Below are 127,646 nucleotides of genomic sequence, written 5' to 3' on the forward strand. Positions count from 1 at the left end.
TAATAGTTTTAGAAAATGAAAGATATTTTTCTTCAGTAGATGGTATACAATTAAGATCACCATCTATTTTAGCAAGTTGTTTGATAAATAGATGTGCATCATAACCCTGAAGATTATGAAATATAACTGGTAATATTCTTGGTTTTTTACACAAAAGATTACATTTGTTATGTGCTGCTCCACGGTACTTACCTGTAAAATGGCAATGATCTCTAACTCTATCTTTACCTAATTCACCACCACAAATATGACAATTAACAGCATTATTAAAATCTTTATTTGATTTTTCACTCATTACTAAAGGTTTTGGTTTACGATAAAAATCTTCATATATCCCTTTAGTCATTTCTGTAAGTTTTTCTACAAATATTTTAGCAATATCTTCATCATCTGATTTTTTTGTATAAATGATTGGTTTAATTCTTTTATTAACAATACCCTTTGCATAAAAACAAAATCCTGATGGTTCATGTTTTTGATAGTTATAGTTATAAGAATCTTTAGGATCAGGACTACAACTATTCATTGGTTTAGTAAAACATTCAAAATCTGCATATACAACAAAAGGAACAGGAAGTTGTCTATCATAATTAGTAAAATGTAAAGTTTTGTTTTTTTCTGGCATTTTTACAAATGCTGTTTTATTACTAGAACAATATTTAATATGTTTGTCTAATAATTCTGGTTTTGTAAAATGACAAAAACATCTCTTACAAATATGAATTGGTTCATTTGTTCTTGAAGTAATTTGACTACGTACAAGACGAGAAAAGTTTTTAATTAGTGAATAATGAAATTTACCATCTTCTTCATACAAAAATAAATCAATAGTATTTTTACAATCTTTCTTTACCTCTCTCAAAGGATAAATAGTCTCTCCATCATTTGAAAAAACATTTATTCCTGGAAGATCTGGATTAAGTTTTTCAAATTTGTTAATGTCTTTTACTTTCATTGGAAATGTAATTCCTTTAGTATTAAGATCATTCTCATACTTTTTCAAATCTGCAAATCTACAATCATTCTTTTCTCTTGGATGAAGATAACGAAGTACTGACCAAATAAAACATTTATTATCTTTATTTCGAATACTAACAATTGCTTTTTTTCTCATAATCCAATCTGGAAGAGGAATATAAGAAGAACCCTTCATTGGTTTTAATTGAGTTGTATGAATATCTAGTTGTACAATTTTTTTAAAATACCACCCACTTCCATTTAGTAGATAATTAGATATTTTATCTAAAATTTCTTGAATACTTTTTGTTAATATCTCTTCTTCATCAGTTGATTTAAAATTATTATAAGTACTAGAACTAAAATATGCTTTATCTTTAACTTTAAAAATTACATCACTATCTTTCGATATTTTTTCTTCTTTTTGCATCATACAAATTAAAACAAACCTTATTTTAGTATTACGATGATTTCTAATAAATTTTTTAATAGTACGATAATAATATTCGAAAAACTGATAAGGAAATAACCCTGATTTACCTTTTATAATATATTTTTTAGCAAATTCGTTTAGAGCTGATTTCTCAACTTCAATTCCTTGTTCATATTCTTTTATAGCTCTCTCAAGAGCTTTTCTTAAATAAGAAGGAGTATCTTTAGGAATTTTTCTATTTTTTATACATTCCTCAAAATAATCCTCAAATGATTTTATCTTTTTAGAATGAGGTTTTTTAACAACTTTTGGTTTTTTAACAACTTTTGGTTTTTTAACAACTTTGGGATTAACAACTTTGGGATTAACTTTTCCTTGATTAATTTTTGTTCTAATGTTTCTCATTTTTTGATATTTTTCAATCAATATTCTCTTTTTTTGCAATATCTTATAATCTTTTCTAAGATCTTTTTTTTCTTGTGATACAATCTTTTTTAATTCGTCCAAAGACAAAGACTGAAGTTGTTTATCGGTAAAAATTGGTTGAGACATAACTTATATAATAATTATTTTATTTTTAAGTAATAAATCAAATTTATTTTTTCTGATTCACTTCAACTTTCACTTCAACTTTCACTACTTTATTATACAGTAGTTAGTAAATGATGACAACCCACTCTTCACTTTTATTTCTAACTCTTCGAGCAATAAGAGCGACACTTGAGAACGAATGGAACAGAACGAATGAGTTGAACGAACTGAATGAACTGAATGAAATGAGTGAAATGAGTGAAATGAGTGAGATGAGTGAAATGAGTGAGATGAGTGAAATGAGTGAGCGAAAGCGAACGAATTGAACGAATCGAACGAATTGAACGAATCGAACGAATTGAACGAATCGAACGAATTGAACGAATTGAACGAATTGAATGAAGTGAATGAAGTGAGTTTGACGAATGAGTTATGTGAAATGAGTGAACAAGCGAGCGATTTTGCGAGATGAGTTAGAAATAAAAGTGAGTGAGTGGGATGGCATCATTTACTAACTACTCAACTCAAAGGTCAATAAATTTACTGTTTGCGTGAATTCAGTTTTCATTTTTTGATGAACAGATGAATAGATGTATCTTACGATATAAATCGATGAGATCGGTAAAAATCAAGATATTAATCGATGAACGAAACGAGTGTGTCATCGATTTCTACTGATTGATCGATACAGTCGATATCAATCAAATCAAATTTATCGATTGATACATCGATACCGATTTTTATCTATTGAATACTCTGGATGCACAGCTCGCCACCATGATTAAAAAAAGCCACGGTGTGTGTATAGTGTGGTATATCACATCCAGTTCCGTTCCTTTTTCCGTGACCATATGCTTTAGAGTTTATGTCAAAATAAATCGAGTTTATTAGCACCGTAGCGTGGCGTCCAAACAGTGACCACGGGGTTTCTCACTTATTTGTTGTCGCTGCAGAAGAGGTTGGAGAGCAGTTTGCAAAGATTCACGGGAGCAATTTCGACCAATCACGATTGAGAAAAGCCGTCTTGCTGTAGATCGTGAGATGAATATTCCAAGCATAGTTCGCCTCAATAATTTCGTTTTTTTTCCTCGTTTTCCGTCATCGATTCGTGAAGAAATTCTTGTGCTGGTTTAGCTTAGCCCTCTTGATTGTATAGATGCGAAAATCTTTACTAAGGTGAGTAGATTTTTAGTGTTTGTTTTCATCGAGCTATGCTCAACATTCCAAAATGGCTGCTCATCTTGGGCGGTTTGAAGTGCGAGTCTTTCGCTTCTCCGTGCCTCAATTGGTCTACTTTTCACAAAACTTTTAAGAAAAAATAGTGATCTTCCAGTTTGTACGGTCGAACCCCCCCCCCCCCCCCCCCCCCCCTCTTACCGTTTTCGAGTTATTTTCCATTTAAAGCATGTTATGTGCAGAGGAAATGATGCTCAAAGGGGGGTCATATGAGCTCTCTTCAGTTTTGGGAGCATATTTGGCCACGTTTGATCTTGCTTATACGTCTGTAGTGTGTAAGGCTACAGTAATAACATTGAGCGAGTGTGCAAGTACACGCTCTTTGGTTTCTTGATATGGGAGCTTTTAATTTTGTTTGGGACGCTGGAGGAAATTCCTAATCAAGTTTTTCTTGTGATTTCTTTTCTTTTTAGATTTACAAGCACAAGGCCAAAGAGATACATCCTGAACAATAGATAACTCATTATTGCTTGATACAATAATTGTTTCTGAGATTTGGTAAACATACCGTGCATATTATTACCTTTTATGAAGTTAAACTGTTAAGAAGGAGAATAAAAAATGCCAGGTTATAAATGTAGTAAACGAATCAAAGCCGTTGTTGTCCTACATGTATTATAAAGTACATAATTATGAAACTAATCTTTGACTGCATGCCTGACTGATATTTTTTGTAGCAGAGAGCAGAGCAATTAGTTGACTTTTAGTTTTTCTATTCTTCCAGATTTCTTATTCAAAGACTGTGAAAATTAATCAGATCTGTTACTCTCCAGGGTATTTATATATTTTAACAGGTTTTTTTTGCAGCGAGTAGGCATAGCACAGATTTTCAAGTCCTGCCAAATCTGAGTATCCATTATTACTTGTAAAATATTAATTAGCACAAATTTAGGCCCCTGAGTCTCCGAGGATGGGTTCTTATTTTCTGAAGAAAAAATAGATTCAAGCTAAGACTATTCAGTGGTATTCAGCTTATTCCTAACAAAAAATATGCATACCATTACATATTGCAGTATGATAGGCACAGTCCGCAGTGAAAAGGCACCTGTGCCGAATGTTGACATATCTCATTTGCCCAAGTGTACAGACTTTTTTAAAACAGATTTTAGAAAATAAGAACCTGTTTTTAAATATTAGGCTTAACAGGTTCTTGTATATAGGGGGCGTAACAGGCAAATTTTAGCCTAACACTGCTAGGTTCTTAACAATCAGGTTATTTAGTTGCAGATTTTTACTGTATTCGCTTTTTTGTGCTTTTGGTCAGAGACATTTTCTATCTTGAACAGTGGGTAGGGGATGAGAACAATAAAAGTCTCGCATGAGTATTCACAATGTTTCCAGACATGGGTAAAAAAACAGTATTTTCTTTTCTTCTCCAGATATTGAAGACAATTAGCGATGGTGATCTTCTTGGCAGTCGGAGATGCCTAATGCTGGATGGTTCTCTCATTTTTTTACCACTATTTCTCCAACTACTGGATATCATTCTGTAAGGGATATTTATACCACTACTACACTAAATGAAACCACTACACTGCGTCTTATAAACAAAAAAGCTGCCCTTGAAATACTGTTCATTCAGTCACCTGTTAATGTAATATTTGTGATGGAGGAAATGGGGTCATGCATTGCTGGGGCCTCGATATAAAAGAAAAAATGACACTATTTCAGCAAATTTTAAAAAATATGCTGAAATGGAAGTGTGGTCATTGCTCAAATACATAGTGATACTGAGAAAGCGAGAGAATCTCATATCTGTATCATTGGATCGGAAATGCATGTGATTTACTTTTCTATTTGGGAAGCCCGTGTCGACAATTCTAAAAGTGATACATTTTTATGAGGAATTTACTCAGAGTTTTCTTGCATCCAATTATGAAGTAGTCCAGTCCAAGAGAAAACTTACGTTCTCCAAAGCTGTGTTGTATGTACCTAGCATTCATTCAAATACAGCTTTACTTATGACTTCAGTCCTTGACGAAGTCTTCAAGAATCGAAATATAAGCTTACTTTGCTTGTAAATTACAAATGAGCAATCCAAAGAATGAACTCAAGAGGACCATCGATCAATTAAAACTAAGTTATCGATAGATACTAAATCGTAATCTCAAATCTGTGAGACATTTGCCTTGCCCATTACACTGCTAACCATCATTCCAATTCTTAATCGGTCAGTTGAATGTGTATTCGCAATAACCTTCGCTGTCTAGAAAGGTGAACGCATTTAGTTGATACAGCTCACTTTATTTGCAAGCCACAAGCCGACTAACTTTCGACGACGCCAAATAACTTGTTTTAAAGGCATCTCAACCGCTTAGCCGCGAGGAATTTATAACATCTTTGATACGATAAACTTTTTGTACGAAAATATTCAGAATTCTAGCACAATTATGGCTAAAATCGGCAAAAAGGCGTGCATCACGGTGGTCCGTCTAGCTCGACGGTTTCGTTGTAACTGAGCTACTTAATAATTCGTCCCATGAGCCTTTGCGAACTGCTGTCCAACCTCCCCTGTTGTCGCTGTTAATTAAACGCGGGGAGGACGTAATTACTGGAAAACCAGAAGCATCAAAAACTTTCTTGATAAAGTGAAAAACGATCTTTGATAGGTTTTAAAACCAGTGATCTAAATGGTATGGGGAAAGTCGAATTTTATACTCATGTAGCAGCGATTACGCCACCGACCGATTTGCTTAAAATCCCTATTAGCCCTGTGTCTCGTAGTTAATATCTAAAACCACATGATTGGCTTTTCAGTCAACCATGGTCATTAGCATACCGTGAGCAAGGACCATTGCCTCTATAGCGTCATTTTCATCAGCATCTGCACCTGACCTTACATCTATTTTAGAAGCCGACGCACGTCTAGCGCTATGAATCCCGATTGTGGCACCTGTTGTTAAACAGACAGAAGCTCTTTTAAATCTGAAGTACCACGGTAAACTATGTCTAAGACAACCAAAAAGGGGTTTAGCACTGAAAGTCCTCAACAGCAAGATGTCAGTGTGCCCAATAATTGGTTACATTGACCAAGACAAATAGCTTGAAACCAAGTAGCCCAAGCTTACAAGATATGAGAGCCCTGAACAACATTATATCCTGTTCAATTATATCTTATCCATAGGGCAACAATTATAATTTATAAGTCGTTGTACGAGCATTATTCCTTTTGTCCTATAATTGATCAAAATTTTTTTGCGACATGCGAGGCAAGTTCCAAGAGAAGTTACTCAGTGAATGAAGCAAGCCTTAAGTGAAATTTCTCCCTAATAAAAATGCTGCGCTCCAGAATAATGCTGTTACAACGGGACATTTGGCGTCTTTTGGGCAGCAGAAATTGCAAGACAAGTTAAAATGTATTCCATTGTTTAACCTCGTAATTTGGAACTTTAAATTTGCTAATTAACGTATCAGATATGTGCTTACCGCTTAAACCCCCGATTGCTCCCAAAAGAAACTGCTGCTCTTCCAGATTTCTAAAATTCACTAATCCCGCAGGGTTTACTTCCCTTGTAATTCTATAATGGAACAACTGCAACATCACTACAACTGCAACATCACTAGGCTACATTTTGGGGAATGTTTGTAGGATTGACTTACGTATCTGTGCGAGTAAAATTTAAAATAGTTTGATTAGATGAGTAGATAGTCAAAGAATTCCCTCTTAGATGACCTCGTAGCCCACCTTTGGCTTGAGTAGGCTTAAGCAAAACAGTGAACGAGGCGTATGTTTTTCTGTTTGAGATGTCGTAAATGGTCGTATTACCAGTAATATCGTAACTCCATTGCGATAAAAAATCACCACTGATCTAGATCGTCACGGATAATCCCCTGTTATCCAAACAAAAACTTATCGAAACCCAACTGCAAAGCAGAGTCGAAACGTGAGATTTTGTGTACCTACGGGAAGAAAGTTAGAGAGCCCGAGACGCTCCAAACTAGGGGGCTGGCGGCAAGTACTCCCCCCGAAAATATTTAAAGCAATGGTTTCAAAAATGCCATTTCCAGCGTTTTGCAGGATATTTTCAGTAAATAAATACGAAGAAAAATGATGAGGCGGACACTGTGAGGGGGCAGGGAGAGGCTACAATTTTTCGTTGTTTTTCACCCCAATGCAAGGCCTAGGCCAAACGTCGAACTTTTTATGAGAGGAACCAAACTTACAGAGTTAAGTTCATGACTGAAAATTCGACGTTTGGCTCGGTTAAGTTCGTCTAAATGGGTTTGGATCGTTCAACATTCTTCTGCTTGAATCAGACCGATAGAACGTGTAAAGATCGTCGCCGGGACAAAAGAAAATTTATTAGATTGCTTTTTGGTCTGTTTCAGTTTATTTGTTCGACGCGTCCTAAGTTCGACGTCTGACCCAACAGACGATCTTAACTTAATTTAGGTCGACCCAAATTAGAGTTTGGTTCGTCTCATCAAAAGTTCGACGTTTGGCCTAGGGCCGGTTAGGGTTTCTTGCCGTCCGTTTATGGAATAGTAAAAGAATAAGGAAATACGTTAATCGCAGCAAAATGACAGGAGTTTTAAAAACAAGTACTAAATAAATTACATGTTCAAATTCTGTTAAAATGTCAAGTGAATTTTGCATATAATTAATAATCCCTTAATCTAACAGTCCTCTATTCTCGGCTTGCACTGTCACGCAATGAAAAATAAAAATGCAAACCATTCAATACAGAAGGACTAGAATCTGGGAAATGAAAAAAGATAAATATACAAAAAACCTTGCCAAGAATCAGGTCTGTGAAATATTTCAATTGCGAGATATTGGGGAAAACGGTTTACCTAAATTTATAAAGCTTTGTATGGAAACGCCATGTTGGTGTCCCTTTCAGGAACACCAATATGGCCGCCGGATACCAACAGAAACATCTGTTTTCGAGTTTTCCTACTAATGCGTGAACTCTTCGCTTGAGGAACTCATAAAGATTACAGTAATATTTATTCTGAGACAAGGAATGTTTAGATTGCAAAATCTCCCAAAATCGGTAAAGTTTTTAACCCACATAAGAGCTTTCCCGGCCGCCAGCTAAATGGCGCGTGACGCAAAAGCCTGGAAATTCAAGTGTCCTCTCTCGCAAAACGAAGAACCCTTTCGAACCAAAAACTTGTTTATGTAAAGATGTTTAGGTGCTGTAATACCTCGTGAAAGTAGAAACTCAGAAGAATCGATAGTTTCTTAGTTTGATTTTTGGTGGCGTCACGTGCAACCCAAGAATAGCCTTCACTGATTTGCATAATTGCATCATATGGTACAATAGTTTTGAGAATACGATAATCATGACAACAATTTATAATGATGATTTCATTGATGATGAGGTCTAGGATAATAATGACGATAGTGATGATGTTACCTGCAAGACACCACGCCACCATTAAATGATTGTTCAGCGATTTCTACAGCGAGTGGAGTCTATAAAAAATTAAAAAATAATAAAAAGTTTGGCAAGTGTGAGATGATCTGATGATTCAACGCGGTACCTCGTTAAATTGCTTGATTGACTTCATTTTTTCTTTATATCACAACCTCCAACCTCGTGGGCGGGAAAAGGCCCTGGCATCGGCTGGTCACGTGCAGAGCCTAATTATTCCTGAGAAACTAATTTATATGAAACCCGCTGATTTTGCGCTGACAGAAGTCGAACGGAGCAACAGTGGAAAATAATAATATCGCCAACTGTATGTTAATATTTTCGCGTCTGTGCGATTCAAAAGCTTAAGATCTTTTTAACTGCTTATTATTCAAATGCTACAAGTTTATGAAAGGGCGTACCGGCTCTACGTTGTTACGTACAAAATATGTCAAATGCTTCAGAGTTGAGACAAGCTGTTATCGAGTACGTAGTACTTCTACTGAAATTCATCGTGACTGTGGAATTACTGTACGATCAAGCAGAAAGTGATTTTGTCCAATGTCAAACAAAAATGCGGGCGTTGGCCTCTAGGATCTGCAGTGAATTTAAGCAAATTGAACTTAATTGAAATAGAATTGTTCATCAAAATGCTTTATGGAGTCTGGTCTTCTCTACAACCCAACCATGAAACAAACAAATCTCCGCGTCGGATGCAAGTCAGCCCTCCAGCCAGGAACGATGATAGGTCGCTGATCTGAAACATTTTAAGATCTCTTATATCTTTTCTCTTCCGAGGATAAGTACAAAGGATTTTCCTTTTATCAAAGGGAAGATTGACCGATCGATTGGAATCAACAACAGCTCTGTCAATTTTAAATGGACCCAAGTCTTTCTTTTTTACCAGTCATTTGATACCCTGGGTGCCAGAAACTTTTCATTCGTGGTTTCCGGTTTCGGTCAAGTCTCGCAGAGGTCAATGAATTTTTTAAAATACAGGTCCTACTAGATAACTCTAAACCAACGCGTGTCGCTATGATATGGCTGAGAGTCAAGGTAAACTACTAGGTTATGTACGGCGGTCCACTTCGCAAGAAATAAATAAAATATCAAAAGAGTCGCGAAAACGGACTTTTCCATGCCAGTACAAACTTTATGCATGTACGATAGCTTGTTTGTCATTTATATCGCTCTATAAAGGAAGTTTTACAAATGTTACCGCTCGCTGTCTCCTTCATAGAAATCGGAGGAGAGCAAAAAATTACCATAGCCAGTATCTGTGACAAAAAAGAAATCTTGTAAAACTTTTCGTTACTCGTCAAGAGATATAAAAGACCGCCCAAGATCGCGCTCTGTGAGGTTACGCATAAATTCAGCTTTTCACATAGCGCTAATTTATTACATCAAGGACTTTAGGGTGTACGAGGGGACACGTGACCAGCCGATGCCAGGGCCTTTTCCCGCCCCACCCATTTTTTAAGGGAAAAGCCCTGGGTACGAGATTGTTTATATCATGTATCTCAATCACCTTTTTTTAACATTTTAAAACGAAACGTCCTGTCAAACGAGGCATTGATTGCTTTAGTTTACTTGAGTGATAAAACTGTATAAAAATATGCAGTTGTTACTACTGAGTGCGTTAAATCTCTAAAACATGAAAATCAAAATTTCGCACGTGCTTGTGGTTAGATAAAAACGATAATGGTGATGAGCTTTGGAATCAAAGAGAAGCAAAGAAGGCGGCCGCACTACCTTGGGGAAACCAAATGCTAAAAAAATATGATAAAAACTAATTAAAGGCAAGGGATAATGTTTAGCAACGTTCAGGAGACCATATAGTCTGACGTCAATGAAAAACAGCGATTGACTTACCGGATCTGTCCTGGCTGGTGTTGATCTACCTGTTGCGTAATAATGGCCACTTAGTGAGGTATCGCTGGCGCAAATAAGTATGTCGGTATCAGGCTGTGGACAATGAGATAAAATTCAGGTAAGGAAAACACAGGCCAAAAGTTTAGTGGTTGGAAAATCTTAACCGTTACAGGGAGCCCAGGTGGACTCTAGCCGTCAGTGTTGAAAAAATTTTTACCGTAAAAAGAATTCCTAAGCACTAAATGCCATTGGAATTGTGTATCACTTTGCAACAATGGAAATTCATTTTGATCTTTTCAAACAGCTAACGAATTTTTCTAGATTTTTGCTCATCGTAGCGGAGAGGATGGTCAATAAGCCTAGCCTTTAACTGCAAAGAAGCTAAATAACTAAAAGTTGGCCGGGAGCCTCCACTCCATTAAGACCCTCTCTTGAAGAGCATTTTAATAACAGCTAAATTTGCGTGTGAATGCAATTACTTTTCTACCACACCATTGTACAGTCTGGTTACTTACCATCTGATTATCTTCACTAAATCCCACTCCTACCCAGTTTCCTCTGCCTCTTAGTTCGAAAACCACACTGTTAGCACCAGAAGCTTGGTAAGTCACAAGAAAATCACAATCTGCATCCGGGCAATTATCTGGAAACCTAAAGCTTCCTTGCTGCCTAGTAGGGGCCTCCTGAAAAGGGACAGATTCCAAATAACAGATGTTTCAAAATTTATGTCTTAATATGAAAGTACTGTTTTTGTCTTATGGCAGAGTAGGTAGTCCGCATGGCATACATAATTTGCGACGTCAAGAGGAATCGCTTGGCTAACATTTAACATATTCAAAATCTTACATGCTTCTTTCTATTCGCATTTGCTCTATACTTGCTATAAAATGAAACAGCCACCAAACTATACTGGAGCTATTTCTTTCTCTTTTTATTTTGTGAAACTGAGTTAAAGGAATGCCTGGACGAACAGGTTTCTATTGATACAATTGTATCCGCGGCGGGGGGGGGGGGGGGGGAAGAAAGAGGAACTATCATTACTGCCACAATTTTCATCGTAGTTGCTTACCCATTTAGTATGGCAGAAAAATAAAGTACAACCGTACCGTCGAGGAAGAACTTGTCGGCATAACTGTTACTCCACTTACCACTTCACTTCTTACGACGTTGATTCTAGAACCTGAAGCACGTCTATCTGAATGAATCATGATTGTACCACCTGTTGTTAAATCAGGCAGAAGGTCTTGTAAATCTCAAGTACCACTGTAAACTATGTCTAAGATCTAGACAGTCGCCAATGGTTTAGCACTGAAAGTCCTCAACAGCGAGATGTCAGTTTGCCCAGTTAGCAATAGTTGGATACACTGACCAAGACAACTAGCTTGAAACTTGCCTTAAAAAGAGTTGCTCGCAAATATGGACGAAACTACCAGTAGCCCAAGCTCACAAGATATGAGAGCACTGAACAACATTATATCCCACTAGTTCTTGTCCATACGGCAACAATTATAATTTATAAGACGTTGTACGAAAATTATTCCCTTTTCCTATAATTGATTAAAATGTTTATCGACATGCGAGCCAAGTTTCAAGAGAAGTTACTTAGTGAATCAAGCAAGCCTAAAGTAAAATTTCTCTGATGAAAATGCTGTAGAATAATACTCTTACTAACGGACATTTGGTGTTTTTGAGGCAGTAGAAAATTGCAAGGCAAGTTAAAGTGTTTTCCATTGTGTAACCTCGTAATTCGTAATTAACGTATCAGATATTTGCCTACCGCTTAAACCACCGATTGCTCCCAAAAGAAACTGCTGCTCTTCAAGATTTCTAAAGTTCGCTAATCCCGGGTTTACATCCCTTGTAATCCTATAAAACAGTAGCACAACTGACATCACTAGGGGCGCTTTCCATCCAACAAAAATACCGGTTTGAAATTTCTTGAATTTTACATGTCCAATGCAACGGTACATTCCGGTTGCACAGACCCGACCCAAGCCACCGCGCGTTTGGTTATTGTTCTTGTAAGTAGGATACAAAAGAGCGGTACTGGGGACAACAATTCTGTCAAATAGAAAGGGACATTTCGGTCCGACCGACCAAAATGACCAGACCGGTCAAGGTGGAACACCTTAAAAGCTGGTCCGGAATATTCCGGTCGGACCAAACCGAAATGGTCCGCTCCATTTGATGTACCAACCGAAATTTTCGGAATTTTGGGTTGCCAGGCTACATTTAGAGAATATGGTAGTAGTATTAACTTAATTACATATTAATTATCTATAAGTAAAATATGAAATAATATGATAGTCAAAGAGTTCTCTCTTGGACGACCTCGTAGCCCATCTTTAGCTTGAGTAAGCTTAACCAAGACAGTGAACGAGGCGTATATTGATCTGTTTGAGATGTTGTAAACGGTCGTTTACAACATCGGTCCAAACTAGGGGGTCTGGGGGCAATTAGTCCCCCTGAATATATTTAAATCAATGCTTTCAAAAATACCATTTCTTTCGTTTTGCAGGACATTTTCCGTAAATAAATACAAAGAAAAATGGTGAGGCTGACACTGTGAGGGGGCAGGAAGAGGGTACTATTTTTGTTTTTTTTTTCACTCCATTTTAAGGCCTATAGGCCAAACGTCAAACTTTTCATGAGACGAACCAGACTTATAGCAAGCTCTCGCGCGCGAAGAGCGCGCAGCGGAGCACCACGGGTAAGAAAATGTGGTAAACTTCCCATCCAAGAAAATTTGGTAATCACGTGACCGACCGACCGACCGACCGACCGACCGCCCGCCCGAGAGTCCGTCAGCACCACAAGCATACCAATGTAACATAATAATTCAATCAACAGGTATGGCCACCGAAATGAAACTCAATGTTCTATTTGGAAAGAAATCGCATGGCCGCCGCCCGGAGAAAAAACAACAACAAAGTCGTGTCTTCTTGGACATTATTTTTGATGTTTACACTCACGTGGATAATAGAGAAAGAGCAAGAGTGAGTGATTGAAAACAAAAGAGACGAATTTTGTAGGAAGAATAACATGAAAATTCAAAGCAGCGGTGATACAATGAGAATGCTAGCGGCCAGCAAGGAGCGGCGAGCAAGGTGAAAATGAGGGGCAGTGAAAAACAAAAGCGAACATGAACACAGGAGACAAAATATTGGGTAAGCACATACGACAATTCCTCCATAAAAATAATGCGTAACTAGGAAGTTTGACGATTTAGTCCTACAAAACAGCGCTGTAGTGGTGCAAAACAACGGCAAAGAAAGACAAAAAGCGTGCTGCACGTGCAAATTTGTTTTTTTGCCTGAATTAGAAAAAAAAGTGTGCTGCACGTGCAATTTGTTTTCTTTAATTCTTTTCTGCTATTAGATCTATTAATCTTGATGCCAATTTTATTGCCTTCCCCGTTTAGCATTACACGATTTAATTTTTTTTTTGTTTATAAGTATTATTAACCTAAATCTTTATATATATTAGAGTTAAGTTCATGAAAAGTTCAACGTCTGGCTCAGTTAAGTTCGTCGCTGAATGAGTTTCGGTCGTCCAACACGTTCTATTCTTTTGCTTGAATCAGACCGATAGAACGTCTAAAGATCGTCGCCGGGACAAAAGAAACAAATTATTTAGATTGCTTTTTTTGGTCTGATTATTCAGTTTATTGGTTCGACGCGTCCAAAGTTCGACGTCTGACCCAACAGTCGACCCAAATTAGAGTTTGGTTCGTTTCATGAAAAGTTCGACGTTTGGCCTAGGGCTATTAACGTTTCTTGCCGTCAGTTTATACCCTGCGAGCAGTGGTTTCTCCAGGCCGGACGTTACGCTTCGATGGGAAAGAAACCACTGCGAGCAACCTTTTGCTTTTCCATCGAGCATGCGCGTCCACATGATGACTACGAATATCCAACGAAAAGACGGCAACGAGAACTTCAACAAAACAATAGGTTTAATAGGCAAAACAACAACTTTGCACGTGCACCACGCTTTTATTTTTGCATTTCTTTGCCATTTTTGCACAACTACGACGTGAAAATGCCTAATTTTGCGTTTTATGGGTAACGTAAACAAGCAACGACGAAATTTATTCTTCTTTTCGCTCTTGAACTTGGACATGGTCCCTTGGAATTCAACTCCATTTGGGTTCGCCTACATTTGACAAAGTTAAGTAGATAGGAATAAATAATACGAAGAAATACTGACTATCCACAGCAGCCTCGCGTTAAGGCAGCAACTGTAAGCGTAACCAAATGCGCGAGAGCCTAAACTTGCTTTCAAACAGGATTTACATGTTTAAAGTTAATTTATTCGTCCATAGCGATGGACGGCGGCTCGATCAAAGAAGCAGACGGATGCTCGCAGTGGTTTATCTCCCTTCCTAGCGTAGTGTCCGGCCTGGAGAAACCACTGCTTGCAGGGTAGTCAGTTTATGGAATAGTAAAAGACTACGGAAATACGTACTTACGCAAAGACACCAATAAAATGCGAAAAACTTATTAGTAATCCCGATTTAATGATCATAGAGATACTTTCAGGAATTTTTTTTTTTTTTCGGATTTTAGCTGTACGCACAGCCGTATGTGCGTATATGGACGCTACGCTCCTGCAAAGGAGACATAAAGACAAAAAAAAATTTGCATTCTTCAGCATGTACCTGAGGCTAGCCCCAGAAAAATCACAGGAATTTTAAAAACAGGTACTAAATATGTTTCATGTTCAAATTCTGTTAAAATGTCATATGCATATAATTAATAATTCCTTAATCTAACAGTTTTCTATACCCTTCACTGGTTTGCATAATTGCAATACATAGCCGTACAGTAGTTTTGAGAATACGATAATCATGCCAACAATTTATAATGATGATTTCATTGATAATGAGGTCTATGATAATGATGACGATGGTAATGATAAGTTACCTGCAAGACACCACGCCACCATTAAATGATTGGTCGGCGATTTCTACAGCAGGTGGAGTCTATTAAAAAAATTACAAAAAATGATAAGAAGTTTTGGCAAGTGTGAGTTGATCTGATGATTCAACGCGTCCCTTTTTAAATTGCTTGATTGGCTGCATTTTATCTTTATATCACGTATCTCAGTCACCTTTTTTTTAAAATTTGAAAACAAAACGTTCTGTTAAACGAGACATTGATTGCTTTATTTTACTTAAGTGATTACACTGTATAAATTACTACTGAGTGCGTTAAAATCTCTAAAACATGAAAATCGAAATTTTGCACGTGCTTGTAGTTAGAGAAAAACGATAATGGTGATGAGCTTTGGAATCAAAGAGAAGCAAAGAAGGCGGCCGCACTACCTTGGGGAAACCAAATGCTAAAAAAAATATGATGAAAACTAATTAAAGGCAAGAGATAATGTTTAGCAACGTTCAAAAGACCATATAGTCTGACGTCAATGAAAAACAGCGATTGACTTACCGGATCTGTCCTGGCTGGTGTTGATCTACCTGTTGCATAATAATGGCCACTTAGTGAGGTATCGCTGGCGCAAATAAGTATATCGGTATCAGGCTGTGGACAATGAGATAAAATTCAGGTAAGGAAAACACAGGCCAAAAGTTTAGTGGTTGGAAAATCTTAACCGTTCCAGGGAGCCCAGGTGGACTCTAACCGTCAGTTTTGAAGAAATTTTTACCGTAAAAAGAATTCCTAAGCACTAAATGCCATTGGAATTGTGTATCACTTTGCAACAATGGAAATTCATTTTGATCTTTTCAAACAGCTAACGAATTTTTCTAGATTTTTGCTCATCGTAACGGAGAGGATGGTTAATAAGCCTAGCCTTTAACTGCAAAGAAGCTAAATAACTAAAAGTTGGCCGGGAGCCTCCACTCCATTAAGACCCTCTCTTGAAGAGCATTTTAATAACAGCTAAATTTGCGTGTGAATGCAATTACTTTTCTACCACACCATTGTACAGTCTAGTTACTTACCATCTGATTATCTTCACTAAATCCCACTCCTGCCCAGTTTCCTCTGCCTCTTAGTTCGAAAGCCACACTGTTAGCACCAGAAGCTTGGTAAGTCACAAGAAAATCACAATCTGCATCCGGGCAATTATCTGGAAACCTAAAGCTTCCTTGCTGCCTAGTAGGGGCCTCCTGAAAAGGGACAGATTCCAAATAACACGTGTTTCAAAGTTTATGTCTTAGTTTGAAAATACTGTTTTTGTCTTACTGGTAGGGTAGGAAGCCTCATGGCATGTAAAATCCGCGACGTCAAGAGGCATCTTGTCCACCTTTAGCATATTCAAAATCTTACATTCTTCTTTCTATTCTCATTTGCCCTATACTTGCTATTCTTGGTTTTCACATGACGTCACCAAAATTCAAACTAAGAAACTATCGCTTCTTCTGAGTTTCTACTTTCATGTGATACTAGAGCACCTTAAAACCTTTATACAAAAAAATTTTCGGTTCAAAAGGGTTCCTTGTTTTGCGATACAGGACGCTTGAATTTCCAGGCTTTTGCGTGTCGCGGCATTTAGTTGGCGGCCGGGAAAGCTCTTATGTGGGGTAAAAACATTACGGATTTTTGGAGATTTTGCTATCTAAACATTCCTTTCCTTAGAATGAATATTACTTTAATCTTTATGAGCTCCTCAAGCGAAGAATTCACGGATAAGTACGAAAACTCTAAAACAGATCCTTCTGTTGGTTTCCGGTGGCCATATTTGTGCCCTGAAAGGGACACAAACATGGCGTCTCCATACAAAGCTTTATAAATTTGGGTAAAGCGTTTTCCCGAATATCTTGCATATCAACAACTGCATATACCTGATTCTTGGCAAGCCTTTTTGTAAATATTTATCTTCTTTCATTTCCCAGATTCTAGACTTCCTGTATTAAAAGGTTTCCATTTTTATTTCTGCCCTCTCACGTGAGTGAAAACGGAGAATAGCATGAAATAGCAACCAAACTATACTGAACCTATTTCTTTCTCTCTTTATCCTATGAAACTGGGTTAAAGGAGTGCTGGGATGAGCAGGTTTCTAGTGATACAATTGTACCCGCGGAGGGTTGGGGGAGGGGAACTATTTTCACTGCCATAATTTTCATCGTTGTTGCTTACTCATTTGGAATGACAGAAAAATAAAGTATAATCGTACCGTCGACGAGGAACTTGTCGGCATAACTGTTGCTCCACTCCCCACTTCACCTGTCAGGACGTTGATTCTAGAACTTGAAGCACGTCTCGCTGAATGAATCCCGATCGTAGCACCTGATGGTTTAAAGTAAAAGCTCATGTAAATCCATCTATCGTAATGTATCGTCACTTCGGCATAATTTACCATACCTTGTCCATCTCAATTATCAGTGCCATTATTATTTCTATTGTCATTCTGATCACCTTTAATATTATAATTATGATAATAATAATTACTAATGTCATAAATGATACTGCTATTATTATTTAATCTTTAACTCTGTACTAAACCCAACTGAAAGTATAAGGACTCTGCAGTAACGCAAATATGATATTGGTTGCAGGATACTGTTTCTTATTTTCAGGAAGTCTGAAATAGCGCTTCCTAGTAGTGACCAAATGTGAGTTTCAGGATCTTCTAAGCTGCCAGTCAGAATATGGAGGCTTTCCTCGAGCAAGGCCGGGACACACTAATGGTCACGTTTCAATGGTATTCTATCATGTAACTGAGAATCTAGGTCATTTTGTCCTATTTCCTTGACACAAAAATTTCACGAGTTGCATTCCACGCGATATTGAGAAGAAACATTATCACACTCGAAGGGACTTACTCCTCCAAAGTACCCTCCCTTATCACGTCCGGTAACATAATTCATGTTTTATCGCAGTTGTGCTGCGTTGAAGCTGGGAGACAACATTTAAGAGCCACTAATTAGTGTACCACTCATAAAATGAGTTTGCTGGCAAGTATCAGTATCTGAAATATTTCAGGCTGCAATCGTTTTTTAAAAAGTAAAGTCCGGACGCAACATTGTTGGTCAACACCTTCCAACATCGTTGGATATCCACATGTTGCATTTGTTTGCACATCCTGTTGCATATGGTTGAGTGTTGCTGGGAGTTGTTGCGCAAAGTTTGAAACTGGTCAAAGTTTTGAGCCAACAATTTCCAACATTTCTTTTGCTCCTTGATCACCGCAAAGTAGCACAATAATGTTGGGACCGTTTTTAAAGCTCTTCCAACATTGTTGTGGACAGGCACGTGCATTACCGATGGTCTCCTTGGAGACAACAATGCAATAACTTCGCGTGATAGACCAACACGCTTCATAGGCCAACGTTGTTGGGAGTTGTTACATCCGCATTTGCACACCACTGCCAACACTGACCCAACAGCTCCCAAATTTGCCGGCCCAACCATGTTGGGAGTTGTTGCGTCCGTTTGCACGCAGCTTAATACTTGATAGTGCTTTTTGCAACAAAAAAGTGGCTATAAAATTCAAAAGTTGTTGCACTAAGTAAGTGCACCAACAAGTGTAAAATTCGATGCTAGTTGCAAAAATATCCCTAGTGCGCGCTTCAGAGGTCTTTCGGCTGAATTCAGAATTAAGTGATTGATAAGTATAAGATGCTCACCAGTCAAATCTCCGATTGCTCCTAAAAGGAACCAATCCTGGCGTAGATTTCTAAAATTAGCAATACCCGGATCTAGCTCTCTCGTTATTCTATAAAACAATTACACTCAAAATTAAAACCGTTACTTATTATATATCAAGTTCTTGCTTCGTCCAAAATTATTGAATTAGACTACGTTAAGTCAATGAGCCCTTGTCTGTAACCAACCGTTGGTTTGTACACGTTCGAAGCAAAACAATGGAGGAATAGTATATACGATTGTTTTTTTGCTTGTTGCTGTTTGTTTTAGACGTCGTAAAGAGTCGTATACCGGTATACAGCACCGTTACTGGTCTTAACATAATTCACCACTTACACTATCGACCGTACTAGGTCGTCACACCTGCTGAACTGTTCACACAATTCCTAACCTAATAAAAACATGACTCAAACCTGAACTATACAAAGGAGACATAAGACAAAAAATATTTGCATTCTTTACACAATACACCAAATACCAACGCTTCTTCCTGAATTTTCGGGTTCTTTTGGCAACCCTTTACTTCCTGTAGCCGTCTACCAATATAATAAAGGCTAGTCATATGCAAAATCACAGCAGTCTTAAGAAATACCAATTTCCCTTAACCTTTGCGGTGAATTTTGCATATATTATTTGGTTAGGCTCTGGTGTTAAAGAGGTGTTGAGTAATGTTTCTCTAAAATATCATGTCCCAACAGCTAAATCGCCATGATTCTTTCAAGTGCTAAGAGTTTTCCCGGACAGCCTCCTAATCTTCTGCTTCATTTAAATATTGTGTTAAACACTTTTAATTAATAGTTTTAAAGATTATGATGTTAATCTCGATGTAATGGTGATGAGTTATAATGAGTTACCTGCAAGACACCACACTACCGTTAAATGTTTGGTTAGTGATTTCTACCGCAGATGGAGTCTATAAAGAGTAACAAAAAAGAATAAGAATTAGTTCCGGTCAGTCTAATTGTATTTCTCTTAGCTGATGATTGCATTCTTTGGTTATGTTTCAATTTGGAGTATCAGACCCACCTTTATAAGCAACTCCTTGTGAATTACACACCAATTGATGTCGAACAGTTTATTCGAGGCTGTTTCTACGGTCTTTTACAGAGTTTACATATCTAACATCTAAGCTTCTAAATGTAGTTGTAGTATTGCATCGCGCGCTTTTATTGTCCAGACTCTGTTCACACTGATAATTTCTTCAGCATTTCTTGTTGGTGCTAATATGTTGCAGCTTATACATGCATCTATCTTTTCTTAGAGCCCTATAACTTTGCGTATATCCCTTATTTTATTTAGTGCTTTAAAAAGTAACTTAATTTGTATAATAAACTCGATTGCTAGTTGCACCCTCCATGTATTATTGTGTTGATTTGTTTATATTCTATTCTGCTGAGCTTTGCGATAGAGCGTTAGAAGTTAGAGAGAGGCCCATTCTTGAATGCCTTATTCTTCTTTGTAATATATGTTTTGAACAGTCATCTCTTTTCTCTCAATTTTTAAAAATATTACGAAAAAAGGTCACAACGACGTTTTGACCGTGCTTCGGTCATTATTGAGTTCACGTATGAACTTATTAAGTATATAATAAGTAGAGTAAAGGAAAAAGAAAAACAAAGGATAACAAAATATGTACCGTAAGTATGATTTTTTTAAAAGGGGAGCGTTTACAAAATTTTCGGGCTGACAGGGGCTCCACTGTTTGATCTTTAGGCCTTCAGTAACCCTGCCCTTTTGAAAAGACTGGGCCGTGCACAGTATTAGCCAACTTAGAGAATTTGATCAGGTTATTCTAGCGCAGGTGAGCAGGTTCTGAGTTAGAGTCATTTGAGGAATTTGAATGTTCATTGATTGACACTTTCCCATTTATTACGGTTTCGCCGATGTTATTTGTGAATTTTTTTTTCTCACCCACCGTTTCAACAGACATTTGGAATCAGTTTCAGTGCCTAAATGTAGTATTAAATAACAAAACTGGACCATTATCAGTTTTGAAATTCGTTGATGCGAAACTTTGAACGGTGTCAAGAAAAAACTGCTTTTAATTTACTTTAAAAATACTGTACTTACCATTGTAACTATGAAAAGAGTGCAGCATACTCTGAGGCATTTTAATGTCTTAATTAGTCTGAGTAAATATTTCGCGCATTCTTATAATCCGTTGGGAACGGAAAAAGGAAACGATTACAGTGCTTGTAATCACGGAGATACTGAGAGCAAAGAACAAGGGCGCCCGCCCTAATTTGGGGAAACACCTGTAAAAGGAGAACTGAAGACAAGGGAGTAAGAAACAGAGAGTCAACTATGATGTTTGGTAACATTCAGGAAGTCAACTCGCCAATAAAAACAACAATTAACTAACTTACCGGATCTGTTCTATCTGGCGTTGTTCTGCTTGTTGCATAATAATGGCCACTTAGTGAGGTATTGCTGGCGCAAATAAGTATGTCGGTATCGGCCTGTGGATAAAGGTGATAAAAATTCAGGTAAGGTTAAAAACTGCCAAATTTTAGCTAGTGGTTGGAAAATCTTAGCCGTTAGCGGGAGCCCAGGTGGACTGCAGCAGTCAGTGTTGAAAAAATGTTTACCGTAAGAAATTTCCTAGACACAAAATGCCATTCGCAGAGTGTCGAAATCGCTTGTAAAGACAATTTGTATCTCGATACTGGGGCTGATGGTCAACTCTTTCAGCATTTTTCCATCCGGGAACAGGAAAGGTCGTAGAGTCCCAGGGGCTAGAGACCTCCCGGACTTTGGAATTGTGTATCACAACAACTGAAATTCATTTTGATCATTTTAAACAACTAACTTTATTTAGATCGTAACGCGAAGGATGGCTAATTAGCCCTTAACTGTAAAAAGCTAACAGTCGATTAAGACCGGCACTTAGAGAACATTTTAATAAAAGCCAAATTCGCGTATGATTGCAATTATTTTTCTGCCTCACGATTCCACAGTTTGGTAACTTACCATTTGGTTATCATCGCTAAATCCCACTCCTGCCCAGTTTCCTCTGCCTCTTAGTTCGAAAACCACACTGTTATTACCAGAAGCTTGGTAAGTTACAAGGAACTGGCAATCTGCATCCGGGCAATTATCTGGAAACCTAAAGCTTCCCTGCTGCATAGCAGGAGCCGACTGAAAAGGGAGAGATTATACAGATGAGTACATTGTACCGTTTAAGGCCACAAGTGCGTTTAAGATGTCACTGCGGCGACGGCGTAGAGAGCGTGTAAAAGCATTAGGTTAAGATAAGCAAAACAACAATTCTACCTGCTGTCACTGCACTAGCCTCCCACACAGGTGCTTTTAGGGGAGCTCGTCTTTCATCCCTTGAAAAACGAGCTCCCCTAAAAACGCCTGCGTGGGAGGCTATCACTGCACGAGAACGACATGAGATGTCTTATCCTGCGTTTTATCGACAAGGTGAACATACAACGACAAATTTCTTTTTCTCTTTTTGGATCTTGCAATCATTATCAATGAAACGTACTTTGATAGAGGATCTGATTACACGAGAAGAGGGTTTGCTCGTTTTTCCAAGTTTCGGTACCTTAACACGGTGCTTCATGGGTAATGCGAAAGTTGATAACAGCGGGATAAAAGTCTTCTCGCCTATGCGAGCCAGCATCAGTGGGCCAGCTCAAGTAGTCATGCATTTTTGTTTGACTGGCCCATTGTAGGATGGTGCGGCTTGGTTGAAGGAGCTACGTCACGTTTTTTTGCTCTTACTATTAATGAAACCCAAGTATGGAAAAAGTGGCTGATAACTTATAACTAACTTATAATTTCAGCTAAACTATACCTTAACAACAACAGCAACCCCGTTTAAATCCCAAAAGATCCTTTTTAAAGCCGGAGCACTGGGTTCAGATTTACTTTTAGCAAAAGGACATTAGGTACATCTTACCAATCCAGTAATAGAGCCCGGCCCACCCCAGTCACACAGCTTACTCCAGTTCTCTCACGCCCTCCCTGACATTTAAAGGGCTTTCCCACAAGCCTCGCGAGGTTCTGCGATACACGTATTTCTAATACTAACTTATAATTTCAGGTAAAACTTTGACCAGGTCTGCAAATATACTCCAAATAGCACATGTTATCCGTCGAGTTGTCTTCTTGCTATGTTTTCAGACGATGGTTCTTCATGAAACGAGTAAAATGTTGCGCCGACTGTTCATCCATTTTTTTTTTCACAACCAAAACAACTCAACCTCGTCCCCAGGTCTTTTCGGTAAACGGTGCATTAACCTGCAACTGTGCTGCACTTTTGACGTCACCGGTTGATTAATCCCAAAATTCTTCCAAATTTGGCCAACAGTATCTGGTTATGGTGAAGTATGCATTCTTTTAGCCAGTCAGAAACGGGGAAATATTTTGAATGAATAATAATGTATAAAGATAATATGCAACTCACTGTGTTTGTATCAACTTGGGGAATGATTGTGGAGTTAGCTTGTGTTACCGCGACTTTTTGAGGAGAAGCTGCCCTATTGCTGTGCTGTTGTATACCAGAACCTGTTTTCAAGGAAACGGATAATTATGCAGATTCAGTTAGAGGAAGTGAAAAACTAAAATTTGAGATAAACAGTCTTAAGTAGAATATGTCAGTTGAAATGAATTATTATGACAACAATCAACCTTCTACCGAGCTTTCCATCATAAGTTCAATATTATAAATAAATTAACGGAACCTCTCTTTGAGAGGAGCAACGAACAGCCTATTTCATTCATGATTGACAGATAAACTGGAGCGAAGAAACGTGTCAACGGCAACAACAGGAAATAATTCTAACTTCTTATTTTTGAAGGCAGACAATGTGACATCATAAATACTGTATTGAGGGGTAATTATGTTAGGAAAACGTCCCACTATGAGGCAGCAACAACAGCAATAACCTGAACGATAAAGATATAAAAAATGCAACAACAAACCTGTCACGTTTCCATAAGCAGCTAAAAGGAATACCTCTTGGTTAAGATCTTTAAAATTTTGTATTGGTGGATTTGGATTAATATCCCTTGAAACCCTAAAAGAGACGGATTAACTTACGTTATAAGTGATTTCGTTAGATTTAGAATCATTTATTTTTCTTTGCAATCGCTCCGGTAAATGAAGAAATACACCCAGGGAACAACCATATTACATGCCTGCATTTTATAGTGTTATTCTCGTCTGCTTGCTCGATAAATTGTACTGCTGCAGGTGTCTGGAAGAAAGACACATCGGAGTATAATAAAATCATAAGTTATAGGCAAACATATACTGCACAATTATGATGGAAGGTTCTGTCGCACTTGTTTGTAATAATCGCCCCACTTTAGATCCTGTGGCACTTCAGTGTAATAAACTTGGAATAGATGGCTGGAGGGCAAGTAGTCTTAATAAGAACTATCGTCAGGAGCCGATTATCTTGCTATCACTATTATCATAATTATAATAATATAATTAAATTATAGTAATATAATTATTATTATTGTTATGATACTTATAATAATGACGACGATGACGACGTTAATAATGATGATGAACAGTATAACAATCGAATCCAACTGCTTTCTTGTTACTGAAAAACGTTGTTACGCTTTATTGATTATACTGCAGCAGAACAAGCATGGGATGTCAACACAACCCGTACAACCCATACAACTTCCAAACTCATCACTATGAAACCCTAACATAAAGCGAACAGTGCATCCTGAATCGATATTTCCAATCCAGGGACACCTCCACGTTTTAAATCAAGGATGCAAAATATGAGGCGGTTTTCCCAGTCATCTAACTCTTAAATTCTCTCTTGCTGAAATATATATATCACTATTTTAATTTTCCATTTCTTTTCAAAACAAATTAACCATTTCTGGTTAATAGGATCCCATGTATAAACTAAGTAGATGTGATTATGTGCTGTGAGAGCAAACGAGGTTGAGGAGAGAATGGAATAAGAAGGGATGACCACGCCCCATTTTATAGATAAATGAGTTGAATGTATTACTGGAGCAAACCTAAGACCCTGTTTTTATGGAGAAAAAGGTCCTGGGTAGAAGGGTTGCTCATTCACCCAACTACCCTGGGTGAGTCTATTACCTTACAAAACGTGACGAACCGTTTACATCAGAAAAAAAGGTTTTCTCGGCTATAAGGGTGACCCACCTAGCGGAGAGAGTGACCCTCTTCCCAGGATCACTTTCTTTGCATAAATAGGGCCTAGTTGGAAGTCACGCCAAAAAAATTGATATTTTTGTCTTCTGTATACTATGGATGAAGTTGACTTCCTTTCTCACTCGATCTTTGCAAAATTAAGAAAAACTGCATACCACGAAATTAAGTTACATGATACTTACTGGATTTGTCCTTGGCGGTCTTGACCGGTTTGTTGCGTAATAATGACCACTAAGTGATTGATTATTGACACACATCAGAATGTCGGTATTTACCTATGTGATATATTTGTAAAACAGTTAATTCTTTGACTTGATGCCAGTTAAAGAGTGAGTGAGAGATTTTTGGGAATTTACTTATATAATAATATCTTAAATAAAATCACTGCATTCAACAGTATTGCTACTACGAAATGTATATTTTTAAAACAGATTTTTGGCTTCCTTATCTTGAAAAACTGATAAAAAGTTTATGAAGAAAACATGGCAGAAATAGCTAATTAATGTGGAATTAAAGACCGAAATGACCAGACTGGTCAGAGTGGACCACCCACAAAGCTGGTTCCGAATATTGCGGTCAGACCAAACCGAAAGTGCCGGAGTTTTGGCTTGAATGGAAAGCGCCCCAAGGGAGACGAAATGAATACAATTACGATGCGATTCCTTCGTTTCGTTATCCTTCTGTCCCAAAGGTACAAAGAAACTGCATAAGTGGCCACTAATTCTACTGCAAATGTTGATAAGGAAAATAGTCTTCGATGAAGAACTTTTCGAGAAAATTACACGAACCTTTTGTCCCATTTAAAATGGCTTCCTTTAAATAAATCGTAATAAGCTTTGTGCTTTGTTTCTCGCCAAAGAGACTTGTTTCCAGTTTGGTTCAAGTCACATTCTCAATTAGAGAAAATTGCCTTTGTCTTTTCGTGAATTAACCGCACTTTGGTACGTAAACATGGCGAAATTTCAAAGACATAGCTCTCTTAGTACTCATCAATTGACGTAAGTTGGAAAAGCACAGAGATGTACAATAAGGAGGTCTGCATGTATTCGCCATTAAAGAATCGAGAAGGAATCAAGGAAACTAGGCCGAGTAAACTGTGGCAAAGACTTCTGAGACTGTTACTAGAGACAGGGAAAAAAATTGGCCAATAAGGACGCTTCCCCAGTAACAATCCCAGAATCAATTGCGAAACACATTTCGGCTCCAGTCCGCTTATGGTCTCCAAAGTGGCGAGTTCTCAGAGACAACCTACCATTAATTGGTCATCACTGAAACCGACTGCTATCCAGTCTCCTTTCCCACTCAGCTCGAACTCAACATGAGTTGAATTTGTGGCATTGTAGGTTATCAGAAAATTACAATTTTCGCTCGTTGTGCACGAGGCTGGCGATGCGTAACAACCTTTGGTTTCTCCACAGCCTTCCGTTGTAAACTAGGAATATAGCAGATTAATATAGATTTACAAAAAACGTTCGCTGCTAGAGATACAGTCATTTAATTAGTGACACATGCACCATCGAAAGAAAAATTAACATATGCAAAAAGCACACAAAATGAAGCAAGAACTACGAAATGAAACTCCTTCGGGAAGCGTATGATCACCATTGATTTCTAAAGAGACTAGGTGTGCTTGGTCACTTAAACTATAACAGTGCAACGCGTTGGCACAGGATTTGTATTCTGGAGGTCAGGCTGGATTTTGTAAAGGGCTCTAAAAGACATAGTGAACCGTAAAAAGATTATCGATCTAGACTTTGTATTTTCATCTAGATAAAATTACACAAAATTAAATTCAAGCGATAAATGATTATCATATGTGAGGTTCTTACTGTCAGCTAAGCTGTGGTATTTAGAGTAGATTATTTCGAAACAATTTCATTTGTCCATCACAGAGCATACAGCAGGTAGCTGTCATTAGCACTAGGGAGCCTATTAATACATTAGAGTTGATGAGCAGAAAAATACGAAACACCCTCCGACCTTATGTCATTAACATAACGAAATCGTGTTTACCAACCGTTAATGCACAAAGCTTGCTTGATAACAAAAGTAGCAGGATAGATGATAATAATTTCTGAAAAGACAAAATCAAGATGTTACAAATTAGTAAGTAAAACTATCTTGTCCCTCAGCCTTTTTTTCGTGTCATTATAAATTTCCTAAACTATACACTAAAGCACTTCTATTTAACATGTAGCAAATGAAATCTTGTACTTCGGCGATAACTGTTTTGTTGGGTAGACCCCTTTGTACGTATCCGTTGGAAAGAATTGTTTCAAAACCCTTTCATGTGCCTGATAATTGATTAAAGGGGCTGTGTCAAAGCTGTTCAGTTCATTTTGTTAATAAACCCTATTACGCTTCCTTTAACTGGCTGTCAATGAAACTTGAGAAATTACTTGTGAATGATAAAATCACACTTTCGTGTCAAATAAATGTCTTCTAAGCATTATATCAAACATTGCAAACAACAAAAATGAACTTTGAAAAACTATTACGTGAACAAGTTTTCAAAAACCACAATTGCGATCCGTTTCAATCTCCTTCAAGTTTGTCCATGCGTGTCTCCTTTTGTATTTCTATGTTATCTATACCTTGTTTTCGTGTTTTGAGCGGTTATTTCTATGTTTCACTCAATCTGGTGGCGGTTCCCACAGCTTGGATTTTGATAAATTTTGTGACACAGCTCCTTTAAAGTTTGATTCTCTGCACGTTTGCAGAATTACGCTATGATGAATTGCCAGCAGAAGTTATTTATCATATTTTTTACCGCGGAAGAGTGACGAGCAACAAAAAGGAAAAGAGAAAAGGGAAGAGGCCTAGGACCGTTGATCGCAGGTCAGGCTCTAGCAGAAATCAAGATAATCGGTTTTTTATTGAGTCTGATACATGACAGATCACAAATTAGTTCAATTGCGCTAACATAGATGCAGTCAACTAATTGATCAAATATCAAGAAAGTCGTTTTCTCCCTCAAAAATCAGCACTGGATATCCACTTCAAGTTCACCGAATGTTTGGTCCAAATTCAATGACTGTTAAAAAGCATAGACCCAATGTTGGATCGGAGGTGATCTTTGAGTTGAATGTACTTCGATTCGAATACTTATTTTATTTCAAAAAAAGTTTTGTTGCCATAGGCAAGAACTCATTAACAGAGGGCGATTTTATCATTCTTCTGTTTTAAAATTCATATAATAGTTTCAGTCTAACCTGTAAATAGTGTTTTAGCTTTATAACCTCTATTATTAGACTTTTTGTCGCATGGCAATGTTTTGTATTGTATTGTCTTGCACTGCATTGAATTGCATTGTATGTGTTAATGTATTATTTAAAAACAGTTTCAACATATAAAGTAAACAAATCCTAAAATAGCTGTTGAATAGGCTATTTTCGAGTTCCAAATTATCTCGCTTTCCTAAAGGCTAAGCGTAAAACCTTTCTTGTGAAAATGAGATCTAGTTGCATGAGAATAAATAAATTAGTTTCAAATAAATGGCTTCCCACTTAGCCTCGCTTTGAAACAGAGGCTTGGGGCAACTCGGGAATGGCTTGTTAAATACATTTGCGTTATTACGATCTATTTGTTAGTCTCTATACTATATAACTATGATGGAAGGTCTGTTTGCCTGTATTTATATCTATTTGTTAAATTATAAGAATTATCAGGGGTAAACTGATGAATAAAAATTATTAGCGCGTGTTCAGTCAAAGTATGACTCAAGAAATTTTGAGTAACAATAGCTCACATTTCGATATATTAAAATTCTAACATGACTCCGAAGTTTTCTGGTCATACTTCTATATTTAGTTTGGTTTTCTTTGTGCTCAAATCTCTTCTGGGAATTGTGAGACAATGGAGTCGTGAAAAATTTGCAATTCTAACCCTAACACCTCGGAGTCTGTAAGAATTTGAATATCGATACGTGAGCTACTAAGTCAAAATAAATTTTTCACCGAGTGTGTATCATCTGCCAAGTTATATCACTCGAGAGCATTTTATTATTTGAGTTTTTGCTAGTGAGCTGTAGCCAGCTAACATCGGTTTTATTGCCACATCATGACCACATGAACGGAAATAAATTCTGTTGTTAATTTATTTTTCCGGGTCCAAACAACGGCATCGCTACCAAATAGAGAAACGAAACTGGAGAAAGCTTGAGAAAAAAAAACAATACTTAGAGAAGTCTTTGCGTGACTTGAATGCAACTGGCTTTAAAGTATTAACGAGTAGATAAAACATTGACGCAAAAATTAGAATAACATTTTCCAACATAATTATAAAGATAACATCTACACACGAAAACCGTTTCAACAAGCGGTCGATAATATCTCACTATTTCAATTCACTATATGTCCATTATAATTCGTTGTAATTCGCAAAAATATTAAGCACTAAAAAATAACTATTACAAGACACCGTTTCCCCCTAAACATCTTAATCATTTGGTTTTAATGAGGAGTTAGTTTTCTGTATATAGGTCTATATATAAATTATGATGCTCATAGTCGACAGAAGTAAAACACAAATGCAATGTCATGCAGGCTACAAAGGGATCGTCAAAAGCTGAAGTGTCGAGCTCTGGTCTAGAATGAACAAAGAGCTAGCAGTTGAAATATATCTAATGGTATTCGAATCCCCTAACCAATACGTAACCGTTGATATATAAAAAAGATCATGTTTGGCGGCAAGTGTTGCTATACGAATAATACTGCAGTTTTGGCAAAAGGAATACTGATTGAAGGCTATGAGACCGACGGTATATAGGCTGTGTTACATACTTCTTTCCCTTTTCTTACCTTTGCCGATGCAAGCACCATTGATAATAATGTCAAGTTTCGGTCGGTTTGGTTATGAATTGGGTCAAAGAAGGAACAACCTTTCACGCCTCCTGTGAAGTAAGTTACCAGTAATCTTGAAATTAAGAAGGGGTATTTTATACACCGCAATAAATAAGTCTCATGTTGCCATGCGAGTGGCCAATAAACAATTATAAACTTATCTACATATTGCACGATCATGGTCCAGCACCAACTACAGACTTCCAGGCAGTGATCTGCGTCATTAACCGACTTCTTGATGGCCATTGTTTCTTAGAGCACAGATTTCACGATATAATCAGGAGGACGAGCTCAACATTTTTATCGGTAGATAGGTCCCCGAGACAGCTATCAAAGGCAAAGAAGTCAGGATCAAGCCTTTTCCTTTTTTTTTTTTTTTTTTTAAAGCGTCCTTACGTGTCTTTGGGAGGGTTCGGTAGATTCGCAAAACCATATCAACAATTTTCCCTTTGAGAAACGAGGTGGTTCTTCCGCCGGAAGTAGCATGCAACACGCAACACGCGATAGTGAGACTCAGCACCCTGGCTAGAATGGTCTGGCATACGTCCCAAGAAACCTCAGAGGTGTTCCGAAAAGCTCCCGAAAACGTTTATAAGTTAGTGTTTCTCCATACGCATACAAGTTTTATTGGACAGTAAAGACAAGCGAATTGAGAACCGATTTACTCGTGGTTCTCATCATCGCAATCTGAGCGTGATTTATATCGTGCAGAATCTATTTCATCAGGGGAAAGGTAGCCGCAGCATAAGCCTTTAGTAAACAGTCATTATTTGGTGTTATTCAAGAATCCACGAGACAAATTGCAAATCTTGACTCTGGCCAAGCAAATGTATCCCGGGCAGACGGATTTCTTTTTAAATCAGTACGAAGAGGCTGTAAAAAGACCTTTTGGTTATCTTCTGATTGATCTGAAAACTACTACCCAAGATAATTGTCGGTTGCGAACAAACGTCCTGCCCAGTGAAGAAGGCATTAACCAAGCAGGGTTTCAAGAAAATATTCCTCAAGAGCTTCTAAAATATCTGAAGCAGCAAACTCTTTCGCCTGTCCCGCTTCTTCCAGCTATGTAAGAAATACAAGGCAACAGCATAGATGACGTGTTTTCTCGAAACGATCTTCGGGACGATGAAAAAGCTAAACGATCCTTTCAGTTGCAAAACAGATACCTGGCTTTTAAAGAGCAATTAAATAAAAGAACAGGACCGGAAGAAATAATCAGCACTGTTCCAGATTTAACATCAAGGACACAAGATTCTTCGACAGCAACGACAAGGCCCAAAGCGCAAAAGGCGTCGGATTCAATTTGTGAATTATTTGGATGATCATAAAGCTCATGCCAAACAGCTTTGGAAACGTCGGCAAAAGAAATTCAAACCTTACAAGAACTCAATGGGCGAAGAAGATGAGGATTAATTGATTCCATTCCTTACGAATCGATGTGTATTTGACTCTTTTTGTCATTGTTTTTGAAAAAGTTTTTAAAACGGTATCTCTCTTGTGGTTTTATTGCTAGCAATTATTAGTCGCGTGTTTTAATTTATCGGCGCGCCTTGTCAAGTTATTTAAAATTGTTTATATAATAATACGTCAAGGTCCTCCCTTGGGTCTTTCCTGTAGAGTTAATTTGTATTCAACTTTGGACTTGCGAACTCGCATAATTAACTCACTAACGGTGCGTGAAACGCTGAGACTGTAATAGTTTTTCATTTTTTCGAGATAGATAGGAGAAAACGTCAGACAAAATTGAAATAGAGAGTTTTCAGTTCTACTTTGTGTATTTGTTTTGTTTATATATATCCGAGTTGTAGCGCTAAATAAGATATAGGAAGCCGTTCCTCGTGTTGCTAGGTGATCGCTCCTATTTCTCTTTTAATAGACGTTCAAACCAGGCTAAAGTTACTTACCGGACAAGTCTAGGCAAGCCTATTGTTCCTATTGTGTTCTTCCAAAAGAAAAGAAACGACTTTCCACTTCATTATATATGAAGGAAGGCACTAAATTAGTATGCGGGAAGACCCTAAATTAGTATGGAGGAAGACACTTATACATATTAATAAAGGGAAGGCATACGGAAGGCAGGGGAAGGCACCAACGGGGCTTATCTTTGCTGAAGCATGACTACTAACCGCGTACGTGTCAAATCCTCGAGGTTGGCCCCTGGGTTGGCAAATGTCCGGCCCCCGGAAAGCGCAAAATTTGCCATCCCCGGGACTAACAAGGCGGACAAATACGCCACAGGGGGGGGGGGATGGGCGCAGCTGGAATTGACTGATGCATTACTCACTGCGAAGCCCTCCTTTTGATAGCCAACACTGAAAATTAACACAAACACGGAAATGCATCTATCTTCGAAACCAACTCCATTGAACAAGTGCAACATTTTTTCTATTTACTTTAAAAGCATTTTTAAGTATGCCATATATTTAAATAGAGTTTTAGCAGTTTCAAGCTAAAATGTCTTATTAGCAGTGAGTTTCAATTGGCATATGAATTGTTTTATGTAGTCATACAGAACAAAAGAAGGTGCGCGCGATTTCTTTCCATATTTGAGAGCTCGTTTTCCAGTCAAAACATAATTACACTCCCAGCATCTTTCGTCCGTTCAATCTACACCTTAATATGTTTTAAACAAATAATCAAGCATATACTTACATTTCTCCACACAAGAATAACAAATGTGTTAAACAAAAGGTGTCTGCCTTCAGCACAACTTCGTCCAAGAAAACTTAAAACAATACAAAGCTTATCAAATGTTTTACATGTAAGTTTGGGGCCTAATCAGTCATTCAAAACTCGATTTCTCTAGATTTCGACAGCTGTTACTAATATTAAGATCAAAGTAACGAGAAAACCGACTGAAAATGGAGAGGAAAAACTTGACCAATCAGCGCCGGAGAAAACTATAACTATAAGGGCCAGTTATTTAAACGCCCGGGGGGGGGGGGGTATCCGTGGGAATTCTTGGTAGGGGTGTGCCGCCCGGTTCTCTAAATCCTGACCCGATTTCAGACCAAAAAATGTAATTTTCCGTACCGGTTTTAGGCCTGGCCTTTAGGCAGGAATTATCATTACTCAGATTAGAGCGCAGACAAACAAATTCGTGAAATCTATTTCGAAGTCACATATTTCTCTTTCTTTCTTACTCATTTGGAATTGAAACGAGAAATACGTTCATACACTCTCGTAGTTCCCCCCAAACAATACCCGATTCCAGACCAAAATGGGCAAAAAGTATACCTGTTTTCAGACCAAAACGGCGCAAAAACCCTACCCGATGGGGCGGCACATACCTAGATAGCTTATATAAGGGAGTACCTCCCCCCCCCTCCACTCCCGGGTTTAAACGTAGTTTAGCCAGTGTTTAACAAAACCGCGTTGTAAGCAATTTTCCATTTGCCCAACGGTTCTATCTAAACACTATTTATTGTGAACAGTATTATAAAAGAATACAGAGTAGACAAGAAAAGTATTTTAAAACTTCTTAGAATATCCCACTAAGGAAAAGATCTTGAGGTCCAAAGATTTGTTAACCCTCGGGCGTACACGCAAATTCATACCCCCACCGAGGTACAAGGGGGGGGGGGTGGATGGAACCCCTCCCCGGAGTCTTTGATATGTTGCAGTATTCTGAAACGATTTTACCTTTAGGGACCAGTCATAATTTAAGTTGGAGGGGGGAGTGGAGGAGAAATTGTTTTTTATTCCAAATTTTTTCCAGACCCCCACTAATAGCACCCATGTTTTTTAGGTACCCCCCCGCCTTTCAATCATGTTAAAAGATTTAAGGGCCCCCCTTTCTTATACATAATACCCCAATGGTAATAACAAATAACATTTTCTTTACTTTACCGTTCACTGTCACTTCCGAATGTGCCAACTAACAACAGAGAAGCACTTCACACTAAACTGAGAAAGAGATTTCACCTAGAGCCTCTCAAAAAGCTTATAGAGCAAGGATATATCAGTGATTGTGTTATAGTTGAGATAAGACAAGCCATCGAAAGGTGAGACGCCGACAGGACCGCTTCAAGGAAGAAAGAAGATAATCAGCCAAAGCTTACTGCTTTTTATATGAGCAGTACATGCTCTAATAGCAAAAAAACTTGACGGTGACACAGACAGTGAGTCCACATCAACCTCATCTAGCCTACAAATATTGATTCGGATAGTGAGATTGCATCACATGACTTTATGCATGTAATCATTTGTTAAAATGCCGATGAAATTGTTTCAGTGTTACACAATAATGGATGTTGTGTTGATGCACCTACTATTTGAGCATTAAATCTTTTTCAAAAATGCTGATTAAATTGTTGTAGTATTACACAATATAGGACTTTGTGTTAAACTGAATCAAAATCAGGTCCTTTAATACTCAAACATCATGCTGCTCAGTAGGGATGCTACTTAAAAGAAACTTGAAGACCCCCCCCCCCCCCAAGGTCATCTTTTGGCATTTTAAGGCCCCCCATATTCCATCCAAAAAAAATTGAAGGCCCCCCAATTTCTCCTCCAAACCCCCCCCCCCCCCCCCCCCTCAAACTTAAATTATGACTGGTCCCTTAGTGGAAAGCCTTTGATTTTCTTAACAAGATGAGGTATATTTTATGGGTAATGGCGCTACTGGAGGCCTGTGACGTCACCAACAATGGTCCCTATCTTGGCCGCCATCTTGGATTTTACCAAGAATTAGAAATCAGGTTAAAGCCTCGAGAAATGGTATTTTTGTGCTTAACATGAAAAATAACACATAAATAAACACTTTGCAGGGTTTTAGCCACAAGATTTACCTTTATTGTTGAAAAAAAGGTGAAAAAATATGTAATTTCACCTAAAATTGGCTTGTTCTCCTGCTACTTATGACATCATATCTCGTAGCCATAGCAACTGACCATCACTAAACGTGTGTCAAAACCTACCTAAGGGATGAACGAACAGCTACTGAAAACGTCAGGTGCTGATGTTTTATCCTCTAGGAAAAAACTCAGAAAAAACTCATGTGGGGGGGGAGGGGGTGGCATCCACCCCGCGCAAGAACAGTGGGTTGTGACATGAGTTTTCCTGTTAAACTCAGACTAAGACTTTTCCTTACATGATCAAAATCTTCTCATGTCTCTCATCTTTGAAATTATGCAGTAAAATTCAAGAGTAATGGAGTGATACTTCTCGTGGTACGAAAAAAAAATATTTTGTGCGGCCGGCACTACGAAACCACGCGAAATACGAAAACTGAAAGTCAAATGCCCAGTTTTCGTATAGTAATCGGGTTACCTAGCAAAGAAATACTAGTTAATAAAAAAATGACGATATTGACCGCTATTGGTAGCCCTCCGTCCGTCAGCCGAATGGAAGAGTTGTATTTAGTTAAAGAGCAACGCGATTATGGTAACATGGTGAATATGCACCACCAAACAAGAAAATGTTTGAATCAAAACGTTTGTTGATAGCGTGGTGGTTTGATGCTGGGTGGCCACCTATGTTTTCGTGGAGTCGAGAGCGTAAATTCTCGAGTGGAAGAATGTTAATCTTTTAAAACCAGAAAATTGTTTACTATTTCGTCTTCAACTACAGATAATATAACAGAATAAAGACTTTGGAATTGCTGGTTTTCACTGTCACGCCATCAAAAATAAAAATTGAAACCGTTTAATTGGTTAAGTCCAGAATTTGGGAAATGAAGGAAGGATATCTCCAAATATCCTCGCCAAGATTCAATTCAGTGCAAATTTCAAGATATACAAGATATTCTGAGAAATGATTAACCTAAATTAATAGAACTTTGTATGGAGACGCCATGTTGCGGGGTGTCTATCCGGATGGACACCAACAAGGCAGCCGGAAAACGAACAGAAACATCAGCCTAGCCCCTAGGCGTTCTCTCTTGACCCGTTGTCAACGCGAAGTCTGGGAAACAGGGGGCGAGAGAACGCGTTCTCGGCGAGTATATCTCGGTGACGTCACAGCTTAGAGTCCAGGATTGACCGAGCCGAGAACGCCTAAGGACTAGGCTGCAGAAAAATCTGTCACTGAGTTTTGCCACTAAAGCGTAAATTTCGTGAGACTGTATAAATCCCCCCCAGCACCCCCCCCCCCCCCTTGAAAAAGTCACTTTTTAGGGCGATCCCGCACCTATTTGAAAGACTGTTTTTAATTAGTTGGGAAAACAAAAGGGATTGTCACATAACAATGCTTCTATCCCTGAAAACAATGGAAGTGCACATCAAAAGGGACCAGTGAAATAAGAGGTTTAGAACGGTGCAGATCTGCTGACTTTTTAAATTTACAGGACATCTCTCTCCGCCGACATGTAAATGCCCCGTCACGCAAAGCTTAGAAATATAAGTGTACTGTAAACTTTAATTTGTATGAATGGTTTTAAAGTACTTCTGATTTAAAGGATAAATTTTGCAACTTATAATCTAGCCTTAAACCTCAACGATAATGGTCACGTGACTTTCGAAATTCGAATTAGGTAAAGAAACAAGTCTAGAAACAGTGATACATAATATTTTGAAAAATAAGATCTTCTTTCTATAAAGGTCTCTGGTAACACACAAGATTTCATAAACTAACTTGGAAGGACCCTCTCCAGTAACTAACCCTAACTAATTTCACCTTTTTTAAGGTCTGTTACGGTTAAATTCGAACTCATTAGTATGTTCTTTCTTCTTCAAAAATGCTTAAATAAAAGCGCATCGTAGCTATTAAAAGGAACAAATCTCGCCCAATATTACACCGACTGATTTGCCGAACCCGCCGAAGATACAGTTGAATTAAAATTAAATATCAAGTTCATCCACTTACAATATTTATTTTACAACTACGACTTTTTACGTGCCTTTTACATGCACATTCATACAACAGTGCTAAGTGTCAGCAAATTAATGGGAAAAAAATAAATCCTATGTTTTCATTTTGTTATCTTGTCTTTTTTTAATTTTCTTTAAGCAACTGAAAACAGTGTTTGTAATGATGTGATTTCTATTCTGATAGCCTTCGTTTGACCCTAAAGCAGTAATAGGTGGTTTTCACGTTACGTCATCGCCGCCATGCTGGTGGACGGTAAACAAAAGATCGCTCCTTAGCTCGCTTTGTTTGTCCACCAGCATTTGTTCATTTCATCATTGTTATTTGTGTCTCCCGAAATTGCATGAAAACCACCAATAAAATAACAAATTTTTTTGACGGAAGTTAGATAAATTATTCATTCAGAATATTTCTCCCTTTCTAGCTAGCGTCGACCTAATTTAGTAGATGTTTGCTATTGTATGGAATTCACGATCGACGTTAATGCCCAACTGGTAAAATAGTACAGTGTAGTTTGAAGCGGTTACCCACGGACGTCGCGCACGGACAGCGGCTTAGCTGTTTACTAGCAAAAAAAAAGAAGAAAGATCAGGCACTCAAGACGAACTATCCAAATTACTGTGCCCAAAATATCACTTCGGCCAGAAAAAAAATAATTCCATACCCTAAAAGAGCCAAGGAATGGGAAAAATATTCGAAGAAGAGAATTCTACATAAATGTAAGGATGTTATGATCTTGGAAATAAATTGAATGAATAATTAACCCATTTCCAAATTCGGCTATTGGTATAGGTAATCACATGATTTCGAGTGCAATTTGGAATAAATAAGCAAGAGTAAATTTTTCAAGGACCAACAAAAGTGCACGAGCCCGTAGGGCGAGTGCACTTTGTGGACTTTGAAAAATTTACAAGTGCTTATTTATTCCAAATTGCACGAGAAAAATCATGTGATTACTTATTAATAATATACACGAAAAACATAAGTACAACAACAAATTTTGACACCGCGCGCGTTTTTAGTTCATTCAACTGATTGGCTGAAACAGACTACTACCTTTGTCAAATTCAAACTTTTTCAAGGCCAAAGCTTTCAAAATCATTCAGCTTAGAACTTGGAAATGTGCAGGGATTGATTTTGTTTGGTCACGATCACCAGTCTTTTAAAGATAATTCGGTTTACAATAATCAGCAAAGTAAGTATTTTAAATTCATCCTCGATTATGAGAGCTCGGCGTTTACAAGAAGCATTTACAAGAAGTATGTACTGCCGTTTTGAAATCAGGAGAACGCTTCGAACAGCCAAAGATGAAAGACACTTGCAAAGGTTTTTTCAACGACTGTTCATCATTGTCTGTTCCTGATACCACATCATAGCTGGATTCATGGAGAAATTTTTTAGATTTAAAACCGGAAAATGAAGGAGGCAATTTGTTTTCTTCCGACGCTGCCATCAATGGGTGAGTGGAGCCACAGTTGTTGTGATGTCGGAAACTGCCAGTACTAATATAATATTTGCTTTTTCTCAGCACTGGGGTTTTCATTATTTCATTTATAGCTACTGCAAGAGCTCGTAGCTCTTCTTCGTCGGCTTCATCGTAGTCGTTAAGGAAATTTATACCTCTGTAGCCTGTGACATTGGGGATATGTTCCGAACTTACAATCTAGTTTGCTTTCTTCAGCTTCCTGACTAAAGTTTTCCTCGCACAATGATTCGTAAACTTTTTTCTCACTTTCTTTAAGGCTAGTACCAGCTACGGATACTTTCATTACGTTAGTTATGGTATTTTCGCCCATTGGTTTAGTTTGAACCAGATGTTTAAATTTCGGTTTCGTTTGCTACTGAGGTAGAAAAAACAGACCATCGCAGAGGTCTTCGCTCCCGGCAAAAGACTCAAAGAAAGCAACCGGACACCTTTCTTCTCCAACAAATAACGTACGTGACTTGACTTATCATGGAAAACTTGTATCCTTGTTCATTTAAATGCCTGAAAAGTGTAGCTGTCATGGTTTGCGTGTGGTTGCCACCGTTTTTGTTCTTTATTTTTTTACTTTAGCGAAGTCTGTTATAAGTAGCTTGTCTTTTAGTTTCTCTGGCTCATTTTCCTCGATTTCGTTGACAGTATTTTTCTCTTAGCACCGCATTTTCAATACATTTAGCCTGAAAGACGTACTTTTTACTCTGTTCGGGTTTTTGGAATATTTTTTAACTTTTTTATCGTTGTTTTGGGTACAAAATTAAATCCCGTCGCCGTTTGCTGAAAACCATGGCCATTTTCTTAAATTTTGTTGTTAAAACAACTCTAATCTGATTGGTTCTTGGTGGTTTCTTTTGTGTTTTCCGCCAATCAGAAACCATTTGTAATTGCACTCGTGTTACAAGTTTTGCACTAGTGCTACAGAAGATCTGCACTCCTTTCTCAGCCAATCAGAATTGAGTAATTTTTCGTGTATATTATTATATGATATAAAGCACAGCTAAGCACGCAGATCTTGCACTGTGTTGTCCACCGAACCTCCTTTATTTAAATAATTCTGAATAACAAACTCATCCTCATTCAATAAGTTTATTATTCAAATGGCATTATAAGGCATTCCTTTCCTCCAGATCCTCTAAAATTTGGTATTGCCTGCAAGAAACAGGGGAAAAAAAATAAACAAATAATTTGGATAAAAGGTCTTGAGGTGTTTGTTGGCATAGATAGTAATTAATAGTTATAAAATACTATATTCATTAATTGTGCTTTGAAGTAGAGAAATAAGATGTCCATTTTCTACCAGCCCAAGTGGCTTTGACGCCGACGGTCAAAGTAAAGAAACTTGTGAATACTAAGGAGAATACTTTTAAAGCTGACATTCTCACCTTATTTTAACACCAAAAGTAGAATTATAGTCAAAGCTACACTTGCTCCATGAAGGGTGACAAAAACAAACATGAAACTTCTAATCATTGCTTCCTGAATGTAAGAAATACATTAAAAGTTAAAAGTTTGTTAATCTTGATAAAAATGTTCATCATAACAGTTAATCCATCTAGGGCTTTGACTGAGTCATTACTCAGGGAATTTATCGTTTCTTTTCAGGTTATTATCAGTTTAAGGTTATGACGTCTATTTCAATTCCAGATCTTTGTGATGTTCATGGTTAATTTTAAAGCCTCCTTTATCACAAAATTGCATTCCTCAATCTTGTAACATTGACTACCAGATGAATTTGGAATAATGTGTAACATGTTCAACCTACCTTCATTGACATTTCAGTCTGCGGCTGAGTCTGATGTCCCGGCACCTCCATTGGAATGTCTGCAAATAACATTATGTTCATTCATGTAACAAAATCAGGGAGTGGCAAGTTTGTGGAAATTGCAGATTTTGTAATTGTAGAAAACAAAAATGTTTTAAGGGTAAACACGAATGAGCGTGTTATGAGTGGTACTAATCTAGGATTATTTTGATCCTACAGCTGTCCTGCCCGGTCATACTGCGCACTAATAATTGTATCCTCACGATATAATTTTATTTCGATTTCCTTCATAACAGACACTGCAACTACTCAGCCAGGTACTGAATTTTCTCCGTTTTTGCCCAGGAATCTTATTGTTTTCAGTCCCTCCTCCCAGGCTCTGAAAATTGTGTTCATCAGGGCTAGATGGCGGAGATAATTTACCTTCTCCGTCATCAATATCTACTTTTTATTCGCTTGTTGACACCAATAATGTGGCAAGAAACAAAACGTGTCCATATATAACTTACATGTAAAGGTGAAGAGATTCCCATTGACGTACAAGTTGGCGCGCGTTTTATTTATGATCTTATTCCCCATTCGATGTTGATTTTATTCTCTTCCAACCCACCACCGCCCTCCTCCCCGCCCCCTCCCCCCAAAAGGTTTCAATTTCGTCCTTACTTATACCAGTATTCCATGGGTATAAATTTCCGAATACTAAATTTTACCGCTGACGTACTGTGTATGATCAAACAGAAGCGATGAAAACCAAAGCTGTTTTAGAGTAAACTTATAACAATATATATGGCTAGGTCTTTCTATATATTATGTTTGTTTTATTATCATTTTGCCATACACACAAAATATACATGTAAAATTTTAAAAAAGATGAGGCAAGGGAGCCCAAGGAAGCCAATAAGGCTTGTGGACTACCTTTAAAATTATGTTATCTTAAATAATTACAATACTGACATCGGCAATTTAACTCTAAGAACACACAATTTGTTTGGAACATAGAAAATGATCATTAAATAGGATAAAAATAGAAAAGGCTGAACGTGTAAGTGCGAAAACGAGACAGAAAAGGTGAGAAAAAATAATGCAAGAATAAACGAGAAAAAAAAGCGAAAGAAGCGAAAACCTACACACAAGCATTAGGAGAGCTAAAGTGAGCTTATACCAAAAAAAAATGACTTAAGTTTAGAATTGAACAAAGCAGTACTAGAGGCATTCTGAATTTCAGAGCTAAGGGAATTAATTATTTTGGGCCCTTTAAAACGAAGTGAAAATTTCCTTACATTTGTCCTGTAGTAGGGCAAATGGATGGAATTCTTACTTCTAGTGTTAATACATAAATGTACGTCACAGTTAAGCAAAAACATGTCATTGAAACTGTTAGGAAGAAGGCCGTTTTTATAAAGTTACATAACTTTACCTATTTGGAGTTTGATAATATCTTCAAATTTTAGAACTCGTAAGTTTACAAAAATAGGATTGGCATATGCATCAAAAGAACTCCTGGAAACTATTTTAAAATCCCGTTTCCGAAGATTAATCAAACGCTCAAGATTTGACAGATAACTTCTGCCCCAAACACCCGCACAGTAATGTAAATAAGGATAAACTAAACTATAAAAGAGAGTACATAAGGAGGTCTCATTAAGGCAGAAACTTGATTTGTAAATAATGCCTACTGATTTTGAGACTTTTCTTACTACGTTCTCTATTTTAGATTTCCAAGATAAGTGTTCATCGAGTATAACTCCCAAGGGCAGAATTGAACTTCATTTAAACGATCAATTTCAAAAAATGTCAGCCAAGTTTTTGCCGGTTTTGTTTTGCTTTAAATAGAATAAAATTTTATGTTTTTTGTATGTTAATAGAAAGCTTATAAGCCTGAAACCAGCTTGATAGTTTCTTCAGTCCGTTATTCACAATTTCCATCAGTTGATTTGGGTCATTATGAGAAAAAATTATGTTGGTATGATCGGCCAAAAGTATGAAATCAAGGGCCTTTGACACGTTACACAAGTCATTAATGTATAACAAAAACAATAATGGACCTAAAATCGATCCTTGAGGCACTCCAGATTTGATGTATTTAGAGGAAGAATTATAGCCATTGTACTGTACAAATTGAGTTCTACAAGAAAGATAACTTTTGAACCACTGTAATGCAACACCACGAACCCCATAAAACTCTAGTTTAGCAAGTAGGATATCATGGTTCCCGGTGTCGAAGGCCTTGGATAGGCAGGTCAATAAACAGACCCAAAGTAACTTTTCCTAGATCAATCGCATCTGAAAGTGTATCATATAATTGAATTAACGTATAGGCAGTAGAGTGATTTTTCCTAAAACCATATTGATTATTAGAAAGCATGTTAAATTTATTCAAGAAATTGATCAAACGATTATAACGAGTCATATTTGACACTACGTTATAAAACGTTTCTTCATCGAGTCTTTTTTTACACCACACAAAACTAACGCCACAATTATTATCAATAGCAATTAATCTTAAAAGAATTGCTTTTACCTGCGGTATTGCCCATTGAGACACTATTCTTTTCTTTGTTTCGCTTTGAAAGGATCAGATACAACTCAAACATGAGTATTAGGACCTCTCCAATGTAGAAAGCTATCACTGCATATAGCCCTTGTTTTCCCAAGTCGACCTCTTGAGTGCAAAGTCCATAGTAGATTGATACAACTGTGAATCAAGTAATAATGAGAAATTAAAGCTTACTTTGCCATATTGTTAGCTCGGGTAAGAGGGCTGATATACTTTAAAAACATCAGCAGCGTGTTTTACAAAACGTCAAACGATAGTAATTGCTTGACTTTCGGACAGTTTATTATACTACGAAAATTAGTCAAATTCCGTGATTTTTTCGGAAGTTTTTCTGCCAGATGAACATTTTTCATTTTTCCCCCTCTATCATGATAATTCCAAAGGCATAGCTTGTCAAAATTCGGACTTTGACCCAAGATATCAGCCTGCTTTATTAGCCACTTCGGGTCCCCCGCTTTCCACCCAGCTGACATTTGATTCAATCAAAAAAAAATCTTAAATCGCTGGCAAAGTCATCACTGCATTATGAAAGAAAGAAATTGGTCACGTGACGTTATGATATCTTTCACGCAGTATATCGGGAAATTGTATAAAAATAAGTCAAAATTAAACAGACCTAATACAAAATGCAATTAGTAAAATTAACTAAACGATTGAATTGAACAAGAAATTTATTTTTATACCCAATAAGGTAAACATGTGTTTGGAAAATTTGGTCAACTGCAAGTGTAACAAATCATAAAGAAAACGATGTTCCATAAATTACAGTCGAAGACGATTTCAGTGGAAAATATCTGCACGACGTTTTGTGGTTTATTGCTAAAGGGATTTTATAGTCAAAGAAGATACGATCCAAGCTCGGTCTCATAAGTAAAATTTATGAGATAAATATAAATAATTCCAACAACAACAAAAAAACAAGGGGAAATTATCGACTCTTTGTAAAAGACGTACCTGCCATAATTAGTGCTATAAAGCCAACACTTCGGTGAGACCAGTTAAAAATGTTACGCCTGAAAATACATTATACAACAGCTAATTTTCATAACATAATCCAACCGATGGAGTTGTTGAGGAAACGATAATTGGATGCGCAAGGTGCGTTCAAAGAGAAAGACGTCTGTGAACTTCTGACAAACAGTTTAAAAGAAATTTGGGAATAGTCAGCGCTCACCCAGGGCATACTGTTGGAATATATATATATATATATATTTGTTATATTCCTAGACTTTCACTCAACTAAACAGTTTTCTCGGTGACATGGCCTTGACTAAAATCAAAGTATCCCGATCGTGATACATTAAGCAATGTACCCCGCTCGGGTTACATTAGAGCACGTGATCAAAGCATAGAGGAAAGTGGGATGACAGAAGGCGAGAAGAACACTGCCAGTTTTTTTTCCGTGAATGAACACAATAACATAAACATGAAGCCTCAAGCTAAGAAACAACGATTTTCAAAGTTATCCTAGAAGAGAAACAGTAGCCAGTAGAGGAAAAAGATGTAGAAAATATAAGGAAAGTACTTTGTAAATCATTCATTCAGTGTTTCTGAGAACTAAATTTGTGTTCTTGTAAGTACCGAGTCGACTGTTTTGATTCGCTCCGCTTAAGCGTATTTTTTGTTGCTGCCTAAGTACTTGAAGTGAAAGTCTAGAAATATAACAAACACTTAAGGTCAGGTCCCTCTGTAAACCAGTTAGTTTTGTTTTCCTCGGGATCTGACATTAAGTGTATAATATTGCGCGTTGCACAATTCAACAAGTGAAAAGAAAAGGTGAAGTTACAAAAAAAAAAAAGCTTAAATGCATCTACAATTTCTTATATAGCAAAAGAACTGGGAGACAAATCAGTTTTTGAGAGGAAGCACTGACACTTCTCCTTGGTCCTAAGACACTAGGAAATACTGCGAAAATAAAGGCCCAATATAAACCTCTTCCACAATGGCGGCTGATCATGATTTATTCTTTTAAGTGTCATAATCAGCCTTTCTGACTTCGTTTAAAAGTATTTCTTTTGTATTTTGCACATGCTAATGAGGTCAGAAAGGCTTATTATCATACTAATAAAAGAATACATTAATAGGCCGACATTATGAAAGAGGTCTGTTTACCTGGGTGCTCCAGGATGAGGTCTGAATGCTGCCATAATTGGCTGAACAATGGCAAACGCGATGGCAACGATTCCAAGATATGGATGCGGTCCAGCACCCTGTATAATATAATATATAGATTTAAGCAAAGCAACAAGCGAAGCTCCCGTTAATGCATTTTTAATTTACTGCAAACACTGGACTCTAAACTATTCTCGATTTTCACTCACGTGATAAAGCAGAAACAAAAATGGAAACCTTTTAATACAGAAAGTCTAGAATTTGGGAAAAGAAAGAAGATAAATATACAAAAAGCCTTACCAAGAATCAGGTCTATGCAATAGTTCATATGCGAGGTATTCGGAAAAACGTTTTACCCAAATTTATAAAGCTTTGTATGGAGATGCCATGTTTGTGTCCCTTTCAGGGGCACAAATATGGCCGCCGGAAACCATCAGAAACATCTGTTTTTGAGTTTTCCTACTCATGCGTGAATTCTTCGCTTGAGGAACTCATAAAGATTAAAGTAATATTTATTTCTAACACAAGGCATGTTTAGATAGCAAAATCTCCAAAACTCCGTAATGTTTTTAACCCACATAAGAGCTTTCCCGGCCGTCAGCTAAATGCCGCGTCACGCAAAAGCCTGGAAATTCAAGCGTCCTGTATCGCAAAACAAAGAACCCCTTTGAACCGAAAATTTGTTGGTATAAAGGTTTTAAGGTGCTCTAGTATCACATGAAAGTAGATAGGCGATAGTTTCTTAGTTTGAATTTTGGTGACGTCATGTGAAAACCAAGAATTGAAAAGACCACAAATCTATACTAAACTTTACGGGAAACCCATATGACTGAAAAACATAAACTTGAGCCCGAGATCAATTAAAAGCTAACAACTGGTCAGCAGAAACTTCAAAAACATGTGACCTCGATGAGCCGGTACCTGAGCCCGCGATACAGTCATGTGACACTGGTCAGCGGATACCTTTTTCACACCTGTCAATTGACCATATTATGGATGTCTATTATCAGATTAAACACAGGTTACAGGCGCTCACACTCGCTAGAAAATTTGACATTTCACATTGGTTTCCATGTGGTGCGGATGAACGGGCCGACGGTCACTAGATTACCAACTGGGGCTCTGCTCGCGCGTGCTTCGCGCTCGCGTGGAGCTTCGCTAAAACAAGCAAAAGGAAGGGAAAAAGGTCAAAATAGGTTATCGCTCGCTAAGATGATGCGTTTATTGAAGAAACCTAATCAATCACCTCAGTTTAGTTATAATTTCGTATACTAATATCATGGGTGACGAATTACTCCTTAATTTTGTAGGGAATTTCAGCATTAACTTGTAATTTCGCATGTAAATTACAAAATTGCCATGGCAACCTTCCATACGTCTCAATGCCAGGATGGCAACGAGGTTTTAAAATTTTATGAATGAAGATTTCAGGGCATAAAAAGACGTTGGAAAACTTAAAAAACACACGAAAAAGCACATCGAGAAGGATTGTAACAGGTATTTTGTCGAGAAATTCCGAAAATCCTGAACTTAAGCCAAATTTACTGCTCTTAAAACTATTGAGAGCGTGGAGTTCTCCGATAGATGCGATAAAACCAGAATAAACATGTCAAAAATCCACAATTGCAATCGTAATTCGTCACCTACGATATTAATAGCTAAATCAAATGATATGCTCGTGAAATCAGGGAATAATTTCACGCGCGTTTTGTCCAAATTCTAATAATTACTAGTACGATTTGGACAAAACGCACGTGAAATTATTCCCGAATTTCACTCGTCACCATTTGGTTAGTATAGGTAATAGCATGATTTGTAGTGATATTTGGCATAAATACCACGAGTGATATTTCAAAACTGTTACACGAAATTTCACGAGCCGTTAGGCGAGTGAAATTTGAGACAATTTTGAAATATCACGAGTGGTATTTATGCCAAATATCACATGCAACTCATGCTATTAATTGTTTATACTACTAGCCGCAAAAAGTTTGTAATTTTCACATGTGGGTATTTCAAATTAAGCTGAAATACAACTGCTCTAAGCCAATCAAATTGCAGAAATTTCTCATGTAGTAGTATAACACATATTACCCTTTACGAGTTTAATCAAGGTAACCAAGAAATGACTTTTATGTTCAGCAAGTGACCATACACTACATTTTGAGTAATACAGTAGAACCCCCCCTCCCCCGCCCCTCCAGTAACTGGAACTCTGAAGGGAAACGAAAAACAGTTCGAGTTAACGCGGTCGATTGCAGAATTCAATTTGATATATGAAATATTTAGCAATTAATGAATGAGGCTGAGTAGGATATGAAGAATCAAGCAGATCGAGGAGGCTTAATTCTTCATATCCTACGAAAGTCGAATTCATTAATTGCTTTATTATTCATTCAAAATAATTCCTAGTTTAAAAACGTAGCTAAAACATGCTACCCGTAATCGATGTTAAGTTCATCTTCGATATAGCCTAGTTCCAGCGGTATTTCTTACTCTTAAAACGAGTGAAATGTCCGCCATTTTTTTTTTTTTTTTTTTTTCACGACCAAAACAACTCGACCTCGTCCCGAGGTCTTCTCGGTAACAGTGCCTTAACTTGTAGCGGGCTGCATTTTTGACGTCATTTGCTCGTTAAACACAAAATTCTTCCAAATTTGGTCATCAGTCACTGGTTATGGTGAATTATGCGTGTACTTTTAGCCAATAAGAACTGGGGAAATATTTTGAGTGGATAATAATGATCGTTAATGATTGTTCAGCACTTCAGTGTATAGTGCAGTGCATATTTAACTTATTTCATCAAAAACGGTAATATAATTTGGCATTTTTTATGATAAAACGTGATCTGCTCGTTGCACCAATTAAAATCAAATTGATGTAGTGTTGTTATACAAAACGAAGAGCTAAATGAATGGATGGCATCCGAGTGTAATTTCGAGTTATTGGAGTAAATTTCAGTGAATTTTTAATCAAGGGAAATGAAATTTCGTTCGAGTTAGTGGGGAATTCGAGTCGTCCGAGTTCGAGTTAAGTGAGTAAGAAGGAATTGAAAATGACTGAAAATTGGGGTGAAATCCAAGGGGAATGGGGCTTTGTTTCGAGTTATCCGAGTTCGAGTTATCGGGGCTCTACTGTATGGATTTGACTGCGAGATAGCTCTCCATTTAGGATGTATTCAGTTCTTCCGACTCTCGAATAGGAACACAACGAATATCCAGGAATATCTCTTCCACCTGTTCGTTGCATGTCTTGAATAAGGGGAAAAGAATGATTGGATTGAACAAAATTGACTATTGACTATCCACAGAGGATAGTTCTTGGAATTTTCCTTTACAGAAGAAGAACAAAAAAACTAGTACTGAAAAAAAAACTATTCAGCAAAAAATTAAAAGAAGATATCGTAACTTATGACGTTTTCATGAATTTGAAGACGGAAAAACAAACTTACCGAAGACCACCCTCCAACCTTAACGAAGATCAATATTGTTGCAGAGATCGTTAGTAGCAGTGTTATGGTCATTAGCGAACGATGCACCTGTAAAATGAAGAAAGAAAACCAGTTGCTCGCGGCTGTTGTTTTGAATAGTAACAGAATCAGATTGAACTACAAATTTTCAGTCCAAGAAGTTTAAGCCGGAGACACTGTATATTACGATCGTATACGTCCGGACTAACAGGAATTGAAACTGACGCTCTCGTGACTCTGACTCCAACTGAACAGGGTAGGATAAATCGCCTTCTCAGAAAAGATCGATCATTAAGGAGCGCATTTCACCACTTTGCAATTTACACGGCTTTTACCTTAATCTCTTCTTTATCTTACCCTTCTTCAACCTATATATTAGTATAATATAACAAAAATAGATTTCCTCCGAAAAGAACTAAGGCTCGTGAATTTGAGGTCCATACATAATAAACTTCAATTATGAGAAAAGAATTTAGTAACAAATTCCTATAATAATACTTTTAACTTAGTTTAAATTTTGTTCCTTTTCACCCTACTAACCGTAAACCAAGCTTTTTCTCCCAGCAATTTTCTTGGTTCCCAGACTTCGCGCATGTATCGTGCCGTGAATAAGCCAACAAATGCAAACAAAACCCACGCAAGCGTCATCATAATACCTGGATATATGAGATAATTTGACCATACTTGACAACAAAAGGCAAAATGACAAGAAAAAAGAAAACTCAAGAGGTGAATTATTCCTTAAAATTTCAAAATTTCATTTCGTATGCCAACGTCAGAGGGACTTAATTAAATATCTTGAAGTGATTTTACGAAGATGGTAAGGACATGATTAGCTTGAATAAATTTTGGAAAAGACCTTTTCCCCGACACCAACACGATGCTTGGGCTGACAATACAGCGATTTGTGTTATATTTGTCCACCTTTAAGGTGCGTAAAAACGGGCAACGAAAAGCGTGCAACTTGTCTTGCAAAACTGCTGCAGAACAAGTTGAACAGCGATTTTGCGCGTTTTACCACCCCCATCAAACCTGTTACACGTTTTTTGTTGCCCGTTTTTACGCACCTTGAGCTTCAAATAATTATGTAGATCTTAGCGGACGATCTCTATAGCTATGTGCATGATAATTCTTTATATCGTACTTAGCCTCATGATATACAACCATCTCTGAATCTTTTTCAGTTTTGTCTTTTGAAATGGATTGCAATATATATGCAAATAGCTAATTGGTACTTAATTTCGCGTTTTTCGCGATTGCAGAAAAATCGCAAAAATAAAGACCCCGCGAAATTAAATAATACTAGTATAGAAAATTCAAATCACAGAAAAAAAATTAAAGTAGTAAAAATATATACAGAACATTGATAAACAATATAACTTGCTACAACTGGTTTTACTGGTAAGCTCCGTTTTGAATCTTCCGTAAGTGAAATAACATTAATTTGCAAAGCTTTCACACATTGCTTTTCCAGTTTAACTAGAAATTTGAAACCTTTCAGACTTTTTTTAAATCAATGAAATTAAGCTGACAATGCCTTAAGAAATCGCGAAATTTAATGCCCTTATGTCATATTTGTACGGTAAAAATTAAACCCCCCGAAATACTCCCTTGCCAAAATCGAGAAATTATTTACACGCTAAATCAAGTACCAATAACTTAGGTATTTATTTGGCAACATAAATAGCTCGATTTTCCGCCGCCCCCTCGGGTCTGGTCTTGTTTCCAATTAGATTTGGAACGTTTAAGTACTATGAACTAGCACATCGTGCATGAAAACTACCACAAAGTATACCAAGGGCACTTGGAACCACAAAGCGTATTGTTATCTTCTTTAATTACGTTGAGTGACTTACAAAAAAATAGGTTCAAAAAAATGCATTATTGAGTCTGTCGATAAGATTACTTTATGAGCCACGTTCAGCTTAGAAGCTCGTAATTATAAATACTTGGCAATTCGCGATTTGTTAGGAGAAGAAATCATCACCTTAGAGAACAGTGAACTTCTCGAGGGGGAGCGCGCTTATTTTCCGAACAGCGGTTTGCGTAATCGAGCATGCAGAATTAATGGCTATCATACCGTGAGCAAGGATCTTTGGGTCTATGCCACTTCCAGCACCATCTTCACCTGACCTTACATCTACCCTAGAACTTGTAGATCTTCTGTCTGTATGAGTAGCGATTGTGGAACCTGCAAACATAATTGAACAGGCAATTTTTCTGCATGCAAATTACAGTCTCTTTCACTCACTTGTATTACACGGCATAACGTTAACAATAACTTTTGATATGTTCCTAGACTTTCACTCTGAACTAAACAGGAACTTCCACTGGTTTATTCTTGGTCACATGGCCTTGACTAAAATCAATGTATCCGGATCGTGATTAGTCTGCTACACAATCGTTTTTAGTGTCGTCACGCAATGCTCCACCCGACAAGGGAGGAGGAACTCTGCGTGACGGCACTAAAAACGGCTGTGTAGTAGACTAGATCGTGATACATTTAAGTTACCCCGCTCGGGATACATTACAGCACCTGATCAAAGAATGGTGGGAAGTGGCGTGACAAAAGGCGGGAAAAACACTGCCAGTTATTTTTTTTCGTGAACTAGAACACAACACATAAAAGTGAAGCCTTAAGCTAAAACGCAATGATTTTCAAAGTTATCCCAGAAGAGAAACAGTAGCTACTGGAGGAAAAAGATGCAGAAAATATTCATTCAGTGATAGCGGAATTAAAATAACTGAAAAAACCGTGGACGAAGATCCTGCTGTTGTTTAAACTGTTGTTTAAAGACGTCTTTGCAACGGTTAAAGGAGTGTAAGAGGTTAAAGTGTTTGCTTAAGATATTAGAAATGCGTGGAAGTGCTGGGTTATATGTACCCTGCAAGCTGTGGTTTCTCCAGGCCGGACGCTACGCTACGAAGGGAGAGAAACCACTACGAGCATCCGTCTGCTTCAGGGCATAAGAAGGAGGGGAGTTGAAACGCTCATATGCGCTCTCTGGTTCAGCGGTGATGCGGAGTAGGACTGGAACTAGTTCGCCTTTCCGCTTTCGATCCGCTGTCAGGGCAAGAAAACTGGCGTCGTCTAGCTGGAGGTAGGTTCGGGTTTATTGCTTTATATCTTTAGATCGCTGCAATCTATAATTAGATTATATATTTGGCGTATTTCTATGCGATATACAGAAAAATATTTAGGTGATATTCTGTAGTTAGTCTTATACGTTAAGGTGTTTTTTCGCCTTTTATGTTTATGTAGTGTGAAAACGGCCTATCGAATTTTACAGCTTGAGGGTCGCGTTTTATCTTGCCAGTCAAAACCAAATGATAATAAACGGCAAAAAAAAATATGTAAGGGTTTTATAAATTTTGTTTGTGCATGCAAATTTTTAGAGTGAACTTTTATGAACCTTTAAGGTTTTTTTTACTTCTTTAGCGTTTAGCTTGTTAGTAAAATAAAAAATTTCACTTGCCCAATATAGCGATTTTTCTTTCTTTTAATATACACTAAGATGGTAAATATTTTTTTTAGTTACAGAACTGCGATCTAAGAAGGTTCTGACTATTTTTAAAGTTATACTGGAAAATTGCATTCGAATGATCTCGTGTGACAGTCTTTACATAAACAACAACAAATTCTGCTTCACTGCGGTATAAATCTAAAGGTTGTATTGCACAAAAGCCTATGGAGAAATTTGCTTTTAAATCCCCACAAAGATTCCACTGTAAAATTAAATCATAGAATGTGTTTATTTGTTATTATAATGATTTTTTTGCTGGACAACAGTGAGTGCCCGGCCTGAAAAGACTACTAGAACACACACTGAAAGATAAACGAGTTTATAATACCGTGAATATGAAGAAGAACATGAAGAAGTCTTAATTTGATTGCAAGTAGAATAAATTAAGACTGCTGACTGCAGTGTAAAATTGTATTTTAGTCGCCAGAGGCTTAAGTGTGGTGTTGCACAAACTACAGTCAGCTCTCAGATGGAAACTATTGGGACTGGCACAAAATGTCTGTATTCATGGACAGGTGTGATTCCTATAGAGAGTAAAAAAAAATGACTCGATTTCCTGGAGGTGCCTTATCTTTTGATTGTGCTACTGTATAATATTTCTAGTATTATATCCTCTCTCTTAATATTATATATTGTAGTTACAAGGAAACAGGAAAGTGTTTTTTGAATCAAGTTTGATTAAGCCTGGCTACAGTTAATAAATTTAACCAAGAATGAAACTGAATCATACGGGATATGAAGTGTACAAGTGTGCTAGCGGGTTGCTAGGTTACACTAAAAAGTTTGTTTTTCAATGGTTTAATCATAATATCTGTTACAGGCCATTTGTATTTCATTTGTGTATAATTCTGTATAATTTTCTTGTTTGTAATATACTTTTGAATTTGTATGTTATATAAATGTTTTATCTTGTATCTGTAAGATATATATATAGCAATGTCTGGTTTCAATGTAAGACTAGTGAATGTTTAGCTTCTTTTAAGTTCCTTAGTTATGTCTTGCAAGGGCAGTTTTCAGAGACCATTTCTTTACAAAACGCTGTTATTATCAAACAAAAATATTTGCTGGGATACTTATTTGTGTTCTTGCAACTTCTTTCTTAGTTTTTCAAGGGCAGTGAATTATATTTTTTTTTTCACATACTTATTCTTCATGTTGCACAGTGGTATTAGCGTACAAGATAAAAAAAATAATGATCATTTTATTATATTTTAAATGTACCCGGGCTTCAGTTTTCACAATCTGTCCAGCTGTAATGCTCAATATTGGAGATAGCTCAATAAGCTGTTTAGAGAAGGATACTAATGTACACCAACAAATCCAAACTTTAGAACAGCGATGTATAAGCGCAATATAAATTCCATTGTTATTATTATCATTATTAATAGTGAAAACAGATCATCTGGCCTTAAAACTGGGCAGCTAAAAATATTTGCCATAGCAGATGATGAATTAAACATCCTGATATTAAACTGAAGTAAAGAACCGATATAATATTACCGATGTTAGTCTAAAAGTGATGTCAGTACTATTATCTGAGTTGTGATGCCATTTTCTTCCCAAGTCACGAAATTTTAATACAGGTCACGGAGGTGGAACTATTTTCAATACAGATATTTGTTCGCGGGGGAAAAAATTGAACAAAACAGAAAACGAACGTCGGAAAATATAATTTGTTCCTTCGCTATTGCTTGCAGCAAATGAATGCCACGGGATAATGGCTAACGTCCGCTGGATAATCTCTCTGACGGTATCATGTCCGCCATCTTGTTTTGTCTATTTGGTAGTACCCAGACCCTTGCATCACAACTAGATCGCTCGACCCCGCTCGTTTCAACGCCCTAGCTTCTTACGCCCTGGTGCATCCATAACTCAGCAGCGCAACTTAATACTAATTACAATGCTAGCTAATTACTAATTACAGTGTTTTAAACTTAACAAACCCAACGTCAATTTTCGGAAAATATCTGTTCGGAAGACGATTTGAGATCTAGAATTTTGGGAACATTTGTTGTCAAATTTCTTGCTTGCCTGCCTCTCCTCTCTTGTTCCAAAAAGATCAGTAAAGTCAATAAACCTCTTGTTATATAGAGGGTGCCCGACTTTCTATTCCTCAGTAGCCAAGTTGAGCTTCTAGGCGTTAAAATAATAGAGCTGTTTCTGCGTAACGTCCTGCATGTCTTAAATTTTTACAGCGTCAAAACATTCTTGAAAGAAATTTGAAGCAATGGATCATGACAAAGAAAGACGTATACGGTTGATATAATATTCTTTTCAGATTTATTCCATTTTTTTTCGCCTTGTAAAAATTGACCTGAGATGTGGCGTCCTATCTATTCCACTCCTTAATTTCTTACGGGATCATTTGCAGTCCATTTTGGAGATCATTTGCGGTCTCGGGATCATTGGCGGTTGGGGATCATTTGCGGTGTTGTACAGAACAAAACACAAACAGGGACAAATTGCTCTTCGTTTTGATTTTTTAGCTTAAGGGCAGTTCATAATAAAGAAAGAAATTGCGGCGAAGGTGGCAGAAAATAACTCTCTGTCGCTGTAGTAACTCCACAAGCATGGTGAGCATACCAAGTACGACCCTGGCAGCGATCTGGAGGACTTCAGTGCCCGTGTATACATGTACACCGAACTGAATTGGATTCCAGTGTCAGCGAGATACCAAGGAAAGAAATGCAAGATGCAGCCGATGGCGCAGGATTGAATGGACATGTCAAGATCTATTAAAACAAACCAGGAAACGAAAGTAACAAGAAATGGAGCGTGATGAAGACTGCACCTGGAGTAGTTGCTGGCGGAGTCAAAAATAAAATGTGTTAAGCTTAAGCCTGTCTCATGGTAGCCTGCGAAAACAGCTGTTTCTACTCGCTCCTCGCCGCTTGCACGACGTTTCTCGAAGAGGAACGTCTGTGGGCTGCGAACAACAGACGTGAGTTCCGGTCGTCGCTTCTCTCCCTCCGAAAAATAACGTCTGCGAACGCGAGAAAAAAGAAACATTTATCCTCTGTCCTTGCCTCTAACGGATAACCCCATTCGTTTGTAGCTAACATCACGAATCCAAGAATCAGCAGGCATCTAATAAAAAACCCACAACCGAAATTAAATCTACAGCGGTCCTACCATACACCAAAGGGTTATCTGAACCACTTCGTCGTTGCCTACAACGGCATGACGATACAACACTACACGGAGACGACACAAAGATTTACCTATCGTCTGCGTCTAAAGATATCCACTCTTGTATGCAACAAGTCTCCGAGGATCTTGAAAATATTGCTGGTTGGTGTTGCGCAAATCACCCGCTTATAAACCCGGATAAAACTAAACTTGTGCTCTTTGGAACACGGCAACTTGTATCAAAGCAACCTGATGTCACTGTATCCTTCCTTGGACAACAACTATGCCCTGTCTCGTCCGCCAAAGATCTGGGTGTTACCCGGGACTCTAGCTTAACATTCAATAATCACATCTCATCATTATCGTCATCCTTGCTATCTAGTTTGTGTCAAATAAGTAGGGTCCGCCAACTGTTTTCCAAAGAAGTTTTGTATATAATGATCAACTCTGTTGTGTTTAGTAAATTATTTTACTGTTCCGCTGTATGGGCTGGTATTTATAAACAGAACATCCATAAACTACAACTCATGCAGAACTTTGCTGCCCGTATACTAACTGACACAGGGAAATACGATCATATTACCCCGGCCTTGAAAGCTCTTGGCTGGCTGACTATAGAGGAGCAACTTTGGTTGCGGGACGTGACAATGATGTACAAATGTGTTAACAATTTAGTGCCAGCATATATTAGCTGTAAAATAGGGAAGCGATCCAATGCGCACGCTTACAATCTCCGCAATAGTGAAGATCTAAACCTGCCAGAATGCCGGACAGCGGCTGCCCAGAGTGGCTTCTTTTATAGGGCAGCAAAAGCGTGGAATAGTCTCAGTAAGGGACTGGTCAAAAAGTATAGGGGGGGGGGGGGGGGTGGGCCGGAGCATTTGGAAATATGGTTGATAAAAAACACATGACCCACCCCCTCCCTTCGGCACAAAAATGACTGACCCACCCCTAAAGCAAGGTTGGAAATTGCATGACCCACCCCCTAGTTAAAACATGGATGTTCGGTTTCCTCTTAATAATCCAATAAAACCTTGTTCTGTGCTTGACAAAATTTGTTGATACGCTGCTACAACCAATATCAAAATCACAGAAATCATACCTTTCACTGAAAAGACGAATGTGAAAAACCGAACATTTCTTGTTTCAATGGACGTTATGAGTCTTGACACAAATATGCAGCAAAACGAGGGTATATTGAGATTATCTGTCTCAAAGCATATGAAAATTTCTACAAAGACAACCCATTCCTACACATTACTTGCCGGAAATGCTTAGATTAATTCTCAACGAAAATTTCTTCCACTTCAGTGGAAAGCACTACCTACAAAACCATGGAACTGCAATGGGCACAAAGACAGCAGTTTTGATTGCTTTGCCAATATTTTCATGACATATATTGAAAAACAACTCTAAGCAAAACTGTCTTTAGGACAACAGTTTGGAAATGCCACATACACGATATCTTTTCCCTATGGGACATGAGTAAACCAGACATCGAAGCCTTCATTGAACAAGCAACCTTACATCACCTAACTATTGAATTCACGGCCGAAACATTTGACACTGAGACTGCGTTTTTAGACACAGTTGTATACAAAGGCACAAGATTCAAGGAAGAATCTATCCTTGATGCAAAGACACATTTTAAACAAACGGAAAGCTTCTTGCACATACATTTCACCTCGTATCACCCTCCAAACGTTAAAAATGAATTTGTCAAAGGAGAAGCCTTAAGAATCCTACAAAAAAACTCCTCAGAAACAACCTTGGAGGAAAATAATTCAAATTTTAAAAAAAACGCTTGACGGACGGAGGCTACCCACAATCTTTCAGGGGCACCCAACGTCAATTTTCGGAAAATATCTGTTCGAAAGACGATTTGAGATCTAGAATTTTCGGAACATTTGTTGTAAAATTTCTTGCTTGTCTGCCCCTCCTCGGATTTTCGAACATCTAAAAAAATGGTATAATTGCCCATTTTTAACGGATTTTTACCCTAAGGTCACCTAGAATTTTCGGGAGCCTTTTTTCTGGCTGAAATTTTCGAAAAGGTAAGTTTTGATCCCTATAATTTTCGTATCACTAGACTTTCAGCTAGGAGATCCGAACAGATGAAAAATTCTTAGGGGATAAAAATATGCCTATATCTACGTTTAAATACTAAAATACGTTTAACAATGCTATGTTTAAGTGGTTTTGAACTATATTCTCGTTGGGTGCCCCCTATCTTTGATAGAAAACCTACTATCAGAAATAAAATTCACAAAAGGGAGTCTAAACTCCTAAAACAAAACAACAAGGAGGAAAAAGAAATATTGCCATTCGTGACACTGAATACCAGCCCTCAGTGTCTACTATAAAGGAAGCTTGAATAAAAAAATGGAATCTTATACAAAACCAACTATAACTTCAATAAATTTGAAAAGAACCATTAATCATTTCCTTACAAAAAAGGAAAATCGTTAAAAGACACGCTCGTTAGAACCGAAATAAAAAAAGGTTGACAGAGGGTTCCACGCCCGTATAGATGTGCGACCTGTCAACCTTTGTATTTTCACGCGCAACAGGTTTGCGAGTATTTTAGCAATAATTCCAGCTGGCTGTGTTTTATATAACAAGTGTAGTCAACTGTCTCGTTAGTAGTTAGTAAAAAATAGGGTGACCCACCCCCTAAGGTTAGCTGAAAATTGCACGACCCACCCCTTGCACAAGGCTCAAAACCTCATGACCCACCCCCTTTCTGCTCCGGCCCACCCCCCCCCCCCCCCCCCTATACTTTTTGACCAGTCCCTAACAACACTAGAACTGCCCGATCATTAAGATCATTTAAAAAGCATGCAAAGGCAGTATTAATGAAGAAACAGGATACCGGTATACATACCATAGTATATTATTACAATGTTAGTTATTATTAGAAGTAGTAATTTTAAGTTGTTATTTATATATCTAGAACATGTATTTCATTAGTCTTAGTTGTATTATATATACATTATTGTAAATTGATTCTGAAAAGGGGAGAATTAATAAAAAAGTATTGTATTGTATTGTACACTGAGGTCACACTTAATGCGACCTAAGGACGCTGTTGATCCACTAAAGCAAGATGGAGTAGTGTATAAGACAGTCACCATTGAGTTTAGCACCGAATGTCTGAAACAGCGAGATGTCAGTATCGGCCAAAAAAATTTTTTTACATTGGCCGGGACAAATAGCTTGAAACTTGCCTTTAACGAGTTGCTCGCAAATATGAGCAAAACCACCAGTAGCCCAAGCTCACAAGCTATAGAATGAGATTATCCTACTTGTTCTTATCCATACGGCAACAATTATAATTTATAAGACGTTGTCCGAGAATTATTCCTATTTCCTATAATTGATCGAAATTTCATTGCAACATGCGAGGCAAGTTCCAAGAGAAGTTACTCAGTGAATTAAGCACGCCTTAAGTAACATTTCTCTGATAAAACTGCTGTTACGACTGGAAATTTTGGTGCCTTTAGCTGAAGCAAAAAACTGCAAGACAAGTTTTAAAAAATGTATTCCATTGTGTAACCTTGTAAAGCCTTTTTTGTTCAAGCAAACCTAAGAAAATTGACTGAACATGTCTTTTTTGAACTACTTTCCTTACAACCACTTTTCACCTCAAAGTTGTCCTACTACGAACGTCCACTACTAAGTATCCGGATTGTAGAACCTTCTCATGGGGCTTATTGATATTAGTTGTCAGATTCTTGTACTTGTACTTGTACTCGTTGTCAGCGCTAAAATACTCAAAGTGAGAACTCCACTGCATCTGCGTATGTTGCTTGTGCTTAAGGGTACTTATATGTACATCCTGTACTGGGGGGGTGGGCTGACGTCTATATAACGATATCCATTGGATAAATCTTGATCGGCTGGCTAGGGTAATAAATTGGTTTTTCTGATCAGTTATCCGCTGGATAGTATGATAGTCCGTGGATAATACTATCCAGCTTTCGAATAACTTAGTCCTGATCGTAAATTTCTTGGGTGCATTCTTACCACTCAAAGGTCCGATTGCTCCCAAGAGAAACTGCTGCTGTTCTAGATTCCTAAAATTTGCTATTTCCGGATTTAACTCCCTTGTTATCCTAAAAAACAAAATTAAAAATAATTCAATCTATATATTTCCTGACAGTTACCTGCTTATTTCAGTATTCTCGTAGGATCAGAAGCAATCTTTCAATAATTTCAAACTAAATTGTGTCGATGACAAAATGTTAGAATCTTATTTATTCTCTCTGAAAAACCCTTCGGACAGTAAAACAGTCAATGATGATGATGATGATGATGATAATAATAATGTATAATAATAATAAACGTTATTTATATATCGCTATTTCCAAAAGCTAAACAGCGCTTTACAGAATTCATAAGGAAGAAATATAATGAATTAAAAACTTACATCGAATGATAATAGGAAGAATACATGACGAATTCCTTTAAAGTTACCATAAAATCCTACTTAAACAATTTTAGCTGCACTAAAAACTAAATCCCTGTATAATTAGATATTCTACATATTACATTGGATAAAAAACCTAAGTATGTTTGAAAAGGTAATGATAATAATGGTGATGATGATGATGGAAGTGAAGGTGCTGGTGGCGGCGGTAAAGATGACTATAAAAAATAATGAGGTAATTCGTTAAGTACCTGCAGGACACAAATTCATTATTAAATGACTGTTCAGAAATGACCACCGCAGATGGAGTCTGAAGGAAAATATATATGAATTAATGACCTTACTTTTGTAACTTGTATTCATTCTGTCATGTAACAACATTTTTACGAAGTGTCATTTATTCATCAGTTGGCAACGTAAGACAACGATATCGACGATAACGGACACTACGATTTGACTCTCTCTGTCACTCGTCTAGTGCAAAATAAACTTAAGTCAGAAAGTGCCTGATAATTATGAATGCAGTGAACTCTCTTTAACAGAAAAAACCCTCGGGACCGGCCCTTAACGTTTTAGAGAGGTGTCCGGCTTATAGAGAAAATAAAGATAAACCTATCCGTTATTAGTAATACACATCAGTTTTACTTTTGCAAGACAGCAAAAAAATAAAACAGTGTAATCAAATGTTCATTAAAAGCCAATGTTCGCGGCTTAGTGACTTAAAAGCGTAACATTGTACACTCTACGAACTGGAGCAAGACTACAAAATAAAAAAAATTGTAATACAGTCCATTAGGTACATAAACGAGCGAAAAGTAATCCGTTATAATGGTTTGTTTTTGATGAGACAATTTGAAGTTCTCAAGGGTAAAAGAGTTCAACTAAAAGAGCGAAAAAATAACTGTTTTACAAGCTTTTTTTTGTCTTCACGTGTTGTTTAGAAATACTCGTTAATGGTTTCAAAGTCGATACGAGCTATAGCTAGGACACATTCTGCATTGGTTATGTAATTTGCTTCCCCTACATTTCCGTTTTTAGGTATTTTTCACTACATAAAGCACTTCTCAAATTTCCATTGACTGTTTCAAAAGGTTTCGTGGTCTGTCTTAGAGATATGGCTGACTTATAGCAAGTATAGCTGATAAATGAAATGACTGGAAAACAGCAGGGACCAACACCAGGTGTCTGTCTCCGAGAGGTGTCCGTCTTATAGAGAGTATAGTTACAGTAAAATGACTGAAAAACGGTAGGGACCAACACCAGGTGTCTGTCTCAGAGAGGTGTCCGTCTTAAAGAGAGTATAGTTACAGTAAAATGACTCCTACCAACACCCGGTGTCTGTCTTAGAGAGGTGTCCGTCTTACAGAAGTGTCCGTTAAGAGAGATTCGACTGTAATCTTTAAAATAATTTAGCCCTTCATTCATATGAGCGAAACACGTGGCGCTACTGCTCTACAGATAAAGTCGCCTGTCGCGAGAGAAACTCTAAAATGCCCCAGCGACAAGCAGACATGAAAGGCGGCTTTATTCGCAGGCTAGGGCGAAGAGGGCTGCAAAAATTGAAATGAATCATTGCATTACTTAGCCTCATACCATTATTACCTCCTCATTCTATCAAAACAGTCTAAAGGCCAATGTTAAATTTCTAAAATTTTCTGCTCTAAAACAGCAACAAATTAAATCAAAGAAACTCACAGGATCTGTCCTAGTTGGTCTTGTTCTGCCTGTTGCATAATAATGGCCACTCAGTGAAATATCGCTGGCGCAAATAAGTATGTCTGTATCAGGCTGTAAAAAAGAGGAATATAATCCAGATTAAACATGTCTGAAAAAAAAAACGCTCAATGAAGGCCAATTTCAACATGTGTTTCAGTGTACATGTTTATGCAATTGTTCAGATCTACCCGATCTACGTTACTTACCATTTGGTTATCATCACTAAATCCCACTCCTGCCCAGTTTCCTCTGCCTCTTAGTTCGAAAACCACACTGTTATCACCAGAGGCTTGGTACGTCACAAGAAAATCACAATCGGCATCCGGGCAGTTATCTGGAAACCTAAAACTTCCTTGTTGCATAGTAGGGGGCTCCTGAAAATGAAAGATTACATACAAGAGACGTGTTATTGTGTCATATTTATGGTACGCGTATGTCAAGGGAATGGTAGTCCTCGGTTATTCCCGGGAGGTTAATATTTGAGTAAGTTTTTGCAGGGTATATGCCGCTAGTCTCTCACAACACCTACCTCATTATAGTCAATTCTGTGGCCAGTTGTAGACCCCGTATTAGTCACTTTTGGGTAAATGTCATTTTCGCGATCCCAAGTTAGTCACTTTCTGTTTTTCCATCTACCTTATTTAAGAATTTGTTCATGCTTAGCGTGCGTATATCGAGTTATGGATGCACGCGGGAAGTTTGGAGAGCACGAAAGACGCGTAAGAGTTGCACGAGGCGATAGCCGAGTGCAACTCTAGCTTCTGAGTGTTCTCCAAACTTCCCAAGTGCATCCATAACTCGATATACGCACAGCTAAAAGCATGAGCAAATTCTTTTATAACATAGCTGACAAAAATGCTCGCTTTTTGATTAACTGCAAAATTCTCGTAACGCGCGACACAATAAAAAAAGGTTCTATTGGCTGATTACGAACACGCCACAATCGTCTAGTTTGAATGAAAATATTCTTTTTGTAAAAGTGAGAAAGAAAATTTGCTTCTTTATTCGTTAACAATCAATGGAAACTATAAGCAGAAACAAAGGTAAAAGAGTCTTAAAGTTCCCCTAAAGTTAAACTACTAACATGTTCGTAAGAAATCGTGGAGTATGGTTTGGATTTGCTGAAAAGATGTTTACGTTTTGCTCGACGAAATCCAGAAAACATGTTTTTAGCGAAGACGACTGTCATCCTTCTTTAAACTTATATTCATTTACGAACATTGGCTGGTCATTACGGCTTCTTGAGAGGACCTGGCAGCAGTTGTTTTTGTGAGTAATAAATTTATGTCTTCTTGTGTAATTTGTGTTGTTATTGCGAGAGAAATTTTCCTACTTCAGTCGGATTGTCCGGAGATAACAAAGTGCATAACAAATTTAAAAACAACAATAAAAACGGAAATTTTGCCTTTAAATGTTGTTGATGGCCAGTTGGTGTCTGTTCTGTTCCCAGTAAATGTCTTTAGGCCAAAATTTGCTGCAGCTAGTCAAATTTGCGAAACGCGCAACTTGCGAGTTTTCGGCTTTATTTTTGCTGCTTGTTGGATCAGGACCTAAAAGGTCAATGCCGATAGAAAAATTGGGCAGTTCTTCGCTGGTTTCTTCCATATTTTAAAGAGATGGAAAAGTGCACTTAAAAGACGACAACGGACAACTTTGCGGCCAGGTAAAAAAAAATACTTACGTCATCTTATTTACGCACGGGCGTGCGTAAATAAAGATTTTGTTCATAGCGGCTCAATAGGACTTATATAGGGCAAGTACGCGCGCTATGTTATAAAAAGCCTTCTATCAAGGTCATCCTGAAATGAATTGGCGTCTTTTTTGTACTTAATGTGGTAAAAATCCTCACGGTTTGAAAGTTTGGCTTCCTGCTTGTTGAATTTGGCAACTGAGTGATCTACATTGTAAAATAATTTGTAACTCACCGTGGAAGGATTAACCTGGGATCCGTTGGTGACAGTGGAGTTTGCTTGAGTAACCCTGACTTTCACAGGAGAGACGTCCCTCTTAAGGTGCTGTCGAAGACTGGAACCTGTTTTGAAAGAAACAAATTTAAGGCAAAGTAGAAGGGTATAGACACCTACGTTCCGACTTGAAATCAAAACGTGAAGGATGATCGGAAAAGACCAAATTAACTGTTATTGTTTGTCACCGATTGACTTGTCTTTCGAGGACTGGACAAACTTGTCAAGGTTTCCAAAGGTGTGTCTTTTCTATTCATTGGCCCTTGCGGGGGATAGTTGTTTTAGTATTTACCAAATCAGTTGGATAAAAGTGAAAAAAGTAACTTTTTGTTAATTAAAAACGTCACTTAGTAGGAACTTTATTTACAATTTACAAACATTTCGGAGATTTTGTCAAGTGCATTATTTTGTCGTAAATTCAGCATGAAAATAATTTTCTACCTACCAGTAAACACCGACAAGCCAAAGATAGTCGTTTTCTTGGTATTTGTTTGTACGTTCACAACATCATTAATCGCTCAAATTTCGTCTTCCGAAAATGCTTCGAAGTGAGACGCCATCTTGGCTCTGGTCGCAAAACAGTGAATATCCAAGGATATTCCGAGTTACGGGAGCAATCAAAACGCGCGAAAAGTGCTATTCATTGATTTGGTAAATACTAAAAAGAATTATACAGATCTCGGACTCGAAGACTGTTATCATTAACGTCGGCGCGCCCTCGGCCTCGATGGATAGCACGCTCCTCGATCTGCACAATTCTCATACCATACTCAGCGTCATTCAATAATTTTTAGAACGCAATCAAACGGTAAACAAACCAAAAAACAAAAAAAAATGGGTAACAGTATAACAACAGTACGAACCATCTACGTTTCCATAAGCAGCTAGAAGGAACACCTCTTGGTTAAGGTCTCTAAAATTTGCTATTGCTGGAATCGGGTTTACCTCCCTTGAAATCCTAAAAGCAACGAAATTCAACAATAAATCCGAATTAGAAAACTTTGTCGTCAGGAACAAAATTCTTTAAGAATCATCTCATCGGTTGATGCAGAAATTATACGCCCAGAAAACAGTTCCTTTACATACCTGCATTTGATAATGTTATTCTGGTCTGCTTGTTCGATAATTTGTACTGCTGCTGGTTGCTAAAACAAGCGACAGACAATGAAATAAGTAAAAAATCGATTGCGATAAGGCAGTTATTAAATCATTCAGCTATTAGTCATTTATATGACTTAGATGTACTGAGTATCCCGGCCTTGAACGGAACCCAGGTTCCACATAACCTTTCTGGTACAGACCTTATTGGATTTTTTACAAATGTAAATACAGTCGAACCTACATGTGCGACCACTTCTCGTAAGCGACCACCTCCCATAAGAGACGGCCTAACCAAACCATCAAAACGTTCCCAGTCAAAGCCTTACAGTTGGAATCTCTAGTAAACGACCACCTTCTGTGAGTGACCGCGACCACTTTTTGGGCCTGCCAGTTTAATGATTTTCCAGTTGTTTTTAACCTCTTGTAAGCGACCACTTGACCTACTCTCTGCATGATGTCTATTTTCGCTGTGTACACTATGCTGCTTAGAATATACGAAGAACTTTAGTGACATCATAAAACTACACATGGTATAACTTAGAAATTGCATGCAATAAATTATCTTCCATAAAGTAGATGCGTCTGGACTTCTTCTCGGAAGAGGCGCCCGCGTGTTTCGATTCTTGTAAACGACCACTAAGTCTTTATTGTATTTTGGGTGGTTGCTTACGGCAGGTTCGACTGAAGTGCTCTTACATGAATAGAGGGTCCTTAATCAAAAGAGTTCATCAATACCATTATGGATCCCGACCCAAATTTTCGCTCAATCCTGAGTTCGGATCCCGTGCATACTTTCAATCTCGAATCTTGCACTCATCTTTCAAATAAGGCAAATCCCAGATCCCAAAAAAGTTATTGGGGCCCCCTTAAATTGAAACGAGGTATCTACCAAACCAAATTGTATATAAGTAACAGCCATTCTCAATTCCAGTCAAAGGCTTTCATACAACTGTAAATTGGCCTATCGGATCTACCTGAATAAAAATCGGATATAGATAGATAAATAAATAAGCCATGCATATCAACAAGCACGCCACAAAATTATCATGGAATGACAACCTTACCTTGGACAAGGCCGTAATATTGCCAAAAAGTTATTTTAATTACTAATATAAATTTTTCGTAGAGGCAGTGTGACCTTGATATAACCTCAGTAAACATCTTCAAACTTCGTTAGCCCTTAGTTACAAAATTAAACGAAAACTATAAACCGTGCAATATAGTAATCAATACCTACTGGATTTGTCCTTGGTGGTGTGGACTGTCCTGTGGCGTAATAATGGCCACTTAGTGCTTGATTATTGACACACATCAGAATGTCGGTATTTGCCTATAATTAATCATTCATAGACCATCTTAATTTTAGGACTGGATCTTAATTTTAGGACGGGGAGGCTTCCCCTCGCAAGGGGTACCTTTTTCAGGCTAAAGGGTAGGGATTTTGCCAGTTGAAATATATGAAAGGGTAGGTTTTGTAAAAAGGCCCAAAGGGCCGAACAGATGCATTTTATGGCTGTCAAAAAGCCGAGAAAACGTTCTGATTTTAGACAGTGCATAAAGTTTTAAACTAAGTATGTGAAAGGGGTGCCATTTGTCAATAGAGACTATAAAAAAGGAGTACCTTTTCTATAAAAGTGCTATGCAAAAGGACATTAAGAGGTTAGAGTTTAGGGTGGAGGCTCCCCGTATAAATCTTTGTTAACTCCCCCGGCCCGGGCCTTGCATATGACAAGCTCTTGATCCTGTCAAACAACCTACCATTAATTGATCATCACTGAAACCCACTGCCATCCAGTCTCCTTTCCCGCTCAGCTCGAATTCAACATGAGTTGAATTTGTGGCATTGTAGGTCACCAGAAAATCACAGTTTTCGCTTGTAGTGCAGGAGGCTGGCGATGCATAACAACCTTTAGTTTCTCCACAGCCCTCTGTGTTGAACTAGGGAAAGAAAACCAAACAACAGTAAACGTAACAGCATTTGGCTGGAACAATAAACACAAAAGATCTCATCCTGCCTAGTCAGGTGTTAACGCGCAGGCTCTGTGAATTTATAAAATATAAAAAAGGCAAAAACAAGCAAACAAACAAACAACACCTCGAAAACATGGACTATGTAGCAAAACTAAGAGAATTTCTCTCAAAAGTTTTTAAAGACAGCATATAGGATAGAGGCTAGCCTATAACTTAATATTCATAGGTCGGAGATCTTTTGATGGAAGAGCATAGTATGGAAAAACCGGGAGGTTCCACCCAGACTGCTTTAAAAGCTGCCAAAATAATCAATACATGACATGTGAATTGGCTTGAAGTATATACCAGTGAATACACCACTGAAAATATTGGGAGGGGATGTAGCCTGCGTGACAGGCGCATAAAAGGGTAGGGGAGGAGAGGGGAAAAGGCGCTAAAGGGTCCTTTCCATTTCTCCCCAATACCCTCTCCCTTTTCCCTCCCGCTTTCCTCTCCCCTGAATTGAGGCGGTTAAACATCTGAAGTGAAGAAAAACTCTTCAGCGAAGGTTCCATCAGAAAGCACTGCAACAAGTGCCGGTTGAGTAACCTAAAAACGGCCGTTTTGTCGATAAATAATGCCCAGTAACTGGGTTTACTCATGATGGCCGGCTACCCAGACATTGGGTTGGACACGATCCTCAAAACAGGCCACTCAGTCGTGGAGCCGGTTGATCTTCGACTCTTCTTGCTCACCCCAACATCTCACTACGGACAAAACATTAACTAACCGTTAGTGCGAAAAGCTCACTCGACAGTGAGAGTAGCAGGAGAGTTGAGAACAGCGCCTGTAAGGAAAAATAGAAAATAAATTAGGTTAGGGGGTGTTTACATGAGAAAAGTCGCACAGGCGCGAGTTTCATGCCGGGATGACGTTTTTATTTCGTATCGCGTTTACATTATGACTGGGTCATTTCATATCTCGTTTTTTGAAGGTACACTTCATGTTGGTAAAATACAGGTAAGATTCAAAATCGTAAACATTACGCATGTGCTACCCGTTCCAGTCTACCAGCAGACCGATTTCACACCGAAACGTGTGATCGTTTCGCGTTCGCATGATACCGTTGCCAGATTTCGTACAGAAGTGAAATTCTCGTCCCAGTACAACAACCAGTGTGAACTCACGCCTTGGTGAGTCGCGCCGGCATGACATTTTGTGCTGGTATCATGTAAACAAATGTAGAGCCATGAGAGGGCAGAGAGGGAACCGGAGTGAACTCACTTCGGAGTGAAAGTCGCCCCCTTAATAAGACTAGGCAAGGGATAGGAGGGGCTGGTAGTCTGGCAATGATATCGTATCACGTACTACTTCATTACTAATCTCGTACCCAGATCTTTCCCTTATCACCGTCCATAACTACCAAATAACCTACAACGCACACTTCACTTTAAATGTAATTTTGTAGCACTTGGTACTTTTCTTGCACCTGTACATGTGGTCCTGGCACATAACTTTACGTATAACATTCACGTAGGTATTGGGTTAAAAGTCGATAAAAGGCCACGCAATGGTCTTTCATTTTGACTTAATTAAACTTTGGCTTGAATGACCACCAGATATCGAGTGCTTAAAGAATGCACATGCAGAGAATACTTTTTCAAAAAATGAATTATTTCAAAGATAAAGGGGGTTTTTGTAGGGAAGAGGCCAAAACTAGTTGAGTCATCCAAACTTAACTGATACTTAACAAATTTTTACGTAAAGCAAAATGAAATTATTTTATGGACTGTGCTGAATTACATTGCCCTCATTGACAGACATTACTCAACACACAGTATCTCTAGTAAATACAAGTGTACCAAATTTATCTATTTGTAGAATTGAACCGATCATGATATTTTTTGCCTCACGATATTATTACAGTAGTTCCGTGCAAGTCTGATTATTAATAGTAGCTAGTCTAATATTAAAGGTCTTTGACAACAGGAAGCCTGCGTCAGTGGCTGGTTTCGGGCATATAAAACAGTTGAATAAAAACTTCTAGAAGCTTTGAAGAAAATTCATACACCTCCTATTGTTCAGGCCCCAGTTGTTCAAAAGCTGGATAGCGCTATCCAGCGGATAAATCTCTATCCAGTGAATAGTGCAACTGGTTTCCCTAATACTTATCCACTGGATAGTGATTTATCCGGTGGATAGCGCTATCCAGGTTTTGATGAACAACTGATGCCAGGACATTACCTTGAGTGCAGGAGACTTGGGGGAAACCGTTTGAACAAGAATGTGCGTGACTATCCTTATCGCTTTTTGGAAAATATATATATTTTTAACAATCAATATTAAATTCAGTGACAACTCCTTTTTAGTTGTATTTTTTTTAACGTTGGGATTTGCTAACGGTATATAAGTCCCAGAAATCATCGATTTCGCTTACGATAATGGAGCAGTCAAAACTTATATCTTACGACAGACCTCAGAGCTTTCAGATAAGAAAATGAAACAGCTAGACCGAGTATACAGTGAGACCGAAGTGTTTAAAACGACCTCGTGACAGCCACAGAAAAACCGTTCGGCATGAATGATTTGTCGAGTGCATCCACTCCAAAAATGTCCGCTTTTAAGAAAATTTTAAAGAAACTTTGCCGATCCACGTAATAAGTGCGCCGCTTACGATGTGAAAGTATCTTTTTATAACATACTGCAAAACATTACAAAAACCGATAGAAAGGAAAGTCGAGCCCTATGAAGTACAGCAGGTTGTAGTTTTGTATAATTGTTACACACTTTGATTGCAAACACCAAATTTGCATTTAAAACAAGTTTCATAAAATAATATCATGGTTTGATAGACTGAAAATGCGCCACTTCTTATTCGAACGGCGGTTTGGCATCAACCGTTTAGATATTCAAAGCCGAAAATAATTTTCACGGAGAACCATTTTTTAATAAAGACAAGTAATACAACTGATAACGGCTTATGAAGCAACATCTTGACATGTTTGTAGCCGTCTTATGGCAAAAACACATTTAAAGACCTATATTCTAACTTATACAATTCTTGCCCTTCTCCTACCTTCATTGTGGTAAGCGCCATAATTTTCGTTTGCCAGTACTATGAGTAGGAATTAGCCGTAGAAGTGAAAACCTTTCTTTCCGTGATCGGGGAGACGCAGGTTATCGGAGGACGAACGTTTGTAAACGCTAAGACTGAGAAGCGCTTTTTTCGACAAAGTACTTTCTATGCCATGTAATTAACTCCCCATTGTCATGGAAGCCCCAAACAAATAAGTTGGAATCTTATTTACGTATTGCACGATCATGGTCCACCGATAAACACTCCATTTTTTCGTTAAAACTCTGATCACGTCATTAACCTAGAATACGTCACGATAAAAGAGACCCAGTGAAGACTTAAGGATTTAGCGGAAAACGTTTTGCGTAATGCTTAAAAGTATAGAGACGGACTAGTTCAGTTTATTACAGAATCACATTTCCTTCTGGGATTTAGTCACATTTTTTGCTGCGTAATGGAGCTACAGCAGTTACTATGAAATTCTATGCAGAAATACAAACATTGTTTGTGTCCCAAACATCCGCCAACAATGAAAGCTTACGTCATGTCCGCAAGTATTAAAAATTTACATTTCCATAAAATGACTCATCAATTTATGTCTACGTTAAAGTTGAAGTTACGTAATTTTCGGAGTTATTTGCACCTGTAACTTCTTAATACCCTGCTGTTTAAAAGGATATGTTTAGTTCTTGAAGAAAAGCATTTTCACTTACAGATTAATATTTCTTTTAAAGTTCTGTGCGATATTGATTATCAGTTTTGTCTCCGAGGAGGGTTTGTCCCGCAAACCGGAATATTGAGCAAATTTGAGTAGTTATGGTAATTCAAGTTTTTGTTAACTGAGCTGTTCGATTGCCTTGCCTTTGGAATTATTAATCCGGCTGCTAAGATTTTCATTTTGCTTGACTACCAAGAGCCATTATGACTTGAACTTCTGATCAAAGACTTCAAAAATTAAGTTTCGCACTTCGTTGTCAAAGGATAGACCTTGTCATGGTTTTCGACGCCATCTTGACGAGTAGGTAAAAGCGTGAGAAATTACAGTGTTTCTATGAGAATCTAATGTCGAATAATTTCCGTAAAACGACTGTTCAGAAAAAAATATGAATTTTCAACTCCTTCACTCCTAAGGATTCTACCGAAAAAAATTGAGGGCGTTACATGTGTTAGAACACCTAGAACCACTTTTTTAAAATTTTCTATACATTTGTCTGTAAGAAAGTCCAGGAAAAAATTGCAGACAAATATAACGAAAATCTAAGGCACGCCCCTGGAAAAATTTAAGCACGTACAGGTACGCCCCCAAAATCTTTTAGTACAATCCTTTGCTTTGTAGCTTTGGTTTACAATTCACATTTTTTTCAGAACAACCCTTTTACGAAAATTATTCGACATTAGATTCTCATACAAACACTGTAATTTCTCACACGTTTGCCTTCTCGTCAAGATGGCGTCGAAAACCGTGACAAAGTCTATTGTTGCTGTGATTTTGTGATTCTAAGTTAATAAACATGCAGTGTCAGCTGTCAATTAAACCTATATTAAAAATTCCTTATCAAAGGAGTTCGGTAACCTCACTTTGATTTTACGGAACGCAAGTCACGACAGAGAATCCTCAGGATGAAACATTGTTCTCGATGAGAAATCTCTACACTACCAGAATAGACTAGGTCTAGTGATTTGTACAGTATCAAGAGCCAAAACATCACTGATGATCACAGTTTTTAAAGAAATCCATCTTCAACTATCATCTGACACGTTTCGGGGGAAAAAAATACACTCCAAGTAACATTTTAAATAAGAAAAAAATGAAGGCATCACGATAGCTTGAGATCATACCCTCAGATTCCTATCATGCCTAATGTCGCTTACGGGAAGAAGGCATCATACATTTCGTGATTTTTTTCTTGGCTTTACGATGGAGGGCGGTTAGCGGCTTGTTAACAAATTATTATGCGTTGTTTTTTTACCTCTCTCCCACCTTGTTCCGTTTGTTCCACGAGGACAGACGGAACAAGGACGATATTCCTAGAATGATTTCCTTCCCGGTGACTTCCTCATACACTTTGCCCATCAGCTCACAGATGCTTTTGTATCTAAAATAAATGATACAGCGCGCAGTTAACAAGGATGACCGGTTCGAATTAAAGAAAGATAAATGAATTTTGAGTGTAAATTAATATGGAGCACTTCAAGAGCAGCTCAGTGGACAGAAAGAGGATTGTTCCAGCGTACACAATTGGCCTTTTATTAGTACGGCCATTTCTTTCCACAGTTTCGTTGTATGAAACACAAATCCCTTAAGCCTAGTGACAAGGTTTGAACCGTTGAAATCATACAATTTTATGATTTCTATCGTTTTCCCTAACTCAGCCGCAATTTATACTGTTGTTTGTTTGAGTTTTAACTAAGGCGTTTCCATAAATAGTCTCGTAATGGGGTACGGATATTGCCTGTTTTAGCCCTGGCCTGCAGTACAGTCTTGCTCAAAACAGTCTTGTTATGGAGGACTGCGAAGTTAAGCGTAGACACGACTTCCTGCCTCAAATATAGCCTGAGAGAACAGCTCGCCTTTCGCGACGCCACCTCTAGTTTCCCTGCGAATGAATGACGTCTGAGGAACGAGCGCAGAAATTTTATAATGAAGACGTGTCACTACCCAGATCTGGATAGTGCTTTTGATTGGTTGAAGCAAATTTCCCTTGTAGCAGGACCAATAGAAAGCAGTACCCAAATCTGGATAGTGGCATGTCATCAGTATGGAATTTGTGCCGGCGTTCCTCAGACGTCATTTCGCGGACGTCACGAAAAGCATGTTGGGTGTTTTCTCAGACTAGCACAAATGCAAATGGCAATTTGATTTCCAAAAAACTGATAAAATTTTTTACACTTGCTTAAAGTATAAAATGCGCAGAAACTTAAATTGCGAAATTCAACTTTTCTTGGATCTTTGCATCTGCTTCCTACCGTTTGCGATTCACTTGGCTTTATTTGTTAATCCCTTGACAGGAGTGGAACTCGTAAGAGCCACACAAATTGTAAACCAACTTGTTTAATAAGACAGAATAACTTACTATAAACACAAGAAATAAAATATGCCTCAGTTCTTTAATTGGTAAATAACTGCAATGTTTAGTACTCGCGAAATGCGGCTTCCGAATTTTCACGTTAATACGTACGCGACAAAATTAGCAATACAATGATCAGGCCGGCTTATGTCGCAAGGTTCTGAAATGGAGCATTTTGCTCAGAAAAAAGTCTGATGAAAATTGTTATTTTTTTTAAATTGAAAACCATTCTTTCACATTTTGCGTTGGAGCGAGGCCCTTTTATAAAAACGCGTGAAGTTAAACATTTCATTCTACAAAGGCCACCTTGGAGAAATAGGTATGTCAGTGCCCGTTGTAGACGGCTGGGTCAAAACAAGAGTGAATACAGTATATGTACACCATGACAAAAAAGAGTGCGAGCTCTTGTCGAAGGGTGACCGCTCAGATAGGTTCGATGGTATATGGACGAGCGGGCTGGTTACACATTAGAGAGATTTAGAGTCAAGTTTACGGCAAACGGTGAACGTCAGATTCAAGTTGAGAATTTCTCAAAATAGAAAATAAGCAGATAAAAACTGTCCAGAACAATTCTTCTGGATAAAACTGACCTGAAACTACTTATTAATAAGTAATAAAGAGTAAATGACAATTGTGGGGAACACTTGGTCAAGTAGTTTACGCCAAACGGCAAACGTGACTCTAAATCTCTTATTAGGGAGCTTAAGCAACGGCGATGGCGACGGCAACGAAAACGGTAAAAAGACAATGGGTTTAGATTAGCAAAACAACAACTTTGTACGTGCTTTTTATGAGCATTTCTTTACCGTCGCTTACGACTACAACGTGAAAGTGCCTAAATTCACGTTTTGTCGTGGACGGGAACACAAGACAAAAACTTTCTTTTTCTTTTCCTGAACTTTGATACAGTCCTTTACTTGAATGCAATGCAACTCCAGAAACATTTGTCAACATTTGGCGAAGTAATCCAGATGGAATAAGCGCGATAAAGTTTGAAGTTTAAGTGTTAATTGGTTTCAAGATCTCCTCACATGAATGAGTGTTTTGGAACCCTAAAAAAACATTGATTTGTAAAACTCACTGATAAATTAGTATAAAAATTTTAAAACTCAAAGTAAAGACAAAATCAAATATTTCGCTTGAATAGCCCGAACTTCGTTGGCGACGTAAAATGTGAGGTTATGTAACAGAAAGGATGTTACATATTCGAGGAGAGGATTGTAGATAGCCGGGAGGGTGCTCCAGTTCCGCTAGAAATATCACTCATTTCAGTGGCGAAGAATATCGCAAACATCAGTAGTATAGTAGAGATGAAATTAACCTTTTTTATTGGCAAGAATCTCATTAAGGGGTTGGGGGTAGGAATACATTAACGCCGATGACGTCAAAACCATTTGTCTTTAGCTCCAATCTGGTACCCAGAGTCTTCAGGCTTTTTGGTCAGCGGGGCAACGCCGGGAAGACTCTGGGAACATCATTCTCGACCGCACAAATTCTGCGGTTTCGGTTGTTCTGCGCATGCCTCAGTTCTTAAAAGGTAGTAAAAGTACAGGAGATTCGCAGTTGACTGAACTTTCCGTTTCGGAAAATTTTAACGATGAATTATGATACTCAGTGAGATATTGGAAGAAAAAGGGAGAAACATAATTCTGGCTGGTAAGTACTCGCTGTAATTACTCTTTGTGAACTCTGTGTTATTCGTTTTATTGTGAGTAGAATCGAATCATATCCCAAGCGTTTTTTTTTGTGTGTGTGTACTGTTGCAATTATCTGAATGATAACATAATTCTAGCTGGTAAGTACTCGCTGTAATTACTCTTTGTGAACTCTGTGTTATTCGTTTTATTGTGAGTAGAATCGAATCATATCCCAAGCGTTTTTTTTTTGTGTGTGTGTACTGTTGCAATTATCTGAATGATAGAAAACATCATAATTTATTTTGTTGTTAAAGCTGTATTAAGGCTCTGATCACATACTAATGTTTCACAACGAGTCGTTCCGCCAACGGTCGTTTCGCAAACGTCTCTGGTCAGTTCGCAAACGTTTAGAAGTCAATTCGCAAACGTTACAAACATTTATATGTCAACCTGCGTTTTAACTATACAGTTCAGAATACTAATGTTATGCTTAAATTATTGGTCTGAAATTTAACGCAACAAACATTTACATGTCAACCTGATTTAACTATACGATTCGGAATACATTACTTACACGTTGTATGCGTAAATTATTGGATGTGAAATTTCACAGCTTATTTCCCGCTAAAGTATATTTTTCATAATAAAATGGACAGTGGATGACTCACCACACTGACTACAAGTCGATTGGGTACAAACAGACCGAGTTTTTATCCGGTGTCTCGGAAGTTGTGGACCTTCCTTCAAAGAGCAAAGCTTCCTGATAGAACACAACAACAGGAAGACCTGTTTCATATCGGTAGATTGATTTGCGGATTACAGCTATTGTACATGCAACACGCAAACGCTGTGATAGAGTGAAATCAACTACAAGACTAAGCTTGAGCGTTAGTTTGTATGCTCGTTGACATCCGAAATGTGAACTGAATTGGCTTCTAAACATATAAATGTTTATAACGTTTGCGAATTGACTTCTAAACGTTTGTAAACTGACTTCTAAACGTTTGCGAACTGACCAGAGACGTTTGCGAAACGACTCGTTGGCGAAACGACCGGTTACCGATCCACCAGAGCATCGGCAAAGCCTATGGTATGTTACAAATGTTATGTGAGTTTGCAACGAGCCAAGAAAACGGCACTGATGAATGATACGAACATGAACATTGAAAAATTAAATACAGCTAGATAGTTTTCAATTTGTATGTCTTGCCGTTTATTCTTTATCACAACTTTAAGAATAATACGTTGATTGCTGTTATTTTAGCAAAATAGACTCCTTTACCTTAGTAAGAATTTTTGTCTCAAAAAGAAGAACATTTTGTTGATCATTTTTGTGTGTGAAGACTAAAATCCCATCAAATCTACACCTGATGTTAACCCAACAAAGGAATCACCTTTCACTGTGGCACAGTGGATGTGGGGAAATCAAAACATATATTAATAATAGTAAAAAAAATCAGTATTAGCATTTCGAGTAACTCCTTGGAAAAGTGATCAAAAGTTATAGTTTCACGCAGCATTATGTTTCAGTTCTGAGTCTCTTGACTCAAGTACCCTTTCAGGCAGACTGTTCAGGCTTTTATTGGCTGTATGTTTTTGGAGTGTAGCTACCTAGATTTTTAAATCTCTGTGCCAGATTGTGCTGTCTAGTCACATGCTACTTCTTCATAAAGTAGGACAGGGAGATGCAAACCATTTACCGCTGTATACATTAACAGTCTTGCTTCCATCCTTCTTTGCCTTGGTGGCAGCCTAAAATTAAATAAATATAAGCTTAGTTGCATGACTGTTCGGGTGTAAGTTTAGGCATGTACAAACCTTTCTGAACTGCATTGCACCCCTTTAATTTTGCTTTCTTGTTTTCTCATGTATGGATTCCATGCACAGCTTTCATACTCTTAACTAAATAAGGTATGCCAATAGCAACAAACATATTCAACCTAAAATGTAGCTCCTTTAATTTGTCCAGGAGTGGATAATGAGACCTAGCAAGGGGGGAGGTGGTAACTTGAGGCATTATATTTGGGTTAGGGTGGTGGTGGTGGTGGGGGTGGGGGTGGGGGTGGGGTGTTGGTATTATACCTTAGTTATTTTTTTTCTTATTATTACCTCCCTCTCCCTCTCCCTATCCCTAATTTGAATTACTTAAGGCATTTTCCATAGTGAGGACTTGAAATCATGCAGACCTCATTAGATTCTTGATCAGCTTAATCCCAAATAATAAGGCACTAGCAGTGCTATTTTGCCCTTGATCATTATCTGGAAATAAGACTTCAAACAAGCCCTGTTTAAATACTCAGCCATATATAAAATAGAGCTTGCTCAACAGATAAAGGGGAAAATATTATATCCCTGTATACTCCAACAGGAATCACATGCAATGAGATCATCAATCAATAACTGGGAGGAGCAAAAAAGGCTATGGCTCTTTTCTGATAACTTCCAACTGTGAAGAGTGACCAAATCAGATCAGAAAAATTGTTCATGTGTAAAATATTGAATTCAACTTCTGGTAGACCTTGGTTTTATTAAGTCCTGTGTCCAAATGAGATGAGTGTTTCAATTAAAACAAATCGAACTTTTAATCCTCGGTGTAAATTACTTTTGCCAAGTACTTCAAGGTCTAAAAGAATCTTTAATAACATAAACTCGAAAGTCTAGAACTACAGATTTGGAAAAAATTGCCAGAACAGAAAAAATATTGTCTTTCTCTCTTTACACTGGCATCAACTCCCAGCTCGGTTTAGGATTGATTTTCAGTTGCTGGTCATTTTTCTCTGCTAATGAATATCTGCCCTCCAACAATTAGAAGTTGCTGTTGTTTTTCTCTTCTCCTGTTATCCTAGCCTGCGTGCAAGCTCTAGCTGTTATCCTTGTCCGCAGTGTTGGTTTTTTACTGATCGATACTGAATTGCATGGTTCGACGACAGAGATGAAAAGCTTTAAGATGAGTTATTTAGCACTAAACTTGTTCAACTTGACTTTGAAAAGATATAAAATCATTCATCTGTCGGCTTTTGAAAACCAGACTTGCGATTTAGTCATACAAACATCAATTCTCGAAAGTGTTTCTGTGAAACATCCTTGGCAAAACTAACTTCCGCCAGGGATCTCATGAAGCTTTTGCTCATACCCAAGAGCCAATGAAAACCGTAGACCTGCACCGTTTTAAACCTCTTATTTCATTGGTCCCCTTTAATCTGCACTTCCATTGTTTTCAGGGATAGGGGCATTGTTATGTGACAATCCCTATTGTTTTCTCAGCTAATCAAAAACAATCTTTCAAATAGGTGCGGGATCGCCCAATGAAAATGCAGACATTTATTTTGGTACTCAACTTCGGTTAAGAAAGACATAACCAATCAAAAAATCGATTAAATTAATGTCCCCAGGGGGTTGCCCCGCTGACCAAAAAGCCTGAAGACTCTGGGTACGAGATTGCTTTAGCTCAGGCCCGGGGTTCCTGGAAAGCTGATTAGGGCTAATCGAGGATTAAATCTCCCTAATCGCGGAATAAATTTTATCCCACGATTAGATTTTGTTCCTGAAAGCACGATGAACATTAATCTAGAAATAAACCGCCCAGCGAGGTCGATTAACTCACTTATTGGGGGGGGGAAAGTTTGTAAAAACAAAATGGCAGACCTACCATTGCCACAAACACCACAAATACGTGAAAAAAAAAACGTTCCGACAGCAAGAAATTGATTTCGACCAATCCACTGATGAAGAGCTTTGCAGTATATCAGGTTTGGCCGAAAGTAAGTGACATATTTGATAGAAATCCTCAAGAACGACCTCGAGTGCGTGACAGAAGAGGAGAAAACAGGCGAAAACATAAGCTGTTATACGCGGTTACTACTTCATGTAATAAATCCGGTCAGTACAAAACATACCTAAACATGGACTGTTGACAAATGTGGACTGCGGACTGAAAATTGAATACCCAGAGTGCCCCCACAGGGATTGAATATAAGGACTACGTTATAAAATTAAAACTGGGCCAATTATCACAACGTTATCGGCAAAATTTATTTGCAGCTGTTATTTGCCACTTTAGAAACGATATTAGGGGGAATGGTGCGGAAATGTATCCCCCAATACTTTTGATCTTGGATCGTTACCAATGAGAGGGAATTAAATCGGTTGGCATTTTTGGCCGTGCTTGCTTAATCAAAGGGTTGACTGTATTGTCATGATTGATGCAAACTGCGCTTCGTGTTCTAATGATAATGGCGAACATCATGATTGTTCAGTTTTATACTGAATTTCCAGCTATAAACACCTCATCCCAAAATATCTCCAACGCTCTTAAAAATGTCACTCAAACCTCACGAAACATTGGGAAAACTATTAGAGAAAAGGCTTCCATGATAGACTTTGGAATAGCCTGCATGACAGACGCGTAAAATAATAATAAAAAAGGAATGACTTCATTTCGTTGCTATGACAACTCTAATGCCATTGACCCTGATCATAACAAATTTCAGTTCATCTTTATCTAATACCGTCATCTGTGGAAAGTAATTTTCCCAAATTTACTTTAATTGCGACGTAGCTTAAATGCTTAAACATAGGAGGTATTGCCCCCCAAAAATCCCATCGAACCACCTTAACTCGATTTACATTTTATGCCAAAAAAAAAAGAAGGAAATTCCAGCGTTTAAAATATTTTTCTCTTCCTCGGGAAGGGGTAGTTATGTTATGATGGGGTTTTTTTACAGCAGACATAACTAGTTTTCTCGTTTCTAAACTGGCAAATTCCACCGGCTAATCGTGGGTTAAAAAGGAGTTCCTGAAAGCGAAATAAACCCGCGATTAACTAGTCCGAGATAGAGCGGTTTTCACTTGACTGTCGTAAAACCAAAACCAAAGTAAATACACTAGCCAACCAAAGGGCGTAGTAAAACCAAAACCAAACCAATTCCTCAATTACTTTCGACAGTCAAGTGAAAACCGCTCTAAGTGTTAAAATAAACCGGTTTAACTAGTTCTTCGGATTGTTGCTTTTAAAAAAATGGCCCGAAAAATGTTTTGGCAAAAGTGAAATAAAGGAAAATGGCAGGAAATGAAGTGGTCTAGGTTGAGCCAAAGGAGAAGAAGAGGAAGCCGAAATTCTTCATCTACCTAGAAATTTATCTTTAGAAAGGTAAAAGTGAAAAATTAGAAAATTAGATCTAGCTTACCTTTGTCCTGATTTGCGCACCAAGAATCAGTGAAACAAACTGGAACAAATTGTTGGACAAAGAAATTAAACGGCAGGAAATAGAATTTGCATATTTACTCAGTGGCTTCATGTCACAGGCAAGTTGGCGCTTATTTCTTCGACGACATGAATCAACCAATGATTACCTTTCTTTCTTTAAAGTCAACCAATAAAAAAGCAAGGCCTTAATTGACCCAGAAATAAATAGAAAACCTTTTAAGCCTGTTAAAATTAGCACATGACCTTATCATGAGATAAGGACTAAAGGTTGTGACGTCATCGGCATTAACGTGTTCCCACCCTCTATAAAGAGATTCCTGCCCCGAAAAGGTGAATTTCATCTCTACTACACTACTAACACCGTCGTATTGATGCTTATAGTCAATGGAACACTCCTGACTCGTACCCAGACGTCTCTCTCTCGATGAAAATGTGCGTGCAAAGGAAGGCGGTAAGGAGACAACAGGCGTCTGTACCCTTCCCATGGTCCCTTGCGGTTCATCACCAGACACCTGCGTTTCGCGCTCGCCTCTACCATGCGAAAAACGAAGCGCCTGCGGAGGAGGCAGGGAACACTTAGTACTCCATGCATAATCAGTATTTCTCTTCGAGTGAGGAGGAGAAAAGGAGGCTCTGGGGGAATCACATCAAACCTTTGAGGTCCCCGCAGTCCAAAGTCTGGAGAAGTCAATCTTGCTCTCTCGTCAAAATGTTTTTTTAGTGCGAGCATCCGTTTATTGCTAAACCGACGGTCATAACCGAGCCCGCAGTAGCAAGCACACGTCTATTAGGCCTGGGTTCGAAACTATCCTAGCAACATGCCACGCATGCTCAACAAAGATCTTACTCGTCACCAAAATCGGGCCAGCGAAAGAACAGCCTCGTCTTCTCGCTTTGCAACATGGCGGCGCCATATTGGAAAGCTAGAAGACGCTGGGGACGAGGTTATCTCACTTTGGAGGATTTTTTTCTTGGCCTCTGCAAGTCTTCATCTTCGACCACGTGACACGAAACGCTTTGGCCGCGCGGAATAATGAGGCCTAGCGACTAGGCAAAAAAAAAAAAACACCAACAATTCTCCTATTACAAATAGCGGCCGCGTTTTCTAAGGCCAATGAAACAAGGTTGCAGAGGGCTTCGTGGCTACTGTCGCATTGATCCGATTACAAGCACTTTCGCCTGTTTCAGGCGTTCAGAAAGTGGAGCTATGTGTCGTACCCACAATCTCAAAGCCTGCAACAGGCTAAAGCACTTGCAAAATTCCAGGCATTTAGGAAGATAAGGTTTTAAAATTAAAGGAGCAGTTCGGATAAAGAATAACGAAGAATACAAATGAACCACGAAAGGACACAGTTTTCTCCAGATAATTTTTGCCCCCTTCATTATTTGTAATAAAAAACTTTTACAGCTGTCGAAATTCTATAAACATTATAATACTAAACCTAAGCAATTAAAGAAATTTAAAAATTTATAATTTGCCAACTGTATAGCATTTTTAACACCTGCCTCTATGAATGCCTCCAAGAACTTGGCTGATGTGAAAAGCGAACATGTTACTAATTTAAGTCAAGGAAAATTAGAATTATAACTTATGGATCATTAGCATCATTTAAACTTAGCTTGAGAATAATTGAGTGTGTGCGTTGTTAAAGAGGGTTTAACAGATGTAGTAAAACTATGCGGAATCACGTTATCATGCGCCAACTTCCATGCATAGGGCAAATAAATATTTCTGTTAGGCTACCCATAAAGTGTTCGCCAGGGATCAGAGTGTCATGTATAGTCAAATGTAAGTATAACAGATTAGGACGATAGAGGGATATGGACGTACTCATTTTTGGCTAACCATGAGGTATTTACCCATTCGTGACAACTACAACATGAATCGTCTCCGTACTCTCAGACAAAATAGGCCATTTGCACGATAGCATCATTTCACTACTACGACCGGAATCCTTCAGGGTATTGCTTTCTTGTGCAAATTAAAGCTTTTGTTAATAAAACCTCACTGGGACTACCATGTTTAAATATGAACGAAAAAACGAAATGAATTCTGGTCTTAGTAGTAAAAAGACGTCATCGTGCAAATGGCCCATTGTCGGTCGTTTTCATTTTTTGGAACTGACTGGTAGGAACAGTCAGCTGGAATACCGCTACGTAGACATCTAATTACCCCAAACAGGACATAAAGCACTGGTGGCCAAGACAGGGAAAAGTTATAGACAACAGAAATTATTACAATCACATCAACTAAGAAACTTTCCCTAAGAAAATTAGAATATTACATTCGATTTTTGACATTCTTAATCTACGTAACAACAATAACCTTATAGTTGTTTCCTCCCTTTCTTTCTTTCTTTCATTTAACTATTTTCGGACACGTTTTGTTTTGTTTTGTTTTTGTAGTTACCATTTAGCGAAGATATTGCTCTAAGAAAATTGGATGTGCCAAGCGCAAAGGCTCCGAATTAAAGTGGAATAAAACTTTGAAATAGCAATAAAAACATGAAACTTGTCTTAACATGGCCGCCTTGTTTGGTGTGCCTGTAAATGCTCTTATATAATTGCCGAGAAAATTGAAAGTTAATGCCTCAATTAAATACTTTGTTAATACTTCAAGACTATACTTAAAAATATACATATTTTTCCTTGTTATCATATTTTTCTACCCAGCCACAACCCTCATAAAACAACAGAAACCGTTGATAAAATTTCACAAATAACTGAAGTAAACGTCATGAAAATTATCTAAAAACATCTACTATATAATGATGCTTTAGTTCACCCCGCAAAATAAGTTGTTGCAGGATAACTTTAAGAATTACCACGCCAGTGATATTGAACTGGACCAGGAATCCGGGTATTTTGTATCTTCATTTTGACAATCATGTTTCCTGCCTAAGAAAACATCCGACATTTCGCGACACCACAACTGGTTTTCCCGCCAATGACAGATAAGAAAGAAGCGCAGAAATTCCACACTGGTGACGTGTGACTACCCAGATCTGTGCAGTGCTTGTGATTGGTTGAAGCAACCCAGATCTGCAGATAGTAACTCGTCATGGGTATGGAATTTCTGCCCTCGTTCCCCATACGTCATTTTGCGGGGAACCAGTGGTGGCGTTACAAAATATCGGCTGTTTTCTCAAGCTATCTTGTTTTTTATTTAGATTAAACGGTCGTCTTCTCTTCACGAACTGTCTCCAAGGAATTTTGCACTTCTTGAGAATCATCATCATCTACATCATCATCACACCTGCAAGTTGCTCGTGTAAAAACTGAGCCAGACGAGTTGCTTCCACTAGAATTTGACCTATGAAGAGCACCGGGTGCGTCCTCAGTAAAGGAGAAGCCTCGGGGACCGTATGCAGAGCTCTCTGTAGGCTCAAACAGTTCACCCGTATGCTCCACTGTTGACTCGTGAGGCATCTAAAAAAAGAGACAATACACGTTCTAAAATTCGAAGGGATTGTTTGTTGGTATCCCGCATGCTACATCTTAAGGTAAGAACAAGACCAGCAAACCAAGTGCCCCTTCTACAGTAAATCCCGCGTTATCATTGCCACTCGACAAAAGGGTGAGTCACGCATTTGAAACGTTTCATTTTCATGTTTTTATCCCTTTAAGCCCTAAGTGTGATCCGCATCAAATTTCTCCTTGTAATATCAATGCTTCATAAAAGAGAGTGATCATGAGAATTAAGGACATGATCACACAAGATGAATTTACTTCATACTTAAACAACAACTTTACTCCACTAATCATATAGGGATTTGAGAAGGGCAACATACAAAATGTTAATTCTGATCTTGATGTTCAAAACGTTTTAACTGTACGACTCCAATTCCCGAAGAATAATTTTCGATTTCAGTTGGTTCCGCATTATCCGTATCAAATGGAAACCAAAGTTCTTCGGAAAATTTATGATGAAAACAAACTCCGATGAACAAAGTCAGAGCAAAAAGAAAACCAGCAAACGAACATAACAAACTGAAGTCGTAAAGATGTCAAAAATCGTTGCCTGCTTGCACCGAAGAGGAACCGTGACTGTCACACTTTTTAATGTCAAAATGTTTTCTATACTTACCAACTGTGGAGGAGCTCTAAACAGGTAACTGAAAGGATAGTGTAACAAGTTAACACATGAAGCAGCATACAAATCAGCATAGCGGGTAGCCTGGCTGGCAAAAAATGTCTGTCTATTGCCTGCAAAGAAGGATAATACCAGCACAGGTATCAAAATCTGTTTGCACCTGCATCTAAGTAAATTATATCAGAAAAAAGCAAATTAACACCTCTTTGCGGTGGACGCATAAGGCCAGTACCAAAGGTGTCCATCTAATAGAGAGGTAAATAAAAAAATTCAAGAAAAATGATAAATAGTAATTTAATTTGTTACAGCAAAGAGCCCAAAAGTGAGACCGCTTTTGATTTATTCACATTCTTTCGTGCAGATTTAATCCAATCAGAAGCCAGCTGGAAACTGTCCTCGACTTCTGATTGGTTAATGTCTGCGTGAAAGAATGTGAGTTAATTGAAGGAGGTCACACTTTTGGGCTCCTTGCTGTAATTGTAGACTTTCCAAAAGTCCTTCGTCGGATTTCATATGGCGCGGGACGAAGACCTCTCGCGACTTCGTCGCTCGCGGTCGGCCGCTTCGCCGCCAAACAAGGCTCGCTCCGCTCGCCAAGAGGTCGACTTGCAGCAAGTCTACTGTAATTGGTGCCAAACTTGTCAAAATAAAGAAAAAATAATAATAATGATTATGATAATAATAAAATAGTTGTTTATTGATTACTTGATAAAAACACACATCTTATAATAACAAAAGAAGATTAATCGTGACAAATAAATGTAATCTTACCGCTACGGAAAAGACTTCCCAACTTGCCATAGCATGTCTCCATCATGTTTGTTACATCCTGATGGAAAAAACAGTAACAAGTTATACATTATCCTGCAGGCTAATTTTTCGGGCAGGTGAACGAAGCGCTCAGTAGTGTTTCTTGGCTGGCGTCGCCATTTTTTTTATTTTGAAAGCACAGAAAGTACACAGATGAATAGAAAAAAATATATCGATAGGTTGTCCTAACCACAGGAATAAGAAGATATTGTAACTTGGATTGAGTTACTGTTAATATAGTAAGGCCCTATGAGCACGCTTACCCTAATGGCACTTTTTATTTCCGTGATATCTGGTTTATCAGTGGCAGCAGAATCTAAATTTCTTTGAACAGAAGAGAGTGATTAATTTGCGAGTCAAATACACCTTAACACCAATACGTGATTCAATCTATCAGAGTCTAAAGAAAAGACCTGACCGGCGTTTTTATGATTTATTACATCCACTTTGAAATCACTGGCTATCCGTGCAATCTGATTGGTTCTCAGCAGTGTAATACTCACTTATAAGTGTCCGCTAGGGCGACGTCAAGGTCTCGCAGTTTTCCAAACACGTCTAAAAAGAGAAGAAATGAAATCAACGAGTAAGTAAAAATAAGAATAGGCGAGTAGACCTGAAGAAACCGCAGGACTTACGGGAGAGACCACCTCGAATGTCACTTTGTGCATATTTTTCTTAAAGGTAAGAAAGCTTGATAAGCAGGTTACTGCTATAGTATAAGGAGAGAATTCTAAATTTTAGGATTTGGGTAGATAAATGTAAAGAAAAGAACGTGATCGATAATAGGTCACTTCCGAGTTGCCCCCAACATCCGTTTCAAAGACAATTGAGTCTATGTTCGAAACCATTGATATGAGAATGATTTGCTATTCTCATGCACATTAAACTGATTATCACAAGAAAGGTTCTGCACTTAGCTTCGTTTTGAAAGTGAGGGATTTTAGAACTCGGAAATGGCCTATTCAAATAAAGTCCTGGAAACGAGATTGGGACTGGAGTTGGTTCAATTACTGTCTTAGTAAACTAAGTAGTCGACTTATGTCTATTGGTTGACACTTGCGATTCAAGTAGCTTACTAACCTTGTCTGGACTGCCACACCTCGAGTTCTTGTGTCAGTTCTGGAATCACTAAGTAGGTTCTGTAAATTGGTGGGAAAAGCAAGAGCATCAAGCCCATGTGAGATAAATATCACTCCAACATAAAACCGGCCTCATCCTGTACAATCAAACCTGTATCAAGCAGTCCACCTTGGGGAATGGCTTAATGACCACGTAATTGACCACTCAAGAAAATACCTTCACATACCATAATGCTATCTGTGTGTCACCCCAAAATTTTACATGAGCATTGTTTTCAGTTTCTCCTGGGGCCATTTTAACGCCCAATAGAACCTGAAGACAATACTAATGCAACATTTTGGGGTGACAAACAAAGAGTATCATGGTATGTTATGGTATTTTCTGCTGTGGTCAATACAAGTTGACCGTTTAATAGAGGTTTAACGAGTTATTCAAGAAAATAAAGATGGTGAAAGAGCAAAATAACGCTCCCATGGCAAATTGACCTAAAGTGTTTCAATCTCTTCTTGCGGTCAGTTCGCCATTCCCCCAAGGTGACCACTTAATAAAGGTTCGACTGTAGCAAGCGCCAACTAGACCAACTACAAAGAGATAGTGGTCTTCCTAGACGGGAACCCCTAGCTGTCATGACTGGCAGAGGGGAGTGCATCCGAAACGGATACTGTAAATTCTCTATTAAGTCCCCCCAGAAAGCTTATTTCTTTCAAGCACGTTTTGGGGAGTGGGGGGGGGGGGGGGGGGGGGCGGGGGCGGCGGCGGTGTTTCATAGAGAGAGGGTACTTATCTAATTTAACAAAGTTGATTGTATCCATTCTCCATCAAGAACAAGAACGCAAAGTGGAAAAGCGCCGGCACATGAAGTTGGTCGTCATGCAGCCGAAATAACAAATTCGAACTTCTAGCACATGTATAAAACACACCAGATCAGTCCGCATGAAGTGTTATAGTCGAGATTAATTAATCCAGTCTATCATTTAAGAATAAGGAGGCAGGGGAGGGGGGCTAAAAAGGGGATTTGCTGTAGATAGACAATCAGCACCATGATCGTTCAAAGACGTTTTACAACAACCTCCATGGGGAAGCTAATTGATCAATATACCGACAGATTTATTTTTCTTTATATGCTGACGCCGCCCTACATGGGACCGTGTCGCATCTACATCGTTTGCCTTTTTACCTGATTCGCATTATACGTGACAGGAAATTAAGAAACGAATAATAGAGGACTTGTAAGACGTATCCCACCTCCATCCTTGCTTTTTCTTTGACTTGAGGATATCACCAAAAATGTGGTCACCTATGTATATGATGTCCTACAAGAAAGAAAAATACGACACCAGTTACCACATTAAATTTTCTGGCCAACCAAGAGTAAAGACGTTGGAGATGGTTCGGTATTTTTTGGTTGAGGTTGGGTTTTTAAGCGGTGCTTTACGGTATTCGCTAACTTATTGACCAAGCGTGAGGTCTGGACGGCTGGATAATTACCCTTGTTCTTTTTTTTTTCGTTTTTACAGCCTGACACGACGTCAAGGAAAATAAAAACGCAAAAAAGAACGTGGCCAATATTAGCCTTTCTGACACAGACAAGCTTGGTTAGAGAAGGATTCATTATAAAATGGCCAAAAATAACTTTTTTGTGGGATCAACGCGTAGGCCAATCTTGCCCACATGGATAGCTAAATACATGTACATATAGCAAAGGACTCGCTTCATCTTGCCCACTTGTGGATTCAGCCGTAAATAAAAACGAATATCTGCACAAAATCAGTGTTTTCCTACCTTCCCTTCAGCGCCTAACAGTTTGCAGAACACATCGGATGAGCCTAAAAGATACAACCAAAACAATCCGTTACAACCCCTCATGCTCTTGCACCTCATGACATAATGCGCATCGTAAATCCTTTATTAATCCTCCGTCTCTAATAAGCCCCCCTTTTCAGGGGAAGGAAGTCATTAAGCACCCCCCCCCCCCCCCCCGCCTCCACCAAATCCCCCTCTATTCTGAAATAGTTTAGGCAGGCATCCCAGCCACTTTTTGGAAAATCTATCGAAAAAATAGGCTATCTAAGTTCACAATAAAGGGAAATATAGGAATTTTCTGCCAAAATGTAGGCTCTTTATAGGAAAATTTCAAATTAAAATAAAAACAAACAAATACTATTTTTACTGTTAAAGAATTTTGATTTTGTTAATTCACAACAAAATTGCTTCAAGGTGCAAAATGCAGATATCAGAATATGTCCTTTTTATAGAAAATATAGGTTCTTTATAGGATCCTATACAAGTTAAAGGACAAATAGGAAATATAGGAGGTCTAGGATGCCTGTTTAGGGTATATGTACATTTACTTGATCAAAATCACCAACTCTCTCCTATAATGCTCACAGCCACACCACGAGACCATGTTTAAACTTCTAACATGACATGTGCAGGGTTCTATCCGGGGTATTTGAGGGGTAGAAGCTTCCCCCCAAAATCATCCAGACACGACGAGGTCAGTGCACATGAAGTAAGTATTCCCTGTCTAAGGACACTATATGACAAGGAACATGGAGTATTATTATTTTAAAATAAAATACCACTGTAACATTTAGCCCAAATACATCAAGTTCGTCACCAGTAAAATTCGACGTTTCACGACCAAACCTGTGTTGCTTTTCAGTTTTCGTGTCACAATGACTCACCTCCAGAGAAAACTTGACCCTCCTTTAGTTCACCTGAGTATCTACCAATGCTCAGAGTACCGGTCTCCTAGAAAGTGAAGTGCAAATTAGACTGTTAAAAATGTTTTTAAAGAACTTGTTGTTCTTGGTTGCAAAACTTTGGCTATTTTAAAACAATCATATTTTCTCGTCAAGAGAGCTGCATATTCATGTCACTACGCCACCACTCACCACTGGTTTTCCCGCGAAATGAGGTCTGAGAAACGAACGCAGAAATTCCATACTGATGACGTGTCACTACCCAGATCTGAGTAGTGAAATTTGCTTCAACCAATCAGAAGCATTACCCAGATCTGGGTAGTGAAGCGTCATCAGTATGGAATTTCTGCAGTCGTTCCTCAGACGTCATTTCGAGGGGAAACCAGTGGTGGCGTCGCGAAACGTAGGCTGTTTTCTCGTGCTAGCTGGAAATCACCTTTTTTTATTTACCTTTAAGAGATGGAGTTGCAAGCAAGCTATGTTGACTTCACGCTCGGGCTTCAAGTCAGGGTGGATCAAGGTTTTTCGGAATTCAATCTCAGCTACTTGATTATTGCTACAGCAGGCGTCCTTTGAGGTGTTCTTTATACGCAATAGATCCTTTCACAATTTTTTTTTCAACTTTTAACGACCAGTAAGTAAATATCCATTGACACAGCTTAAAAGAGCGCCTTACCATTAGCAAACTTGCCAAGATTAAAGGTGATACTACACGTCCAAAGCGAACGAAGATATTGCTCCAGAACTGAAAGTCGCGAAATTTTACAGACGTTTGTATGGTGGGGGGCACGACCTTGCACTCCCCTCCACCGCGCCACCATACACGCGTCTGTAAAATGTCGCGACATTGTGGGGCACTCTCTTCGTTTAATGTAGTTTTTAACAAATCACCCTAAAACTTAAAACGCATTCTTTCCAACGGTGTTGACGGATTTTCGCTCACTGGTCCCAATCAAAAGTTGAAAAATCCGTGGAAGGATCTATTGATAAGATACGTAAACCTTACCTTAAAACATAGTTTATTGAGCAAAAAATACTTAATGAAAATAACATCTTACCGTGTCCACTCTCCGTAGTGCTGTTCCTAGAAGTAATAGAAGTGCAATGGATAATCAGGTTAGTCTGTCGTGACTACTCAATTCATTGCATACTATACAGACTACTGACTTGTAACTCTCACAAGCTGAGCTGAATTTACAGACTTAATTCACCACTTCAGCCATTGTTACTGACATGTACTTATGGAAACGTACCCAAGCGCTGCAGAAAGACTGAATAATTAACTAACTTAAAAGTAATATGTTTAGGCCAGTAGAAACGAATTTGAAAGTAATATGACAAAACTGTAATGGGTCGGTGGCCCAACCGGCCAATCACTGTAACGAGGTTCGTGGACATCCTTCCCCACAAAATGAAGTCTTCTTAAACAACTGTAAAATTATATTTTCCCAAAAAATGGGGGTTGGGGGATCCACGGGCCAACCCTCTCTACTTCTACGACGATGATGTTTACCGGTGATGTTTATGAGCTCTGAAAACTATCCACTGTGGACCCAAAACACTTAAAACACAATCCAGTTATTGAACATATGACAGTACTGAGCATGTACTGTCAAAAAGAAAGTAGAGACTATCGCCTCCTTTTCATTTACATCAGAGAAACAAATTATGCGTACATTATGAAGATCATTATTCACAAGCGCTGCTTATAGTAATACATTGAAAAGTTGGTCAAATTCTCTTTGTACCTTCTCCAAAAAACAGAGGTTTTCTCGCGTCAACACCAACGTAGTCAAAATAAGATGTCCACCTTCTAACTACTTTGCCTGTCTAACATAAATAGAGAAAGAATATAATAAATAAGACGTGGGCATTATGTTGGCCATCCGAAAGTTAGAATGCAAAACAGCTGTATTTTTGCTTTGCTCAAGAATGCAATCCCTCGTCAAACGTGAAGTCATATGTCCAGAAATGTACGCAACAACGAAAATAGCAAATTCGGCGAAAATTCTTCATAGGTTTGCACCAATTCAAAGATGTCCAAAGGGGCCCCTTTGGCAATTTTGACGAAATGACGAATTTGGCGAATATTTGCCGAAGGTTAAGCAAAAATTCTAATGAGATGTTTAAAGAAGCCACTTGAAAAGTGGCGATTTTGACGAATATGGGGAAAGTAGCAAATGTCGCGAAATTTTGGCAGAGTCGCCATTTGCGCCATTGCGCGCATGTCTGATCATACTTGGGGCGCGTAAAGCTCGGGAGAATCCACGCAGTTTCATTTAATACCAAAAAAACGACTGTTTACAGCTCATCTGAAAATTATTGCTACACATACCTCATCTTTCTCGTCTAGCAAGAAGGACAGGATTTTCTAAAGAAGAGAAAGTGGGGAAAAAATAAGTAAACACAATTTCAAGAAATTGTCAGAAAAGGGCTAACCTGACTCGGCATTGTCCCTTTTCCTCTTCAAATTATACATCAATTCATCAGCAATAATTTAAAAATGGCAAAGACAATAATTTTGTAAGCAGGATAAAAAAATTATATATCTTTTCTGAACTTTCAATTGCAGTTGTAAAAACATTTCCACACTTTTTCAAACCAATTAAAGCCCTATCAACTTTTAAACAGGACAACCAGAAGTAGGCAGCTGTTTTTAAAATGGCTTCTCTTTTACACTTCCTCATAATTTTTCTAATATGGTCTTGCTTAATGCTGCTTGCTAAGCTTAGTCGCGGGGACCTAATTTGACTGCATTGATTTTTTCCGTTTAAACACTTCTATATGTACTTACATCTGTGTAAGAGTATCCACTGTTAGTAAGAATGAATGTTTTACGTCCGTTCTTCCGCATTCTAGAAATTACAATATTGACAAAAATAATTAAAAACACACACAAAAAGACGCATCCACTGATAATACACAACACCCAAATGAAGAAATATGGATCATAATGACAAAGAGAACTATTCAGGATTCACCGAAGCATGTGACAAAGCCAGCAAGATGTTAACATACAAAAGTTAAACTGCTGGTCTTAACAGGTTTGCAAAAGCGCAAGATGTAACATCCAACACTCAATCAAAAGACTTCAATAAACATTTTGGACAAAAGTGAAAAAAACTTGGTTACATTAACATACCTGCTTAACAGCTTGGCGAGATTTGGCTAAAAATGGGGAAAGAGAAAACACCTTGGTTACAAAATCCATGCAGATTGCTTTTTTGTTGACACAGATACATTACTTTAATTTATTTTAGTAGCGTCAGAATTGAAGGGAAATGAAAGATATTTTGCTTTACATACAGTAGGTTGATTTTTTAAAAAATTGAACCATCACAAACCGAACGAGAATGGCTTATATACATACTAAAAGGTTACACAAACCTCTTTGATAACGTATGTATCAAGATTGTCAACAGTGATTTGCTTTAATGTACCCTGAAATCATAAATAGAGATCAGGTCAAACTTGTACTTTGAACAAATCAACAGGTTATTGACAGTGCACTGCCAGAACTTATACCAAAAGAATCTTCATTGTTCCATGTATATGATTAGTATGAGTAATCATATAGTGACAAGTGAAATTAGAAAATAATTTTACAAATATATCATTTGATTACATATTAACATCATGAGTGACAAATTACGTTCATAATCAAAGTATAGAGCACTCCATGTGCTGAAAAGTATAACTCATTTTTTAAGATTGTTGTCTGGCCCCATGACTAAAGGGAGTGTCCTGTATTCAGTGGAACAGAGGTGATCGGATGAGCATAAAAATCAAAGTCTAAAAGAAATCCCAAGGACTAGAGGTAACAAAGAATGTCCCATTAAGGGACCGTTCATTTTCATGGGGTGGGAGGTTGGGGGGTAGGTGGGATTTGAAAGGCAGCTTCCGTAGAATATGGCGATGACGGCGACGGCGACAGCAACGAGAACGGTAAAAAATCAATAGGTTTAGACAAGCAAAATAACAACTTTGTACGCACATCATGTCTTTTTGTACACTTCTTTACCGTCACTGTACAACTATGACCAGATGACGTGAACCTTCCTAATTTCACGTTTCATGGAGGACGGGAACACATGGCAACGATTTTCATTGTCTTTTTCTGAACTTAGAAACAGTCCTTTAGAATTCAATACCAACTTTGGATAAATAAGAGTTGCAATAAGTTAAAGAAGCGCGAATTAACTTTTTGGGTGACGTCTTCGATGCCATTGTTAAGCTCCCTACTATCACAGATGCCGTCACTGCAAAATTTGAAAGAATTCTTTTGGTGACCCCCCTTTACACCCAATATTTTTTTTGCCTGCCCCTCCCCCCCCCCCTTTTAAACTATAATTATCATTTTTTGGCATGCTCCACTTCAAATCCTACCAGCCCCCCTCCCCTCCCCCACCTGATTGATTAACGCGTAACTGTCGGAGCAATTATTTTTATCCTGCCCACATCTCTGTACCATCCCCACTATCTTAAAACCAGCAACAGGCTACCTTCCCGCCAGGCCCTGGGAAGCACCACCAAGTCACAATTGTGGAAGACTACACCAACGGGTTCAACACATGTGACTTTCCATACACAAGTAAACTTACCTTAAGATGAACCCAGTCCACTGCTGCTCTCACATCTTGATGAATACTTTTGTAGGTCAACAGCAAATCATCAGAACTGACAACCCCATTACTTGTTCTGTTGACCAAAATTGAGTCAGAGAATGTTAAGTGATTAACACAATGGTCTGACAGCTAAGAAGAAAAGTAACCACGGCAAGGAACGTGTTGGAATGCAAAAAGGTGCTAACTTTACTATTATCTGAGCAAACTTTACAAAAAACTTCGCAAAGCAGCTTGTACTATACTAATCCTTAGTTTTCCAACCACCTTCCTTGTATTAAATCCGGTCCGAATCCTCTAAATAACACAGAAATCCTATACAAGAACACAACAAACTGTAAACTTTTCTTGGTTTTTGTTTGCAACTCTTATGATTAATGGAAACCTTTTAACACGAAGAAACCCCCTTTAAAGAAAATGGAGTTTTAATACATTTTATTCCGTAAACTTATTTTCTGTATAAGGTTTATGCATTCTCTGCCTGAAAATAAAAACATTCCTACTGTGTCATATAGGAGGAAAATGACAAAAGAAAATTATTAATTGCTTTCCAACTCACCCAGATCAAAACTGTCTTTTCAAAAAATTGAACATGTTAAACAAACAAACAAATTCTGTGGACAGTCTTGTATGTGTACACTCTCTCATGCAGATTCTTTCAGTTGGCTTAAAAATCACATGTTCCAGTCATTCTGCACAACACACAGTACGTGTTACAATACATAGAGGGGCTCTATTTTTTAATGCCATGTTATGTTCCCCGCATGTCTAAGTCCAACATCACTGACCTTTTAAAGTCTGGATTATTGTCAAAGTAGTCCACCAGACAGGCTAGTAAATATGTCTCTGTAAATTCAGAAAAAAAAAAGAACAAACAAACAAACAATGATAAATAAAATGCTCTCATTTGTTTTTCGTCAAGATAAAATGAAAATCTCCAATCACCAAACCTTGCTTAAGACTTACCTGGCAAATTGAAAAGCGTGTTCAGTATAAAATATCTTGAGGAGTCCGCCTGTAAAATGCAGTATTAAACAATATATTGTAAAAATAAACAGAGGGACGTTGAGAGCACCCCTGTACCATAGAACATGTGGAAGTCATTGAAGTCAATGTTGTCATTATAATTATTATTACTTTAATTATTATTATTACAGGCCACAATGTATTCTAGAAATCACCACCCTCTAATTAACATTAATTTTGATTACTACCATGTTTTGAATTTTAACCCTATCACTGCTGTGTGTCTTATTTAGGAATGGACTGATCTGGCTGGATAGTCTTGATACAGCACAGAATTCTCTTAACAAATGAAAATTTGGTCTAGCGACCAATTTCTAATTTCTATTTCTAGTGGAGAGTGCTTGGCGGAAAGCGCCCTTCTTTAGAATCAAAACACAAGTGACCATCAACTTGCAGCTGTACGTTCCAGCATAATTACCGCTTGAAACGGTGAGTACATCTGAAGTACTTACCTGCACAAACTTATTGGGGTACAATCTTCTGACTTCATGGCTGTAACACACACAAAAAAGACATGACAATAAATTATAATTATCTTGGATGTTCACGTTCTTCTACATGTACAAGTTAATAAAGTTAAAAGTATTATACACTTAGGCTACATTGCATGCTAATGTAAGCACAAACAATTTACTACTACTACTACTACCACTACCACTACCACTACCACTACCACTACCACTACCACTACCACTACCACTACCACTACCACTACCACTACCACTACCACTACCACTACCACTACCACTACCACTACCACTACCACTACCACTACCACTACCACTACCACTACCACTACCACTACCACTACCACTACCACTACCACTACCACTACCACTACCACTACCACTACCACTACCACTACCACTACCACTACCACTACTACCACTAATAATAATAATAAGTATTATTATTATTATTTCAAAATATTCCTCTTTTCTGATTGGCTAAAATCCCAAACTTTATTCATCATAACAAGCTAATGTTGACCAAATTTAGAAGAATTTTGCGATATGTGAACTGAAGACGTCAACCGTGCAGCAAAATTGCCAGATTATTCAACGGTTAACCGAGAAGACCTGTTGACTGGTTTGAGTTGTTTTGGAAGTGAATACAAAATGGGGGAACATTTCACTCATTTCGCCAGGAAGAAGTAGGCAAACTATTTATTAAAAACATAGCAAGACCAGCAAGAAGACAACTTGGCGATTAACATCTGATATTTGGAGAATACTTGCTGACCTTAACAACACTTTATCTCCTAAAGTTGCCGATAAACATGCGCTATTGAAGATGAACTTAACATCGATGGAGGTAAGTATGTTTGAGCTTGCTTACGACCCTCCTCAATCTCCATAATTCTTCAAAAAAATTTAATGATACTCAGCCTCATTCAGTAATTGTTAATAATAATAATAATAATAATAATAATAATAATGATTATAATAATAATAATTATTGTAATAAATTATCACTGTCACTGGACAATGGTATTATTACAACAATAATGTTACTACTATACAGGTATTTTCATTCAAAAATAATATATCTTTCTTTTTGAGTGAATCCTAACCAGCTAGCATTGACCAAATTTGGAAGACATTTGCAATATTGAAAATGACATCAATTGTGATGGATAACTGCAGAAAAAGGCACAGCAACAAGAAATTCAATTGAGTGTGCTCTTGCATGCTTTGCTAGTGTGCCATACCTGATTTTCTTTTGTTTTAAGTGGAAGTGTGTTGTGCAGCATGCTATTACCTTTGTCATATGGAGGGTCACAATTATTATATTAATAAAAAAAACATTCAACATAATCACCTACCCATTAAAGAATTCAAAACCATGTACACATACAAGAATATTGCCATAAGTATCAACCTAGAGAACAATCACAAATACAAGATAACTACTAATCACATTTCTATAAAGTAGAGTGTGCATGATTTTGTTTATTAAATACATTTTTTTTTCATTCAACAAAAATTTCAGAAATTCCATGTGCCTAATGCAATGGAACATTCCAGTTGCACAGACTCGACCCAAGCAACTGCGAGTTTGGTTATTGTTCCTGTAAGCACTAGCAAGATGTAAAAGAGCGGTACTGGAGACAACAATTTTGTCAAACATTGGAAAGGGAAATTTCGGTCAAACTGACTGAAATGAGCAGATCAGTCAAAGTGGACCACCTTCAAAGGTAACGTAGTTCCAAATATTCTAGTCAGACGGAACTAAAATGGTCCTTTGCATTTGATCTCTAACCGAAATTTCCAGACTTTTAGACCAGTGCCCTATGTTGCAAAAACCTGGACACTACAGCTGTAGCTACTGTATGATGTTAAACGCTTTACCATTGGCTCATTTCTTAAGCGTATTGTTGTTGAAAGAGCAAATGATTATCTCTGTTAAAAAAAGGTAAAGATGCTGGTCAGATCACTGCAAAAGCAATTGATTTTTAGTGAAATTAATTTTGCCGAGAAAATTTTCACAAAACCCGTCATTTTTTACAGACTGTTTTTTGGCGAAGTTCGCCCCAAATAATTATTCCTGCGAAAATCCAGTGAAATTGGCCAATATTTCTGCGAACTTTTCCCTGATAATCCCTTGAAAAGCCCTGACTAAGTTAGCTCCCCAAGCAGATGTTCTTAGCGCTTCGTCACCTGTTCCTGTCTCAAAAACGTTTGCGGGACAGGAATGCACAATGGAGCCCTCTATGAACATCTATGATTGTGGGAGGTTACTATAAGTGAGCTAGGCACAAAATTGAGGGGGGGGGGGTGCTTTTAATGAAGTCTGGCACTGGCATAATATGCAGTGGGTGGGTGGGTGGGTGGGTGGGTGGGTACACAGCCTTGTGCCAAAAGTTGGGGGTGAAGACATATTGATTTCCAGTTAAAGTGCAATGGCCTAATAATTGCCTTACCTATCTAGACAATAATAATTATTGTTATAATGACAATTACAGAGCTTTTGGAAAAGGAGTGAATATTGACAAGTCCTATGAGTAGCAAGGGTGATTTCTTGGTACAGCATTTGCTCTTTGCTCCTCCAATGCTGAATGTTACACACTTTGTTTTTGCAAATCTGATGTAATGCTGGCATACAGCTGTAAACAGCTGTAAATGCATGCAGTACCCATACATGTAATTCAGATAATAAGTGCACAGCCATGCAAAATACTTGTACAGAATGACTATTTTTTCAGTTAATTGAGCAGGGAGCTAAGTAACGTGTAGGACGAACTGCATTACAGAACTTAGGGAGTGTTCATTATTTATCAGCAGGAAGTGAATGTGAATGGGAGGAGTGGGCCAAAAAGTTTGGGGTGAAAACTTTACAGACTATTTCTCAAAACAACCAAATGCAGTAAAGCCATCTCTCCTCACTTGTCACTGGGGTCATTTTGAGGGAAAGATGTGTGAGTGTCTTTGGGCCCAAAATGAAGACATCTCTTTCACTCATTTGTGGCAAGGAACACGCAGAGGCCAGCTGTATTCACAGGCTTGACCTTGAGGCACCAAAAGTTCTGCTTTTTTATCAGGGGAGGTACAAAACATTTTGACTTTTTGCCTACAGGTACCACCCCACTCCTCATGCCAATACACTGTACATAACAAATACTCCCCTAACTGTTCGCTCTTAGCAAATGAGAAGACAGAGTAGTGAGCAATATCAATCAGCATAATGGCAGCATTAAGGTTACACAAACTGCAGGTACCTTCAACAGATTTCCAAGTTCACAGTCAAAGAAGAGCCCCCTACAAAGAAAAAAAACAATCATAGTCTTAATAATTCATCCTTCCTTGTAGTACGCTGTAACTCTTACATGTATGACAAAATAATGGTAGATACACTGTATTTAAGATCCACTTCTGACGGTACATGTACATTCGGCCATTGACTGGCGGTAATCTCAAGCCTCAGAATTGTAAGTCAGACTACTTAGGGAAATAATCTTTAAATCGTGCACCAAACCACATCAAAACTAATAAGGCCTGGAAGGGTCCATGCAAAGAACTGGGCCAGATTTAATAAAGCTGTTCACATAAGAGACTTGAATTGACTAACACAGCTCATACAACTTCAGACAAAAGGAAAAATCACAGTTTTCGAGGTCTAAGATTTATTTAGTAATTTAATTCTGCTTTCTTTGACCCCCTTTTAAACAATTTACTGGTTACAAACTCTATGGAGTCATTTACATATATGATTTTTTCTTCTTTAGCCATGGTTGATCAGTTCAAATTATTTTATACTACTTTCTGTAATACAGCGTGCAAAGAAAGTGATGTCCGATAGCCCAGGGCTAGTGGATTTTGTTATTGGGCTAGTGATTTTTGTTTTGTACTGTGTTTTGGTCAAATTCAAATTACAGAAGGATTGTAATCGATTCTGCTAATCAAAAAGGGTTTTGGGGCTGGTTGAAATGACTTGTGGGGTAGTACATGCTAGCTACAGCTTGCCCGAATGGCAGGCTGTAAAACTGACTTTCTTTGCACCCTGGGAATAACACTTTGCAAAATGACAACAGTCGCTGGGTATGACTTGCAGTTGCATCTGAAGTACAGAAATAAAATTTGAAATAAAGAATTACAGTTTGTTGAACTTGATCTTTCTCTGTTTTGTACCTCCCTTTTTTTCATATGCTCGTTGTTTTACATTCCCTATGGGTTTTACAGGTTGTTACACCAAGGACAAGCCAAATTTTCCTGGGCAAACAAGTCTACAGTAAATCTTCGATTAAGCCCCTGGGGGGCTTATTTATTTTAAGCCCATTTGAGGGGGGCTTAACAGAGACGGGGGGCTTACTTGAGAGGGGGGGGGGCTTATTTCATTTAGAAATGACAATGGTATCAGTTCTCCATAAAGAACTGGAATACAAAGTGGAAACGTTCAAGTAGAAGAAGGTTTAGGTCATGCAGCCGAGGATCAGAATCAAATCCGAACTTCCAGTTGGTAAATAAACCATCCTGGATTAGTCCGCACTAAGTTTTACAGTGTAGATTGATCAAATAATACAGTCTATCATTCATTAGTGAAGAATAATAATAGAGGTGGGGATGGGGGCTTAATAGAGAGGGGGGCGCTTATTAACTTTCTTCCCCCTGAAAAGGGAGAGGGGGGCTTATTACAGGGAGGGGGCTTATTTGAGAAGGGGGGCTTAGAGGATTTGCAGTATTCTCACAAAAAAAAGATGTGGAGTAAACAAAGTAGGGAATTTCAAGGACTTTTTAAGACATAATAAAGAAATAAAGTACTTTTCAAGGACCTTAACTGAATTCAAGGACTTTTCAAGACGACCACATTGTACAAAAATTCAAGACCTTTTCAAGATTGTATGAACAATTACTAAAATATCTTGAATGAGACTTGACTGTAATACATGTACTGCATAGTACCCTTTCTGAAAGCAGCAACAGGTTATTGCCTATGCAATGTCTTAAGCACTTGTACCATGTACAATGTAAGTAACTCTGTACGGTTGATCCATTCAACTTGCATTAAGACCATGGAGAAAAGAGATAGTATAATTGGCTACTACAGCAAGATGCAAATTTATTATGACACATAGTTTGCCTGGCTTGGTTGACCTTACCTGACTGGAAAAGTTTCATCATATTCAAATTTAAGGATATCCTATTAAATGGAAACAAAAAAAATAACACTTTTATGGCCAATAAATGACTGATAATAATAATAATCACAAATTACTGTTAGACGGTACAATTACTGCTTGTGACAAAAAAGATGTGGACTGAAGCTTTGGATTTCATTCCAACAATAAATCATCTAAAATACTTATTCATAGTGATATCTGTTCACAGAGAGTGTTGTATACATTCATCATCATTGTCATCATCACCATCATCATCATCCTTAGACATGTACACCGTAGATGTCACACAATCTCACCACTTAAGTTCAACATAATTATTACAACTTTAGAAGAGCGTGGTACAGGTATCTCTAATTATAGTGCTGTATTACATGTATATATGTATGTGAGGTGTTGACTTCTCCTATTCAGGCATGGTAGTGTTAAAGGAAGAATGTTGAAAATGACATAGTCTAGAAAGCAGGGAAATTAGTAGTTCTCCTTTGGGCTACAATCTTTGGGAGCAGGAGTTTCTCTATGAACCAGCTCAATTGCTCATAGTGCAGGCTGTACACTGCACATGCATGATCCTGTAACAAGCACTGTACTCTACTGCCTACAGTGAACATTTTAGCAATAATAACTCACCTGAGGGTAGCCAATTGAAGCTAGTCTTTCACAGACCAAATCAAAGGCTTTCTTTTCATAGACTGGGGATTTATACACTGCAACACAAAAATTACAGTCAGTTGTCTTAAATGCAGTATGGGCGATAATGTTTATATCTAAGTTAGAAGGTCATGACACCAAAAGAACCACACCCAAAAAAGGTTAACCATATGCTTGGGGATCGACTGTGACCTACATGTAAGCCCATTATATGTACGATCATGTAATAAAGCTTCAGAATTTTAATAGAGTGCAACTTGGGCATTCTTTTGTTATTGTTTATAAATACACATACATGTAAAGAAGTTCAGAATTGTTGAGAATGCCTTAAGAGTTTTGCAACAAGTAATTACAAAAGAAGTAACATCAGACCCAGTCCACGGGCTCAAATGGGAGAATTATAATTAATGTTTTCTCCTGGTGACTGTACCTGCTAAAGTATAATCCATGTCAAAGCCAAAGAATTTGATTTTGTCCAGACTAAGACTTCTATTGACAAACACTCTAAAACAAAATACAGGAGGAACATTAATTGTTATTGTTGTAAATAAATACGTATAAACACAACACGTTACTGGAAGCATAAAAGATGACTGCTATGAAAAAGAACCTGAACATTTCTTGATCTCTGGATCTTTACTTGACTAAGATTTGAATCAGGTTTCCAATCCTGGTCAAGCCTGAATTACCGTATAAATTATACTTTATATGTAAAGGTGCTTTTTCTATGTCAGGGGTATTTTGCAGAGTGTCAAGTGACTATTAATATAAAAATCAGTGCTTAAGGTTAACTAGGAAACTGACTCAGTGAGTGAATCAAGTTCCACTTCAGTTCACCTAGCTGTATAATGCACCTGACTGGAACTTGTTCTGTCATTCCTACCCCTTAGAATCACTAGGCACCCGAGTCATTCGGCAGTCAGAAGCTGCTGGCACTTTGCAAAAAAACACCCACTGCTTTGTGATAATTACACTATACTGTCAGGGCTTATCGCTTCTTTCAACAGTTTAACGAAATTTGTGAAACTGTTGAAAGTAACAATATTTAATATAACAGACCGTAGACATCATAACTACTACACCTTTTAGCAGTGTCTCTTTTGAAAGCCTTTGGCCCATCAGTAGCATCCCCATAACTGGCAGTCGAGTCATATGGGTGAGTTGAGTATGGCATTTTTAAGGCTAGTGACTCCTTGGTAGCCTAAATAATCATGATAATAGAAACAGTATTACAACTAAAAAAGTCCACTATACGTATCTTAACAAAAAAAAATATCCTAATATTAAGATCCCAACATGTGCAGTAATATAAAATATTCTGCTAACTCTCCCACTTTAGGCCTGAGCATCACTCCAGTGAATAAAAGTCCCATGTCAATCCTCGTGCCTAACCAATTTCATTTTAGAAATGAATCATTTTTATTTAATTGATAATCATTATCTTGAGAACTATGGAGCTCTTCAGTCCTCAGAAATCTCTGGAAATCAAAAAGTCGAGTTGGTAGGTATTGTTATAATTATAAAACATGAATGACCATTAGAAGCAGCCTAGGACTATATCTGCGTGGGGGAGGCAAACTAGGAGATGATCGGGTCAGTTCAAGCATGCCGCATTGCAACAAGATTATTGTTGAGTCATTATTATTTTTATTGGTTTTTCATCATATCTATTATCATAAAATAAATTTTCAAATCTAAAAATAAGGGTCAAGTAAAAGTTGTACCTCAAAATGAAAATCAGGTTTAACTTAAAATGGTTTCGATCTATGTTTGATTCTCAGTTTCCTTCAAATTTTTGTTCTTTGTTTTTGTTTTGAATTAAACAAAACTGAGCATTTAAAAACAAGGCTGAAACAATAATAATTTATTTCAACCTGAATTTCATTTAACAATAAAAAATAATATAGTCAGCACGAAGCATAATTTCATCACCATACAGTCTGTAAAATTTGTGAACAAGAAAGCACTGTAAGCAAAGAACAGAGCTCTATGAAATTTACAGAATATTATGAACATGTAGCTATTCTTATTCAATTTACATGTATTAAAGTAATTTATGTTTGTGAAAATAAGTTGTACAGATGTAAATTAATACATCTGAAGAAAAATAACTGTCATTAAAAAGACATGATATCGCAACCTAATCCCATGAGGAGAAGAGATATCAAGCACATGCCAAGACCTATAGTGCACCTGACTAGCCACCTTTTAAAACCTCTATCATTAGGCAACGTCAGAACACAAGGTCACAATGTAAATAGGCCCAACTGCATGTAACACAAGGAAGAAAGAGAATATAGCTACATGTAGATTGAGCTAATGGAATACTTGTAAGGTGTTGAATAAATGAAATACAGACAAGTGTAGAAAGTGGGGAAGGTTTAAGAGGGGCTCTCATGGCATAATAAATGTATGAACGAGTGGCCCTCACATGACTAATTTATTAGTGGCTTCTTTTACAAACAGAAAACAATTTTTTAATCAATTGATATTTTAAGACTTTAGACTATAGTGTATCCTGTCATGGATGTGTTTAAAAAGCCAACAAGGAACCCACATTCATTTCAAAATAAAAGCAAAAAACCTTAAAAGTTTTCTGGTAGATTAATATTATCATAAGTAACATATAATATACAGAATTGATCACATCACTCCCATTCATAAGGACGGTGAGCGAGAACCAGTTGAACATTACAGAGGTATCTCACTGCTGTCCATCACAGGCAAGTGTCAAGAAAGATTAGTATATGATGCAATTTTTGGACAAGTTATCGAGTTCATCCACCACAGATTCCTAAGATCCTGTACAACGTAGCTTCTCTTGGAGCACAATGACTGGTCTATGGCCCTCGTTAATGGTGGTCAGGTTGATGTGGTATTCATTGATTTTGCTAAGGCCTTCACAATGTAAGTCACTCCATACTTTTTAATAAGTTATACAAGTATGGAATTCGTTGTAGCCTTTTGGACTGGTGTAGAGACTACCTTACTAACAGTCGGCGAAGAGTCGTTGTAAAAGGGGAAGTATCTGACTGGCTAACAGTTACCTCTGGCATGCCGCAGGGCTCCCTGTTGGGTCCCTTATTTTTTATAATTTATATTAATGATTTACCAGGGGTTATCAGTGGGGATAGCTCAATTGCCTTATATGCTGATGATAGCAAATTATATAGGGTCATTAACTCTCCTGAATATATTGCATCCCTTCAGGATGACCTTGATAAGATTTCTGACTGGTGCAAGGAGAATAAAATGAAGGTCAACGTTAAGAAATGTAAAATTATGAGAATTACTGAAAAAAAAGTCCTCTGGTTAGGGACTAAAACATTAATGGTCAAACTCTGAATAGCGTACATATACATAAGGACCTAGGTTTGCTTACTAGCTCTAATTTATTATGGAATTCTCATATAGACTCTATATCTGCTAGGGCTAATGGGGTTCTTGGTTTGGTGAAAAGAACGTGTAAGGACTTTAAAGATATTACTACTACTGCAGTCTTGTTACACCTTTGCTGGAATACTCATGTGAAACCTGAAATCCCCACACACAACGCAATATTAATAGGTTAGAGGCAATTCAGAGGAGGGCAACTAAGTTCATCCTAAAATCTAATGAGGATTATAATACAGTGAAACCTCTATTAAGTGGACACCTTTGGGACCTTCCCAAGTGTCAGCTTAATACAGGGTGTCCGCTTGACGGAGGTTGTAAAAAATGTGCAATGTTTGTCAACGATCAACATTCAACGGTTACTCTGTACTGTGATAAAGTTGCATGTTGTTAAAGAAGCTATCCAGAGTTCAAGTTCATTACCTTTCATTACCAACTTTAATTTGTTTGTAAAACCTTCATTGCAATAGGTGTATACCAAGACGCAAAGCGTCGAGGTATATACGTATCTAGCACTGTTCACTGACCCTGAGGGGGATAGTTGTTTTAGTATTTACCAAATCAGTTGAATAAAAACAAAAAAATAACTTTTTGTAACCTAAAAACATCCCTTAGTAGGAACTATGTTTACAATTTACAAACATTTCGGGGATATTGCCAAGTGCATTTTTTACAATTTTGTTGCAAATTCAGCGTGAAAATCATTTTCTACCAACCAGTAAACACCGACAAGCCAAAGTTAGTCACTTTCTTGGTATTTGTCTGTACGACTTCTTCATTTATCGCTCAAATGTTGCCTTTCAAAAATGTCTTGAAACGAGATGCCACCTTGCCTCTGGTTGCAAAACAGTGATTAGCCAAGGATCTTCCGAGTTATGGCAGCCAATCAAAATTTGGTAAATACTAAAAGGTTTTTATTAACTATAGCTGCAAAGTTGTTGAAAACAAAAGCACCGAAAAAGGAACCTTTCATTTTTTCCCAACTTTTGACAAGGACTAACCTGCACTGCAGATGTACCTACAATGCATAATGCTTGCAGTTGGCGTCAAAATGGATTTTTTGCTAACTTGGTCCATGTGAAAGCTGAAAACCTACAAAGGGTCTTACTATTCTCATTATTTTGGTCTGATCTTGAAATTACAGCAAAATTCTAATTTTCAGAAATCAAACGAAAAGAAAATTAATTCTAATTATAAAATTAATTATCTTTGAGGCTGAAAGATTCCAGACTAATTTAACAACACTTCACTCATGTGTTTGACTGGACAAAAGTGGTCAGTTTAGTTACTGTAAGTGATTGTGTGTTTCAAGAAACTACCGTCCAAGGTTTTGAGAATTCAGGTGTTGGCAAATCTTGTGACGGCAAACATCCAAAACAGGAGAAACACAGGATTCCACAGTACTCTTACCCAAGACCTAAAAAGTTACGCGATCTCCAACAACAAACATTACAGAAAGTATGATGGCACCAAAAGAAGCCGTTTTACATCTCCAGACAAACATGTGTTATGCAACGATGGGTAGGTTTTATTTTCAAACAAACAACCACTTTACTTATGGAAGTTATCATTGAAAACCATACAAGCTTTCTAGTTTTCAGTGACTACTTTTCTTCTACGAGGCTGCAAGACAATGTAAGCTTTAGTAAGTTATGCTGCATAACTATGATAACAAGCTAAAATGGACGGACGCGAAGGAATAACTTGTTCACAAGTAAGAAATGCTTAGAATGGCCTCAAAACTCGATGTTTCTTTCTGTTAAAGATACGTTTGTTATAGTAAATCCATAAAGACTAGCTAAAAGATAGTCGATTCAAGACGATAAAGTGAGCCATCGCTTCTTTGAATGAATGAAGCTGTAGACGAGAAAAACGTTGAATCTTTGAAGTCTTACCTTGACAAAATCACCTCCATTAGTGGTTAGAGTTTTCACTTCCTCCATTAGAACAACAGGCTGCTTAAAAGACTTCGTTTCTTATTAGAAATAATCCACAACGGACGATTAAATTGACACGAATTTTACATGTAGTTGGTGAACAAAGAGGATGATTTTACCAGTGTAATGGTTGACCAATCTAAACCAAAACAAGGACGTGATTGGTCAACTAGCACAATAGTACTGCGGATTCATAAACAAAGCAGTTTTCTCACTTTCTGACGCAAGTTTGAACTCGTGAATAATTTAACTCTTCGACTCTGTTCAAAGTTCACAAACATTGGAAACAACTTTTTCAATGGACGATTTCGCTTCCACCATTGCCAAACATTAGCACTTTTGCGATATTCAGACTTTCAACGGGCAAAGCTACGTAAACCGATAGCTAAATTAAGAATAAACCGCTGACTAGACTTCCCAGGCGCGACATCAACATGCTTTGCAGCCTGCCGCCTGCAAAACAATTTAGTCGTTATGTATTAATTACACAGATCTAACAAGCTTACTTGCTATTTGTTTCTAAACGTTCCAATCTGCAGCGTCGAACTGCGTAAGAAGATGTTCAGCTCCTTTTCACAGCTCTGCAGCAATAACTAGCAGCTTTTCAGCTTTTTCCGCAGGGACGGTATCGGTACAGCAACTTTCATTACCAGATTTTAACCAATCACAAGGCTCGATGCCAGGCCGAAACGGTCCAACACTGGAGCCTGAAACAGGGTAGGGGTGTCGGTAGGGGTAACGTTCGGGGTGGGGGGAGGAAATCTCTCACAACAGGTATGGAACAGGGCTGAAGTACTAAGTAGCCTGCGTAGCTGGCGGTATTGTGTAGTAGTCGAGTGAGATTTGGCGGCGGAGCCGTTGTAATATAGTCGAGCACCCACACAATACCGCCAGCTACGCAGGCTAGGGCTGAAGTAGCAATTTAGCAATAAAAGTTGAAGATAATAGGGGTGAACTACAGCAACAAGGTTTTGTTTTTATCATTCGACCTCAAGTTATCCCAGATTGAGTGGGACGTTACCAACGTTAATGCGTGCGCGTGATGGTTTGCGGTGATGCGGTTTTGCTCGATTTTTGGTGCGGTTTTGCGGAAATTTTTATTTTATTTTTATTTTTATTTGCGATATTGCAGTTTTATGAAACAAAAGGGTTTGCGGTATTTAGAATTCAATGCGGTTTGCGGGTTTCCTATGTTATTCTTTGCGGTGTTTATACGTATGTCCGTGCGGTTATGCGGTGTTTGTACCCCCCCCCCCCCCCCCACCCTTACGCCCCCCTCCAAACTGAACTGGGACACTTCAAGATATCACCGGACAGGACAACTGCGACACCCAGAGACGCAAACTGATTTGCCCATGAACGGCCTAAAAACTGTCTGCTACGTATACTTCTACGCTATTTTTTTTAAGCCTAAATGTTCCTGAATCATATTTAAAGTTGAAAATTTTATCCGTTTCTTTACACGTCACTAACTTGGATTTCCCAGATTTCAGATGTAAAGTTGCGTTGAAGTCAATATGTTCTCTCAAGAACCATTATGGCTCATGTTCTCTTGAACAAGAAGTTTCGCGTTTTGCTACTTAGTCACCTTGAAGGGGCACTCCCTCAAAGGGTATGAGTCGCTGAATAGGGTCTTGAGTTCTAAAAGGGGTACATGTACACGATTTTACTATTAAGTGTCTTAAGCAGGGTGTCTTTTTGGACCGGAAGCCTAAAAAGAGCGGTGAACGATAAGCGGTCTACTTGTGCTTACCAACACCTTAAGCTACCTCTCGGGTAGCGAGCCGCTACCAGGGAAAAGCCCCCCCCAGGTTGGCTGATCTACACATTGCAATATAGTCGTCTCTCTCAAAGACGGACACCTTCGGGACGGGCTTCGACTGTCTGTCTTAGAGAGGCTAAATCTTAAGGTCAATTGGCTCATCTGAATTTCTGATTTTTTAATTAAGTACTGTCTACACGGCATTCATGAAAAACAGATCTTAGTTAGGTTAGTAGATAGTGCATAGGCCCCCCTCTTATCTAAAGGTCTGGATGACCAACTCCCCCCCCCCCCCCCCCACCCCATCTCAAGGTCTGGATCCGACACCGACTGAGCGTAACAGTATACACTCTGCGAACTGGAGAAAGCCAAATATTAAAAAATTTTGCAATTTACTGTCATTTAGAGCACCTGCATTTTCCGTTTTGAGGTATCTTTTACTGCATAAAACAATTCTCAAGTGTCCGATGTCCGTCTTGGAGAGGTGTCCATCCAGTGTATAGTTACAGTGAAATGACTAACTGTAGGGACCAAGACCGGGTGTCCGTCCTAGAGAGGTATCTGTTGTGGTTCAATTTTATCCTTGGTTTAAATTTTATTTTCCTTTGTTTTTGGGTATGGTAATGTATGATAATAAGTTTGAAACAAAGGAAAATAAAATTTAAAAAAAGGATAAAATTGAACCACAACATATCCGTCTTATATGAGGTGTCCGGTAAGGGAGAGTTGACTGTAGGCCTCTTTAGCTTGTTTTTTTGTTTTTGTTTTCCCAATGAAGTTTATGTGATGATACCCTTGAGAATTGTTTCTTTCTTCAAATTTAGTCCCAATCAAGTGTATATGACGAGATATAAGCGGCAAATTCTCCAGAGACCTTCATCACTGCCCAACATCGTCCCCAGGGCTTTTCCCTTAAAAAATGGCTGGGCCGTGTTATCCCCAGCCCACCCCCCCTCCCCCCCCCCCCCCCCCCCGCATAAAAAAAGGTACATAAGCATTTTCTTCATTTCCCTTGGGACCATAGTAATAAGGAGACATTTTAAAATAACCTATGGGAGTTCTGGGAGTTGTGCAAATGAAGAGTTTCGCTAGACAGGAGCACCCAACCAGAAAATAGTTCAAAAACACTGAAACAGAGCATTGTTAAACGTATTTTAGTATTTAAACGGCCATAGGCATATTTTCATCCCTTAAAAATTTTTTATCTCTTCGGAGTCTAGTGAAACGAAAATTTTAGGGATCAAGACTTACTTTTTCGAAAATTTCAGCCAGAAAAAAAGGCTCCCGAGAAGTGACCTTTTTAGGGTAAAAATCCGGCTTTAAAAATGGGCAATTATACCACTTTTTAGATGTTCGAAAATCTTAGGAGAAGCAGGCAAGCAAGAAATTTTACTACAAATGTGCCGGAAATTCTAGATCTCAAATCATCTTCTGAAAATTGAGGTTGGGCCCCTGGCTAGATCACGTTTTGCCTTGTGAGTGATTCAGTAGTGAGTTAACGCAACAGGAAGACAGAAAGAAGAGGACGGCAAAACACTTGTGTGTCACAAACGTGATAGGGCTATTTTAATGCGTGTTTTGTCGTGATCTTCACATTAATGTTTTCTGGTCTTTTACAAAAAGATCTGTTCAAAGGAAGGTGAATTTGGACCGAAAGTTTTCTCAGACAAAATTATTGTAACTCTTGTCACACTAGGTTCGTAGTCTCCTCTGCTCTCCCAGTTTGCGTAACTTCACTATTTTCCGTTTCAAATGCTCTCCACCCAATGGCATTTGAACAGGGTGAGGACAAAACATGGACCAGGGGTCCATGGACCCCTACTTTGGATCGGGTCCATGGACCACTTTCATGGACCAGGTCCATGGACCCCTGTCATGGACCGGGTCCATGGACACTTTTTTTTAAATAATGAGAAATTAACAAAAACAGAAATAGTGCAAAAATAAGATTAAAAATAACAACAACAACAACAACAAACAATGCTCAATTGATCAGTAATAATTAATTGTGCTTCATGGTGTAAAGAAGGGGGGTTAGGCAAGACACGACCTTTACCTCATGCCAAAATGATGCTTGTTCCAATAAATTGTTTTCGCTGACGGGTTGATTATGCTTTGGAGAAAAACGTTTTGACTGAGCAAATCTGAATTTTTGCCGCTTATTTCATACTGAGAGGTCGTGACATGTGTATTGATTTTCTGCCTCTTTTGAAATGTAAAGCACTTCATTGCGGCTGATTAAGGGTGTTAGGTTGTGTACTTTCTCCAAAGTGCCTCCTGGATCTGAATAATTCTAAGCCATTTCCTTTTTGTCCGTGAATGTCACTTTTTCCTGCAATGTTTTGTCATGCTGGGCCCAGCTGGTTAGCGTTTTTAGCAGGATGATTTATTCTCACAGATAGTGATTCACAGATCCAAATCTCAAGCGAATTGTAGCTTAAACTGTAGCCACATAAATTATGGAGAATTTCGATTGCTCTAAAAGCAGTAAATTCCAAACTCCAGCTTGTTCTTCTGAGGATAATGTAGCCTGCAAGCAAGCTCTCCATTTGGGGATATCGTGAAAAGTACACGGGCGAGAGGCACGCAGGAGGAGACGCGGCCCCTCGCGGCTTCGACGCTCGCTCGCGCGTTCTCGCGCGGCTCGCTTCGCTCGACCAAATAGGAGAGCTTGCTCACAGGCTAAGGTTAATGCGAGTCTTTGTACTGGAGTGCGTAATTCCTCCCTTGCTGATAACTTTTAAATTAGCTTAACAGTCTTGCGACTAATCTCGTACCCAGATCTCACTCTGTTTTACACCTTGGCCGTGGGAGATCTGGGTACGAGATTATTTGCGACTGCACATTGTAGCGTTGCAGTTGTGTCCTCTGTTGCAGTTTGGTCCTCTCACCTATCAACCAATAGAATGGGGTTTTATTTCTTCCAATCAAAGTGCGTTGTGATCGTGTCTTCTTCATGTGACTTACCAACTAGGGGAGGGCTGTAGTATGAGTTTTGTTCGTTTCAGTGTCCTGATCGTGTGGAAGACTTGTGTATGAAACAGGTTTGGAGCGTTTTCCCTGATGGGTTTTTGGAGAATTTTACAGAAGTTTGAGGTTTGTTCGAAACTTTCCTCGGTCAACGCATATTTTCATATGTTGGAGAGCTAGAAAGCCTGGGACAAGGATGAAAGCACAATCAGAGAGTTCGAAGAAGGACAGTAGCAACAAGAATGTATTTTCGAGCTTCTGAGGTAAGGTGTTATTTGCAGTACTTTCAAAGGCGTTTTTATATAAGGATTAGAGTCATGGTACAGATAAGCTCAAGCTAGGCTAGCTCTAGTCTTGTTTTTATAGATCGCGAAGTTGTGAGCTTTTTTGATTTTGCTGCAAATTGTAAGTTAAGTTACTGCTTAAGCTTATTTACCGAACCGGGCTTGTAAAAATGACCGTAACAACAAAAAACTGAAGCATTGTTCATAGGGATTTTGAAGTCTTCCTCTAGAAAATAATATATAAACACTTGATTTAGAAAACAATAACCTATTTCAAAGTTTAGGCTGAAGAGTTTCCTGTATCATGAGGGCCCTCAAATTAGCAAATTTAGGGATTAGTGCAGTCATTCAGGCAGCAGACTGCATGATTCCCTGAAAGTAGCTAAGAATAATAATGTGGAAATTCAATGTGGATGTGTTTTGCTTTTGATTTGGAAGATGATGCTGTTAGACTTTTTTGGATCAAAATTCTGCAAGAAATGTGAGCACAGTTTAGCCTTTGCTTTCAATTTTTTATTTGGTCAACTCTCTATGCACCCCTCTGGGATCAGAAAAAAGGGTCTGTCTTAAAGAGGTCTGTCTTTTAGAGAATCATATAAAGGAAGTAGAGCGAAGTAGGGACCAGCTTGAGCTGTCCAATTTATAATGTAGCAAGATGTCTGTCAAGGGATTTTGTATTTTAAAATTTAGCATGAGAGCTACAGTACTCCTGGACTTACTATCATGCTGAATTTCAATATATACAAATGTAGAAAGAGGTCTTTTTGTGGATGTGAGGGCACATATGTCCCTAGACTAAATTTCAAATACTTTCAATTAATATAGTTTCACGTTTTTTGCATTTCTGTATTCAGCCCATCGTTAACTGTGTTTGTTGTCACTTAGTCTTCTGTCACTGTTTCAAGGCAAGGTTGCTTATTAGAATTTTGCCCTATCAGAGCCTCTGGAAGGTGGGCTATTTCAATACTACAGTTAAAATGTTAACCTTAAGAAGTGTTGATACCAGTGGGGTTAATTTTTTCATACTCACACATTGAATATGTTGTGGCCTGCTTAAGGCAGCACACAGAAACTTTTGGCATACAGTAAAACCCCATGACTCAGAACCTGGATTTTAAGAGCCTGTTAGGCGAAAATGAGCCAGTTAAGCCCCCCTTCTATACTGTATCTGTATATAAGAACTTGTTTAGCCTAAAATTTGAAACAGGTTCTTATCTAATGATGGAAAAAATTCTGTACAGTTAGGTAAATATCAGATAAGTCAGCATTCAGAGTTTTCTTTGGAGACATAGGTGCCTTGTCATTCCAACTGAAATTTATGTGCCAATGAGGTCAATGCTTTAGCTCCTTATCTGGTCATTTTTACATAACTTCTAATTTGGTATGCAAATTTTTTTTTCTTGGGAGGGTGTCTGTACAAACTGTTGAGGCCACCACATTGTCACTGCACGACCATTGTGTGACATAGCATCTCATGAGAGAGTTAAACATAAACTCATCTGAACATTGTACCCTTTTGAAAGACTTTCGTAACAAGAAAAATGAGTACCATTTTTAAATCGAGGCTGTAACTTTTCAAATTCCACCATTATGAATAAAAGTAAGCAAGTAAGCCATTCTAAGCAGGTAACAATAAGCGTTATTTTCACGCACCCCTGCCCCAATCCCTCTGCCCCCTCAAAATAAAGTGTGACAGTATTACGTGACTGATTCCACCTAACCAGAAATTCCAAAAATTATTGTCATTCTATGGGTCATAAAACACTATTAATGAGCAGTACATTTCTCAATTCTGGTTCTTAAAACTAACAAAGCAAATTAAATTTAGGTTTCATTTTTGTTTGATATTGCATTTAAAGCCTTTCTAACTGTCCTAGTAAACATATATAAAATTTTTTTTGGACGTGGTGATCTAGAATGAGCAAGGAATGGCATTTCATATGCAAAGCAAGAATTGCAATAAGATAAAAAGAGACATTGGTCGTCACATTTTAAACGTTTTAAGCTTCAACATAAAGCAATGACAAACCTAAAAGCAACCCATCCTACCATCGTTTGGAAAATGCACTGAAAAAAAGTGCCAATGATAGCTTGAGAGACATCTTTATTCAATGGATGTACACACACACACACACACCCACACTAGAGCTGTACACACAGAGAGAGATTTGCAATCACGTTTTGGAAGGGAAAAAACTCATCAAAAGGTTTAAACTTCAACAAAAATTAAACTAAGAAAAACCACAAAAGGTACTCATCATAGCATCTTTTGAAGGAGATGATGAAAAAGCATATTACGCTAGCTTCCAACACGTTTTCATTTAATCGCTGCCTTTGCTTAATGTGCTTTATAGTTAATAATTTATAGTGTTTATCACCGTAACTAAAAACAATGAAAATTTTCGGGGGAGTTTTCCCTTACATTTGTCTCATAGGTTTTGATCTGAAATAAGGTCTAGGGTCAGGATTTGGAGAGCAAAACAACACAGTGGAGCCCCCCACCATGAAGTCCCAGGAATACTCCCCCCCCAGATTTGTCAGTAGTTAATAATAATTATTAACTACTAACTTATTATTGATAGTGTACATTTTGTGAACAGAAAATCCTGGAGGGGAACTGCCTTACATTTGCCTAATAGGTATTGGTTTGAAATAGGTCTAGGGTCAGGATTTGAAGAGTAGACGTCACACCTCCACCAGGAATTGCTAGAAATACACACAGGAGAAAAAATTGAAGGCATTTTATGAACTGGGCCCGCCTTTTGGCAAGCCAGTTTATAATAAGCTGACCCACCATATACTCTTAGCTGTATTGCATTTTTTTTCTTAAGAACCTAAATAGCCTTAACTTGTGCTAACTACACGTATATGTACCATTTCTATAAGAACCATTTTAGGCTAACTCTGTCTCAAATATAAAACGCAAAAACATTGTCCACAAAATTTGAAAGGTGCTAAAACCGACACCAGAAGCCTATTACCCTCTGAAGCTTTCTGTAAACTAGCTTACAAATCATGTCTAACCCAAAGCACCTCTATCCCTTGTAAAAGTTAGGAAAAATGGCTGGTAGACTGCAACTCTTGTGATTTTGACACGATTGTTTGGGGTAAGTCATATACCCTTTTTTCTATATACCAACGAATCTAAATTACGTGTTTTTCCATTTAAATTTCTGCATAGAAAATTGGCAACAAACTGTTTCCTTTTAAAAACTGGAATCAAATCTAATGATCAATGCAGTTTCTGCAAAGAAGGCTCGGAAACTCTTTTGCACCTCTTTTGAGAATGTCCTTTGGTTAAATCCTTTTGGAATGAAATTAGTAACTGGATGAAAAACAGCTCTTGCTTTCTAACGAAGAGTTCTCTGTTTTGTCTTGCATAGGCCTAGTGAACGATACTACAAACCTGCTTTTCATTCATGCACTCTTAATCGCGAGGTATCACATCTATTTCTCCAAACAAAAAGGTCCTAACCCTTCATGGGAACTCTTTTTTCAAACCATTTTAAATTGTCTTGATTATGAAAGATGTTAAGCCATTAAAACTGGGATTTTAAGAAAATTCAATGCAAAATGGGGAGCATTTATCTGGGAAAATGATCTTTACTCTTTATTTCCTTTGTCAAGATGTGCAGAGAACAGCAATCACGCTAACTCTCTAGAGGCTCTTTTGATGTTCCTAGGCGGATAATCAGTAAGTGTGCGTAGTGCAAGTGTATGCATGTGTGTGTGTGGGTGCGCATGAGTATGCAAGAACTACTTAATAAGTTACTTTGGCTACTCTGTATTATAGATCTGGATTGTTTAAGTAATTAGTGTATAGTAGCAATGTAATGATTTATTTATATGCTTTGTAAGTAATGTAAATCAGTGAAGCAAATAAATAAGTTAAGAAAAAAACTTGGAAAAATCTAGGTTCTTATTTGTGGGGGCAGTATACATTGCCATTCTTAGCGTTACCAATGTTGTGGACTGTCATGCTGTACAGCCAGCTCCTATATCCATCCAAGACATGTGATCCTTGAGTCACTATGTATCAGATAAACAAGGGTAGACAAGGTGTATTATGGGTAGTGTGAAAGAGGCAGATAAAAAGGACTTTGATATCAAACAATTATTTTTAAATAATGTACAAATGTAGCAACTGTGCAGGCTGAAGACCTTACACAAATGTACTCATACAGTGTACAACAAAAATCTACACTGCTTGGTTTGGTCTTTTTTATGAATAATAGTGCACTGCTAGAGTACCACGTTTACAGCTGAATTATGCTAAAATGTAGATTTTTCAATAGGTGAGTTAGATAGAATCCACTCTCCTTCGCTGGTTAATATCTAGTATTAAATTCCTTTATTATTATCAGCTTTTTCTGAAAAAATTTGTGAAATTTTTTTTCTGTAACCTAGCCTCCCTCACAGTATTTTTAGGAGATTTGTATAACCTCCCTTCCCACAAAATGCCTGCGTACCCAACATCAACCTTTCTGATTTCTATGTGGTATTCATGTGGTACATGTAACCAATCAACAATGAGAGGTATTATGTTAATTTTTTCCAAACTTCTGCCTTAAGAGTTGTGGGCACTGTGTAGTGAGAAAAAAGCAATGTTACTCTACTAAGTGTGACAAACTCTTTTATGCAAATTAATTTTTTGTTTCCTTTATGTGAAGTGGAATTATACATGTATTAACAGCAATTCTGCCAAATTTCATCAGGTTGTTATAAGTGGATTTTGATATTTTGTCATTTGCTAACACAGCCTATGAAAGTCAACAACAGTACTGTATGTACAGTATGCCCAAAACATGTGCAAGCACTGAAATCACCACATGATAGGACAAAGTGATGAAAACTGGATAAATTTGTTCTGACAATTTCTGGGAATTTTTCTCAGCTTGCTCTCAATATTTTTATTTTTTCTTGAAAATTCCATTAATTAGCTTCAATGTTCTCTTGATAAAGATGTATCAGGGAGTTTTTTAGTGCATGCAGCTTTATGTAATAGAAAATGTATGTGCTCAACTTCTTGTACTAAAAGCTTCAAGAAACTCTAACAAATTGAAAAAAAAAACTAGAATCCATCAGAAAGGAGATCTGTGCAATTCACTAAGAATAAAGTTGTTGAGATTGGAGGGGGAAACATTCAAATCACACAACAAAGCAAACTTCAACAACAAAGTCCAGACACATGGGCTTCTTATACTTCTTAATATACTTCTGAAGTTTAGAATTAAAGACAGACTTCTGCCAATTGCTGCTTTGTCCTGATATCACAAACTCACATCTTGTCATTATTTATCGTGAGGTTATCTTTGTTCATTTGTATATAGAGAATACTTCATGGAAAGTGCTGGCGTACGGTATTTACGCACGAGTTGTTGACGTATCAGAAATCGAACGAGTGAGCGCAGCGAACGAGTAAGATTTCTGATACAAAAACAACGAGTGCGTAAATACCGTACAAAGCACTTTCCATGTGGTATTGTGTTTATTATATACATACTGAGACATTCATCATTTTGGAGGCCGTTTTATTTTAAATCTTTCAAAAATGCTAAAATTTGCCGCTACACACTTACCGCAAAATGACAACGAAAACGAAGTATCAGCTTTTCAGTAAAAAGGTTTGTTAAAAACATAAATTACGGTGATGATGTGAGTTAATCCAAGAACTATAAGTAATCTTAACTGTTTGTTCTCAATGCACAATAGAAAATGAGTGAATTTAAGTAAAATGGCCGGTTTCAATATAGGCTTAAGCTTAAATGAAAGGCAAAGTAGCTCCAACAAAAAGCACAACAAAAGCTTACGTCTCGTTCTGTTTATCCCTTTCCGCTGTTGTTTCGCCGGCTCTCTACCGTTTTCTTTATCGACAGTGAAACAAACGAAACTATTCCACTTCATTTCCGAAATGTTTTTTACTTTTTTAGCGAGAAAAACTCTTGGAGTAAAACTTTTCTCGTTGAATGTGTGCGGCGCTGCAAGCTGCAATAAAAGGCGGGAATTTTGGCGCGAAACAAACACACCTCTGTGGTTTCTGATTGGACGTATCATTTTTCTCACACGTGAAAAAACATCGTTCGCGATTCTGATTGGACGTATCATTTTTTTCACGTGTGAAAACCATCATTTGCTCCTCTGATTGGCTAGAACTAGTTTGCGTACGAAAATTTACGACATAGCTTTTTGGTGAGTATTTCTCAGTATGTATATAATAAATACTACTTCTAGACACTCTCTGTAACTGTATAGGTACATGACTTTGTAATAAAAGTTCCCTCGTCCGTGAATTTTTGAATGTTAATGAAAAAAAAAACAATTCTAATAAGTTATATTTTCTTTTTATTTTCATTTTTTGTACAGGCATTAAAGAAAACCAGGGATTAAAAGAAGCAAACAAAGGCTTTGATTAGCTGGTAAGCTTTATTGATATGTATTTTCCCTGTAATGCACTAGTGGTTAAATATTGTCCTTTGTGTAAAATGTTGGTGTGTATGAAAATGCATTAGCAATGGATACTATACTAACATTCACTACTAGATAAAGTTATGGTAAAATGATTTATCGCTCAGAATCTTGTACCAGCGTAATAAAACATCTTGGTGGCTGTTGATTGTGTGCAAAAAGTATTTGGAAACTGTGCAAAATTTCCATGTGGTCACATGCAACAAAAAGGTCTACCAGGAAGAAAATTGTGCATTTTTTCTGGAGACTGACTTTTCACAGAGGACACTTGTTGTCATTAAAAATTAATTCTCAACAACATCAAAGCTCTCAGAGACTCTGCACAATTTTATGATTAGTGTAACAATAGCAGTCTGGCTTAATAAGGACAAACTCAGTCTTTAATGGCCGCCTCAAAGCTGCTACAAAAGCACCTGGTTTTTAGGCCAAGTGGCTTACAACTACAGGCCTACCATGACACCTTTCCTTCTTGCTTTTTTTAAAAAAAATAAAAGTAAAAAAAATTTCATTGCACAATGGGCACTTAATAACTAGTGAAAGCCCAACAACATCAGCCAAAGCACTGAACGCAGAACATTTTGAACAAACAAAGTCAGCTGTTTCAAAAGGCAACGTGTTCAATGTCTAAGCAAGAAAAAAAAAGGGGAAAAAACCCAATTTTTCAACTGTCTCCTGCAATCATCAGGTGTAGTAAAGCATAGTCTTTTAAATAGCCAGGTGGCTTTGACAACCAACCTGGGGCCTGTTTCTCAAATGCCCCGATAATTAAAGCTCTTGTTGTTTACATGCAAGATAGAGGTTTCAATAGTTTTACATCTAACATGATAAAACTATCACTTAGTGAAACAAAATGAAGTAGTTTGCTGTCCAGGACTGGTGCCCTTATTCTTTTTATTTTGATTTGAATATTTGATTTCGGGCCCGAAAAGTTACCGGGACTTTTGAGAAACGGGCCACAGCTCTAGTGATCCTATTTTCAACTGGCTGAGACTTGTTAAGTGTTATGCATAGAGGTTGGGCCTTGCTAGATAGTGCAACTGGGGTTTTGGTCAGGTGGCACTGTTGGGAATGACTGACCCTCTATTGGCCGAAGTCCATGGAGTTTCTCTGGAGAGGCTGCCAAATCCGGGGGTTGCAGGGCTACAGGAGCCTCTCTAGGTTGTGAGCTGTAGAATGGCTGTGTGCTCCTGTGGAGGATTCTTCCATCTTCTGTCTTTACGTCATAGGATCGCATATCTGCTAGTTCTTCTATTTCTGTTTTGGACTATGTCTGGCTCTTATCACGGGGAAGTGGCATTACTCTGACTGTCTCACCTTTCACCAATGGCAAGAGCTGCTTGAAGGTGGGTTTGCGTACATCGCCCAAACATGTGCTGAGCTGGCGAGGTGTTAAGCCCCTCCATTGGGGTGTTTCTTCATCTTAGCAGAGAAAGAAAATAACCAGCTCCTGATGTTTTGGCTTTCTTGATTAAGCTCTTTGCAGTCTCAACTGTGTTTTCTACTCGTCAATTGCTTTGCGGTTAGCCCTGGGAGCTGGTTACATGCTCAGTCCCAGATGACCACAAAAAGTTCTCAAATTGCCGCTTAGCAATTCATTAGGTGTTCCATGTGTGACAAAATGTCTCTTAAGTTTCTTTGTGATGACAGTTCCTGTTTTGCTGTGTAACTAATCCATTTCGAAATACCCAGAGTAATAGTGTACTGTGCAGAGATAATTCTTGTCATCAAGAGTGAAGATGTGAGTGGCAACTTTCTCCCAGCCGGCCTTGATGTTGGCTAAGTGGTTGTTTGGTCTAGTTACTCTGGTTACTCTGAAGTGACATACAGACGTCACATTTCTGGATGTAGTCAGTGATTTCAGCATTCATGCCTGGCCAGTATACTGTCTCCCGTGCTCTGCATAAACAGCCTAGCAACCCGATATGGGAGTTGTGTAGCTTCTGCTTGATCTTTTTCCTCAGGGTCTGTAGTATGATGCATCGCTGGCCCTTGAATATTACACCATCATGTACTGAGAGCTCATCTCAGATTTCAAAGTACTGTATTTCCTAGAATAATAGCCGTCCCTTGATTAATTGCCTCCCTCGAATTAACACCCCCGTTTGCTGGAAATACTTAAAATAATCGCCTCCTTCAAATAATCGCCCCTCCCCTGCCCCTCTCACCGGTCACCATCTTCTCTTCCTTTTATCCACCCCCCCCCCCCCTGTCAAATTGAAGTGCAATGAGATTCAGCAAAACTGATCAGTGACGATTCAAGCCCTGAAAATATTAGTCAAGGAACTAAATTTGGAACACTTTAAAAGCCCATGATCAGTTTATTTGGCATGACTATTTTTTGATTTAATGGAAAAATAAAACACAATATTTAGGACACGACTTCCAGTGAGCAATATTGAGATAATTGGCTCCCTCAAATAATCACCTTCTTTCGAATAATTGCCCCCTTTTTGTGCGAAAAAAGAAATATTATTCAAGGAAATACAGTACTGGTGAATGGCTGCTGGTTGTTCATCCTTTGTATCTGGGAAGCCATCCAAGATTGCTCTCTTTACAAACTGTAGAGTTGGATCACAAGCCGTCTCTCTCTGAAGTTCGTTAAGCTGGTGGTCTGGAACAGGAAGGAGGTGAGTGGCATTTATGCACTCCACCTCTGATTTTGAGGCTGATCACTCATAGTCCTCTGAATAAGCTCTTGACAGGGTATCAGCTAGCAGCGTCTCCTTGCCAGGCTTGTAGCGTATTTCACAGTCATATTGTTGAAGCCGCAACAGTAGGTGCTGTAGTCTCTTGAAAACTGATACCAGAGGCTTCTGCAAAATGGAGACTAATAGTTTGTGATATGTCCAGAGGATGACTTTCCAAACATACACATGGTGATGGTTGTGTTCCATGCCGAAGAGCTGAAGACCTACTTCCTTTTTGCCATTGTGGGTGCTCTGCTTGCATTGGCTGGCCTAGCTGCATCAGTACAAAGCCAAGTCCATCTCTAGATGCATCTCCGTAGCCTTCGTTTGGTCACTCTTACTGAAGTACTTGAGTACTGGTGCTTTGGAGACAGCATCTTTAGTTTTCTCAAAGCCATCTTCCTGTTCGAGAGTCCAATATCACTCAGCTTTCTTATGTGTTAGATGGCACAGTAGCTCACACAGTTCTGATAGGTCTTGTAGGAACTTAGACAGATACTTCACAAGCCCAATGAATCTCTGCCGGTCACTCCATCTTAATAAGTGCTTTGACTTTTTTAGGATCTGCTTTAAGCCCATTCCTTGTCATTACATGCCCGGTGAATGACACTTCACTGCACTTCAAATGGAACTTCTTCTTGTTCAGCTTGATATTTCTCGCTCTTGCAATGATCAAGGAGGTTCCTCAGATTTTGATCGTGCTCAAGGTCAGGCTTTTCATCACTGTCCCCCTGCCCAATGATGAGTAGAAGCACCTAATGAAATTAATTTGTAGACAGCAAGTTCTACCAACCTCTTCTAGTCCTGCTAAAAGTGCTAGGTCGTCTGCAAATCCAAGCTTGGTAAGATCTTGCATAGGTTGTCTTCTGCTCTGACTAAGCTGATTCGGTAGACCCCACTTACTTAGGCTGTCGAGGAACAGATGCAGAAAGTAGTTGAGCACAATAATGAAATAACAGGAGCAAGGGTGTAACCTTAGTACCCTGCTGTATCGTCAAAGAATGTGGTTTCTTCTCTGGACCAATTGAGTAGCCCAGTTTCCTCATATAGTGACTTTGACTCAGCAGCAATTGGTTAAAGTTGAAGTGGAAGTGTGTCAGACATTGCGTACCTGCTTACGTGTTCAAGGCTTTCCTGCCTACGTTTTCCACCGTACCTTACCAATTAACGCCTTTATTATAGACTCGGTCTTATTTTGCCACAAAACATTTTCAAGTTTAGCAAAACATTTAACCCTTGGAAGGGCTAATGGCAGAAAGATGACCATTGCTTTCTATTTCTTTTGTTCTCTTAATGGAACTCAAGTTCAGATGAATTTGAGATGTTTCTTGATAGGCAAATAAGTTCTGCTCTATTATATTGAATTCACAGCTGCTATGTTAGAAAAAATCTGAAACATCACACATACTGCAAGAGTAGTGTAGGATATAACAAGAGGCCGTACCTTACAGAAAGTTCTTTTTATACGTCTTTACTGGAAAATTTTGATGGTTTTGGATCCCTAGTTGATTATGGGAGCAATGTAAAACAGTTGGTGTCACATGGAATTTATCATTAACAGTTATGTTATGGGGAAGGGAGGTAAGAGGCTGGGTATTTTAATTTTGTCAAACACAAAATGCAAGTTCCATGTTTACTACAGTTAGTGGTGGGTCTAGAGGTGGGAATTTTCAGCCACAGGTGGATAAGTCACTTTTGTACCCCAGTCTCAAATGCTTCAGACCACCAACCCCATACTGCCAAATGAAGTACCAACAGGTCCTAATATTGATCCATTATCTTTGCAGATTTTGTACCTAAAGATGCTCTATTCAGAAGAGAGGTCAGGTTTTCCATGGACAGAACCCTGTCACAGAACAGTATTTTCACAAATTAAGGAACTAGAAAGAGAAAACAATTGCGTCATGATATTTGGTTCAGTAAATCAACGTTTTGTAGTATTGATATTAACATTAGGAAAGAGGATAAGGGAAGGGATCAAATCATAAAGATCTGTAAATGTTTAGTACTTGTCAGTACGATGGTAGGCAGTCAAAAGGAAAATAATTGTATCTTTACTTAAATGTTGGGCTCCTCATAAGAGTCAGGTAAATTTCAAAGATACACCTTGACTTTTTAACCAACTTTTATTAAATTGCTCCAAATTCAAGATGGTATTTTTTCTGAAAAATAAATTTATGGGCGTGATTCCTCCAATTTTTGTCATTCATTGTTCATTATTAAATCAAGTGTCAAATAATTAACAAACTTAAGGCAAGAATTCATACGGCTGGGATATTTGCTCTCCTCACCATTTATCCTGGAAGAGACTTTACATGAAATGGTACTAATTGGGAAGGCAAATGCTAGGTGCTTTCCTTTTTTATTTGCTAGCATTTTTTACTCTTTTGAGACATTTTCCTGATATTTCACTCTGAAATTTGTATCCTACCCATAAATGTCAACCATAAAAAAATTCCCTATTATGGTTTATCATGGCATCTAGGATATAAAAGATATGGGAGTGTTATATAATGATTTATGGTAACTCCTACATGGAAACCTGGACCTAAGTAAGTTTTTAAGTTCTTACCTGTATTTCATTCAATAGGAATGTTACCCAAGCCCAAGTTAAATAAATAACTAGGTTTGAGGTTACCTAATAGTTCCAGGGTCGTCACTTACATTTCAAGTTGCCGGGTAAATGCCACAAGAAGGCGGGGAATCAAACGGCTAGGGATTTTTTTTATTCTATTTTTCTTCTATTTTTGTATGAAAGTAGCTGGGGACCACATTCATAGTAGCCGGATGAGATTCCCGGCCTCCCAGCTCTTTATGACAGCCCAAATAATACACTGTAAACACGGACTATTATTATCATTATGTACTTGGGATGGATTCCTTCAATTTAGATCTTAGGTGGGGTTCTCCCTCGTCTTCAGTGCATGGTATAAAGCGACTAAAATAAACGTGCAAAATTAAGTGCTCATGAGTATGGTCCGATTTTATTTTATAAATTGGTATTTTTTGTATAACGTCTCTTCAGCAGTTGTGCATGTGTTGCTATTATTTTTACGTATCACCGTCACAAAGGCTGGTGAAATCACGTACCAAACATATTGTATTAACTTACTGGGAAAATGGCATACAATGTATCACATAGATTTTTTTTTCAGCTATAAACTGAAAATTTAAAAGAAAATAGCATTCTTTGAATGAACAGATCTTGAACTTTTCCTGAATCAATTGTCCTCCTCTCGTATTTACAGTATCTGGATGTTTGCCTATAGATGCAAACCTCTGGGGAATGTTATCTCTATTGCACTTCCTTTTCTCTCAGGATACAGGGGTATCAAGACATGAATGAGAAAGGAACGATTTTATAGTAAGACTGACTCAGAGCTGCTTTTATATTCATCTATAACTGGGGGTTTGACAGTGCCTGTGGTGGATGGCCATTGTATTTATAACGAGTCCATCCACCCTTAAATAGGTCCCCCTGCATGCCCTCGTACTCTTCTTGACCACAGGCCGTAGGTTGGTGGGGAAGCGAAGTTAGCACTGACTTTATAGGCCCCATTTATATCAAGAATAATTGTCCCGGGAAAAAGGTTCTCTCTTCCTTTAGCGATCAATTATCTGAGAATAAAACTGACCCCTTTGCCCAAGCTAATAGCGCGCGCGCATGCTCTGATTGTCTAAAGCAGCGATCGCGCATGCGTTCAAAGTGTTCGTGTGGAGAAACGTTGACCCCTACGATCAAAAGGGTGAGCGGTCTACGCGCGGCACCCTTATAGCCGAGCGTAAATTTATAAAACGTAGGTGCTCAGGGCGGCTAAAGAAGGAGAGTGACCCTTATACCCCGGACAACGTTTCTACATATAAGCGAGGCCTTAATTGGCTTAGCGGTAATAGGCATCGTGACGTGACCTGACCTAAATATTGACTTTCCCAGTTTATACTAGGAACAAACGGCCCTAGCGTTTGAATCAAAAACTGTTCATCTTTACTTAAGTAGTATAGTAAGGACCCAATTCAGTTCTTTTTGGGAAGAATCTCTTAAAGTAGGGAAGGCATACATTATCGGAAACGTGCATAGTCATGAAGACGAAGGCAAACTAGCTTTTTTTAAAAAAAAAATGTAATATACGCCCTTCCACATTTCGCATAATGCACCTTATTTGCCTCCGAAGATTTTGCATAACCTTTGTTTCCATTTCTCCTGGGTATTGCAGTCGTCCCAAGAGAAATTGAAAACAGTGGTTATGCAAAATTTGGGGGGCAAATAAGGTGCATGCATTATGGAAAATGTGGAAGTGGAGCAGGAAACGTGATTTTTTACTCTTCATCCGCCATTTGCACATCTCCTACACGCCTTGCTTGCCCTCCAAAGATTTTCCATAACCTTACACTTAATGGCCCTTATGCATGATTACGTCAGACGAACAAATTTCACCACCAAGCCTCGTTTGCAAGGAAAATTCTCTGCATTTGCACTCTTTGTGTGTGGGTATTCTTTTCAAATTTACTGCCTTGGGACATTCTTTTATGCAAAACTTCGCAACTCTACTATTGGAAACGAGGCTTGGTGGAGAAATTTGCTCATTTGACGTAAACATGCATAAGGGCTATTTCCCCTGGGTATTATAGTCGTCCCAAAAGAAATTAAGGACTGCTTATGCAAAACAAGGTCTATTATAGAAGATGTGAAAATGGCGAGTTCTCCCTTTTAGCTTTTTTACCTTTTGTTTGTTTACGAAAAGGGCAAATTTGACAAGAATTTATAACATATTTATCACCCTGAACCTAATTAACACAGGATGATAAAAGAGGCATGTCGATAATTGGCTTCTAAGAACAGCTATTTTACAGAAAATTATCGTTGGGTTCCCCTGAATAGTCAGTATTTTGCGACAGCGAGAAATGTGGTTCCCAGATCGTGGACTATTTATAGGCTTCGCTTTTCAGGCCAGGATTTGAGTTATCTCAAACTGTGGACTGTGGAAAGAAGTCACATTTTGCGTTAACTCAATCTGTGTCCTACCAATCAATCACCGAAAGTCACACACCTTTCTAGAAAAACCAGTGATTTTACAACCGTTCAGCCTTCACTAACTGTTTCCTGCGCCAATCAAGAATACAACACAATCAGCGAACTTACGCATTTTATGCTTAAAAGATCACCAGTAAAGAATTTATAGGTTTGGCAAGAATTTATAGGTTTGGCAAAAATTAAAACAAGATGAGAAAAGAGGCATGTCGATAATTGTGGGTTTTACGAAAATGACAAATTTTGCGAAATTGGCGAATTTGGATTCATCAAAGATCTGGCGAAAAATTTTAAATGAAACAACAAAAGAGGCCGTCTTGGTTTGCAACCACGTGGCAAGGCTACCATGTGGGGGGGTCAATACAATAGTATTTTTCTCAAAGTATTAACACGAAAATAGAGTTAAGTTCCCAGAGGAGAGAAATTCTTTTTTTTCTTGAGCACCAGCATGGCCGCCGTGACGGCGAGTGCAAACCAGCAATATTGACAGTTAGCGATTTCATGAAATTAGCAAATTGAGAAAATGGGGAATTGGGCAAGAATCCATCAAAGGTTTGGCAAAAACTCAAATGAGGTTACAAAGAGGGAGATCTTGACAAATGGTGATTATAAAAAGAAAATGGCAAATGTAGGCGAAAAAGGAAAAAAATTGGGCAAAAATGGGGAGTTCAAGGGTTTGGCCAATTACAAAGGGGTACCTTGACAAATGACAATTTTATAAAGTTTATAAATTTGGCCAAAAATTTTAAAAAGTTTGGCCAAAACTTGAGCAGGATGACAAAAGAGGCATGTCGATAATTGTGAGATTTACGAAAATGACATATTTTGCAAAATTCGCGAATTTGGCAAAGGAATCTTTAAAGGTCTGTCAAAAAAATTAAATGAGATAACAAAAGAGGCATATTGACAGTTGGCGATTTTCGCGAAAATGGAAAATTTGAGAAAACGGGGAATTGGGCAAGAATCCATCAAAGGTTTGGCAAAACCTCAATTGAGGTGTCAAAAGGGGGAATCCGGACAAATGGCTATAACAATAAGAAAATGGCAAATGTAGTCGAGAACGGTAAATTTCGGCAAAAATGGCGAGTGTGCCAAATATTCATCAAGGGTTTGGCCAAATATTCGAATAAGATGACAAAAAAGGACATCTTGACAAATAGCGATTTTACGAAAATGACAAATTTGGCAAAAATTTATTTAAGGTTTGGCAAAAATTAAAACAAGATAAGAAAAGAGGCATGTCGATAATTGAGGGTTTTACGAAAATGACATATTTTGCGAAATCAGCGAATTTGGCAAAGACTGCGACAATGAAACAACAAAACAGGCATATTGACAGTTGGCGATTTACACAAAAATGTCAAATTTGAGAAAATTAATGGGGAATTGGGCAAGAATCCATCAACGGTCTGGCAAAACCTCATTTGAGGTGACAAAGAGGGGAATATTGAGAATAGGTAGATTTCGACAAATATGGCGAGTGTACCAAAAAAATCATCAAGGGTTTGGCCAAATATTCAAATGAGATGACAAAAAGGGGCATGTTGATAGCTGGTGATTTTTAGGACAATGACAAATTTTGCAAAGATGGCGAATTTGGCAAGAAGTTATCAAACGTTTGACAAACATTTACAAAGAGATCACAAAAAGGGGTATCTTGACAAATGGCGATTATAACAAAAATGGCAAATTGGGCAACATTTCATTTAAGGTTTGCCAAAATTCAAATGAGATGACAAACGAGGCATGTCGATAATTGTAAGTTTTACGAAAATGACAAATGTTCGCGAATTCGGCAAGGATTCATCAAAGGACTGGGAAAATTGCCTGTTGAAAATTAGCAAGAATAGCAACTTTGGCTGAAATGGCGAATTTGGCAAGAACTTATCAAAGGTTTGGCAAAAAATTTTGAATAAGATGACAAAAGAAGGATGTCGTTAATTGTGGGTTTTTACGAAAATGCCGTTTTTTACGAAATCAATGAATTTCTGGAAAAATCCATCAAAGGTTTGGCAAAGTTTAAATGAGACGGCAAAAACGGGCATCTTGTACAAAACGCGTTATTAATAAGAAAATGGCAAATATAGGCAATAAAGGCAAATTTCGTCGGTAAAAAAAATGCAGTGGCGAGTATGCCAAAAATTAATCAAGAGTTTGGCCAAATATTCAAATCAGATGACAAAACGTGGCATGTTGACAGCTGGCGATTTTTAGGAAAATGACAAATTTGGGAAGAAGTTATCAAAGGTTTGACAAAAGAGATGACAAAAAGGGGCACCTTGACAAATGGCGATTATAACAGAAATGGCAAATTTGGCAACAATACATTTAAGGTTTGCCAAAAATTAAATGAAATGACAAACGAGGCATGTTGACTGTTAGCGATTTTTACAAAAATGACAAATTTGGCGAAAATAGCGAATTTGGCAAGAAGTAATGAATGGCTTGCCAAATGAGAAGACGAAAAATGGCCTGTTGGTAATTAGAGATTTTTACAAGGATGGCAAATTTTGGCGAAAATGGCAAATTTGGGAAGAATGTAACAGGACAGGTTTGAACAAAATTCAAATGAGATAACAAAAAAGGCTACCTTGACAATTACTTATTTTTCGGAAAAGGCAAATTTTTGCCAAAAATGGTGAATTTGACAAAGGTTAATCAAATGTTTAGCAAAAACTCATAAATGAGTTGTCAAAAAGAAAGCATGTGAAAATTTGGGTACCAGTTGAGATTGAACCTCGTGTGGTCCCTTGATCTAATGGTGCTGACATGACAGAAAAATATCTGACAATCGACGTGACATTGTTATAAAGAAAAAATAAAGCATTTTATTGTCGTTGACGAAGATAGGTCCTCTGACTGAAAAACTTCCAACAATGCATCGAGATAGAATTAACTAATTAAGAACACCGTACTAAAAGTAAGCTTGAACAAATGTGGCTATAGAAACGCAGGTAATTCCTGTAGTCATAGGTGCATCATAAGTAATCAACAAAACAATGTGTTTAGCTGTTTAAGTTTTGGCAGTAACCTGTGTACAGCCACCCTCTACCCTCAACAGAAAAACTCAATGAGGGAAAAGATCAGTTTTTTTAAGCATCATTTTCGATTATGTTTCCCGCGAATTGAAACATAACTTATATATAGTATTTCCTTGTTTTCTGTTCTTGCTGATGGGGATGTGCTGCTGGGCGAGGTCGCATTTTCACGTCTAGATTAGCTATAATGAGGTTGAACATTATAATGGTGTCGCACATTTTTGAGTAGGAATTCAACGGAAGATTCACGGTTGAAAAAGTGACTTTATAAGGTAGATGCATAGAAAGAAAGTGACTACATATATTGTGATCGCGTAAATTACATAGGGCAAAAAGTGGATAAGATGGCTTTTATAGGGTCCTCAGAATAGATAGTATAATAATGGGGTAGGGGTTCTGAAAGGTCATCAGAACACATCCAGCAAAAATTATGTAAGTTTGGCAGTCAGGATTCAGAGAAAGATACTAGTCCAAAAAAGTAGAGACTTCCAGGT

General features: G+C 38.0%; 4 protein-coding genes and 2 long non-coding RNA genes across 7 annotated transcripts; 1 reads left to right on the forward strand and 5 right to left on the reverse strand.

Moving 5' to 3' along the window:
- Positions 1-11,462: 11,462 nt before the first annotated feature.
- Positions 11,463-18,761, reverse strand: LOC140934261 (uncharacterized). Its single transcript, XM_073383921.1, has 7 exons — positions 18,515-18,761; positions 17,524-17,636; positions 16,349-16,516; positions 15,834-15,926; positions 15,312-15,370; positions 12,167-12,255; positions 11,463-11,608 (listed from the first exon to the last, which is right to left on the reverse strand). The coding sequence occupies exons 1-7, from the start codon at positions 18,759-18,761 to the stop codon at positions 11,463-11,465; spliced, it is 915 nt and encodes a 304-aa protein (XP_073240022.1).
- Positions 18,762-18,973: 212 nt separating this feature from the next.
- LOC140934926 (uncharacterized) lies at positions 18,974-21,453 on the reverse strand. Its single transcript, XR_012165142.1, has 3 exons — positions 21,362-21,453; positions 19,850-19,908; positions 18,974-19,065 (listed from the first exon to the last, which is right to left on the reverse strand). It is a non-coding gene; the product is annotated as an uncharacterized lncRNA (long non-coding RNA).
- A 485-nt stretch (positions 21,454-21,938) lies between these two features.
- LOC140934262 (DOMON domain-containing protein FRRS1L-like) lies at positions 21,939-30,090 on the reverse strand. The gene is made up of 8 exons (XM_073383922.1): positions 29,958-30,090; positions 27,176-27,232; positions 26,411-26,590; positions 25,341-25,433; positions 24,147-24,205; positions 23,931-24,025; positions 23,413-23,513; positions 21,939-22,133 (listed from the first exon to the last, which is right to left on the reverse strand). Exons 1-8 carry the CDS (start codon positions 29,976-29,978, stop codon positions 21,939-21,941), a joined length of 801 nt encoding a protein of 266 aa, XP_073240023.1. The 5' UTR covers positions 29,979-30,090.
- A 9,266-nt stretch (positions 30,091-39,356) lies between these two features.
- Positions 39,357-69,420, reverse strand: LOC140932610 (putative ferric-chelate reductase 1). Its single transcript, XM_073382119.1, has 20 exons — positions 69,076-69,420; positions 66,790-66,846; positions 65,808-65,987; positions 65,287-65,379; positions 64,035-64,093; positions 63,812-63,906; positions 62,910-63,016; positions 61,191-61,358; positions 60,964-61,056; positions 59,520-59,578; positions 58,866-58,954; positions 50,267-50,377; positions 48,727-48,842; positions 48,169-48,255; positions 44,718-44,815; positions 43,560-43,618; positions 42,570-42,743; positions 40,049-40,107; positions 39,669-39,762; positions 39,357-39,435 (listed from the first exon to the last, which is right to left on the reverse strand). The coding sequence occupies exons 1-19, from the start codon at positions 69,094-69,096 to the stop codon at positions 39,670-39,672; spliced, it is 1,818 nt and encodes a 605-aa protein (XP_073238220.1). The 5' UTR covers positions 69,097-69,420; the 3' UTR covers positions 39,357-39,435; position 39,669.
- A 12,721-nt stretch (positions 69,421-82,141) lies between these two features.
- Positions 82,142-105,538, reverse strand: LOC140932611 (cytosolic purine 5'-nucleotidase-like). Of its 2 annotated transcripts, none has more exons than XM_073382121.1 (26): positions 105,424-105,538; positions 100,670-100,788; positions 100,018-100,091; positions 99,567-99,643; positions 98,919-98,959; positions 97,041-97,080; positions 95,148-95,203; positions 93,775-93,814; positions 93,263-93,311; positions 93,085-93,142; positions 92,276-92,372; positions 91,062-91,115; positions 90,817-90,842; positions 90,469-90,529; positions 90,010-90,045; positions 89,423-89,504; positions 88,733-88,758; positions 87,657-87,723; positions 86,752-86,795; positions 86,215-86,282; positions 84,970-85,028; positions 84,393-84,444; positions 84,153-84,213; positions 83,851-83,908; positions 83,074-83,192; positions 82,142-82,415 (listed from the first exon to the last, which is right to left on the reverse strand). In XM_073382121.1, exons 2-26 carry the CDS (start codon positions 100,759-100,761, stop codon positions 82,158-82,160), a joined length of 1,695 nt encoding a protein of 564 aa, XP_073238222.1. In that variant the 5' UTR covers positions 100,762-100,788; positions 105,424-105,538; the 3' UTR covers positions 82,142-82,157. The 2 variants fall into 2 exon arrangements, with proteins under 2 accessions (XP_073238222.1, XP_073238221.1); XM_073382120.1 differs by lacking the exon at positions 105,424-105,538 and adding an exon at positions 104,876-105,253.
- Positions 105,539-109,658: 4,120 nt separating this feature from the next.
- LOC140934928 (uncharacterized) lies at positions 109,659-121,722 on the forward strand. The gene is made up of 3 exons (XR_012165143.1): positions 109,659-109,912; positions 116,297-116,349; positions 120,873-121,722. It is a non-coding gene; the product is annotated as an uncharacterized lncRNA (long non-coding RNA).
- The last annotated feature ends 5,924 nt before the right edge of the window (positions 121,723-127,646 follow it).

The sequence above is a fragment of the Porites lutea genome, chromosome 4 (assembly GCF_958299795.1).
Source record: "Porites lutea chromosome 4, jaPorLute2.1, whole genome shotgun sequence".
NCBI classification, from domain to species: domain Eukaryota; kingdom Metazoa; phylum Cnidaria; class Anthozoa; order Scleractinia; family Poritidae; genus Porites; species Porites lutea.

Excerpts from the sequence above, each read along its gene's own strand:
- LOC140934261 (XM_073383921.1), bottom strand. The coding sequence starts at position 18,761 with ATGGTTGGGCCGGCAAATTTGGGAGCTGTTGGGTCAGTGTTGGCAGTG. Across the intron at positions 15,927-16,348 it reads TTAGTGAAGATAATCAGATG|CCTGATACCGATATACTTAT; the intron begins GTAAGTAACTAG and ends CATTGTCCACAG. Across the intron at positions 15,371-15,833 it reads CACCAGCCAGGACAGATCCG|ACTCCACCTGCTGTAGAAAT; the intron begins GTAAGTCAATCG and ends TTTTTTTAATAG.
- LOC140934262 (XM_073383922.1), bottom strand. The coding sequence starts at position 29,978 with ATGGTGCTTGCATCGGCAAAG. Across the intron at positions 25,434-26,410 it reads TCAGTGATGACCAATTAATG|GTAAATACCGACATTCTGAT; the intron begins GTAGGTTGTCTC and ends TATATCACATAG. Across the intron at positions 22,134-23,412 it reads CCCAAGTTGATACAAACACA|TCGGCTCCTGCTATGCAGCA; the intron begins GTGAGTTGCATA and ends CTCCCTTTTCAG.
- LOC140932610 (XM_073382119.1), bottom strand. The coding sequence starts at position 69,096 with ATGGCGCTTACCACAATGAAG. Across the intron at positions 44,816-48,168 it reads AGGTTGGAGGGTGGTCTTCG|GGTGCTGGACCGCATCCATA; the intron begins GTAAGTTTGTTT and ends TATATTATACAG. Across the intron at positions 43,619-44,717 it reads CCTCATCCTGGAGCACCCAG|GCGTAACATTTTTAACTGGT; the intron begins GTAAACAGACCT and ends ATGTATTTTCAG.
- LOC140932611 (XM_073382120.1), bottom strand. The coding sequence starts at position 104,923 with ATGGAGGAAGTGAAAACTCTAACCACTAATGGAGGTGATTTTGTCAAG. Across the intron at positions 90,046-90,468 it reads GTGGATACTCTTACACAGAT|AAAATCCTGTCCTTCTTGCT; the intron begins GTAAGTACATAT and ends TCTCTTCTTTAG. Across the intron at positions 85,029-86,214 it reads AAGAAAAAGCAAGGATGGAG|AACCTACTTAGTGATTCCAG; the intron begins GTGGGATACGTC and ends ACCAATTTACAG.